The sequence below is a fragment of the Carcharhinus amblyrhynchos genome, chromosome 11 (genome assembly GCF_965287045.1).
Source record: "Carcharhinus amblyrhynchos chromosome 11, sCarAmb.v2.hapA, whole genome shotgun sequence".
NCBI lineage: Eukaryota > Metazoa > Chordata > Chondrichthyes > Carcharhiniformes > Carcharhinidae > Carcharhinus > Carcharhinus amblyrhynchos.
The window spans coordinates 84,442,641-84,586,819 of record NC_137334.1 but is presented as its reverse complement, the minus strand read 5'-3'; positions in this window follow the sequence as shown (position 1 = coordinate 84,586,819).

Here is a 144,179-nt window from a genome sequence, read left to right as displayed (position 1 = left end):
GAGTATGAAAAGCTTGGAATGGAATTAAAAAGTAGAACCGACAAGGTGGTTATCTCTGGGCTACTGCCTGAACCGTGTGCAGATGGGCGTAGGGTTGACAGGATTAAGGAAGTGAATGGGTGGCTCAGGGATTGGTGTGGGAGGAATGGGTTTGAATTTATGGGGCATTGGCACCAGTATTGGGGTAGGTGGGCCCTGTTCGGGAGGGATGGGGTTGGTCTGAACCGTGCTGGGACCAGAGTGCTGGCGAATCGAGTAAAGAGGACTGTAGACAGGGCTTTAAACTAATTAGGGGGGGGGAGGGTGCGAGGGTAGGTGACCTTATGAGGTCTAAAGTTAAGGAGAGTGTACATGTAAGGGAAGAGGCCGAGGATGTCCCAATAATAGAGGGAGTAGGGGGCGTGAGTATAGTTGGTGGCGTTGCGGCAAATAGGGTCCAGGTGAAGGCTGGGATGAAAGCACTTTATCTGAATGCACGAAGCATTCGGAATAAAGTGGATGAGCTGATGGCGCAGATCGACACAAATGGATACGATCTGGTGGCCATTACAGAGACGTGGCTGCAGGGTGACAGGGACTGGGAGCTGAATGTACAGGGCTATCAAGTGTTTAGGAAGGATAGGCAGGAGGGAAAAGGGGGGGGCGTAGCTCTGCTGATTAAGGATAGCATCACGGTGGTAGCAAGGGATGATATTGGAGCCAAGGAGCAAAGGGTGGAATCGTTGTGGGTGGAGATTAGGAACAGCAAAGGGAGGAAGACGCTGGTGGGTGTCGTCTATAGGCCCCCGAATAATGATCTGGAGATGGGGCGGGCTGTTAACGCGCAAATAAGTGCGGCGTGCAAGAATGGGACGGCCGTAGTTATGGGGGATTTCAATCTGCATATTGATTGGTCGACCCATGTTGGACGTGGGGGGCTCGAGGAAGAGTTCTTGGAATGCTGCCGGGATAGTTTCCTCGAACAGTGTGTGTTGGAGCCGACGAGGGAGCGAGCTATCTTGGATCTGGTGCTATGTAATGAGGCGGGTAGAATTAGAGACCTTGTGGTGAAGGATCCTCTTGGGGAGAGTGATCATTGTATGGTGGAGTTTCTGGTGCAGATGGAGGAGGGGAAAGTGGGTTCCCGGACACGCGTCCTTTGTTTGAATAGAGGGAAATACGGTAGGATGAGAGAAGAATTGGCGAATGTGGACTGGGAGAGCGCGTTGGAGGGAGGGTCTGTTAAGGAGCAATGGAGGATCTTTAAGGAGATCTTTCTTGGTGCTCAACGGAAATTTATTCCGATGGTCAAAAAGGATAGGAGGAGGAGAGGTAATAAGCCGTGGATAACAAAGGAGGTGAAGGAAAGTGTTAAACTAAAAGCGGAGGAATTTAGAGTAGCTAAGAGTAGTGGGCGAGAAGAGGATTGGGAGAGGTTTAAATGTCAACAAAGATTGACAAAGAAGTTGATAAGGAAGGGTAGGAGAAACTATGAAGCTGGGCTAGCGCTTAATATAAAAAAGGATAGCAAGAGTTTTTATAAATATATAAAAAGGAAGAGGCTGGCTAGGGTGAATGTTGGTCCTTTAGAGGATGAGAAAGGGGACCTAGTGGTAGGGGATGGGGATATGGCTAAGGTATTGAATAACTTTTTTGTTTCTGTCTTCACGGAGGAGGACGTGAATAATTTGCCGGGTGTTAGCGATAGAAAGGTGGTAGGACTGGAGGGTCTTAATGACATTACTGTTACTAGAAAGGCGGTGCTCGACAGACTGGAGGGGCTGATTGTGGACAAGTCCCCAGGACCGGATGGAATGCATCCGAGGGTTCTGAAAGAAATGGCGGAGGTGATAGTGGATGCCTTGGTGGTTATTTTCCAAACGTCGCTGGATTCCGGGGAAGTGCCGGATGATTGGAAAACGGCTAATGTTATGCCGTTATTTAAGAAGGGTGCCAGGCAAAATGCGGGGAATTATAGGCCGGTTAGTTTAACATCTGTGGTAGGTAAAATGTTAGAATCTGTCATTAAGGAGGAAATTGCGAGGCATCTTGAAGGGAATTGCTTGATAGAGCAGACGCAGCACGGTTTCATTAAAGGGAAGTCGTGTCTGACAAATTTACTGGAGTTCTATGAGGATGTGTCTAGGGCGGTGGATAGAGGAGAGCCGGTGGATGTGGTCTTTCTAGATTTTCAGAAAGCGTTTGACAAAGTGCCTCACAAGAGGTTATTGCAGAAGGTCGAGGGACATGGAGTTGGGGGTAGGGTGTTAGCGTGGATAGAAGATTGGTTGTCAAATAGGAGGCAGAGAGTGGGGGTCAACGGGTGCTATTCGGATTGGCGGATGGTGACTAGTGGAGTGCCCCAGGGGTCGGTGCTGGGGCCTCAGCTTTTTACCATTTATATAGATGATCTGGAGGAGGGAACCGAGTGTAGAGTGTCGAAATTTGCTGATGACACCAAGATTGGTGGAACGGTAAATTGTGCGGAGGGTGTGGAGAGTCTGCAGAAGGATCTAGATAGGCTGGGCGAATGGGCCAGGAAATGGCAAATGGAATTTAATGTTGGCAAGTGTGAGGTGGTCCACTTTGGTAGGAAAAATGGTAGGAAGGACTATTACTTACGAGGCGAAAAACTGCAGCAGGCGACGGTGCAGAGGGACCTCGGGGTCCTTGTGCATGAGTCGCAAAAACCCAGCTTGCAGGTGCAGCAGGTGGTCAGGAAGGCGAATGGGATGCTGGCCTTCATAGCGAAGGGGATTGAATATAAAAGTAGGGAGGTCTTGCTGCAGCTGTATAGGGCATTGGTGAGGCCGCAGCTGGAGTACTGTGTGCATTTTTGGGCGCCGCACCTGCGCAAAGATATTTTGGCCTTGGAGGGAGTGCAGAGGAGGTTTACTAGGCTGATACCGGAGTTGAGGGGGTTGAGCTATGAGGAAAGGCTGAATAAACTGGGCTTGTACTCGTTAGAGTTTAGAAGAATGAGAGGAGATCTCATTGAGACGTATAAGATGATGAATGGGATGGATAGGATAGAGGTGGAAAGACTCTTCCCGCTCAAAAAAGACAATAGGACTAGGGGGCACAGCCTCAAGATAAAAGGGGGGCGGTTTAGAACGGAGTTGAGGAGGAACTTCTTCACTCAAAGGGTGGTGAATCTCTGGAATTCTCTGCCTGTTGAAGTGGTGGAGGCTGCCTCGCTAAATATTTTTAAGACGCGGGTTGATGGGTTTTTGATAGGAGAGGGGATTGAAGGTTATGGGGAGAGGGCGGGAAAGTGGAACTGAGCGGCGACAGATCAGCCATGATCTTATTGAATGGCGGGGCAGGCTCGAAGGGCTGGATGGCCTACTCCTGCTCCTATTTCTTATGTTCTTATGTTCTTATGTTCTTACACCTGATAGAGGTCTACAAAACTGTGAGAGGCATAGACAGCGTGGATAATCAGAGACTATTTCCCAGGGTGGAAGTGTCAATTACAAGGGGGCACTGTTTCAGAGTGAAAGGGAGAAAGTTTAAGGGAGATGTGCAGGGAAAGATTTTCACGTAGAGTGGTGGGTGCCTGGAACGTGCTACCAGAGAAGGTGATAGGAGCAGGCATGTTAGTAATATTTAAGAGGCATCTGGATGGATACATGAATAGGGAGGGTATAGAAGGATACTGACCGATTAAGGGCTGAAGTTTTTTTTTTAGTTTAGTTAGGGTATCATGATCGGCATGGACATGGATAGCCAATAGGCCTGCCCCTGTGTTGTACTTTTCCTTGTTCTCTTTGTTCTTTGTTCAACTCCTTTGTCCTTCCTTCTCCTGAAAGCTGCCATCCATTGAGCTCCCATTTACTGATGGCCTTCTCAGTTAAGGTTTTATAGAACTTAAAACAGGTCACCACTCTGGAGCATATTACAAGTTGTCCCAAAGTAATCCAGGCAGCAGAACTATTGCTTTCAGACTTCAAAGCACTGCTCAGTGAGCACTGGTTCCTCACTGCTGTCATCAACACAGCCTTCAGCCGCACTGGTTGTCATGTCATAACACTGTCATCAGCCAAGTTTATTGAGGAAAACTGAAATCCTCTAGGTTTTAGCTGTCATGTAATGTGCTTTGAACGAACCTTGGAAACAGAATGTAGCAGGATACAAAAATCATAAGAGAATCGTTGGCCTTCATGCTGAGAGGATGGTCTAGAATCATAGAAACCGCGCAGTACAGAGAGGCGATTTGGCCCATCGAGTCTGCACCGAACACAATCCCACCCAAGCCCTACCCCCATATCCCTACACATTTTACCCACTAGTCCCTCTAACCTACACCTCTCATGACTTGTGGTGAAGGATCCTCTTGGGGAGAGTGATCATTGTATGGTGGAGTTTCTGGTGCAGATGGAGGAGGAGAAAGTGGGTTCCCGGACACGCGTCCTTTGTTTGAATAGAGGGGAGTACGGTAGGGTGAGAGAAGAATTGGCGAATGTGGACTGGGGGAGAACGTTGGAGGGAGGGTCTGTTGAGGAGCAGTGGAGGATCTTTAAGGAGATCTTTCTTGGTGCTCAGCAGAAATTTATTCCGATGGTCAAAAAGGATAGTAGGAGGAGAGGTAATAAGCCGTGGATAACGAAGGAGGTGAAGGAAAGTGTTAAACTAAAAGCGGAGGAATTTAGAGTAGCTAAGAGTAGTGGGCGAGAAGAGGATTGGGAGAGGTTTAAATGTCAACAAAGATTGACAAAGAAGTTGATAAAGAAGGGTAGGAGAAACTATGAAGCTGGGCTAGCGCTTAATATAAAAAAGGATAGCAAGAGTTTTTATAAATATATAAAAAGGAAGAGGCTGGCTAGGGTGAATGTTGGTCCTTTAGAGGATGAGAAAGGGGACCTAGTGGTAGGGGATGGGGATATGGCTAAGGTATTGAATAACTTATTTGTTTCTGTCTTCACGGAGGAGGACGTGAATAATTTGCTGGGTGTTAGCGATGGAAAGGTGGTAGGACTGGGGGGTCTTAATGACATTACTGTTACTAGAGAGGCGGTGCTCGACAGACTGGAGGGGCTGATTGTGGACAAGTCCCCAGGACCGGATGGAATGCATCCGAGGGTTCTGAAAGAAATGGCGGAGGTGATAGTGGATGCCTTGGTGGTTATTTTCCAGACGTCGCTGGATTCCGGGGAAGTGCCGGATGATTCGAAAACGGCTAATGTTACGCCGTTGTTTAAGAAGGGTGCCAGGCAAAAGGCGGGGAATTATAGGCCGGTTAGTTTAACGTCTGTGGTAGGTAAAATGTTAGAATCTGTCATTAAGGAGGAAATTGCGAGGCATCTTGAAGGGAATTGCTTGATAGAGCAGATGCAGCACGGTTTCGTTAAAGGGAAGTCGTGTCTGACAAATTTACTGGAGTTCTACGAGGATGTGTCTAGGGCGGTGGATAGAGGAGAGCCGGTGGATGTGGTCTTTCTAGATTTTCAGAAGGCGTTTGACAAAGTACCTCACAAGAGGTTATTGCAGAAGGTCGAGGGACATGGGGTTGGGGGTAGGGTGTTAGCGTGGATAGAGGATTGGTTGTCAAATAGGAGGCAGAGAGTGGGGGTCAACGGGTGCTATTCGGATTGGCGGATGGTGACTAGTGGAGTGCCCCAGGGGTTGGTGCTGGGGCCTCAGCTTTTTACCATTTATATAGATGATCTGGCGGAGGGAACCGAGTGTAGGGTGTCGAAATTTGCTGATGACACCAAGACTGGGGGAACGGCAAATTGTGCGGAGGGTGTGGAGAGTCTGCAGAAGGATCTAGATAGGCTGGGCGAATGGGCCAGGAAATGGCAAATGGAATTTAATGTTGGCAAGTGTGAGGTGGTCCACTTTGGTAGGAATAATGGTAGGAAGGACTATTACTTACGGGGCGAAAAACTGCAGCAGGTGACGGTGCAGAGGGACCTCGGGGTCCTTGTGCATGAGTCGCCAAAACCCAGCTTGCAGGTGCAGCAGGTGGTCAGGAAGGCAAATGGGATGCTGGCCTTCATAGCGAAGGGGATTGAATATAAAAGTAGGGAGGTCTTGCTGCAGCTGTATAGGGCATTGGTGAGGCCGCAGCTGGAGTACTGTGTGCAGTTTTGGGCGCCGCAAAGATATTTTGGCCTTGGAGGGAGTGCAGAGGAGGTTTACTAGGCTGATACCGGAGTTGAGGGGGTTGAGCTATGAGGAGAGGCTGAATAAACTAGGCTTGTACTCATTAGAGTTTAGAAGAATGAGGGGAGATCTCATTGAGACGTATAAGATGATGAATGGGATGGATAGGATAGAGGTGGAAAGACTCTTCCCGCTCAAAAAAGACAGTAGGACTAGGGGGCACAGCCTCAAGGTAAAAGCGGGGCGGTTTAGAACGGAGTTGAGGAGGAACTTCTTCACTCAAAGGGTGGTGAATCTCGAATTCTCTGCCCATTGAAGTGGTGGAGGCTGCCTCGCTAAATATTTTTAAGAAGCGGGTTGATGGGTTTTTGATAAGAGAGGGGATTAAGGGTTATGGGGAGAGGGCGGGAAAGTGGAACTGAGCAGCGACAGATCAGCCATGATCTTATTGAATGGCGGGGCAGGCTCGAAGGGCTAGATGGCCTACTCCTGCTCCTATTTCTTATGTTCTTATGTTCTTATGACACTAAGGGGCAATTTAAGCATGGCCAATCAACTTAACCCACACACCTTTGGACATCTAGAATCATATACGATTTGCGCATTGACTGAATAAGGACCTCCCCAGTTTCTGTATCACATGGCTGAGACTGAAGGAGCCCACACAGACATTTGAGTGTAGGGGTAAACTGTAAAAAATGGGAAGTAAGAGTAAAAGTTTTAAAGTTTATTTATTAGTGTCACAAGTAAGCTTACATTAACACTGCAATGAAGTTATTGTGAAAATCCCCCAGTCGCTACACTGCGACACCTGTTTGGGAACACTGAGGGAGAATTTAGTGTGGCCAATACACCTAACCAGTACGTCTTTCGGACTGTGGGAGGAAACGGGAGCACCCAGAGGAAACCCACACAGACACAGAGAGAATGTGCAGACTCTGCACAGGCAGTGACACAAGTCAGGAATCAAACCCAGGCCCTTGGGCGCTGTGAGGCAGCAGTGCTAACCACTGTGCCACTCAACTGTTCTGAATTGGTCTTGTATACTTTAAAATGCAATGTCAGTTCAGACCAGTGTTCTTATTTCCCAGTTTTACTGTTTTCTCAATCTGCAGTGAAGTTTTCCATCAATATCAAAGAACCCTTCCCCTGAGTTTCTACAGCTATGCCTCAGCCAGAGCACATCACAGGGGGATGCACAGATAGATGCAATGATGACCCGAGAATGGACTTGTTCTCTTTGACACTCAGATGGTAAGTTGAAAGGACCATGACATACAAAAAAATCTCAGAGCTAAGACGCAGGCAGATACAATAAGGGCGTTTAAGAGACTTTTAGATAAGCACATAAATATGCAAGAAATAGAGCGGTATGGACCAAGGGTGGGCAGAAGGGATTAGTTCAATTTAGTGTCATGTTCAGCACAACAAAGGGCTTGTTCCAGTCCTGTACAGTTCTATATTCTACAGTGAAGGTGCGCTAGGTGACCATGAATTAGTAGAACCCACCTACCACCTCCCTGGGAGATACCATAAGTGTCCAGTTACCAATTAGGAAAGATGCCAACCATCTTGTCAACCTTGTCATTGCCCATGGCAAGAGTTCAGTGAGTGCCCAAGGACCCTTCCCAAAGGAGCTGAAGGGTTTACAGGTGGGCACATTTTCATTTGTGGCTGTTTATTACTGGGACATTGTGAGGCAATGTACCCTGTTAGAAGATAGGTTGACTGAGGGTAGATACAATATGGGTTAAGTGGCATGGGTTGGTTGAAGGAAGCTGTGTGAGTGAGTTTTGTTGCTGATATAGGTAATTCTCGTGAATAAAAGTAGTCAATCCTTAAGCCAGACTGCTGTGTTAAGATTCAGCTGTGCAAATGTGCATTTAGTGGGGTGAGAGGTATGTTGCCCAGGAAAAGAAGAGAGACTACCCAGTGACACAAGTCTCACATCCATTTCTGATTACTTCACGAGAAAGGATGTGAGAGCCCCTGAGAGGGTGCAGTGGAGATTTATCGGAATGGTTCCAAGGATTTTAGCCACAAAGTTAGGTTGGAGAAGTTGGGATTGTTCTCCTCAGAGCAGAGCAAGTTGAGAGGAAATTTGGTAGAACTGGAATGGATTCTCAGAATGACCATTGCACAGAAGGAGGCTATTCAGCCCTGTCTTGTCTATGCCAACTGTCTACAAAAAGAATTCACTGTGTATCAATCCCCCACATTTCTCCATACCTTACAAATTCTTCTTCTTCATTTAATGACCCACTTTTGAAAGAGTTTAACATTTTAAACTTTTTTTATTTGTATCACAAGTAGGCCTACAATAACACTGCATTGAAGTTACTATCAAAATTCTCTCGTTGCCACACTCTGGTGCCCGTTCCGATACACCGAGGGAGGATTTAGCTTGGCCAATACATCTAATCAGCATGTCTTTCAGACTGTGGGAAGAAGCTGGAGCATCTGAAGGAAACCCATGCTGACACGGGGAGAACATGCAGACTCCGCACAGTGACTGAGGCCATAAATCGAACATTGGTCCCTGTGAGGCAGCAGTGCTAACCACTGTGTCACCATACTGCCCATTAGGTTATAACAGGTTTAGGTAAGGTAGACAAAGAAGAGCTACTCCATTAGTTGATGGTAGAAGGAGTAGGGGACGCAGATTTAAAGTTTTAAACAAGAGATGCAGGGGATAATTTAGTGAGTTGTAATGTCCTGGAAATTATCTTTGAGGGTGAAGGAAGTGGAGATAATTGATGACTTCAAAGGAAAATTGAATGGGTCCTTGAAGAAAACAAAATTGCAGGACCAAGGGGATAGAGTAGGGATAGAATAGATGCTAATTGTATGTCAATTGTTAAATTTATGTCAGCGAAGGCCATTGATTGGACTGTTACTTGAACATGTAATAATAACTAAAACTATGTGAATAAATCTAAACCAAGTTTCATCCTTTATAACCTGGTTGTCCGGAGTTTGACATAGATTGTTCTAAAGAGCATTGGCATTCTTTCAATGTGTTGAATTATCTCCTTTTATGTTGTTTTGCCTCTATGAGAGTGTGTTACCTTGTAAGAAGTCTCACAACAGCAGTTAAAGTCCAACAGGTTTATCTGGTAGCAAACATCACTAGCTTCCAGGGCTCTGCCCCTTCGTCAAGTGAGTGGAGAGTTCTGATCACAAACAGGGCATATAAAGACACACACTCAGTTTACAGAATACTAATTAGAATGCGAGTCTTTATAGCTAATCAAGTCTTAAAGGTGCAGACAATGTGAGTGGAGAAAGCATTAAGCATAAGTTAAAGAGATGTGAATTGTCTCCAGACAGGATAGTAAGTGAGATGTTGCAAGCCCAGGCAAATCATGGAGGTTACAAATAGTGTGACATGAACCCAAGATCCTGGTTGAGGCTATCCTCATGTGTGTGGAACTTGCCAGGCCTGGTCAGTTTGTTGAATGTTTTGTTGCACAGCTCTGAAGATATGGAGTGACGGAAGAGATCCTTAATGCCTGAATCATCTCCCTATGTACCTAATGAATATCCCAAATGCCGCGAAGTGCATTTATCTATTAAACTATCATTGAGCCACTTGAATATGCTTCATGACAGCAAGTTAGATGGATGAGTTGATGATCTAGAGCCTAGGAGAGTAAAACCAAAGTAGAATTGGTGACATGATTTTTAACCTTTGTAAATATATCAAAAATATGTCTGTGTACTGAGCTTGGCACAATTTTGGAATTAAATGTGTCAACAGTTAGAAATTCGGAAGAAAGTTGTCTTGTGATTATTCCATCAGAACTTCAAGAAAACCAGTCTAGGAATATGGCAAGAAAAAAATAAAGAAACAAGAAAAGCAGCAAGTAATTTAACAGTTCTGTGATTTTATTATATCCCACAGGACAATATTTATATCAGAAACAAAGTGCTCAAAGCTGTCTTTCAGGTTACATATCTGCCAGATAATTTCCCTCGGATACATAATATCAATGAACTACTGGAAAGAAATCTGCTGTGGTGTCCCCCAGGGGTCAGTGTTGGCACCACTGCTCTTTTTGATACATGTTAATGATCTGGACCTGGGGGGTATGCAGGCATAATTTCAAAGGTTGAAGACAATGTGGAACTCGCGACTTCAGTAAACAGTGAGGAAGATAATGACAGTCTTGTGAAGTAATGAGACACACTGGTGAAAATGGTTACTGACATGAAATTTAACAAGGCAATGTGAAGTGATTCATTCTGGTAGGAAGAGTGAGGACCAACAATACAAACCAACTGATGCAGTTTTTAAAGGGGTGCAAGAACAAAGAGGTCTGCAGCTGTGCATGTGCAACTTGGGCAGGCAGTTTAAAAGGCATACAGGATTCCTGACTTCAATAATCGACAGTAAGACACCTCACCAGGTTAAAGTCCGACAGGTTTATTTGGTATCACAAGCCCCAACTTTCGGAGCATTGCCCCTTCATCAGGTGAGTGGGAGATGTGTTCACAAATAGGACACATACAGACACAAACTCAATTTACAAGATAATGGTTGGAATGCAAGGCTCGACAGACTGGAGGGGCTGATTGTGGACAAGTCCCCAGGACCGGATGGAATGCATCCGAGGGTTCTGAAAGAAATGGCGGAGGTGATAGTGGATGCCTTGGTGGTTATTTTCCAGACGTCGCTGGATTCCGGGGAAGTGCCGGAAGATTGGAAAACGGCTAATGTTACGCCGTTGTTTAAGAAGGGTGCCAGGCAAAAGGCGGGGAATTATAGGCCGGTTAGTTTATCGTCTGTGGTAGGTAAAATGTTAGAATCCGTCATTAAGGAGGAAATTGCGAGGCATCTTGAAGGGAATTGCTTAATAGGGCGGACGCAACACGGTTTCATTAAAGGGAAGTCGTGTCTGACAAATTTACTGGAGTTCTATGAGGATGTGTCTAGGGCAGTGGATAGAGGAGAGCCGGTGGATGTGGTCTTTCTGGATTTTCAGAAGGCGTTTGACAAGGTACCTCACAAGAGGTTATTGCAGAAGGTCAGGGGACATGGAGTTTGGGGGTAGGGTGTTAGCGTGGATAGAGGATTGGTTGTCAAATAGGAGGCAGAGAGTGGGGGTCAATGGGTGCTATTCGGATTGGCGGTTGGTGACTAGTGGGGTGCCCCAGGGGTCGGTGCTGGGGCCTCAGCTACTTACCATTTATATAGATGATCTGGAGGAGGGAACCGAGTGCAGGGTGTCGAAATTTGCTGATGACACCAAGACTGGGGGAAAGGCAAATTGTGCGGAGGGTGTGGAGAGTCTGCAGAAGGATCTAGGTAGGCTGGGCGAATGGGCCAGGAAATGGCAAATGGAATTTAATGTTGGCAAGTGTGAGGTGGTCCACTTTGGTAGGAAGAATGGTAGGAAGGACTATTACTTACGTGGCGAAAAACTGCAGCAGGCGACGGTGCAGAGGGACCTCGGGGTCCTTGTGCGTGAGTCGCAAAAACCCAGCTTGCAGGTGCAGCAGGTGGTCAGGAAGGCGAATGGGATGTTGGCCTTCATAGCGAGGGGGATTGAATATAAAAGTAGGGAGGTCTTGCTGCAGCTGTATAGGGCATTGGTGAGGCCGCAGCTGGAGTACTGTGTGCAGTTTTGGGCGCCGCACCTGCGCAAGGATATTTTGGCCCTGGAGGGAGTGCAGAGGAGGTTTACTAGGCTGATACCGGAGTTGAGGGGATTGAGCTATGAGGAGAGGCTGAATAAACTAGGCTTGTACTCGTTAGAGTTTAGAAGAATGAGGGGAGATCTCATTGAGACGTATAAGATGATGAATGGGATGGATAGGATAGAGGTGGAGAGACTCTTCCCGCTCAAAAAAGACAGTAGGACTAGGGGGCACAGCCTCAAGATAAAGGGGAGGCGGTTTAGAACGGAGTTGAGGAGGAACTTCTTCACTCAAAGGGTGGTGAATCTCTGGACTTCTCTGCCCGTTGAAGTGGTGGAGGCTGCCTCGCTAAATATTTTTAAGAAGCAGGTTGATGGGTTCTTGATAAGAGAGGGGATTAAGGGTTATGGGGAGAGGGCGGGAAAGTGGAACTGAGCCACAACAGATCAGCCATGATCTTATTGAATGGCGGGGCAGGCTCGAAGGGCTAGATGGCCTACTCCTGCTCCTATTTCTTATGTTCTTATGTTCTTATGTTCTTATGTTTACAGATAACCAAGGCTTAAAGGTACAGACAATGTGAGTGGAGAAATGGTCAAGCACAGCTTGAAGAGATGTGTATTGTCTCCAACCAGGACAGTTCGTGAGATTTTGCAAGCGTGAAATGAACCCAAGATCCCGGCTGAGGCTGTCCTCATGTGTGCGGAATTTGGCTATCAGTTTCTGCTCAGCGATTCTGCGCTGTCATGTGTTGTGAAGGCCGCCTTGGAGAATGCTTACCCGGAGATCAGAGGCTGAATGCCCATGACTGTTGAAGTGGTCCCCGACAGGAAGGGAACACTCCTGCTTGGTGATTGTCGAGCGGTGCTCGTTCTTCCGTTGTTGTAGTGTCTGCATGGTCTCCCCAGTGTTCATTAATCGAAGCACAGCCTGTGCAATTCCTTTTAATCTTACCTTACACAAGGTTCCTGGATATGATTCACAATGCCGCTGAGGGGCCATGAGCTACTGTTCATCTAGAAATTTACTTGACTCCAAGGAAGCCTGAGGTGGGGTACGAAGATATTTAAGTAGATGGGGTAAGTGATACTTACCCCACAATGGAGCCAGCCAACTCAGGAGTACAGAGCATGAGCTCACTATTTATATCCTTATCTTGCACCAGTGAAAATTGGGAGTGGGATTCCTGCTGTTGAGTTCTGCCCATCATTTTCAAAGTTGTTCCAACTCTGCAAAAATTTAGGCACAAGCACCAGTCTAGTGGAACCCAAGCCATTTATATTCCTACAGAAGGTGCAAATGGAGACAATAATCACTGTCATATCTTTTAATCTCTGGAGAGCATCTTGAGTTCAGTACTATCATAAGCCAATGTCACATTTACTATGATCTGGAGTGTGATTTAACCTATTCACTATCTAAATAAATGACACTGAAATTCAGGATCATAGGAGAGAATTCTTAAACAAAAACAAAAAATGTTGGAAAACCTCAGCAGGTCTGACACCATCTGTGGAGAGAGAATGGAGTCAATGTCACCCAGACTCGAAACGTAGTCTCTATTCTCTCCACAGATGCTGTCAGACCTGCCGAGATTTTCCAGCATTTTCTGCTTTTGTTTCAGGTTCCAGCGTCTTCAGTACTTCGCTATTGTATGAGAGAAGATTCTTACTTTGGTTAACAAAAGGAAGTATTTCCTTTTCTGCAAGTTCCTCCTCAATGAGTGTTCTGAATATAAACTCTTATCAAACTGAGACACAGTCTCGGAATTAACAAATGTTTTTATTTCATTCAAACAGCTGAATTAATGATGAACAATGCACATCAATGAATCGTGCACTTCCCCCAGTGAGTACTGCACTTCAACTGAGATAAAGACCTTATAAGCAAACCACACTTCTTACATTTTAAAATATTCTATTGGGCCTAACACAGTGGCTCTAGAAGGGATTTGTGGACCTATAGTGTATGAAATAATGTTACAATGCTTTCTGAGCAGGGCTAGTGTTATAGGTGGGGAAACTGCCCAGGGGATCTTGATGTGGGTATGCCGGCGTTGGACTGGCGTAAACACAGTAAAAAGTCTGACAACACCAGGTTTTAGTCCAACCTATTTGGTCAAATCCTATTTGGATCTTGGTCAGAGGGACACAGTGGTTAAGGGTAAGTCAACAAGTGGTGACTGGGGTTGAGGTTAATACAAGCCACAAGGTGGGAGTGAGAAGTGGCCAAAACATGTGCAGTATAATTATCTCACCTGAGAGGGTAGCACACGCGGACAAGCAACCAAGAGTGGCGCCAAAATAACTATTAAAACATACCTTACAATATATGTAGGCGATGGTATTAAAAGTTAGATTTCATAGAAACTTAGAAAATGCTAACAGGGCTTGATAGGGTAGATTCAGAAAGAATGTTCCCGATGGTGGGAGAGTCCAGAACTAAGGCCACAGTTTGAAGACGAAGGATAAACCTTTTAGAACTGAGGTGAGGAGAAATTTCTTCACCCAGACGGTGTTGATGGTGTGGAGTTCATTACCACTGAATGTAGTTGAGGCCAAAACGTTGTCTGAACTCAAGAAGAAATTAGATATAGCTCTTGGTGCTAAAGGGATCAAGAGATAAGGGGGGGAGAAGAGGGGATCAGAATATTGAATTCGATGATCAGTCATAATCAAAATGAATGGCGGAGCAGGCTTGAAGGGCTGAATAGCCTACTCCTGCTTCCAGTTTCTATGTTTCTATATGGGTCCGTGATTACTAATCCAGTTGGAAAGGGATATATTAATTTTAAAAGTTTGAGAAATACTGCACTATGCTAGCTGACTGAACCATTCACAGAAGTAATCAGATTCGTTCTCTGGCCGGGAAGCTAAGGACTGTAGACTGACTATTGAACTAAGCACAGAGCCCAGAATAATCCCATAATTGGAGAACTATGACCAGCAAACTGCCCAATCAATAATCCTGTCCTTTTGCCAGACACAAATGTCAATCAATGAGCTGCCGACGGCTCCTGAGGGATGGAGGATACGCTGCAGTGTCCCGACAGTCTCTGAGTCTGAAGAAGCAGAATCATCAGTTGCAGACAGGAAAACTGATGCATCAATCTCACATTTAACTAAATTCCTAAGGCACCCATTTCACAACTGCCCCATCAGCCTGCACCCTATTCAAATATCCTGTGAACATTGTTTCCCACATTAACAATCCCCCCACCGATATCTACTATCATCCAAACCCACCTTTCCATTGCCCTGTTCCTTTATGCTTCCGCAATGAATTCTAAGTGGCAAGCTAAAATGAAGTGCGTCGTTTCAATTTCCTAAAATCCAGCAAGTTTTTCACTCAGAGGGCGGTGAGTGAATGGAATCAGCTGCCGTCGGTGGTGGTAGAGGTGAACTCGCTGGGGTCTATTAAGAGGCTTCTGGATGAGTATATGGGATTTAATGGGATTGAGAGTTATAGGTAGGCCTGTTAGGTATGGATATGATTGGCGCAACTTGTGGGCCGAAGGGCCTATTTGTGCTGTAGAACATAGAACATCTATGTTCTAAGTTCTAATTGTTTTCCAAACCTCGCTGGATTCCGGGGAAATGCCGGAAGATTGGAAAACGGCTAATGTTACGCCGTTGTTTAAGAAGGGTGGCAGGCAAAAGGCGGGGAATTATAGGCCGGTTAGTTTAACGTCTGTTGTAGGTAAAATGTTAGAATCCATGATCAAGGAGAAAATAGCAAGGCATCTTGAGGAGAATTGTTTGATAGAGCAGACGCAGCACTGTTTCGTTAAGGGGAAGTCGTGTCTGACGAATTTATTGGAGTTCTATGAGGATGTGTCTAGGGCGGTGGATAGAGGAGAGCCGGTGGATGTGGTGTTTCTTGATTTTCAGAAGGCGTTTGACAAGGTGCCTCACAAGAGGTTATTACAGAAGGTCAGGGGGCATGGAGTTGGGGGTAGGGTGTTAGCGTGGATAGAGGATTGGTTGTCAAATAGGAGGCAGAGAGTGGGGGTCAATGAGTGCTATTCGGATTGGCGGTTGGTGACTAGTGGAGTGCCCCAGAGGTTGGTGCTGGGGCCTCAGCTATTTACCATTTATATAGATGATCTGGAGGAGGGAACCGAGTGTATGGTGTCGAAATTTGCTGATGACACCAAGATTGGTGGAATGGCAAATTGTGCGGAGGGTGTGGACAGTCTGCAGGAGGATCTAGATAGGCTGGGTGAATGGGCCAGGAACTGGCAAATGGAATTTAATGTTGGCAAGTGTGAAGTTGTCCACTTTGGTAGGAATAATGGTAGGAAGGACTATTACTTACATGGCGAAAAACTGCAGCATGCGACGGTGCAGAGGGACCTCGGGGTCCTTGTGCGTGAGTCACAAAAACCCAGCCTACAGGTGCAGCAGGTGGTCAGGAAGGCAAATGGAATGCTGGCCTTCATAGCGAGGGGGATTGAATATAAAAGTAGGGAGGTCTTGCTGCAGCTGTATAGGGCACTGGTGAGGCCGCAGCTGGAGTACTGTGTGCAGTTTTGGTCGCCGCACTTACGCAAGGATATTTTGGCCTTGGAGGGAGTGCAGAGGAGGTTTACTAAGCTGATACTGGAGTTGAGGGGGTTGAACTATGAGGAGAGACTGAATAAACTAGGCTTGTACCTGTTAAAGTTTAGAAGAATGAGGGGAGATCTCATTGAGACATATAAGATGATGAATGGGATGGATAGGATAGAGGTGGAGAGGCTCTTCCCGCTCAGAAAGGACAGTAGGACTAGAGGGCACAGCCTCAAGATAAAGGGGGGGGCGGTTTAGAACGGAGTTGAGGAGGAACTTCTTCACTCAAAGGGTGGTGAATCTCTGGAATTCTCTGCCCGTTGAAGTGGTGGAGGCTGCCTCGCTAAATATTTTTAAGACGCGGGTTGATGGGTTTTTGATAAGAGAGGGGATTAAGGGTTATGGGGAGAGGGCGGGAAAGTGGAACTGAGCCACGACAGATCAGCCATGATCTTATTGAATGGCGGGGCAGGTTCGAGGGGCTAGATGGCCTACTCCTGCTCCTATTTCTTATGCTCTTATGTTTGTCACCAGTGTGCTAGGCCCCAGTTTGGGTGATATTAACATGTCACGAGGATGGGAAGAGCGAATGTTGTGCGGTTCTGATTTATTTGCTGCCACAGAGTCTGAGGCATCATTTTGAGAGAACTCTGTGGAAAGCAGGGCAGGAATGTGTGTTGGGATGATGATGTCCAGGTTCCCCTTCAGCATTTGCAATGTGTTATCTTCCCATTTTGAGACTAAGTGCAGGTGGTGGGTAGCTCTGGTGGTACTTTTTCTACTGGCCAGAATGGCCCATGCCAGATTGGAACTTCATTCATTATGCTTACATGAGTTCCCCTCCAAATCATTTGGTGGATGGTCAGCTGATGGATATTGATTTGAGTTGATTTGATTTATTATTGATTTGTTATTACAATAAATGTATTGGGATGCATTGAAAACCAGCCTCCCATTCATTGACTTTGTTGACACTCCCCGCTGCCTCGGCAAAGCAGCCAGCATAATTAAGGACCCCATGCATCCTGGGCATTCTCTCATCCATTCTTCTTCTGTCAGGAAAAAGATACAAAAGTCTGAGGTCACGTACCAACCGACTTCTTCCCTGCTGCTGTCAGACTTTTAAATGGACCTACCTTGCATTAAGCTGATCTTTCTTTGTACCCTAGCTATGACTGTAACACTACAGCTTCTCATTTACTCCTCTATGAATGGTATGCTTTGTCTGCAGAGTGTGCAAGAAACAATACTTTTCACTGTATGTTAATACATGTGACAATAATAAATTATATCAAATCAAAAATCAAAAGTATTGTTTCTTCTATGCTAAAGGAAAAAGACATGCCATTCATAGAGTACATAGGAGGGAAGGAACGCAGAGAGTGCAGAATATAGTGTTACAGTTACAGATAGGGTGAAGACGAAGGTCAGCTTAATATACAATAGATCCATTCAAGGGTCTGATGGCATCAGGGAAGAGGCTGTTCTTGAATCAGTTGATACATGTTCTCAGACTTTTAAATCTTTTTCCCAATGGAAGAAGAGCCTATGTCCAGGGTACATAGGGTCCTTATTATTGCTTCACAGGGTATACTTGCCACACCTCCTTCAATATCCTTCCTAATCGAGGTGCTCTTCAAGTCTTGGGCAATTTTACAAGGAATATGTTCAATGAGTTTACTAAGCTGATAGCGGTTCATTCTGAAGGTAAATATATGTGGGGTGTATATAGTAATTCACTAATGGCAGTGTATTCAGACTAGAATATCTACCCTCAATTAGCAACCTTTATGGTGGTACAAGCTGTGATGCTGAAAATAACTAATTGTTATAACTGCTGTGGGTTACAAAGATTAAGGATGTAAAGTCTTGGTTTCAGCTTGAAGTGAATTGGGGGTTATTTTTTCTTTGGTTTATTATGCCTGGGTGTTTAGAAATGATGCTTGAATTTTTGACCCAGCTCCGAGCCTTTTCGAAGCAAAAAAGTCCAGAGGTTACTATGGAGAAAATTGCTGAGAGTGAAGCAATGCTCTAACAGGGAAAATAGTGGATTTTGTTTATTTTAGAAAAATGTAAGTAGGAGTGACACAAACCTGCAGGCTGCAGACATCCAATACATTACGTTTATCCAGAGAACTCAGGTTTGATTTGCCGACATTTAAAGAACCTTAACTGTACAAATTTGGACAAAACAGACACAAGCAATAATGACTTAATAGGTATACTGAGCAAGTAAGATAATGATACTAAACAATATGAACTTCTAACTTAAAACCAATTTAACTGAATTAGCCCAGCTTCAGCTATTTACCATGGCTTTCACTTGGATAGGTCTTTAAGCATACTCGCACTGGGAGACAGTTCCTTTTTCTCTGGGTCTGGCTGTCCATGACAGAGCTCAAGTTACGGTATATCCTTACCAGTTCGACCGCCACACCCATGAATAGATATTTCTGATGGTCACACACCATTACTAGGTAGACACACATAGACATTCCCTTGAATTCTATTCCATAACTAAAATTCTTCTCGCTTTAAGAGCTATTTGGGATTATTCAGTTGTTTAGAACTCTTATCTTTTTCTCCCCAAACATGCAGAAGTTAGTTATCTGGTTACATACAACAAACTGGTTGTCTGCAGCCTCCAGGTAAATGTCTCCTATATGTATATTTCCCTGGGATGGCATGGTGGCACAGTTGTTAGCAATGCTGCCACACAATACTAGGAACCTGTGTTCAATTCCCAGCTTGGCGGACTGACTGTATGGAGTCTGGGTGTTCTCCTCGTGTCTGCATGGGTTTCCTTCGGATGCTCTGGTTTTCCCCTAACGTCCAAAAGATGTGCTGGTTCTGTGCGCTGACCCTGCTAAATCATGCTAAATTTTCCCTCAGTGTACCCGAACAGGTGCCAGAGTGTGGCGAGTGGGAGATTTTCACAGTGACTTCATGTAAGCCACTGATAAATAAACTTAAAGTGACATAACCAACCAGCTTTCCTGTTCGAGCATAGCTCCAAACTCAGAATTTTTTCCATAGCAATTTAGGGGCTTTCTTGCTACTAACTTACCACTTGGAGTACTGTGCGCAGTTCTGGTCGCCTCACTACAGGAAGGAAGTGGAAGCTATTGAGAGGGTGCAGAGGAGATTTACAAGGATGTTGCCTGGATTGGGAGGCATGCCTTATGAAGATAGGTTGAGGGAGCTAGGTCTCTTCTCCCTGGAGAGACGAAGGTTAAGAGGCGACCTGATAGAGGTTTATAAAATGTTGAGAGGAATAGATAGGGTGGATTCTTGGAGGCTATTTCCCAGGGCTGAAATGGTCGTTACGAGAGGACACAGGTTTAAGGTACTGGGGAGCAAGTACAGAGGAGATGTTAGGGGTAGGTTTTTCACACAGAGGGTGGTGAGTGAGTGGAATCGGCTGCCGGCCGTTGGTGGTGGTAGAGGCGAAGTCGCTGGGGTTTTTTAAAAGACTTCTGGATGAGTATATGGGACTTAATGGGATTGGGAGTTACAGATAGCTTTATGGCCTGGTAGGTATGGATATGATCGGCGCAACTTGTGGGCCGAAGGGCCTGTTTGTGCTGTAGCGTTCTACGTTCTATAAAAGCTTCTCAGCTGTGCCAAAGTTTCAAGCATAATTTCTAAATACACAGGGATTGTAAAGCAAACTGAAATTAAACAATTTCCAATTCACCTTCAACTGAAATGAGCATTTTGCATTCTCAATTTTTAATATCTCTCACCTTAGGTAAAGTTATAATGCAACATTGTGTCCTAGCCAGTCTATGATGACACTTGGGTGAGCTTAGAAATAAATTCTATCCCAATGTAATTTGTTCCCTAAACACTGGTGACTGAGCTATGGTCACATTTCTTGATGGGTGTCACTGTATGTCGGATGACTCAAGGGCCAAATTAGTTGTCATATACAAAACGCCTAGATACAAGTGTCAATCCCAGTCTGCTTCCCTGTAGCATTGATGAATTTGCAGTCAGGCTATGGAAAGACAACAAACCATGTCTCCTACATCGCTGATTGATGACTGCATAAGGCAAATAAAAATAGCCTGAACACTTGTAGATTTTATTTGCTTTCCCTCTCTCCGCATCATCATCCATCTTATTTTTGCATCCAGGTACACCACGGCTTTGTCTGATAAGCTAGTGGACCCAACACACAATGTAAGTTTTTAGATGAACATCAGCATAGTTTACATGGTAAATGTAATGTTAGGATTATATTCACTGGAGTATAGAAGAGTGAGAGGGGATTTCATAGAAATTTATAAAATCCTAACAGAATGAGACAGGGTAGATTCAGAATGGATGTTCCTGATGGTGAGGGAGTCCAGAACCAAGGGTAATAGTTTGAGGTTAAAGGGTAAACATAGAAACTAGAAGCAGGAGTAGGGCCAGTCTGCCCTTCGCACTTGCTCCGCCATTCATTTTGATCATGGCTGATCATCAAATTCAATAAACCTCTTAGAACTGAGGTGAAGAGAAATTTCGTCACCCAGAGAGTGGTGAATGTGTGGAATTCACTGCCATAGAAAGTAGTTGATGCCAAAACATTGTGTTATTTCAAGAAGAAATTAGATATAGCTCTTGGGGCTAAAGGGATCAAGGGAGATTGGGGGGACAGAGGGGAGAAAGATCAGGATATTGAATTTGAGCATAATGAATGGCAGAGCAGGCTCGAAGGGCTGAATGGCCTACTCCTGTTTCTAGTTTCTCTCTTAAGATGGCATTGCATTTTTGATTATCTTTGGCGTACTTAACGTCAGAAGATTTTATTTAAACCATTTTGAGCATGACATAATGCTTTGTCAGCTGAATCAGTTTAGTTACATTGTAGAAAAAAAGTGCACGCTTAAAAATAATCAAAGTGAGGCTGGGAAGCGAGTAAAAGTTCTCTGTAGTTGGCCACATAAAACAAGACTGAGAGGTAGCACCACAGTTTAGTTTATTAGTATCTCAAGTTGGCTTATGTTAACACTGCAGTGAAGTTACTGTGATAATCCCTGAGTCACCACAATCTGATGTCTGTTCAGGTACACTGAGGGAGAATTAAGCTTGGCCAATGCACCTAACCAGCATATCTTTTGGACAGTGGGAGAAAACTGGAGCACCTGAAGGAAAATCACACAGACAGGAGGAGAACCTACAGACTCCACACAGACAGTGACCCAAGCTGCGAATCAAACCTGGGTCCGAAGTGCTGCGAGGCAGCAGTGCTAGCCGCTGTGCCGCAGCTACCCAGAGGAAACCCACGCAGAAACAAGGAGAATGTGCAGGCTCCGCGCAGACAGCGACCCCACCTGGGAATTGAACCCAGGTCCCTGGTGCAGTGAGGCAGCAGTGTTAACCACTGTGCCGTCCCAACACAGTGTCATGGCAACTTTTTAAAATCTAACTTTGTAAATATATTACTTGGCGGCGAGACTAAAGGAATCCAAAATTCTTTTGGGGAAGTTTTGTAAAAGGGAGCAGAGAATGATTTATGTTGTTAGTGCAACTACTGATGTATATTTATTGTATTAGTCACTGGTGCATAACCAGGGATTTTTTTAAGTCTCACTGCAACAAAGCAAAATTACATGAGAAGGGATTGATTAAATGGATAAGGTGATGTGTGACTCTACAGATTTTCACCCCTGATGGGTAACCCATAGCAATGCTGCCATAGTGCATTGTAAACCTATCGAAACCCTGCTTCCACTGACAGGAGGGTCAGCAGGCATAGGACGCAGAATGAAAATAATTGGCAAAAGGAAACGGGGGAAAAATGAGGAGTTACTTCGCGTAGGCAGTGAATTGTTATGAGCTTGCTTGCTCTGCTTGAAAGGACGATGGAATCTTGTTCATTCTTAACTTTCAACATGGAATTGAATGCAAACTTGACAGTGCGAAAGAACAGAAAATGCTGGAAAATCTCAACAGGTTTGACAGCGTCTCTGGAGAGAGAACAGAGCCAATGTTATGAGTCTGGATAACTCTCTGGGCAGGATTTTCTGTAAAAAGTCTGACAACACCAGGTTTTAGTCCAACCTATTTATTTGATAATATACTCACTAGCTTTCGGGGTTACCCCCTTCGTCAGGTGAATGGAGAGTTCTGGCCTCAAACAGAGCATATAAAGCACAGACAGTTTAGAGATTACTGATTAAAATGCGAATCCTTACACCTAACCTGCTGTTCAAGACCTGAAGTGGCTGATAATGTGAGTGGAAGGAGCACTGATCACAGTTTAAAGAGATTTGTATTGTCTCCAGACAGTACAGTAAGTGAGGTTTTGCAAACCCAGGCAAGTCATGGGGGTTACAGATAGTGCGACTCGGCCAACATTGTCTACCTGATACGTTGCAAGAAAGGATGTCCCGAAGCATGGTACACTGGGGAGACCATGCAGACGCTACGACAACGGATGAATGAACATCGCTCGACAGTCACCAGGCAAGACTGTTCCCTTCCTGTTGGCGAACACTTCAGTGGTCACGGGCATTCAGCCTCTGACCTTCGGGTAAGCATTCTCCAAGGCGGCCTTCACGACACACGACAGCGCAGAGTCGCTGAGCAGAGACTGATAGCCAAGTTCCGCACACAAGAGGACGGTCTCAACAGGGATCTTGGGTTCATGTCGCACTATCTGTAACCCCCATGACTTGCCTGGGTTTGCAAAACCTCACTTACTGTACTGTCTGGAGACAATACACATCTCTTTAAACTGTGATCAGTGCTCCTTCCACTCACATTATCAGCCACTTCAGGTCTTGAACAGCAGGTTAGGTGTAAGGATTCGCATTTTAATCAGTAATCTCTAAACTGTCTGTGCTTTATATGCTCTGTCTGAGGCCAGAACTCTCCATTCACCTGACGAAGGGGGTAACCCCGAAAGCTAGTGAGTATATTATCAAATAAATAGGTTGGACTAAAACCTGGTGTTGTCAGACTTTTTACTGTGTTTACGCCAGTCCAACGCCGGCATACCCACATCAGGATTTTCTGACCATGCTCGCCCTGAAACTGGAAAATCCCACCCGAGGTCAATGAACACATCCAAGGTCCACCCACTTGACCGCTCTAACTCCTATGGCAGACGGAGCAGGAAAATTTGCTCCCTTACATTCTGCTCTGTTGAAGGGACATCCAGACTTGAAACTTCAGCTCCGTTCTCTCTCCACAGATGCTGTCAGATCTGCTGAAATTTTCTTGCATTTTCGGTTTTAGTTTTAGATTCAGATGGGTGGAACAGTGGTTGGCATTGCTGCCTCGCAGCGCCAAGGGCCCGGGTTCAATCCCGGTTTGGATCACTGTCTGTGAGGGGTTTGCACATTTTGTGTCTGCGTGGGTTCCCTCTGGTGCTCCAGTTTCCTTCCACAGTCCAAAAAGTGTGCTGTTAGATGCATTGGCTGTGCTAAATACTCACTCAGTGTACCTGAACAGATGCTACAGTGTGGCGATTAGAGGATTTTCACAGTAACTTCATTGCAGTGTTAGTGTAAGTCTACTTGTGACATAAATAAACTGAAAATAAGATTCTGCCATCCACAGTATTTTGCTTTATTTTGTTATGAAGAAAGCATACATTTGCAGAATGATGGAGAACTAATACGATCATTTTTTCAAAGAGCCAGGACAGACACAATGCACTATATCATCTCTCTCTGCCAAAACATTCTGCAAATTTGTTTTTTTTTATTCATTTTTAGGACATGGATGTCGCTGGCTGGCCAACCTGGTGTTGTCAGACTTTTTACTGTGTTTACCCCAGTCCAACGCTGGCACACCCACATCAGCATTTATTGCCCATCCCAAGTTGCCCCTGAGAAGATGGTGGAGTTACATATAGGCCAGACCAGGCAAAGACAAAGAACTAACAAAAATGCAGCACAGGGACAGGCTCTTCAGCCCTCTAAGCCTCTGCCTATCAGCTTTCTGCTGTTACTTGGTCAAATCCCTCTATTTCCTCCCTATTCATGTAGCCATCTAGATGCTTCTTAAAAGTTGCTAATGTATCTGTTTTCACCACATCCTCTGGCAGTGTATTCTAGGCAGCCACCACACTCTGTGTGAGAAACTTCCCCCCGTACATCTCCCTTCAATTTTCCCCCTCTCACCTTGTGCTCCCTTGTAATTGACACTTCCGCCCTTGGAAAAAGCTTCTGACTATCCATCCTGTCTATGCCCCTCATAATTTTCTAGACTTCTATCAGGTCTCCCCTCAGCCTCTGTTTTTCCAGTGAAAAAGATCCTAGTTCATTCAACCTTTCCTCATAGCCAACACCCTTGAGATCAGGTAACATCCCAGTGAACCTTCTTTTCACTCTCTCCAAAGTTTCCATATCCCTCTGGTAGTGTGGTGATCAGAACTGCACATAATACTTCAAGTGCAGCCGAACCAAGGTTTTATATAGCTGCAACATGATTTCCCAACTCCTGTTCTCAATGTCCCGGCTGTTGAAGGCAAGCATGCCATGTGCCTTCTTAATCACATTGGATACCTGTGTTGCCACTTTTAGGGTACTGTGGTCTTGCAAGCCCAGATCCCTCTGTATGTTAATGTTCCAAAGAGTTCTGCCATTTACAGTGTAATTCATTCCTAAATTTGGATGGCAGATTTCCTTCCCTAAAGGACATTAGTGAACCAGAAGGATTTTTCTGACAATCAGTATGCCTTCACGGTCATCAGTAGATTCTTAATACCACATATATATTTTTTATTGAGTTCAAACTTCAAGATGGGATACAAACCTGGGTCCCGAGAACATTGGCTGAGTTTCTGATTAATAGGGTAACGATAATACCACTAGATCATCTCCTCCCCTAATCAGGAGGTTTTTTTTGCTGATTTTTATCAACAAATAGTGAAGAGAAGGGGAGAGTTGAGGGAAACTGTCAGGCTTTGACAAGTTCTGATACGGAGCCTGCATCACAATCGGTTGCACGCCTTTGCTGAGGAATACCCTCTAAGGACCATCATTTTTTTTTTGCCCAATATTTTATGTCATAGCAAATGGTCACTTTAAAATAGCACAGACAGAAATTTATGCAAACATATTAACAGGTATAGTTAAAAATAGTGCAGAGGGGGAATTAAACCCAGTGGAACAGATTCATGAGACATAATGTACGACCTAGAAAAACGATCCTGTACATCATCAACTAAAGCATTGATCTCTCCACATGTAGTAAATATTCCAAGAATCTCCTATCCAAATTTAACATTTTTCTAAAAATCATTTCACTGACTGGGCCAATATTTATTGCCCATACTTAACTTCCCTCCATTTCAGAGGGCATTTGAGAATTGACCACATTGCCATGGCTCTGGAGTCAGATGTAGGCCAGACCAGTTAATAACATCAGATTTCCTTCCCTAAAGGACGTTAGTAAACCACATGGGTTTTTACAAAAATGGTTTCTTGGTCATTTCAGACTCTTAATTCCAATTTTTTTGTTGTATTCAGATTTCACCATCTGCCATGGTAGGATTTAAACATGAGTCCCGGATCTTGCTCTGGGTGTCAGGATTACCAATCCAATCACAATAACACTGTGCCACTGCCTTGTCTATGCTTCTGAGCTTGGGCATGAATAAAATTAACATGACTCTGCTGCAAGTCCTCATTCTCACCAAGTCGTATTTGTTCATTCCACCTGAGCTATATTGACTCCTGGTTAAACATCTTTTTAAATTCTGAGCCTTGTTTCATAACCTTCCATTGTCTCATCTCTCCTTGTATCTGTGATCTCCTTCAGCCTTACAACCCTCCAAGATATCTCCCCTCATCTAATTCTGGCCTCTTGAGCAACACTGATTTGAATTACTTCTGATATGGAGATGCCAGCGTTGGACTGGGGTAAGCACAGTAAGAAGTCTCACAACAGCAGGTTAAAGTCCAATTAGTTTATGTGGTAGCACAAACCATAAGCTTTTGGAGCACTGGTCCTTCATCAGGTGAGTGGGAGCTGTGTTCACAAACAGGTTTGTGAACATGAGTCCCACTCATCTGATGAAGGGGCAGTGCTCCGAAAGCTTGTGGCTTGTGTTATCAAATAAACCTGTTGGACTTTAACCTGCTGTTGTGAGACTCCTTGAATTACTTCTCCATTGGAGGCTATGCTTTGAGTTGCCTATTCCCTAAATCAGCATTCCCAATTGAAAATTTCCTATCTCTCTACCTCTGTATCCTCCTTTAGGACATTCCTTAGAATCTGCTTCACTGGGGCTTCTGGTCACCTGCCCTGACATTGTCTTATTTTTATTGGTGTCAACTTTTGCTTTACAATCCTTATATGGACTGGCATCAACATTAGCTTTATAATGCTCCTGTCTGTGTAATCAGACAATGTGATCAGAGTTTCATTCCACCACCTCACAGTAATCAGCCACCGTCGCTCCCGCCTCCCACCCCACTCTTCCACCAGCCTTGCTCCAATTGTCAGAGTCTGCAAACAGAGTCACCATCCTGGGGTAATGAACTTGTACAACAGGAAGACAGAAGGGCAAACATTATAAAGTCTGAAGCCATCACTCATCTCCCCAGCTTGGCCACATGACCTCCATTTTTTCCCCTCACAATCAGACATATGAGTTAGTCAGTCAGGGTTATTCTTGCCTGCTGCTGACTGTGCTAAGTCAATAGACAAACATCCCGAATCATCCTGGTTCACTAATACCTTTTAGCGATGGCCTATATGTGACTCCAGAGCCACAGAAATGCAATTGACTCACAAATGTCCTCTAAGGGCAACTAAGGATGGGCAATAAATGTTGGCCATCCAGCGATGCCCCTGTCCCAGGAATGAATAAAAAAAAGCCTGCTCAGCACTCACTGTTTTCTGAAGTCATTGAGTACTTTGGACTCACCCTTCACCCCTTGCTGTTTGGTGGAATTGACTGAGGGGGCAGGATTTTACAAACTTGCTCGAGCAAGATTGGAAATTTCCGCCCAAGGTGAACAGAGATTTCCATTGTCAGACCCACTCCGATTCCATGGCGGGCGAGGTGGTAGAGTTCCGGCAAAGATGTCCCAGGGCTGTCCTACCAAAGCCTCCGGATTGGGCAACCCCCTCTCCATGGTCGCCACCACTGGCTCAGAGGAGGGAGAGCTCGTGACACCAAATGCTGTCTCGGTAGCTCCATCGGAGGTCACTCCCAATTTTGAGAATTTTTGGCTTAAGAGGGTGTTGCATCATTGGGTGTTTTGTCTTTCAGATGAGATGTTAAACTGAAGCGTTCGCAGATGGGCACAAACAATCCCATGGCACTAATTAGAGAAAAAACAATGGTGTTCAGCAGCTGCCCTAGCCAATATTTATTTCCCAAACAATATGACTAAAATAAGATTAGGCCATTTATCTCATTGTGGGACATTTCTGTGACAAATTTGGCTACTGCTTTTCCCTATGTTATAGCAGTGACTTGACTTCAAAAATAATTAATTGGCTATCAAGTGCTTTGGGACATCGTGAGGTCACGAAAGACAGTACATCAAAGCAAACTCTTTTATTCCTGTGTGATTTAGCAATTTATAGCCATAAAATATCACGTCTCACAAACATCTCAAAATGATTTGCATACAATGAATTATCTTGAAATCCAGGACTGTAAACAAATTAATAAGCAGAGCTTCTTAATGTAGACAATATTCCCCTACTTATGAGATGATGGACCTCATTGTTACTAAACATTGTGTAGATTAAGTCAGTATCCTTTCCCAATTGAAAGAGAAAGTAGGTGAAATGCGATGAATGGTAATTTCTTTTTTTAATTCCTTCATGGGACATGGGCGTTGATGGCTGGCCAGCATTTATTGCCCATCCCTAGTTGCCCTTGGAGGACAGTTGGGAGTCAACTGCCTCTGGAGTCACACATAAGCCAGACCAGGTAAGGGAGGCAGATTTCCTTCCCTAAAGGAAATCAGTGAACCAGATGGCTCTTACCAACAATTGACAATGGTTTCATGGTCATCAGTAGGTTTTTAATTCCAGATTTTTTTAATTGAATTCAAATTCCATCATCTGCCGTGGCGGGATTCGAACCTGTGTCCCCAGAACACTAGCTGAGTGTCTTTATTAATAATCTGGCAATGATACCACAAGGCTATCCCCTCCCTTGTACTTCTACGCGTGTAATGATTTTTGAAAAAGATGAAGCTGACCAATTCTCAATTTGAAAATCTGTTGCATTCCTGTAATTGATTATTTGGGGGAGTCACTGGGAAATGGATATAGGGTCAGGTGGAACATTGACTCTACACCTGCCTCACTTACAGTTCGGTGAAAAATAATATTGAAGGAGATATAAAGCCTGTATCCAATCGATCCTTTGGGCTTTCTGGTTGGCGAGTTTGATTCAAATTACCTCTGTCTACAAAAGAAAACTTCAATTGAACTCTATTTACTGCTAAATCGAGGCAACAAGTTGTCCTCATAGCATTAAGTTATGTTTGATTTATTGTTAGTTATTAAGTATCACCACTGCCATCTCTGAAAAGAAGCGCAGGCAGTTGACTATGATAGGTTAAGATCTGTTTCTCTTGTCTTCAGCTTCTGCGTTTGATCGACTCAAAGTCTGCTTTGTTTGTCAGCAGCATGTGAAGGAGAATTGACTCAATCATATTCCCATTGCAAATGTGTCCATAACACAGGAGCTGTCGACTGCACTTTTCCAGAACAATGCTGGCCTACAACTGACTAGTAAGAAATCTCTCAACACCATATGTATATGTGATAATATATGCCCTTTTTGTGAACACAACTCCCACTCACCTGATGAAGGGGCAGTGCTCTGAAAGCTTGTGGCTCGTGCTACCAAATAAACCTGTCGTTGTGAGACTTCTTACTGTGCCTACCCCACTCCAACACCGGCATCTCCACATCATTACAACTGACTAGGCAGCAGGCAATTGTAGATTTAGTTGTGAGTAATGAACCAGGGGTGGCACATTGGCACAGTGGTTGGGACTGCTGCCTCACAGCGCCAGGGACCTGGGTTCGATTCCCCGCTTGGGTCACTATCTGTATGGAGTTTGCATGGGTCCACGTGGGATTCATCCAGGTGCTCTGGTTCCCCTCCACAGTCTAAAGGTATGTGCATTTGCCATACTAAATTACACCTTAGCGTCCTGGGATGTGTAGATTAGCAGGGTAAATGTGTGGGGTTTTGGAGATAGGGCTTGGGGTGAGATTGTTGTTGGTACAGACACAATGAGTTGAATGGTCTCCTTCTGCACTGTAGGCATTTTAACATTAATTAATAATCTGAAGGTAAACGACATCATGCATTGCTTATAGCAGTTGCCAGAATTTCATCGCTTTGCCCGCCTCGAGAATCAAAGGGGGCCAAGGCCAGACAATGGGAAGATCCGTTGATCTTGGGCAGGATTTTACAGATTCGGGGCAGGAAAGTAACAAACTAAATTTTAGAATTTACGTCAGGCAAACTTCAAAGGCATAAACAGATAAATTGACCATGGCAAACTGGGCTCAGTTATAAATCGGTAAAACTGTAAATTGGGAGAAATATTCAAAAATATTGTCCTGTGGGCTAATTTTTCAATGCATTGTTGCAGACATCCATATCAATGAGCAATACAAAAATATTTTTAATTTAGAAAAATCATTTATTTAAGAGGAATGTTTGGGATGTGAAAATTTCCCAGTTTGTTTCCACAACGTTTGTCAATTAGCAGGTAAAGGATACACAGAAACCTGTTGTTCACCACTGGGGTATTAGTTTTGAAGGTAAATAGTGTCTGAGTAAATTACTGGCTCTCTCAGATATTTCACGTTGCCTTATTTAACAAACTCTTTGTTTTCAGATAAAACCTTAGTTGGATATCCTCTGCGGAGCTCAGGCTACAGGCAGTTTGAATGAAGTGACTTGGGGGAGGGTATTAGTAGCACACATCTAGTGGCTGGCATTGATTTCTATGTCATTGCTTCATTGCAAGACTGATGGGAACTTTTTTTTTATATAAATGCAATTCCTGCTGAGCTGTGCTGTGTTCACAGACAAACCTCAGTGGGGGCTCCAGTAAAAGGAAAATGATGGCTCCCTATCAGTCTGCACAAACTTATTGACGCTCAACTGCTGAGCTCGGATTACAGTCAGGCACAAGCTATTCCAAGAAAAGGAGGAGATCTGCCAAGTTTGTGCTTCTGCTCCTTGACTCCAAACTCTCCTTGTTAATTTTGTGGTGGTTAAGGTGAGGATTATTAAGGCTGGAAATGGAACACTCTGTTTCGGTTTCCAGTGTCACCCTGGGCAGCACAGCGGCATGGTGGATAGCGCTGTTGCCTCACAATTCAATTCCGGCCTTGGATCGCTGTCTGTGTGGAGTTTGCATGTTCTCCCCATGTCTGCGTGGGTTTCCTCCGGGTGCTCCAGTTTCCTCCCCCTCTCCAAACATGTGTGGGTTAGGTTGATTGGCCATATTGAATTGCCCCTTAGTGTCAGGGGGATTAGCAGCATACATACATGCGGTTACAGGAATAGGGTGCTGGGTAGGATTGTTGTTGGTGACAAATGGTCTCCTTCTGTACTGTATGGATTCTATGATTCAGTACTTGCAGAGCACTGAATAAAGAGCAAAGCCCCCTTTACACCTTTCCATTTACTTTTAATCAACCTCAGAGGATCGACAAGTTGTACCAATTCAACATTTGATTTCGCCCCATGGCTTTCCTGAATGGCCTAACCATAGTGTCTCAATTGAACTAAAGATGAGGTTCTGGTCACATCTCCATGCCATCACTGAGAAAGTCAATTTCCCTCTCTGCAACATTGCCCAACTCCACACCTGCCTCAGCTAATTTGCAGCTGAGAACCTCGTACATACTTTTATTATTTACGGGCACCACTATTCTCAGTACACTCCTTGACTGGCCTCCCACATCTTACCAACTCAAAGCTTGAGGCTGTCCATACTCAAACCACCAAATCCCACTGGACCATTACCCTGACACTCACTAATCTACACTGGTTCCCAACTAAGCAAGGCCTCAATTTAAAAATTTCTATCCTTTTTTTACAAATGCCCCACAATGGGATCACCTCTTCCTTCCATTGTAACCTCCTCCAGGCCCACAACTATCCAACAAATCTGCTATCATCCAAATGTGGTCTCTTGAGCACCTACGGTTTAAAAGTTCCACCACTGGCAGCTCTTTCCCACATCTGTCCACATCTCTACTTGCTTTTCCCCTTTAAAATGTCTTTGAAACCTATCCTTAAGGATGTTCTTGCTCTTGAGGGAGTACAGTGGGGATGGCGGGACTGACGTATCAGAAGAGATTGACTAAGTTAAGAATTTTTTTGCTGGAATTCAGACGAATGAGGAGGGATCTCATGGAGACTTATAAAATTCTAAGAAAACTAGACAGAGTAGATGCAGGAAATATATTTCCGATGGTGGGGGAGTCCAGAACCAGGGGTCACAGCCTGAGGATTCAGGGTAGACCACTGGGGGCTGAGGTGAGGAGACATTTCTTCACCCAAAGAATGATGAGCCTGTGGAATTCATTACCACAGGAAGTGGTTGATGCCAAAATATTGAATGTATTCAAGAGGCAGCTGGATATAGGATTTGGGACAAATGGGATCAAAGATTATGGGGGAAAAAACAGGATTGCAATGATCAGCCATGATTGTAATGAATAGCAGGACAGGCTTGAAAGGCCTCATCCTGCTCCTACCTTCTACGTTTCTATGTTTAATCAAAACTTTGTTCACCGACTTTTATAATCTTCTTCTATAATCTTCTTCTGAGTCTTGTTTTTTTTTTCTTTCATGAGGCCCCAGTGAAATGGCTTGGGATGGATATTAAGTTAAAAGCACTATATAAATGCAGATCAGTGCGAAAGTACAAGCTATTATTCTTGGTCTATCGTTGACCTAATGAGATTGTGTACAGATACACTAACTTGGATTTAGCCATCAAGCTTGAGTGCCTCAAGCATGATATTTGGGAGCTTTTGTTTATAGATGAAATCATGCTGAACAGAAGTGGAACCAAAGTCCTCACTGAGAGATTAACACGTGATGTGGATGGAGATTTTAAACTGATCTGGTTGGGGAATGGGAAACAGGGTGCAGTGGAACAGAGCAGAGACAATGTGCAGAGAAAGCTAGGAGAGATAAATAGAAAAACAGCATAAAGGCCTTTGTGTAGAAAGAGCAGGAATTAGAGTACAAAAGCAAAACAAAGCAAAAATAAACTAGTATGCTATGTGTATATGCATACTAATGAGGTATGTTACAAGGTTTAAAGTTTATTTATTACTGTCACAAGTCAGCTTACTTTAACAATGCAATGAAGTTACTGTGAAAATCCCCTAATTGCCACACTCTGGCATCTGAGGGAGAATTTAGTGTGGCCAATGCACCTAACTAGCATGTCTTTCAGGTTGTGGAAGGAAACTGAAGCAGCTGGAAGAAACCCACGGGGAAAATGTGCAGACTCCGCACAGACAGTGACCCAAGCTGGGAATCCAACCCAAGTCTCTGGCGCTGTGAGGCAGCAGTGCTAACCACTGTGCTGCCGGCATCATTTTGATTTGATTGAATTTGATTTATTATTGTCAAATGTATCAGCACAGAGTGAAAATATTGTTTCTTGCATACTATACAGACAAAGCATACCGTTCATAGAGAAGGAAACAAGACAGTGCAGAATATGGTGTTACAGTCATAGCTAGGGTGTAGAGAACATCAACTTAGTGCAAGATAGGTCCATTATCCAAAATGCCAGGTCACTTTCTCCCAGGTCAGGTTTGTGGAGTGGGGAACTGTCTCAGTCATGCTTCAGGGTCCAGGAGCACTTAGGCCTGGAAGTGTGACTATTTCAAAAATCTGGGAGCCAAGCAGAAGTTTGAACACAAAGATTTCCTCTGGCAGGTGGGCCTTTAAAATAATTAGCTAAAGAACCAGAGGTGAAATGAGCAGAACTATTTCCCAAGTATGGCGTTTAAAATCTGATCGTAATGTTAGAAAGGATGGTCAAAATAGACAACACAGGAAATGTCAGAGAGCAACTGGTCATGTACCTTTGATTTGATTTGATTTATTATTGTCACCGGTATTAGAACATAGAACATAGAAAACTACAGCACAAACAGGCCCTTCGGCCCTCAAGTTGTGCTGATCATATCCCTACCTACTAGGCCCACCTATAACCCTCAAACCCATTAAATCCCATGTACTCATCCAGAGGTCTCTTAAAAGACCCCAATGAGTTTGCCTCCACCACCGCCGACGGCAGCTGATTCCACTCACTCACCACCCTCTGAGTGAAAAACTTACCCCTGACATCTCCTCTGTTCCTACTCCGACTAAGTAACTGTTATTAGTATACAGTGAAAAGTATTGTTTCTTATATGCTATATAGACAAAGCATACCTTACATAGAAAAGGAAATGAGAGAGTGCAGAATTTAGTGTTACAGTCTTAGCTAGGTTGTAGAGAAAGAATCATAGAACCCCTACAGTGCAGAAGGAGACCCTTCGATTCTGCACCTACAGCAATCCCACAAGGCCCTATCCTGTAAACCCCAAGTGTACCCTGCCAATTGCCCTAACACGAAGAGGTAATTTAGCTTGGCCAAACAACCTAACCAGCAGATCTTTGAACTGTGGGGGGAATCTGGAGCGGAAACCCACGCAGACACGGGAAGATCATGCAAACTCCACACAGACAGTGACCCGAAGCTGGAATTGAACCGGGGTCCCTGGCGCTGTGTGGCACAGTGCTAACCACTGTGCCACCATTCCAATACTTAGTATGAGGTAGGTCCATTCAGAAGTCTGATGGCAACAGGGAAGGGGCTGTCCTTTAGAGTACCTGAAGAGGACTAGTGTGCTGGATTACGAGGGATGAGTTGCACAGGCACAGTAGGCACACAATCTGTTCCTGTGCAGTAATACAGTAACTGGGAGAGTGGGGGAGAGGAAGGGGAAGAGAGTGGGGGAAGGGCTAACATTACCACACCTTCAGGATTACTATTGGCCAGAAACTGAACTGGGCCTTCACATAAATACTTTTGCTCAATACTAGGTCAGGGGCTGGGAATTCTGTGGCGGGTGACCTACTTCCTGGCTCCCTAAAAGCCTGTCCACCATCTACAGGCACAAGTCAGGACTCTGTTGGAATACTCTCCGCTTGTGCAGCTCCAAAAACACACGAAAAGCTCGACGCCATCCAGGACAAAGCAGCCCTGCTTTGTCATCACCCCATCCACCACCAGAAACATTCATTCTCTCCATCACCAAGGCACGGCGGCAACCGTTTGCACATTCTAGAAAGGGAAGGGAAGCTAATTAATTGGCCATTTGACGTCTTCCAGTGTTGTTTGCCTGAAAAGCTTGCTGATCACTCTAACTGCATGTTCAGTCATTCCTTGAATGCCACAACCCAGATTGACTGCTGGAAAGAAAACCTCCCAGCGCTTCTCGCAGTCCCAATGCATTTCCCGTTTAAGAGGTGCTTTAAGGAGTGCAAGTCACTCACAACAGCGGGCCCTCTCTCGATGTGCTCAGTCAATAATCAGCATGGGGAGTCCTGGCTGCATGCAGAAATCATTTAAAAGTGCAGACAGAACCAATTCAAGAAACTGACGACAGTGCAATGATCGGGTGCAGGTTAATTGCGTGTCACAATCCCCATGACCGTTTTGGGGTAAGGTTGAGGGCAGGGGAATGAGCCAATTTCACCCTCCTGAACCTGAAGCGGAGTCCAACATCGTGTAACTCAGCTGGAAGTGTGAAACAGAGTATTACACTTAAACGGTGAATGTAATCTGTTCTTTAACACTCAATTTGACTTTGAAACAATTGATCCACATGTTGTGGCCTCTTGATCTTGGCTGCATTCCATGGTAGGTTTGATTAAAGGCTGGGAAATTTTTATTCCTCTGAATTTTTTGGCTGCCTTCAATCGTGTCTGATGTATGACCCTTGTTAAAATTGAAAGCTTAGAAACAATTATATCTTTTACCTATTGGGTGAAAATGTATCCCTTGAACTCATCTCAGAGCAGTTCCCAACATTAAACCAAACTCCTCTTCAGCGAAGTGGGAGCGTTGCTGCCTAAAGTGAATGAGAGGGCCATTATCCGATTTGGCAGCATCAGAGACTGTCCCAGAAAAACATCAGCGCGGCATTCCTGGCAGGAGGGGCGAACAGCTTACATAAAAGAATGTTCCCAAAGTGTGTGACCTCACAATGTCACTCCTGCCGCTGCCATTCCCACTTCAGAACTTGAATACGTAATCTGAGTTAACACTTTTTTACAGTACCGTGAGAGTGCTGCATTGCTGAAGGTGCTGTCTTTTGCAAGAGATGTTAAACTGTGCCACATAAAATTGGGTGGCAGGGTGGCACAGTGGTTAGCACTGCTGCCTTATAGCACCCTGGTTCGATTCTGACCACGAGTGACAGTGTGGAGTTTGTAAGTTCTCCCCGTGTCTGCTTGGGTTTCCTCCCACAGTCCAAAAATGTGCTGGCTAGGTGGATCTGCCATGATAAATTGCCCCTTAGTGGTCAAAGATGTGCAGGTTATGGGGAACTAGCAGGATAAATGTGTGGGGTTATGGGTATAAGGCAAGGGATAGGCCTGTCGGAGAGTCAGTGCAGACCCGTTGGGCCAAATAGCCTCCGTCTGCACTGTAGGGATTCTGTGGTGAATAACCGTAATTGAAGATCACTGGAGAGGGTAAAACAGTTAATGTGTTGAATTTTCCTGCAGTTGTCAGTGTTGAGAAAAATGCTGAGAACTAATTCAGCCAACCATGGCTCGTTGGCTTCTGAACAAGGGACTGCCTCCAGGCTCCTGAGAAAGGAGGTAAGTGGTAACCTTGTGTGAAAATGATCAATGACTGGGACCTTAATTAAGTGATTCTTTGCCTCCTGGAGACAGCCACCCAGGGAAGGTTCACTAGGTTGATCCTGGGTACGGAAGGATTTTTCTCACAGGGACAGGTTGAGTAGGTTGGTCCTGTGTACATTGGAGTTCAGAAGAGTGGGAAGTGACCTTATTAAGGCATACAGGATTCTCCGGGGGCGTGACAGGGTATGTGCTGAGAGGTCGTTTCTCCTTGTGGGAGAGCCCAGCACAAGTAAGCATCTTCTCAGAGTAAGGAGTTGCCCATGTAAGACAGAGATGAGAAGGAATTTATTCTCTCATAGTGTATCTGTATTCTGTAGAAGTTGCGTTGTTAAGTATGTTCAAGACTGAGATAGGGAGATTGTTAATCAGTAAGGGAATCGAGAGTTATAGGGGTAAGGCAGGAAGTAGAGTTGAGGATGATCGTATCAGATCAGTAATGATTTCATTGAATGGTGGAGCAGACTCGTGGGCAAAGTAGCCTGCTTCTGCTGCTATGTCTTATGGTCTAATGGCTGCCAATTTTCCTGGCAGTTCCCTCTGGCCTGATGGGGTTGCTCAAGGACTTTACAGATCTTCAAGCTCTTAAGTTTGAGGAAGTTACAATATAAATGCCAATTCTTTCTTTCGAATCATCAGTACCAAATATGATGCCCAGACAAGCCATAAAGTATTAGCACTTTACCTACTCTATACTTTACTGTTTCCCAAATGCCATGCCCTCTCAGCAATAAAACAGAGACTATAAAAGGGAATCTGTTAGAAGACACAAGGACAATACTAGAGGGATTTTGTTTGTGTATGGAGCTTTGTTTGTGGCTCAGTTTCACTGGACTAGTCATCCAGAATCCCAGGCTAGTGTTCTGGGAACATAGACTCAAATCCTGCCATGGCAGCTGGTGGATTTTGAATTAAACTTGTGCATCTGGACTTAAAAAGCCATTCTCAGTAATGGTGATCATGAAACCATTGTCGATTACCACAAAAACCCACCATGGGCATCACTAGCTGGCCAGCATTTATTGCCCACCCCAAGTTGCCCAAGGGCAGTTGAGAGTCAACCACATTTCCGTGGCTCTGGAGTCACGTGTAGGCCAGACCGGGTGAGGATGGCAGATTTCCTTCACTAAAGGACTTTAGTGATTCAGATGGATTTTTCCAACAATTGGCAATGGTTTCATTGTCATCAGTAGATTCTTAATTCCAGATTTTTTTTATCATTGAATTCAAATTCTACCATCTGCCTTGCTGGGATTTGAACCCAGGTACTCAAAACATTAATTGAGGTCCTGGATTAATATTCTAGTGATAATGCCACTAGGTCATCCTTAAGGGAAGTAATATGCTGTCCTTACCTAGTGTGGCCTCCACATGACTCCATATGCACAGCAGTATGGTAGATTTTCAATTGCCCCCTGAAATTAACTCCTAAGTCACTGAGTTCAAGGGCAATTAAGAATGGGCAACAAATGCTAACCTTGCCTGTGATTCCCACATGCCTTGAAAGAATACTTTTTTTAACAAGTCAGATAAATGAGCTGAGTGCATGATGTAATCTATCTGAAACAGGCGGGGAATCGTACTTGGAACAAGAACTGTTTTAGTGTATATATTTGAATATTGACACAGAGATCTTTCACATGTGGCTTGATTGGCCATGAGAAATTGCTGCTTAATTTCAAAATTAAAGTTTATTTATTTGTCACAAATAGACTTACATTAACACTGCAATGAAGTTACTGTGAAAATAGTCGTCACATTCCAGCGCTTGTATGGGTACACTGAGGGAGAATTTAGAACGGCCAATCAACCTAACCCACACATCTTTGCACTGTGGGAGGAAATCGGAGCACCTGGGGGAAGCCCACACAGACAGGGGGAGAATGTGCAAACTCCACACAGCGACCCGAGGCCGGAATCGAGTCTGGGCCCCTTAAGCTGTGAGGCAGCGGTGCTAACCATTGTGCCACCATGTTGCCCCTAACCACTGTGCCACCCCAGAGCCAAGCTCGAGGGGCCAAGTCGCCTCCTTCAGTACTGTAGGGATTCTATGATTCTATGAAGATACTAAAAAGGTTGACTGAAGCCATTTCTATCTACGTTTATCAACAGATAAAATTCTAACAGTGTAAGAAAAATAAATAATGTACTTACCCTTTTGTGAATACATTTGTTGCACAGCCGCTGAAACCTAAGTTGTCATCTGCTTACTCAGAATGGAGGATATTTCAAAGTACTATTGACAGCTCATTCAGACTTTACAATTAGCTTCCATTACTGGCAAGATTACTTTCCTGTAAGATTTCTTGACCCGCTTGAACTGAAATGCTGCACTTGTTGTCTGAGACCTTGACTTGTGCGTAAGTAACACACTTTGGTCCCTAACAGCCAACATGCCATTATAGAACACATCTGATCAATCCACTTGGAGTGGTTAGATTTCAGCAACATTGCAGAATTTCCCAAATATGATGAAACATACTCTGCAGGTGATCGGCATTTAAGGGACAAAAAGAAGTGACATCTTTCGGTAATACCGGAGCATTATAGCATCTTACAGCGCAGAAGGAGGCCATTTAGCACCAACTACAAAGCATTCTTTCTGGTTGTATCACAGCTTGGTTTGGCTCCTGCTCTGCCCAAGACCGCAAGGAACTATTAAAGGTCATGAATGTAGCCCAGTCCATCATGCAAACCAGCCTCCCATCCATTGACTCTGTCCATACTTCCCGCTGCCTCGGCAAAGCAGCCAGCATAATTAAAGACCCCACACAGCCTGGACATTCTCTCTTCCACCTTCTTCCATTGGAAAAAGATACAAAATTCTGAGGTCACGTACCAACCAACTCAAGAACAGCTTCTTCCCTGCTGCTGTCAGACTTTTGAATGGATTTATCTTGCATTAAACTGATCTTTCTCTGCACCCTAGTTATGACTGTAACACTATATTCTGCACTCTCGCATTTCCTTCTCTATGAATGGTATGCGTTTGCCTGTATAGTGCGCCAGAAACAATACTTTTCAATGTATGTTAAGGCATGTGACAATAATAAATCAAATCAAATCAAAATCCCACCCAGGTGCTATCCCCACAATCACATGTATTTGCCCTAGCTTGTCCCCCTGAGACTAAGGGGCAATTTAGCATGGCCAATCAACCTAACCCGCACATCTTTGGACTGTAGGAGGAAACTGGGGCACCGGGAGGAAACCCACACAGACACGGGGAGAATGTGCGAACTCCACACAGACAGTGGCCCAAGCGAGGAATTGAACGCAGGTCCCTGGCACCACAAGGCAGCACTGCTAATCATTGTGCCACTGTACCAGCTTAGTATTCATGCAGCAAAGAAATTCTGGCAAAATCTTTATCAATTCAGCAACATTTAATTTGGAACTTTCATTTCAAATATACGATTCAAGCATTCCATTCCCTGTATCGATCCAGTAATTATGTATGTTTAATGGTAATCCACACGACAGTTTGCAAATACTGTCAGCACGTCAAAAGTCTTTTATCTCTTTTCGCAGTGCAAGCAAAATTTTATTTTAATTAGATATAAACAATGAATGCTGTACGCCTCCCACGAATTCCTTCAGCTACAGAAATACTTTCAGTCTGGGCAAATTAAGTCAGACCAAGTTCCTCCTACAGAAATAAATTGCAGGTTGTAACAATATTAATATCTTTATTCATCGCTTCCTCATTCTACCAGCTATCTGCATTTTAAAAAGGACTCCATTATAAATTTAAGTCTGTCAAAATCCTGTCATACATTTCTGACTCTTATCTAATTGAACTCTGTGGAGAAACGTCTGTGAAATGGGAAGCAGAGAGAATGCCTGAGGATGTATTTGTTAAGTTTCTTAACTATCTGACTGCTACGTGCCTTTCTGCTATTGCCATATCTAACTGAAGAGCCTGATGGTCCGCTGGCAGGCTGTGGACAGCAGCCCAGTCCATACTGTCACCAGTATGGACCAGCCCAGTCCATACTGTCACCTTTCTAGTATAAATTGGGCCAAAGGGCCTGTTTCCATGGCCCTGTTTCCAGGGGCAGGAAAGGAAGCATTTGTCAAAACCAGGAGGCTGGGGACACATGAAGCAAGTGTGGAATACAGGGAAAGTAGAAAGAAACTGAAGCAGGGAGCAAGGAGGGCTAAAAAGGGGTCACAAAAAAAAGCATTGGCCAGCAGGGTTAAGAAAATCCCAAAGCTTTTTATACAGGTATGAAGAGCAACAGAGTAGCCAGGGAGAGGGTCAGCCCGCTCAAGGGCAATGGAGGAATCTATGCATGGGGCCAGAGAAAATGGGTGAGGTATTAAATGAGCACTTTGCATCAGTATTCACCAAAGAGAAGGACTTGGTGGATGATCAGTTTGGGAAAAGGTGTGTAGATAGTTTGAGTCATGTTGAGATCAAAAAGGAGGAGCGATTGGGGTTTTTGAGAAACACTAAGATGGACAAGTCCCCAGCGCCTGATGGGATGTACCCCAGAATACTGAGAAAGCAAGGGAGGAAATTGCTAGGCCTTGAGAGAAATCTTTGTATCCTCACTACAGGGAACACTACAAGGGAGGTCCCAGAGGATTAGAGAATAGCCAATGTTGCTCCTTTGTTTAAGAAGGGTAGCAAGAATAATCCAGGTAATTACAGACCCATGAGCCTTACATCAGTGGTAGGGACATTATTGGAGTGGATTATTTGAGACAGGATTTATTCCCACTTGGATATAAGTGGATGTATTAGTGAGAGGCAACATGGTTTTGTGAAGGGGAGGTCATGTCTCACTAACTTGATCAAGTTTTTCGAGGAAGTGACAAAGATAATCGATGAGGGTAGGACAGTGGATGTTGTCTACAACGACTTCAATAAGGCCTTTGACAAGGCTCCTCATGACTCCCCCTTGTGCACCAGTCTGCCAAGATCAGAGGTGAGTTGGTAAGGTGAATACAAAACTGGCTCAGTCAAAGAAGACAGAGGCATTTCTGAATATATAAGAACATAAGAACATAAGAAATAGGAGCAGGAGTAGGCCATCTAGCCCTTCGAGCCTGCCCCGCCATTCAATAAGATCATGGCTGATCTGTTGTGGCTCAGTTCCACTTTCCCGCCCTCTCCCCATAACCCTTAATCCCCTCTCTTATCAAGAACCCATCAACCCGCTTCTTAAAAATATTTAGCGAGGCAGCCTCCACCACTTCAACGGGCAGAGAATTCCAGAGATTCACCACCCTTTGAGTGAAGAAGTTCCTCCTCAACTCCGTTCTAAACCGCCTCCCCTTTATCTTGAGGCTGTGCCCCCTAGTCCTACTGTCTTTTTTGAGCGGGAAGAGTCTCTCCACCTCTATCCTATCCATCCCATTCATCATCTTATACGTCTCAATGAGATCTCCCCTCATTCTTCTAAACTCTAACGAGTACAAGCCTAGTTTATTCAGCCTCTCCTCATAGCTCAATCCCCTCAACTCCGGTATCAGCCTAGTAAACCTCCTCTGCACTCCCTCCAGGGCCAAAATATCCTTGCGCAGGTGCGGCGCCCAAAACTGCACACAGTACTCCAGCTGCGGCCTCACCAATGCCCTATACAGCTGCAGCAAGACCTCCCTACTTTTATATTCAATCCCCCTCGCTATGAAGGCCAGCATCCCATTCGCCTTCCTGACCACCTGCTGCACCTGCAAGCTGGGTTTTTGCGACTCATGCACAAGGACCCCGAGGTCCCTCTGCACCGTCGCCTGCTGCAGTTTTTCGCCACGTAAGTAATAGTCCTTCCTACCATTCTTCCTACCAAAGTGGACCACCTCACACTTGCCAACATTAAATTCCATTTGCCATTTCCTGGCCCATTCGCCCAGCCTATCTAGATCCTTCTGCAGACTCTCCACACCCTCCGCACAATTTGCCTTTCCCCCAATCTTGGTGTCATCAGCAAATTTCGACACCCTGCACTCGGTTCCCTCCTCCAGATCATCTATATAAATGGTAAATAGCTGAGGCCCCAGCACCGACCCCTGGGGCACCCCACTAGTCACCAACCGCCAATCCGAATAGCACCCATTGACCCCCACTCTCTGCCTCCTATTTGACAACCAATCCTCTATCCACGCTAACACCCTACCCCCAACTCCATGTCCCCTGACCTTCTGCAATAACCTCTTGTGAGGTACCTTGTCAAGCGAAAGGGTGCATTTCTGAATGGTGGGCTGTGACAAGTGACATTCCTCAGGGAGCAGTGCTGAGACCTTTGCTGTTTGTAATATATATAAATGATTTGGAGGAAAATGTAACTGGTTTGATTAGTAAGTTTGCGGATGACACAAAGTGGTGGATTTACGGATAGCGATGACGACCATCAGAGGATGCAGCAGGACATGGATCAGTTAGAGACTTGGGCAGAGAGATGGCAGATGGAATTTAATCCGGACAAATGTGGGGTAATGCATTTTCGAAGGTCTAATGCAGATAGGAAATATACAGTAAATGGCAAAACTCTTTAGAGTATTGATAGGCACAGAGATCTGTGTGTACAGGTACACAGGTCACTGAAAGTAGCAATGCAGATAGAGAAGGTAGTCAAGAAGGCATACGGCATGCTTGCCTTCATCGGCTGTGGCATTGAGTTTAAAAATTGGCAAGTCATGGTGCAGATTTATAGAATCTTAGTTAGGCCGCACTTGGAATATAGTGTTCAATTCTGGCCGCCACACTACCAGAAGGATGTGGAGACTTTGGAGAGGGTACAGAAAAGATTTACCAGGATGTTGCTGGCATGGAGGGCTTTGCTATGAGAAGAGTTGGAAAAACTTGGTTTGTTCTCACTGGAACAACAGAAGTTGAGGGGTGACCTGATAGATATCTACAAGGTTATGAGGGGGATGGACAGAGTGGATAATCAGAAGCTTTTCCCAAGGGTGGGAGAGTCAGTTACTAGGGGGAATAGTTTTAAGGTGTGAGGGGCAAAGTTTAAAGGAGAGGTACAGGGCAAGTTTTTTACATAGAGGTTGGCGGGTGCCTGGAATTCACTGCTGGGGGAGGTAATGAAAGCAGATACAATAGTGGCTTTTAAGGGGCGTCTGGACAAATAGGATGGGAATAGAATGATATGGTCTTTGGAAGGATCAAGGCTTTTGGTTCAGTCGGGTAGCATGGTCGGTACAGGCTTGGAAGGCTGAAGGGCCTGTTCCTGGGCTGTAATTTTCTTTGTTCTTTAGTAAACATTTCAGGTAAATTGATAAATTTCAGCAAGTCTGGCAGCATCTGCGGAGAGAGAATTGAACCAACGTTTCACATCTGGGTGACCCTTTGTCAGAGCTGATGAGGAGATTTTCACAGTAACTTCACTGCAGTGTTAATGTAAGCCTACTTGTGACACTAATAAATAAACTTAAAACTTCACAATTTTGCCTTTTTTTAATGTCTTTGGAAGCCACTGACACTTGCTGATCCTTGAAGGCTAAACAGGCAGCTTGTAACCTCACCAATTGTATGTCTCTTTCTGTCTCCCCCTTTAAAATTCCCCTCCAAGTTGACCTCTTTGACTAACTTTTATCGTCAGCAGCTCTTTGTGCTCAATTATCTCGTAACACACCTTTGAAGAACCTTGACATGTTTAAAATGTTTGTTCAAAGATGTGAACTTCAATCTACTTCAACACTAGGCAAATAATTGTCTCTTTTAAATCTTTTTGCTCTATTTATGGATTTATTTGCTTCCTGTTCGAAAATTACATCTTTATTTTTGGTGCCCCTGCTGACTGCAGCTTCCCACTCGAAATGGTGACTGTGCCATTTTGCAGGCTCTGAAACTCCTGTGCATCCTTCCTAGTGCTCTCCGTTGCCAACATTATCTCTAGTGTCTTTTAAAATTTATCTCAGCCTCTGCTAATAGCTTCCTTTGAGCGGCTTCATTATTTACCCCGCAGATTAAACGGTCCAGTAGCATATCGTCGATTGTTTCTCCATAGTCTGCTGAGAGCTGTCTTAACATGGTAAAATAACTTGCACTAGTTTACCCAGGAGCTTTCCCAGGTCAGTGAAACTGAAATTGTTGCAATATTGTATTGATGGTTTTGGGTGGTTATGTGTTTTTACCAATTCAACTATCTCAATGAATGACTTGGAGTCGGGCACGCTTGGGGATGTGAGACTATGTATTAAATTGTAGGCCTGGTATCTCACACATAGTAAAAAGTCTGACAACACCAGGTTTTAGTCCAACCTATTTATTTGATAATATACTCGCAAGCTTTCGGGTCAGCCCCTTCGTCTAACCCGAAAGCTTGCGAGTATATTATCAAATAAATAGGTGGGACTAAAAGCTGGTGTTGTCAGACTTTTTACTGTGTTTACACCAGTCCAACGCCGGCATACCCACATCATGATCCCACACATACTCAGAAGGATTATATTTCTCTTCCCCTCCAATAGTAGTCCAAATGTTCAATGTCTTGTGTCCAACCCACCAGTGCTCCACACAGGCGTTAAAATCCATTCAAATAAGGGCAGATCTGCAAACACTTTTCTGTTTCTCAACTTGAACTGAACTTCAACGTGACTTTATACTCATGAGGTTTGGGACCCTTTTTTTCTTAGCCTCATCACCAATGTGATAATTCCAGTTCACCAGTTAGGTAAATAACAATTGTAACGTTTATTTACATTTAACTATAATACTGAAAATGACCGCCAGTCAGCTTCCAAGAATATTCTGGAACAGAAATCAGAGCTCACCAGGGTAATCCTTCACCCTGCCCCCTGATTGGTCCCCTGGATTATGTGACTATTACTCTGCAGGTGGATCCTTAAAGGGACAATCACCACAGTAAACTGAAAAAAAAGCAGCAAAATGTTGAAAGAGATGGACCACTTGGTTCCAAATAACATGTTGTTCACCATTAAAAAAGGGAAGGTTGAGGGATGACTGCTTTATGGCTGTGAAAGAGTTTAATAAAGTAGATGTAGAAATGTTTTCCACTTGTGCAGAGACCAAAACTAAGCACTAACGATAAAGATAGTCACAAATAAATCCACAAGCTGTAAGATCTGGGATTCACTTTAATCTTCATTATAATATTCAATCAATACTGATTGCAGAGTCAGTGCATGTGAGGTTGGTTTGCATAATGGACTGGGCTTCATTCGCAACCCTTTTTAGTTTCTTGTGTTCTTGTTCAGATCAGGAACCATACAAAGCTGTGATATATCCAGAAAGGACGGTTGAAAGTTTATTTATTATTGCCACAGGTAGGTTTATATTAACACTGCAATGAAGTTACTGTGGAAATCCTCAAGTTGCCACATTCTGGTGCTTAGTCAGGTACACTAATGGAGAATTTAACACAGCCCATACACCAAACCACACGTCTTTCAAACTGTGAGAGGAAACCAGAGCACCTGAAGGAAACAGACACAGGGAGAATATGCAGATTCTGCACAGACAGTGGCCCGAACCAGGAATCGTATCCGGGTCCCTAGTGCTCTGAGGCAGCAGTGTTAACCATTGTGCTATCGTGCCAATCACTGTGTCACCATGCCACCAAGTGAGGTCTTATTAAAGTCCTAATTAAATCTGTTAGCGCTGAGAGTTTGGTGTTAACTCTAGTTTATTGGGTTTGGTCTAACATAAGCTGAATGATCCCAACTTTTCAATTCAGGTCCAAACCAAAGAGGTTGGGAAAATGTTAGAAGAATGCCAGCTGTACTTTCACAGATAACTGAAAACAAAACAATGTTAGGGTTAGAGAATTATCAATTATTTACAGAGTATGAACTTTGGTTCACAGGCAATTTCTTTTCCTTGAAGCAGAAGGTTGCGGCTTCAAGTCTTAATCAAGACGAAATGTTAAACCGAGTAACCAGCTGTCCATTCAGGTGGACACAAGAAATGCATGTCATTACTGAAGAGCAGAGAGGTGTTACCTTTTGTCCTGGCCAAGACTTATCCTTCAACCAATATTATGAGTGAAGAGATTTCCTGATCGTTACCTAATTTCTATTTGCGGCACCTTGCTCTGCATAAATTGGCTGCTGATTTTCTAAACATATACAGTAGTGACTAGACTCAATAAAAGTTAATGGGCGGTAAAGTTGATGTCCTGAAGTTGCAAAAGGTATGATATAAAAATGCAAGTTCTTATTCTGTTGTACTTTTGCTTGTCAATAATTTTACTTTAAGATAACTCAATAGCTTAATGGGTAAATGTATCTTTCAAAGTGGGAGTGAAATGAATAGAATAATTCCAGGGTTCAGTCCTTGGTCTGCACTCCATCAGGTGGCAACTGTAACTTTAAAATGGAGTTCAGCTTCTTGGAGTTGAGGAGGTATGGTGAGTGTAGTGTTTGTCCCTTTAAGGGCAACACAGCAGAAAGGGGTCATCTGGCTTGAGGGACCAATTGGGACCAAGAGTGGGTAACCACTCTTGGGGAAGGGCTGGGGGGTGTTGGTAGAGTCCTCACATAGGCAGTAGGAATCCAGAAGACAGAAAACGTGTGGGGACTGGGGTAGTCTTGAGAGTGGGGGATGCTGCCAGCCTCTGCACAGTTTTTCTTATGAATAAGTATGCTTTCTCTTCCTGCTGAATTCCATGAGCATGCTTCATTACATTGGCGTTGAGGAAAGGATAGGCTATTGATGACACTGCCTGTGGCCCAACACCTGTGAGGGGAGAGCAGCCTATCATCACCTGTGACTATGGCAACTTTACCTGATTGACCTGTTATAGACATTACTGAGGTCTCTGTGGAAGCAAGTAGCAATGAGTTGCCTGTGTCAGAAGAGGTATCCGTTATTGCAGTCCCTGTTCATAATGATCCATTGGTTCTATTCTGGATGACCCAGGATTATCTCGACTCAAAACATTGGCTCCATTCGCTCTCCACAAATGCTATCAGGCCTGCTAAGATTTTCCAGCATTTTCTAACTATATTCTGCATCCTTTTCTTCTATATACTCTATGAACAGTGTGTTTTGTCTGTATAGTGCACAAGAAACATTACTCTTCACTGTGTCCCAATACAGTGACAAAATGTGACAATAATAAATCATATCTATGGCAACCAGCTTCTTTGCAGTTTCGCAAAACCCCTTGCCATGTTTTCTTTTTAATATTAAAGTTGCTACATAAATGCAAGTGATTGTTATTGATTACTGAGGCTTTATTTATTCATGGCTGTGAACGTTGCTAGCAAGGCCAACATTTATTGCCCAGACTTAAGTGTCCTTGAGAAGGTGTTGGTGAGCTGCCTTCTTGAAGTGATGTCGCACAGTCTAGGATGTGAAGGGCGCACAGCTCTGCTAAGTAGGAAATTTAAACAAAACACACTGACAGCTTTAGGTGAGGAATGGTCATTTGAGTGAAGTCAGGTTTTTTTTTATCCCCGGCAAGAGACAGGCCTTCGGAATAAATTAGGACAACATTAGATTTTCTAAAAGAACTAAATTAAACATAAACTCGGCCTAACAGACGTGGCCAGACCTTGCTGGAAGGAATCAATAGAAAGCTGGGGCTGGCTTTTCACCCTGGCATTTTCCTCTCCTCTCTTTTATCAACAATAAGCCACATAAAAAGGAATTTCAAACTTCCAATTTTCTGCTCTACTGATGTGTCTAAAAATCAACAAAGCACAGAACTGTTTTAGAGCCACGCAATTGAAAGCAGAACAAAATAAGGTGCAATTATCTGCCTCTGAGATTTTGCACTTTACAAAAATGAACAGAGCACAGACCTGTGTCATGTGTGTTGCCTTGAATTGAATGTTTTTTAAAGCCCAATTGAAGAAGTATTGTCACGACCAGAGCACTTTTTAAAAAGCAAATAGTTACAAAGAGCTGCTATTAATGTTACCCATTAAAAGATCATGGATCAGTCAACTGATGTATTGTAATTAGCTTCTGATCCATGCTTCATTTTTTTATACGTAGGCAATGCTGGTAAGTCTGCACTTATTTTCCATTGCTAGTTGACCAGAGAAGAGGGTGTTTGGTCTTCTCCTTTTGCTGATGTCACAATGGTGTGAGCTGAAGGATTGCAGGATCTGGGCAGAGGTATAATGATGGGATGGTGCTACATGTTCAAATCAAATGGTGTGTGACTTGGAGATAGGTGATGGTATCCTCACAGCATTATTAAGCTTTTCCTTTCAGCAGTCAAGACTGGGAGGGAAGGAGGTGTCATGAAGTAACCTTGGCAAGTTGCAAGAATTAATCTTGCAGATTATCACATCACTGGGATCATGATTGAGAGACCCTCCGCAGTAGCACAGTGGTTAGCACTGCTGCCTCACAGCGCCATGGACCCGGGTTCGATTCCTGGCTTGGGACACTGTCTGCACATTCTCCGCATTTGTGTGGGTTTCTTCCGAGTGCTTCGGTTTCCCCCCCACAGTCCGAAAGGCATTCTGGTTATGTGCATTGGCAATGCTAGGCATTGGGGTTCTGTGCCAAGCTATTCCAGTACAGTTACAGGGCTGGCATCTGCCTGGCAATGGGAATTTTTTTCCAAGTAGGTCCTGTACACAAAAAGCTGGAAAAATCCAACTTGACCAATTTCCACATCATCAACCCATTCTTGGGGTGGAATTTTACCGGCGTGTCTGCCAAGTTTCGCACGATCCCGCCCGAGGCCAATGGAGAATGCCGTTCTCTGAGCCGAGCCCGCCTCCAGAATTGAGGCTGGCATGCCGGTAAAATTCCGGCCATGATCATCAGTAAAGTGATAGAAAGGATCACCAACGGTGTGAGCAAATGGCCCTTGCTGAGAAATAATCTGATCACTGATAGTCTGTTTCTATCAAGCCCACTCAGCTCTTGATCTCATTACAGTCTTCGTTCAAACGTGGGCAAAGGGCTGAACTCCAGAGGTCAGTTGAGGGTGACTGCCCTTGACATCAAGGCAGCATTTGATTGAGTGTGGCATCAAGCAAAGCTGGAGTCAAAAAGAGTCAGTAAGAAAACTCTCCAAATGTTGGAGTCATACCTGGCACAAGGGAAGTTCCAGGACATCACAGCTAGAATTCCTAAAGGCCCAACCACCTTCAGCTGCTTCATACAATCCCCCCATCATAATGTCCAAAGTGGGGATGTTCACTGATGACTACACGATGTTCAGCACTATTCGGAACTCCTCAGATTCTGAAGTGGCCCATGTCCAAAGGCAGAAAGACCTACATGGTATCCAGGCTTGGGCTGAAAAGTAGTAAGGATGTTTGTGCCAGGCAATAATATCTCCAACAGAAGAGAATCTATTCATTGACATTCAATGGCATTCCCATTGTTGAATTTCTCCACTACTAAGATACTGGGAGATGCCATTGATCAGAAACTCAACTGGACTGGCCTATGACGAAATGCCATAATTGTTCCAATGTAGTCGTGATGTTGAGAGCTGCTAATCTGACTGCCCATCAATTGCTATACTCATGGTGACAATCCTCAGATATTTTGGAATTCTTTCAACTTTCTTAAAACCATTCTTTGGAGTAAGTATTCAGGCAGTTAAAGCATTATGGTTTTTGAAAATTAGTCACATTGCCATGTGACTAAATAATGAGAGATCTTTTCTTAGGAAATTGAGCTTTGTTGAAGAATGTTTGGTCAAAGAAGGAAGAGAAAGAACTTGCAATTATCCGGTGCCTTTCCTGTCCACTGAAGTGATTCGTAGCCATCTCACAGCAACTCCCAAATGCACAACCTTCACCATTTAGAAGGTCAAGTTGATGCATGGGGCATCACCACTTCCAAATCAATCAGGCACATAACTTGGACATTTATTGACTGTTCTTTCTTATGACGGAGCCAAAATCCTGGAACTCCTTACTCAATGGTAGTGTGGGAGAACCATCAGGAACTATAAAGAATGCCACCTTCTCAAGGACAATGCTGCTGGAACAATAAATGCTAACTTTGACAGTAGTGTGTGCATCCTAAAAATTATTATTTATTTAATCTTATGTCATGCAAGTTTGAAGGATTTTGTTCAGCACAATGGAAAAACTACATTATTTTTCTTGATATCCACCTGAGGTGACAATCAGGACCTTAGTTTAATAGCTAATCCTAATGGTTAAGTTAAATTAAGTATCCACCTGAGGTGACAATCAGGACCTCAGTTTAATAGTTAACCCTAATGGTTAAGTTAAATTAAGTTAATTACAGGAAGAACTACCTAATTACAGGAAGGATATCAATAAGGTTGAACAAGCACAGAGAAGGTTTACAAGGATGTTGCTGGGATTTGAGAAACTGAGTTACAGAGAAAGGTTGAATAGATTAGACTTTAGATTTTATTCCCTGGAGTGTAGAAGAATGAGGGGAGATTTAATAGAGGTGTATAAAGTTATGAGGTTATAGATAGAGTGAATGCAAGCAGGCTATTTCCACTGAGGCTAGGGGAGAAAAAAACTAGAGGACATGGGTTAAGGGTGAAGGGGGAAAAGTTTAAAGGGAATATTAGGGGGGGCTTCTTCACACTGAGCGGTGGGAGTGTGGAATGAGCTGCCAGATGAAGTGGCAAATGCAGGCTCACTTTTAACATTTTAAGAAAAACTTGGACACATACGTGCATAAGAGGGGTGTGGAGGGATATGATCCAGGTGTAGGTCAGTGGGATTAGGCAGAAAAATGGTTCAGCACAGCCAAGAAGAGCTAAAAGGCCTGTTTCTGTGCTATAGTGATCTATGGTTCTATTAGTACTAAGTGAATCAGAAATAAAACTAGAATATACTTCAATTTGGTGGCACAGCAGCACAGTGGTTAGCACTGCTGATTCACAGCACCAGGGTCCTGGGTTTGAATCCCAGCTTGGGTCACTGTTTATGTGGAGTTTGAATGTTCTCCCTGTATCTGTGTGGGTTTCCTCCCACTGCCCAAAGATGTGCGGATTAGGTGGATTGGCCATGCTAAATTGCCCCTGGATGTTTGGAAGACTAGCTAGGGTAAATGCATGGGGTTATGGGAATAGGATCTGGATGAGATTGTGGTCGGTGCAGACTCGATGGGTTGAATGGCCTTCTTCTGCACTGTAGAGATTCTACGATTCCACAATTCCATCTGATGCTAGCCAGCTCCAGTTTAATGGAGAGAGAGATATATGAAAATGAACCTTTACCCTAAGCGTCCAGAGGTATTTGAGTCCCTGGAGCATTTTGTTAACCACATAGAAATCATAGAAATTGACATTACAAAGCCTGCTGTCTTTACCTGAAAAGGCCCACATGTGATCCAAACCCACAGCAATGTGCTGATTCTTAATTGCCATTTGAAATTAACTAGTAAGTTGTGAGGTTCAGGAACAATTAAAAATGAGCAACAAGTGCAAACCTTACCTGCAACTCAACTCCCACATTCATGAAAGGAAAAAATACCTTTATGGCTTCTTATCCAGCCCTCCAACCAAATGGGTGGCATAGTGGTTAGTACTGCTGTCTCACAATTCCCAGTTTGGGTGGCTGTCTGTACGGAGTCTGCATGTTCTCCCTGTGTCTGTGTGGGTTTCCTCTGGATGTTCTGGTTTCCTCCCACAGCCCAAAAAGACATGCTGATTCGGTGCATTAGCCATGCTAAATTCCTTCCTCAATTTACCCAGACGCCTGAGTGTGGCAAGAAGCAGATTTTCACAGTGACTTCATAACAATGTTAATTTAAGCCTATGTGTGATACTAATAATTTTCTAAAAATTCTTCAGAGTTAAGTTGGCACACACTCCAAGATTTCTTTCTTTCTTTCTCTATACCTCGCACCAGGCAATTTAATTGGCAAACAAAATTACATGAGCTTGCAGGTGACAATTACTTAGCAAGTGCTACAACTCATTCACCAAGATGGTGTCCTGTGCTAACTATGGGCAAAACTGTTTTTTGCAGCTTAGGATGGCCACCTCAAAATCCCTTTTGCCCATTGAAGCATCCAGAGAAATTAATCAAAATCATTGAGCCATAGAGGTTTATAGCATGGGAACAGGCTCTTTGGCCCAACTTGCCCATGCCATCCCTTTTTTAACCCTTGAAGCTAGTCTCAATTTCCCACAATTGGCCCGTTTCCCTCGAGACGCAGCTTACCCATATAACTGTCTAAATGCTTTTTAAAAGATAAAATTATACCTGCCTCTACTACACCGTCTGACAACTAGTCCCAGACACTTATCACACGCTGTGTGGAAAAAATTGTCCCTCTGGACCCTTTTGTATCTCACCCCTTTTACCTTAAACCGATGCCCTCTAATTTTTAGACTTTCCTACCTTTGGGAAAAGATATTGACTATCCAGCTGATCTATGCCCCTCATTATTTTATAGACCGCTATAAGATCACCTCTCAGCCTTCTACATTCCAAAGGAAAAAGTCCCAGTCTATCCAGCCCCTCCTTATAACTCAATCCATCAAGTCCCAGTAGCATCCTAGTAAATCTCTTCTTCACTCTTTCTAGTTTAATAATATCCTTTCTATAATACCAGAACACAGTATTCCAAGTGTGGCCTTACCAATGTCTCGTACAACTTCGACAAGACATCCCAACTCCTGCATTCAGTGTTCTGACTGATGAAACCAAGCATGCTGAATGCTTTCTTTACCACTCTGTCCACCCGTGACTCCACTTTCAAGGAGCTAGATCTCTTTGTTCTCTAATCCTTATGGTTTGTACACATACATGGAATGAAGCCACCCAAATTTATTACATTCGCAGGAACAGAACAAATTAATTCATGTGCCAATGGCAAAATCCAAGGTAAAGTTAACAGTTTGACTGAGAATGCAGCTATACAACTTGTTCAAACATATACTGCACTGTATCTGGATGAATTAAGCATAACTAGAAAAAACTATTCGGCTCAGATAAGCTCAAACCATTTTCATAGATCAATCTTTGCCTGTCTATCAGAGTCCTCAATCCCTTAACCCTCTAGAGATCCAATTGCTTATGTAATAACCTCAAAAATGTCATTGGAATTTTTCCAATGTGACTGATGAAAAATAAATGTAAGTATTTCTTTCTGCAGGTTTCACCTCCATAGAACAAACAATCGATTTGAATGATGCTCCCTTGTGACCAATTCACAACTTTATTTTTCTTCCATGACAACTTTAATCTTAGTTTCTTACTCTTCCTTCATAATAATTAACTCGGATGATTGATCTTTTCACCATCATGCGCAATATGTTTGGATGAGTTTTATCAGCCGCCTTTCTGAGACATTTAAAATGGAATAAAGTAAAGTTTATTTATTAGTCACATGTAAGGCTTCCATCAACATGGCAATGAAGTTATTGTGAAATTCTCCTTGTCGCCACACTCTGGCGCCAGTTCGGGTCAATGCACCTAACCAGCGTGTCTTTCATAACATGGAGGGAATTGGAGCACCTGGAGAAAACCCATGCAGACTTGGGGAGAACCTGCAAACTCCATACAGATAGTGACCCAAGCCGTGAATCAAACCCTGGTCTCTGGCACTGTGGAGCATTAACATGGGCACACAGCAGGAACAAATGGTCTACTATGGACTACGTGGCCTGAAGTTTGACGGAGAGGAACCCAAAGGTTTGGATGTGGGTGGGAGATTGAATTTGGCAGAAGTGACATTACATCGGGAAGATGATTCCAACACACCAATGCCTCTACTTTCTCAGAAGATTAAGGAAATTTGGCATGTCGGCTACAACTCTCACCAACTTTTACAGATGCACCAAAGAAAACATTCTTTCTGGTTGTGCCACAGCTTGGCATGGTTCCTGCTCTGGACTCCATTCCCACAATCTTTTTGGGAAAGGCCAATAGCCACTTCAGATATGTTAATATTAATTGATACAGGGTTTCTACATTCATTTTGAGCTCATGTGTTTCCAGGGCTTCCTGGAAGTCATAAGGGCAGCAAGGCTTGAATAGAGGGGCAATTTGGAGGTGGAGTGGGATGGCAGTGAGTTGTTGGTGAAGCAATCTCAGGGAAATATGCTGTTTATTTTCTTATCATCATTGATGGTCTTTGATGAAGTTATGCATGGTCTGGGTGGATAGACAAAGTTGGAAGCAATGTAGTGACCTTTTATTGAACGTTACATTGAACTAAGTCTCAACATTATTGATTGTTTTGTGATCTTACCTGCATAACGATATGGCATCAATAATTTCTCCCTCAATGTCAACAAAACAAAGGAGATCATCATCCACTTCAGGAATCATAAAGAAGAACATGACCCTGTCTACATCAATGGGAACCGAGTAGAAAGGGTCGAGATCTTCAAATTTTTAGGTGTCCAGATCAACAACAACCTGTCCTGGCTGCCCCATGCCGATACGATAGTTAAGAAAGCCCACCAATGCCTCTACTTTCTCAGAAGACTAAGGAAATTTGCAATGTCAGCAACAACTCTCACCAATTTTTAATGACGTACCAAAGAAAACATTCTTTCTGGTTGTGTCACAGCTTGGCATGGCTCCTGCTCTGCCCAAGACTGCAAAGAGCTACAAAAGGTGGTAAATGTAGACTAATCCACCATGCATAACAGCCTCCCATCCATTGACTCTGTCTACACTTCCTGCTGCCTCAGCAAAGCAGTCAGCATAATTAAAGACCTCACGTAACCCAGACATTCTCTTTTCTGCCTTCTTCCAGGAAAAAGATACAAAAGTCTGAGGCTACATACCAACCGACTCAAAAACAGCTTCTTCCCTGCTGCTGCCAGATTTTTGAATGAACATTCTTGCAATAAGCTGATCTTTCTCTACACCCTAACTATGACTGTAGCACTACATTCTGCACTCTCTTCTTTCCTTCTCTATGAACGGTATGTTTTGTTTGTATAGAGTGCAAGAAACAATACTTTTCATTGTATGTTAATACGTGACAAAAATAAACCAAATCAAAAAGTCAAATCAAAATAGAAGGATGAGTAGGCCATTCAACTCTTTGAGCCTGCTTTCCCATTCATTTTGATCATGGCTGATCATCAAATTCAACATCCTGATCCTGCCCCCCCACGCTCGCCACCCGGCTTTCCCTTGATCCTTTCAGCCCCAAGACAATATCTAATTTCTTCTTGAAATCAGACAAAGTTTTGACCTCAGCTACATTCTTTGGTCATGAATTCCATGCATTCGCCACCCTCTGGGTAAAGAAATTGCTCCTCACCTCAGTCCTAAAAGGTTTACCCCCTTATTCTCAAACTATGACTCCCAGTTCTGGACTCCCCTGCCATCAGGAACATTCTTTCTGAATCTACCCTGTCTAATCCTGTTTGAATTTTATAAGGCTCTACTTGTAGCTAACTTTTGCTCGTATTCTGTTTTATTCTTCCTTGTTAATCTTTTGGTCATTTCTTGCTTTTTTTAAATATTCCATCCAATCTTCTGACCTGGCACTCACCTGTGTGCAATTATGTGCTTTTTCTTTAAGTTTAATATTACGTTTAATATTTTTAGTTAACCACGGATGATGGGCCCTCCTCTAAGAATTTTTTATATCTCTTTGGAGTGTTTCTGTTTGGCATATTCTGAGATACCCCTTAAAATGCCTGCCATTGCATTTCTCTTTACTTACCCCTTCACAAAATTTCCAGTTCCATTTAGCTAGGTCTGCTTTTGTGAATAAAGGTTTTGGAACAAGTTCCTATCATTGTGATGATTAAAGCTGATGTATGGCAGTGTGTCATATTTAAAACTTTAATTGGTCCCAAGAAGTCTCCTCGTGTTTCCATAACTTTCTGCCATAATTAAATTCTGGATGTCCGGGATAATCATTTTGTTACCTGTGCGGCTCTCGATGGCAATATAAGTTGAGCAGGTTATCATTTTTACTGTAGAATTATCCTCCTACTTTGAAAACTTTACAGGAGCCAAACAAACGTATTCAACAAAAACAAGATCGCATTTTCATTGCACTTTGGTAGCTAGCAAGAGAATAGGTTAAGACTAAAAAGTCAAGGTTATATCAAGGGCAAGAATCAGATAGAAGGAGGTTATCATGGGGATAAATGTATGTTTCTTTCTATGGCTTTTCAACTTCTAAAGGTGGCCCTGTCAGCAGTAAAAGCATTCCATTTCAGTGTAAGTGATCAATGGTCCTCGAACTCACAATAATCCAAAGGAACCTCATCACAAGCAATATTTCTACCTCCCAATATTGGCAGAAAATGCATATCAAATCGCTGCACATTTTCACAGTTAATGCCACATGATTCAAAGCTGTTCTAATGTACAGTCTGTATTGCCATTCTGCATCCTTTCTCTTCTAATTTCTATTTGCTTTATTTTTTTTCCTCTCAATGTTCACTTCTTCAGTATCAGTTAACCACAGGAGTGACAAAAATGTAGGAACAACTTTTAATTGCTACCGAAACAGCTGCAGACAACTTAACCCACCGTAAATCACCGAATAAATGAATTGCTTGGTTGGACTAGATGATTTGATTTGATTTGATTTGATTTGTTATTGTCGTATGTATCAGTATACAGTGAAACGTATTGTTTCTTGCATGCTATACAGACAACGCATGCCGTTCATAGAAAAGTAAAGGAGAGAGTGCAGGATGTAGCGTTACAGTCATAGCTTGGGTGTAAAGAAAGATCAACTTAATGCAAGGCAAGTCCATTCAAAAGTATGATGGCAGCAGGGAAGAAGCTGTTCTTTAGTTGGTTGGTATGCATCCTCAGAATTTTGTATCTTTTTTCTGATGGAAGAAAGTGGAAGAGAGTATGGCCAGGATGCATGGGTCCTTATTTAAATTACTAATTGGATAGATATAGTTGATCACTTAAAACAGAGGAAAATATAAAATAAGTTAAAAATTCCAGTTGTCATTCTTTACCAAACATCTCCACAATGGTAATTGGGATGAATTTTAATTGGTTGCGACTCCTTGATTGCTGTAACTAATTGAATGAAATCTGGTTTAGATTGTAAAATGTTCAGAAATCCCCCAGAGTTATAGTTTATGAGTTTGCACTTTGGAGCAGCTACAGAATGGGAAAAAAAGCCTGTTTTTATTTTAATGGCCATGGAACAGCAGCCTGTCTGTGAATCACATCCCAAGAGACATGAACATTTAAACAACAGCCTGAGACTGAAACATAGAAACATAGAAGATAAGACAAGGCAGAGGCCATTCCGCCCCTCAAACCTGCTCTGCCATTCATTACCATCATGGCTGATTGTCCAACTCAATAGCCTAATCCTGCTTCCTCCTCTTAATGTTTGACCCCATTTAGCCCAAGTGTTATATTCAGCTGCCTCTTGAGCACATTCAATGTTTCGGCATCAACTACTAACTATGATAATGAATTCCACAGGCTCTTCGGGTGAAGAAATTTCTCCTCATCGCCATGTTAAATGGTCTATCCCGAATCCTCAGACTATGACCCCTGGTTCTGGACTCCCCCACCATTGCAAATATCCTCCCTGCATACACCTTCTCTAGTCCTATTAGAATTTTATGAGTCTTTTTGAGATTCCACCCTCATTCATCTGAACTCCAGTGAAAACAGTCTTAACATAAGAACATAAGAAATAGGAGCAGGAGTAGGCCATCCAGCCCTTCGAGCCTGCCCCGCCATTCAATAAGATCATGGCTGATCTGTCGTGGCTCAGTTCCACTTTCCCGCCCTCTCCCCAAAACCCTTAATCCCCTCTCTTATCAAAAACCCATCAACCCGCGTCTTAAAAATATTTAGCGAGGCAGCCTCCACCACTTCAACGGGCAGAGAATTCCAGAGATTCACCACCCTTTGAGTGAAGAAGTTCCTCCTCAACTCCGTTCTAAACCGCCCCCCCTTTATCTTGAGGCTGTGCCCCCTAGCCCTACTGTCTTTTTTGAGCAGGAAGAGTCTCTCCACCTCTTCTATCCTATCCATCCCATTCATCATCTTATACGTCTCAATGAGATCTCCTAAATAATTCCAGCTTTTACTCGTTGAATTTAAAATCCACCACCTAGCGTGTGGTGGGATCGAACCTGTATCCCCAGAGTACTAATCTAGGTTTTGGAACTAGTGATAATACCGCTCGGCCACTGACTCAGAGTGGGCATTAGGGGCCAAATATCATTCCCTGACCAGGAATCGAACCTCGTCGATTTCTCCTCATTCATCAGTCCCACCATGCCTGAGATCAGCCTGGTGAACCTGGGTTCAAGCATGGCCTCTTCAGAAGCCCCCACAGTCAAGCCAACTCCAGATCTGCCGGATAGTCTACAAACTTCATTAACGCCTCCACCCCAAAAAAGGCCAGGCAGTAGACAGTCCCATCAAACCATTTACATAGCTTCCCCACAACATCAGGACAATGGGCAAGCAAATAACACCTAATCAGGTCATCCCAAAAACAGTTACCACATAATGCAAGACAAAACTAAATCAAGACTGGGCAAGCAGATAAGCCATCCTAACAACTACAATATGGGTAGATGAACACAAGAAATTAGTTTTTGTTTTTTTTAAGAAAAGAAAGTCCAGGAAGATTCAAGTTTAACTCCCCCAGGTGCATTGAGATCCAGCCTGAGGAACAAGAGCTGATGTCATTATTGAAAACCTCACCAATGATGGAACACACCCCAAGCGACCTGGAACACAGCTAAGCGCTTCATCGATGCCCGGGATATGGTACCTCCAACCAGCAAAGCCAACGGGGGAATGCAGCCTCACTTTGAAAGCATTTGTTCAGATCCCAGTAATGAGTGTAGATCCTGACACCCCAAATCCCAATCTAGTCAGTCAGGAGAGGGCACAGTAAGAATCTCACAACACCAGGCTAGAGTTCAACAGATTTATTTGTTATCATGAGCTTTTGAAGTGCTGCTCCTTCATCAGGTGAATGGGTTGACTTGATTGGGTTTATGATCTGTAGCCCTTTCGGGAATTTGTCTGCTTTCTTGCTGCAACATGGTTACCATTGATACCGTATCCACCCCCGTCCAATGTCAACATCTCCACAGCCAGGAGAGGGAAGTGGGACGCTAGTGTTGGGGTTTGTTTTTTGCTTATGGCACAATGTATTTGTATATTACCTTCGTTCTCCCTCACCCAGTTTGTATTATTGTATTGCAAGTTCAGTGGCTTCATCTTGTTTGAAATAGACACCATTTTTACCCTTGCATCACAAGTCTTGCCTGTTTTTTTACTCACACTCTGGTAATAGGTCCCCAGTACAGAACCAGGAATAGGAGGGCCTCAAAATGCTCAGGATGTCCCACGGGCTAGGAATAAGCCGTGGGAACACAGACTCTCGTAGCAGAACCTCTTACAAGATCAAGCATCAGATCCCCAAGATGGATTGCACTGCGTCATCTTGTCAGCTTGGATTGTTTCTGACCCTTTTATGGGGGCTTTGAATTGGATTCAATTATATGTTGAATTTGGTCTTTGGAGCAAATAAGGAATGGATTTGGGTTTGCCATGAAGTTACTGTGAAAATCCCCTAATCGCCACACTCTGGCGCCTGTTTGAATACATTGAGAGAGAATATAGCATGGCCAACGCACCTAACCAGCACGTCTTTCAGATTGTGGGAGGAAACCAGAGCACCCAAGGAAACCCACACAGACATGGGGAGAATGTGCAGACTAGGCACAGTCAGTGACCCAGGCCAGGAGGCTTGTTTCATTGTGTATGAGGCCGCAGTGCTAACCACTGTGCCACCGTACCGCCTTGGTTACTTGTGATCACTTGTGAGATCTTTGGTGTCAAAGCAGGTGGGATATGATTGTCTGAGTCCAGGTTATACAATTGTCTCAGCCCAGTCCCACAGTGAGAGCACCAGAATGGTATCTCCTCACTGTGAACAAGTTGATGGCACATCAGTTCCCAGGAACTTTAAAGCACTTTCTGCATTTAAAAAGGTGTCTCATCTGTGTGAATCTGTTGATGTGTCAGCAGGATGGATGACCAAGTGAATCCCTTCCCACAGAGAGAGCAGGTATTCCCAGTGTGGCCGATTTGTATGAGAGGAGAAGTGGTTATATGATTCAGCAATAGACTAAAAGATATAAAGGTAAATAAAAGAGACTTGTAAGATTATGAAGAATCCTAAGCATAAAGATTAAAAATTGTTTAGGAATCAGTGAAGGGCAATCAAAAATGGAAAACGAGACAAAATTGAATATGATAATAACTCAGCCAGACTGTAACAGTAGATTGCAAGGGCTTTTACAAGTACATTAAAACCAGGAGAGTATTGTCTATTTTGACATAATTGAGTGTTTTTCTGGAATCACTTCAGAGCGCAAGCAAATGTAAACCAGGTAAATGTGCTTCTAGCTTACTTAGCTGCAAATGTTTGGTTTTGACAACAATCAGACTGCTTGATGGTCACTTTTCCTAATACTGTACCAATGTTAAAAAAAATTCAGATTTTTAGAATTGAATTCAATTTCTCAAATTGCTTTGAGTGGAATTTGATCTCACATCACCTGGATTATTACATCAGCGACATGGTGGCACAGTGGTTAGAACCACTGCCAAACAGCGCCAGAGAACTGGGTTCAGTTTTAGCCTTGGGTTGAGTGTGGAGTGACTTGGGTGACTGTGAAGCAATTCCGGCCTTAGGCACTGTGGAGCATTCTCCCTGCACCTGCGTGGGTTTCCTCCGGGTGCTCTGGTTTCCTCGCACACTCCAAAGATGTGCAGGTTGGGTGGATTGGCCGTGCTAAATTGCCCATTAGTGTCCAAAGATGTGCAGGTTTGATGGATTAGCCATGGGAAATGTGTGGAGTTACGGGGATAGGACAAGGGCAGAGGACCGAAGGGTAAGATAATCTGTCAGAGATTCAGTGCAAATTTGACAGTCCACATGCCTCTTCTGCACTGTAGGGATTCTATGATTATCAGACAAGGCTTCTGTATTGCCAGCCTAGTTACATAACAGCTACACTAATGCACTGATAATGGGTGCACATGTCACTGACATAGATGCACTTTTAACTGAGCTCCCAATAAAAGAGTCAGCAATTTGTGCATTTTCTGCAGATGAATCAGAGTTGATTGAAGAATTAATTTTATGCTACATAAAAGAGAGGGGAGTGAGAATCATTAGGCTTAGATTGCATTCATCCAGTTTTATATGTCATCCTTCATTCCAAAGAACATTCAGAGTCTCTCTAATATTAGGACATTCTTATTGAGCAAGCAGGCTGCTTAAATAAGTTTGCCTAGAAGTTAATTATTGAGCTCTATAGAATTTATGTGGGCCTATTTAATTGCCTGGGGAAGAGTTACGTGTTTTAGATAATGCCTGTTGTCTATTTTTTCTCTGCAAAGGTGAAAGTTGCACATTACTCTCCTCTGGATAGCACAGCTTGAATCAAGAAATCATTCCCATTAGAGAACAGGAGGAAGAAAGTGAACCAATTCATAGGGTCAGCTAAAGTAATCATTCACATTGAGATGTAGGAGAGTAAATTCAGTTTACATCAAGCTATCTTAAGGTAATGAAGTTAAATTCAAGTCTGACTGTCACTGAAATCTGGAATGAACATGAGCGTGGGTGGCACAGTGGTTAGCATTGTTGCCTCATAGCACCAGGGACCTGGGTTCGATTCCCGGCTTGGGTGACTGTCTGTGTGAGGTTCGCATGTTCTCCCTGTGTCCGCTTGGGTTTCCTCTGGGTGTTCCGGTTTCCTCTCACAGTCCAAAGATGATGGCCGTAGATTGGCCATGATAAAGTTCCCATTAGTATTAGGGAGATTAGCAGGGTAAATATATGCGTATAGGGCCTGGGTGGGTTCATTGTTGATGCAGGTTCGATGGGCCAAATGGCCTCCCTCTGCACTATAGGGATCCTTTACCACCATGATTTCCACATGTTCAGGTGCTATAGGGGCAGAGTTATATTCAACGCAGCATTGGAATCTGTCAGTCCCTTCCTGCCCGGGGTAAAGAGGGCTGAGAGCAGTTACCAGAAAGCGAAAGCTACACAAGCAATGATCTCCTGTTGGTTCCCAGGTGGCAAACGGAAAAGAGTTTGTCTAAAGGCCTCATGCAAGGGAAAGGGGAGTGCAGCTGTGTAGAGGCCGCCATTTTCCTAGTGCAGCATAGATTCCACGCAAAGCAACGTTTTAGAGTGAGGTAAAAGGGCATCAGATCAATACCCGCTCATTGAGAAAACCTCAGCAATTTCCGCATAAAGGCCATTTATTGTGCATCCCGAATTGCACTTGAACTGAGTGGCTTGCTGGGCCATGGGTCTGGAGTCACATATAAGCCAGACTAGGATGGCAAATTTGTTGCCATAAAGGACATTGGTAAACCAGATGGATTTTTATAAGCAATGATTTCATGATCATCATTAGACTTTTAATCCCAGATTTTTATTCAATTGAAATTTCACTATCTGCTACGGTGGGATTTGAAGCCAGGCCACCTGACCATTGCTCTGGATTACTAGTCCAATGACTATACCACTACACCAGCACTTCCTTCTTGCTAGGTTACATAAATGGAAAACTTTTTCAAAAAGTGCTTGGCTTCAGTATTTGCAGTGGATAAATGACAAGGCATGTTGACGCCGATCTTTGCAGTTATCCACCACAAATTCAGGAAGCAGAAGTGAGATTAGTGATAATTGCCCGTGGTGAATCAATATTTTAAGCAAACAGATAGATTGAAACCTTCTTCAGGGAAAAAAAAGAACTCCAGGGCCACAATTACTGTTGAATATGGAGTGTATTTTTAGGGATGTGGCAAAGGTAAGGATCAACTTTCAAATGATTGTGTTGTTTGAGTAAGAGATCAACAGTGGAGACAACTTTCCTATTTGCTAACTCATCCCAGTTACCTTATCACTTTGAAAACTCAAAAATATAAGGCCGGTAGCAATGTGGTACTGCAGCCTCACAACACCAGGATCCCAGGTTCAATTCCAACCTTGGGTGACTATCCGTGTGGAATTTGCACATTCTCTTCCTGTCTGCATTGGATACTCTGGTTTTCCCCCACACTCCAAAAATGTACGGATTAGGTAGATTGGCTGTGTTAAATTTTCCCTTAGAGTCCCAAGGTGTGTCGGTTAGGGGAATTAGCCACAAGAAATGTGTGACGTTAGGGGGAACAGGGAAAGGGCCAAGAGACATGGTGCAGAATCGATGAGTTGAATAGCCTCCTTCTGCTCTGTAGGGATTCTATACATCTATGAAAGACCAGCTTTCAGTTAAATTAAGAACCCCAGGTTAAAGTAAAAACTCAGATACTGGGAACAACGAGTGGATGCAAAAATTAATACACAAATTGTCAGATTAATGACTTGGAACATTTTAGCGGATTTAAAAACCTGAGGTAATCAGTGAGAAGTAGTAAACAATGATGATAAAAATTTAAAAATCTGGCTTCGGAAAGTAGGAATTGAAATGGGCCATTCAGCCCCTCAAGCCTGTTCCACCATCCAATATCATCATGGCTGAACTATATCTCCACTCCATTTATCCATTAAAGAATTTCAAATGCCAAGAAAGATTGGTGGATGTAAGGTACTCTACAAGTTTGAAGTCCTGTGAAATAACGATTTGGTGACTGAGCAGCATGGCGGCGCTATGGTTAGCACTGCTCCCTCACAGTGCCAGGGACCCAGGTTTGATTTCGTCCTTGGGTTGCTGTCTGTGTGGAGTTTCCTGTGTCTGTGTGAGTTACCTCTAGGTGCTCCAGTTTCCTCCCACACTCTAAAGATATGTGAGTTAGGTTGATTGGCCATGACAAATTGTCCCTTAATGTCAAGGGGACTACAGGATAAATACATGGGGTTACGGAGATAGGACCTGGTGGGATTGTTGTTGGTGCAGGCTTAAATGGCTTCCTTTTGCACTGTAGATTCTATGAAGTATGGGTTTATAGTGAAGATGTAGCAATGACAAAGAACAAATATACTTTTTTTATCGATTCTTAGATAATGTGAGCATCACTGCTAAAACCAGAACTTATTGCCCACCTCTAAGAGCTCTTGAAAGAGTGGTGGTGAGCCACCTTCTTAAACAGCTAGAGTCCATATGATGCAGGTACATTCATAGTGCTGTTAGCGATGGAGTTCCAGGATATTGACCTAGAGACAATGGAGCAATGGCAATATCGTTCCAAATCAGGATGAGGTATGGTTTGGAGGATAACTTACAGCTGGTGGTGTTGTCATGTGTCTGCTGTCCTTCTTCTTCAATCTGGCAGTGTTCAAAGGTTTGAAAGGTGTTGTTGAAGAAGCTTTGGTGAATTGCTGCATTGCATCTTGTGGTGGTACATATTGCAATCATGGTGTGACAATGGCAGAAGGAGTGAATGTGGATGGTGCACCAAGGAAATGGATTATTTTGTCCTGGATGGTGTTGAGTTTATTGTGAACTGTTGGAGCTGCACTCTTCCAGTAAACTGGAGAATTTCCATCACACTCACGATTTATGCCTTCTTAATGGTGGAAAGACTTTGAGAAGTCAGGAGGTAGGTTTCTCTGCTCTGAATACCTGATTCTGATCTGCTGTTGTAGTCACAGTATTTAAATGCCTGGTACAGTTAAGGCTCTTGTGAATGATGACATCCAGGATTTTGATGGTGGGAGTTTTAGTGATGGCATACTGTTAAATGCCAAAGGAGGTGATTAAATGCTCTTGATGAATATAGCAATTGCCCACTACATGTGCGGTACAAGTGTTGCTTGTCACCTAATTGTTCAGGCTTGAATGTTGTCCAGGATCTTTTCATTGTAATTTCACTTCTTGTTGTATTTATATTTGTGCATTATACAATGACAATAAATTGAATTGAATTGAATTGAACTGAACTTGATACCAGACTCAGTCAAATGCTGCCTTGATGTCAATGGCAGTCATTCTTGCCTCACTTCTGGAGTTCCACTCTTTTGTCCATGTTTGGAGAAAGACTGTAATGAGATCAGGAGCTGGGTACCCCAAATCTTGCTTTAACTGGAGTTTAGGAATAACTTTTCATAGTAATACTGCTCTTAAATACCAGCAGGATAGAATTCTGTTGCAAGAGTTTGCAGATGAGTTGCTCTGTATAAAATTAGTGGGTATAACATTGGCAACCTAGACACTTAAGCGATGTTATTAATGCAAGATATCATGTAGCGGACCTGAAATACAAAGGCACTATTATAAACGACCGAGGTTAAGAGGATGGAATCAATCGAACACTGTTTTGTGGTCTATTTATCAGAAGTAAATGCTGTCATTTTGTTTTCATTTATTAATCTCAGGCTATCTGGCAAGTCTGAAATTAATTATCCAGCCCGAGTTGCCCTTGAGAAACTTGTACTGGGCCTTCCTCATGAAATGCTGCAGCATAGGTGATGCAGTGTGGACTATCGCCAGCATAAATAACCACAACCTCTGTTAAAATAATGACCTGAGTTTCGTGTTTGATTAAAAAATGGTGTTCCATTTCGGTGGTCAGCATTGTTGTGAAGGAATGTGTTTCCGGGGTGTTAGCTGCGCCTTGTTTGGTAGCACGCTGACCTCTGCGTCGGAAGATTTGTAGGTTCGGGTCCCAGTCCAGGATTAAGCACATAAAGCTGGCACTGCACTGCAGGAGTGCTGCATTGTCAGAGATATTGGCCAGGATTTTTATGTCCCTGTTTTTCCTCAGGTGCAAACAACGTAGGTAGCGTCGAATCTCACGGGACCCCGAAAAACGAGATTCGTGCTGGCGAGACTTTGCAATGCAATTATGCCCCACCTCTTCCAGTGAAATAATCCCACCACACAATGAGGGAAACCCTATTTAAATATACACCAACACCGTTAGCCGGCTTCCCTGCTGTATCATACCTCCCCCCACCCACCCCCAACGCCCCAACATTTGGGTTTTCCCTCCCACTAAAGTTGCTGCCTGTGCCGTGATCTCCCCGGTCTTGGGAGGAGCCAGCCATTCAAATTACCATTGGCTTTGGTGGGACAGGTAGCTTCCATCAGCAGCTAACGGTGAGCTCCTTCCACTGCAGGAAAACACGCCATTGGGGAGGGAAAGGGGAGGGGGCCGGGGGAGAGTGTGGAGAGTGGGGGAGTGGGGGGGGAACGGTGGGGTGGAGGGGTAGAGGTTTGGGAGAGGAGTGGAAGGGGCTGCATAATTCCAGTCCTAGTTTATAAATAGTTGAGCCCAAATACTAGACCTTGCTGTACCCCACAAATTATAGAGTGCCAACGGAAAGATGACCAGTTTATTCCTACTCTCTGTTTTCCTATCCTCAGTCTGCACCTGGTGTGTTACTCATCACCAATTCTATATGAACATGCCCACAAACAAGCAGCAGGATTCAGCCATTCAGCCCATCGTGGCTGCTTCACCATTTTGTAAGATCATGGCTGATCTGATAGTAACCCAAAATCTGCTTCCCACCTATCCCCAATTGTCTATCACCGCCCACCACCACGCCCCTCACCACCCCCTCACCTCTCCTCCCTTGCTTACCAAACAACGTGTTCACATCTGCCTTAAAAATGTTCAGAGATTTTGGGTTGGAGTTTCCATACAACCCTACATCTGTTTTGTAGCATCAGCCCACCACTGGCCGATGGTGGTACCTTCTGCTCCTGCCTTTATCAATGGGGATTCCCATTGACTGCACCCTTGCCGATGGGAAACCCACAGCTGATGGCGCATCGCCAGCAAGATCCCGCTGACATGAATGGCTCTGCTTCCACCCCCTTTTCAGGGAGAGAGTTCCAAAGACTTAAACTCTCTAAGTGAAGAAATGTTGCCTCATCTCCGTTTTAAATGAGCGACTCCTTATTTTTAAACATTTCACAAAAATGTAAGGTCTCATTCCATCAGGTATTAATTCGGGTTTAAAAAGATATAAGTAATTTTCTATATCTCTCTCCATCCATTTTTTTCAACTTCTTCACTTCGATTTCTGTATCTTACTTTATGCATATGATTTAACAATTAATTTAATATTAATAATTATTTGATAATGCAGAACTTGGATATTGTTGAAAAAAGAGATGTACTGCCAAAACTTTTCAACTTGCACTCACCAGGACAGCTATGAAAGATAAACCAACAACAAAGAAAACAACAATTTATACAGCATGCAAATATAGTGTTGATTGGTTGAGGTATTGCCATGAAGAATGCAGCAAAGAATACTTAGCAATTGGCTGCCCAGGTTTGATTTTAAATCCAAACTGGGCAGGTTGATTCTGATTTGTCAAGACACTGCCATGGGAAATGAACCTGGGAATGCCAGTGCTTCAAGCTTTTGTTTAGTTGGAAAAGGCATGATGTATGGACATATTCCTTCTGTCTGCAATAGACAGGACCCTGTGTGCGAATGAATATGGCTTCTGGCATGCATAAGTGAGGTAAGAAGTCTCACAACAACAGGTTAAAATCCAACAGGTTTATTTGGTAGCAAAAAGCACTAGCTTTCGGAGCGCTGCTCCTTCATCAGGCAAGTGGGAGTTCTGTTCCCAAATAGGGCACATAAAGACACAAACTCAATCTTTATACTGTGTTTAGCCCAGTCCAACACCAGCATCTCCACATCATGCATAAGTGAACCATACTTCAAGGCCAATTGATAATCAGAAACTGGTTTCAGTGTCGTTCTTAGCACAGTCAGGATCATTTAGTAAAGTATTGCCAAATCATGGAATTGCATCTAATGTTTACCAAGAAAATATCAATTTATAATATTTTTCTTTGGTAACATCACTGTCATTTTTCTCATACTGGAAAGCAGACTGGTGGGGTGCGATTGTTATAATTTAGGTTAAGGGACAGAGTGACTTCAGGGGTTCAAAACAGCACTAAGAAGTTGGTGAACCAAGTGGAATTTACATAAGGCAATGAAATAAATAGTTTTAAAATGGGTTGTTTTAGTTCAACGGAGGACATGTACATGTTGTAAAGATTGTAAGTAAGTGAGGCAAAGAGTTTATAAAGTTATATCTTAAATCTAGGTTAAAGCAAAAAAAGGAGTTTGATCATTTCTGGAATAAAGGGCACCTCTGAGAGGCTGGATGAAAACAATTGAGGATAGACGGATCACAGAATGAAATGTGATGTGTTAGCTGCTTAGATCTCCCAAAAGTCAGCATGGTAGCTGATCAGATCTCCCAGAAAACAATGTAGACAAGGCTAGACCTAAAGGACAAGTTTTCTGTCAGCCTCAAATGATACCCCAAAGGCAAAAGGGGTAAAATTCATGGAATTCTATAGATTTTAAAATCTATAAGAATAATTGCTTCACTGAAAAGGGAAGGTTAGCTCTGAGTATAGTTTAAGTTAAGATTTTTTGGAATGGTTTTAAAGTACAGTTAACTATATGAAATCAATCTTGTGTTTAAGCATGTTAAAAAAAAATTGACATTAATGCAAAACATAAGAACATAAGAACACAAGAAATAGGAGCAGGAGTAGGCCATCTAGCCCACAATTAGTCAGAGCTTGGTTCTGACTGACTCATTTGACTCATTTCCTGATTTCAGAACACCTCCTCATAATATACAAATTACAAATGAAAACATTTTGGCAGCTGTGTCAAGGTTCCCATTGGGGATTATGCAGTATGGTACTTACCATCAGCTATGCCCTAACACGCTGGGCACTATGGTCTAAGTTTTTCAATCATGGGCTGGTTGGTTATGGTCAGTCAGTACTTCGCTTGGTGCGAATGGCCAAAGAGATGTGCTGTTTGATACAATCTGTCAGTCATTAGGACATGTGGTCTACATACCTAACATTGTACCAGCACTGAAATTCATGAATCACATTAATCAGGGACCTGTTCTTTGCAGACAGAAGGAGCATGTCCAAGCATTATGCCTTTTTCCAATTGAACCAAAGCTTGTGGGATGGCCGCTTCCTGGCTCAGTTCCAATGACGATGCATTAACCAATTAGAGTTGATCTGCTTAGTTTGATTTTGAAACAAAAACTTGGCAGTTAACAGTTAACTGTTCTCTGCTACCTTCTCATGGCAACACGTCTACCAATCAGAGTCCACTTGCCAACCAATCAACCCTCCCTTCTCACGCGCAATGAATTGTTTATCCCTTTCCTGTCAGTTTACCTTAAATAGCCGGCAGAAAGCTTTGTCTCTTTTTGCAGCAATTGAAACCTAGGTTTCCTGTTTCAGGCACAACTTAACAAGAAAGGGATTCTTCAGTCCTATTGGCTGGAGAGCCTTGCTCTTACTTGTCTCAATCACACAGGTTCCAGACTGCCAGCAGACAACATCAGGCATGAGAATCCCAATGAGTGAGAGTTGCCTCTCAAACATACTGAAAAGACTGCGGGAAACTATGAGCAGAATGAAGAGAGAGTACAATTTATTCACAACTGACTGCAAAACCTGAGGTGAATGTATACCGAGGGACTTAGAGAGACCAGAGATATTTTTGGAATGGGAAGATTAGTGAACTGTCAATCTCATCCTGGAGTGAATTTGAATGATTTTGTTTGGAAGGAATTCATGTTCCCACATTTGGAGAAAAAATGTTTTTCATGGTTCAAGGGAAGGTTTTGCTGTAAATTTAATGAAAGAAGACTTGTAGTTCAGATCTTGGTCTACTTTTCACATTGTATTTTCCTGTGCTAACTCATGAGCTCCTACCACACTGCTTGGAGTCAGTGGACTGGTCAATATTAAAAAACTAAAACCGCATGTTCCCCAACTGGAAACCATGGATGAACAGAGATATACTCTGCTTGTTGAAGTCCAGGTCTGAGGCATTCAAATCAGGTGACCCTGACCTATACAAGAAAGCTGGATACAGTCTAAGGAGATCCGTCAAAGGTGCTAAATGACAGTACCGGACCAAGCTATAGTCCCAGGCTAGCCACACCAATCCCCGCAGACTATGGCAAGATCTGCAAGACATAACTGGCTACCAGATGGAAGCATGTAAAGTCACCAGCTCCAACGCACCCCTCCCTGATCAGCTCAATGCATTCTGCACATGTTTTGAGCAAGAGGTCAACGAGAGCATGCCCTCCACCCTGAAAGCCCTGGATGAACCTGTATCTGGGGTCACCATTGCAGATGCCAGAGCAGCTTTTCTCAAAGGTCAACCCACGGAGAGTGACTGGCTCGGATGGAGTGCCCAGACAAGCACTCAGATCCTGCATGGATCAGCTGTATTCACAAACACCTTCGACCTCTCTTTACAACAATCTGAGGTCCCTATCTGCTTCAAGAAGATGGCCATCATCCCAGTACCTAAGAAAAATCAAACAGCGTGCCTTAATGACTATTGTCTGACATCCATCATTATGAAGTTCATCGAAAGGTTAGTCATGGCAAGAATCAATTCCAGCCTCGCCGACTACCTGGATTCACTACAGTTTACCTGCCACTGCAACAGGTCCATAGCAGACACCATCTCCCTGGTCCTGCACTCAACCCTGGAACACCTAGGTAACAAGGACACCTATGTCAGACTCCTATTTATTGACTACAACTCATCCTTCAACACCATTATTCCCATGAAACTCATCTCCAAACTCCATGGCCTGGGCCTCGGCTCCTCCTTCTGCAACTGGATTCTGAACTTCCTAACTCACAGACTATAATCAGTAAGGATAGGCAACAACACCTCCTCCACGATCATCCTCAACACCGGTGCTCCACAAGGCTGTGTTCTACTATACTTCTCATACATCTGAGTGTGTAGCCAAATTCCCCTCCAATTTGATTTTCAAGTTTGCTGATAACACCACCGTAGTGGGTTGGACCTCAAACAATGATGATACAGAGTACAGGAATGAGATAGAGAACCTGGTGAACTGATGTGGCGATAATAATCTCTCCCTTAATGTCAACAAAACAAAGGAGATTGTCATTGACTTCAGGGAGCCTAGAGGAGAACATGCCACTATCTACTTCAACAGGAACGAAGTGGAAAGGGTAGAGAGCTTCTAGCTTTTGGTGTCCAGATCACCAACAACCCGTCCTGGTCCCCCCAGGCCAACACTATAGTTAAGAAAGCCCACCAACGCCTCTACTTTCTCAAAAGTCTAAGGAAATTTGGCATGTCAGCTCTGACTCTCACCAACTTTTACAGATGCATTCTTTCTGGTTGTATCATAGCTTGGTATGGTTCCTGCTCTGCCCATGACCATGACAAACTACAAAAGGTCATGAATGTAGCCCAATCCATCACACAAACCAGCTTCCCGTCCATTGACTCCGTCTACACTTCCCGCTGCCTTGACAAAGCAGCCAGTATAATTAAGGATCCCACGCACCCCAGACATTCTGCCTTCCACCTTTTTCCATCAGGAAAAAAGATACAAAAGTCTGAGGTCACGTACCAATCGACTCAAAAGCAGCTCCCTCCCTGCTGCCATCAGGCTTTTGAATGGACTTACCTTGCATTAAGTTGATCTGTCTCTATACCCTAGCTATGACTGTAACACTGCATTCTGCACTCTCTCATTTCCTTTTCTATGAACAATATGTTTTGTCTGTATAGCGCACAAGAGACAATACTTTTCACTGTATGCGAATACTTATGACAATAATAATAAATTAAATCAAATCAGGTGGACTTACTTATAAGAAGTGATGCTTGATCCTCTTGTTGATGCATTACTGATTCTCCCCTACAGTGTCAGGTAGAAATTTGTCATAATTTGACATCATAATAAAAGAATGGAGATGTATGTCCACATCATGGTTTCATGATTGACCCAATTGTATGACTATCCAATATTTTTCTCCCTGTTTTATATTTCAGTGTTTTTTTTTACAGATCAATGGCCTTTCAGGTAACCTCAGAGGGCAGTAGCAATGAACCATCTATTGTGGAACTGGGGTTATTGTTTTCTTTATTCATTTGTGGGACACAGGCGTTACTGATTGGCCCATCCTTAATTGCCCTTGTTCAGAGGGCAGTTCAGAGTCAACCACATTGCTGTTGCTCTGGAGTCACATGTAAGCCAGACTGGGTGAGGACGGCAGATTTCCTTCCCTGAAGAACATTAGTGAGCCAGATAAGATTTTCTGATGATTGAGGATGGTTTCACAGTCATCAGTTGATACTTAATTCCAATTTTTGTTATATTGAATTCAAATCCCACTATCTGCTATGGTGGGATTCAAACCTGGGTCCCCAGAACATCAGCAGAGTTTCTGGATTAATAGTCTAGTGATATTACTCCTAGGTCATTGTCTCCCCATTATCTGGGCTTCTTAAGATAGCAGCTTTCCTTTCACGAGCAATAGAATCCCAACGGTGTAGAAATAGGCCATTTGGCCTATTGCGTCTGCACTGACTCTCTGAAAGAGAATCATAGGATCACAGAACCCTACAGTGCAGAAAGAGGCCCTTCGGCCCGTCGAGTCTGCACCGAACACAATCCCACGCAGGCCCTATAAGAACATAAGAACATAAGAAATAGGAGCAGGAGTAGGCCATCTAGCCCCTCGAGCCTGCCCCACCATTCAATAAGATCATGGCTGATCTGTCGTGGCTCAGTTCCACCTTCCCGCCCTCTCCCCATAACCCTTAATCTCCTTGCCTATTAAAAACCTATCAACCCGCTTCTTAAATATATTTAGCGAGGCAGCCTCCACCACTTCAACGGGCAGAGAATTCCAGAGATTCACCATCCTTTGAGTGAAGAAGTTCCTCCTCAACTCTGTTCTAAACCTACCCCCCTTTATCTTGAGGCTATGCCCTCTAGTCCTACTGTCCTTTCTGAGCGGGAAGAGCCTCTCCACCTCTATCCTATCCATCCCATTCATCATCTTATACGTCTCAATGAGATCTCCCCTCATTCTTCTCAACTCTAACGAGTACAAGCCTAGTTTATTCAGCCTGTCCTCATAGTTCAACCCCCTCAACTCCAGTATCAGCCTAGTAAACCTCCTCTGCACTCCCTCCAAGGCCAAAATATCCTTGCGTAAGTGCGGCGACCAAAACTGCACACAGTACTCCAGCTGCGGCCTCACCAGTGCCCTGTACAGTTGCAGCATATCCCCATATCCCACATATTATACCCACTACTCCCTCTAACCTATGCATCCCTCGATACTAAGGGGCAATTTCTTAGCATGGCCAATCAACCTAACCAGCACATCTTTGGCTGTGGGAGGAAACCGGAGCACCCGGAGGAAACCCACGCAGGCATAAGGAGACTGTGCAAACTCCATACAGACAGTGACCCGAGCCGGGAATCGAACCCAGGACCCTGGAGCTGTGAAGCAGCAGTGCTAACCATGGTGCTACCGTGCCGCTCAAAGAGTATCTTACCCAAACCCACTGCCACAACCATGCATTTACCATGACCAATCCTCCTAACTTTAACATCTTTGGACACTAAGGCTTAATTTAACAAGGCCAATTCACCTAACCTGCATATCTTTGGACTTCATGGGTGGGATATTCTTGCCCCAAAACCGGAACATCCCACCTGAGGTCAACAGACCTTTGCATACCCCTGCCCATTTTGATTCCCGTGGCAGACAGGATGGGAAAATTCCCCTCCTGTTTTTTATGACAGTTAAGGTTTTTAATGATCATTTTCTGGTGTTCTCCCTAAAGTGAACAGTTATCTTGAACACAACTTTCCAAACTTGAGTTGCTAGTCCAGCGCTATAACCACTTGGCTAACAACACCTTGACTAGAAACCAATAACTTATCCAGGGATCATACTAAATCTCGTTCATTTAACTATTCAACCAGCTTATCTATGTGATGTGACAAGTAGACAACGGCTTAATTGACGTTTGCCGTGATTGGACTTCATTAAATTTCAATTGCCGTTACAGTCACAATTGCTGCTAGAGAAATGACGCCTTTGGGCTAAACCTAGTCATTTAGTGGAATAGTTGCCCATTTACCACTGACCTTAATGGTTCTGTCAAATGAATAAAAAGATCAGGAGCAGACTATGCATGAACATCACTTTTGCAATGATATTTTTTTGTTTGAAGTTCAATTCTTTTCCCCATTAACCTGTCTATTTTATAACTCTGTCTCATGAATAATTTATAAGAATATCCAATTTATGACAACATTTTCGGATCACTATCAGCCAAAGCTATTTAGTGGCTATACACACTAAATGGCGTCGCTTCTGCCTGTAAAGTATTTACAAGCTCGTTACACTCACGCTCCTTCACAATCGAGTGAGGACGTTGCCAGAAGCAACAAATGGAGGTGGTTACCTCACCTCTTGACCAACAATTTCCTCCCATTTATTCCCACCCACAGGCTAGGCAGCGAACCCCGTCCCCAACGCCCCCCCAGCTGCCCTGGAGCAGCCTACTAGTTGCCCCAGTCCCAATATGTCTTCAACACAGAAACATCGAAGAACTGCAGCACAATACAGGCCCTTCAGCCCACAAAGTTGTGCTGAACATGTCCCTACCTTAGAGATTAAAACATGTCTTCAGACTGTTCTGTGCCTGAGAGGACTGCACACTCTGGTGTGATTGTTCGTTCTTGGTCCAACAAGCCAGGTGCCTCTCTTCTGCTGGGTTGGCCTCAAAGCACCACAATCACCACATCCCTCCCCCTTTAATTCCTTTATACAACCTTCAATAACCAAGCTACTTGGTGCTAAACTCTAATGAAACATTATGCATTATTTAATTGTAAATTGAATCTTTGAAGGGGTTTTTCTGTTTCTTGTAGAATGGTGTCATTTTTTAGTCTGAGATGCGTCCACCAGACTGACATTAAAAAGAACTGCGAATAATATGTACCACTTTGGCCACAGACGTTCATTGCTACGTTCTTCCATAGAGATTTCAGTTATGTCTATAGCAGGTACGTTGGTGGTTCCAGATTCAAAACATTTCATAGAACATAGAACATAGAACACTATAGCACAAACAGGCCCTTCTGTTTTTGATTTCTTGATGGCAACACTGACTGCCGGAGTCTCTCTACTCCTCAAGTGATCCATATGTTTACAAATGGACCTTCCCTCCATGTCTACTGGGTATGACAGGAGCCAAGTCACGTAGACAATGGACTAAATTCTCTACCACACTCTCAGCTGGGACTCTTTAGTCCCAGAGAGCACAGAGATTTAGCAGAGCACCAAATCTCTGTTCTCACTGGCAGCATGCGTAGTGTCTTTCACTGCTCCACTAGAGTCTCTTAGTAACCTCCTGGGGTCTTTCAGTGACCTTCTCAGGCCTTTCACTGCCCTCCTTTGGCCATTTGAAGAGTCCCTTTATCCTCTGCTTCTGTGATGTGCCCATTTTTGTTGGTTTCACTGGAGACCCAGTCCAAAGGATATTTTTAAAATACGTTTTCACTCTTCTCATAAACAGATGGAGATCTTCTCCTTATTTAAAACTTCGGAATAGCATTGCCTGCAGTCCTTCAGTGCAGGAATGTTACACAATCCTTCCCTCCCCCCCCGCCATTTCACCTACCACTCTCTCCCTATTCAATGACAATGTCCCTACCCCCTTCCCCACCACACTCATCACCCTTCCAACACAAACAAGTTCCACTCAGATCAGGAGTCTGGCAATCTCAGCCTCTTCCTTTTCCCAAGCTTCTGGATCCAGTCCTACAGCTCCTTGGGGTATTTGTGTATTTTCACCCAAACATTGTCCTGTGTTTTTTTTCTTTCTTAAAAGAAACATCCTGTCAACTGCCTTTCTGTCTTAATGTCAAATTCTTCTTGAAACCAAAGGCTGGCATTCTGTGACTTGTCCACAGCTGGGATTTTCATGGAACCCCAAAGAGTTCCAACAGTGCCGAAGGAGGACATTTGGCCCATTGGGTCTGCACCGACAACAATCACACCCAGGCCCTAGTCCTGTAACTCCACATATTTACCCTGCTAATTTGCTGATACGAGGGTCAGTTTAGCATTGCCAATCAACTTAACCCGGACATCTTTGAAGTGTGGGAGGAAACTGGAGCACCTTGAGGAAACCCACGCAAACACGGGGAGAATGTGCAAACTCCACACAGATAGTGATCCGAGGCCAGAATTGAATCTGGGTCCCTGCCACCATGAGGCAGCTGTGCTAACCAATGTGCCACCATGCTGTCCTATGGTCCTGCTACTGTGAACGGAGATTTAGTTGAGCACAAAATTCTCCACTCTATCTGGCAGTGGTGGCAGAATGTACAACATTGGAGAATTCTGGCCAAAATCACAACTCTTGCTTCTGAGGGTGATTTTGGCTTTTTTTTTTCCTATATATTTCTAAACGTTTGACTGTACAACCTAAACCAGGCTTGTTCCACATCTGCCCCTCAAGTTCTGGCAATATCATAATACCCCACTGGGTCTATTCGCCCAAAGGTGGGCATTTAGCTGAGTATATTTTTCCCTCCCTTCAGATAATACAAGTAGATACTCACACATGTTGAGACATAGACAGTGTTCCCATGATCCATCCCATCCTCATTGCCAATGTAATAATGTGCACTCAAAGTCTTCGTCAGGAACACAAAAGATATATTTATTAACAAGAAAATAATGCACAGAGGCCGACAGCCCCGTAGCTGCCCTGGAGCATGCCCTGGCTGTCCCAGTCCATTGCATATCTTCAGAATGTCTTCTGCCCAAGGGTGAACTCCAACCCCTGGGACGATTACCCACTGTCGGTCCCAATTGATCCTTCAAGCCAGATGATCCACTTTTGTTGTGTTGCCCTTATAGGCTCAATCACTACAATCGCTTTATATTTTACTGGATAAATGCACACTTTGCCATGGCGTTAATGAATATTGATCAGGAAGTTATAGGATATGATCCCAAATCATTCCTCGTTTAATTGATCTCATCCAAGAAAGCCAAATTCCCTTGACTACAATCACAGTTGCTTAACTATCTGGAATAAGAGCATGAAATGAGAATAAGATTTAATTTAATTCTGATTCTCTCTCATTGACACACAGTGGTGAATTCTTTATTGCCTGGTTGGTAACATTTGGTAGCAGATTTCCCACCCATTGCTTAAATCTGGGCTATTCTCCTATTCCCACTCCTGGGATTTTAATAAAAATGAAATTTGGCAGGATGATGGGCTACCTGTTCTACTAAAATTACCAACCAGGGAATGATGGTGAAAATTTAACTCTCATTATCCAATTGTACAGATGCAAAATGATCACTTGAGTGAGAACAATGAAACTGTGTACCAATGGTGCTTCACACTGCTGTGTTCTCACCCCGCTTCTATACTCCTTAAAAACCCATGACTGTGGCCAAATTCCCCTCTAACTCAATTTTCAACTTTGATGACATTACCGTGGTGGGTCAGATTTCAAACAATGATGAGACGGAGTACAGGGATGAGGTAAGGAATCTGGTGAATTGGTGCGATGACAATAATCTCTCCCTCAATGTCAACAAAATGAAAGAGATTGTCATCAACTTCAGGAACTGTGGTGGTGAATGTGTCCCTGTCTACATCAACGGGGATGAAGTAGAAATGGCCGCCAGCTTCAAGTTTTTAGATGTCCAGATCATCTCCAACTTGTCCTGGTCCCTCCATGCCAACACTATTGTTTAGAAAGTCCACCAAAGCCTCTATTTTCTCAGAAGAAGAAGGAAATTTGGCACATCAGCTATGACTCTCACCAACATTTACAGATGCACCATAGAAAGCATTCTTTCTGGTTTATCACATGGTTTCTGCTCTGCCCAAAATTGCAAGAAACTACAAAGTGTCATGAACGAAGTCCAATCCATCACACAAACCAGCCTCCTATCCACTGACTCTGTCTATACTTCCCTCTGCCTCAGAAAATCAGCCAGTGTAATCACACCCTGGACATTCTCTCCTCGACCTTCTTCTGTCAGGAAAAAGATGCTAAAGTCTGAGGTCATGCACCAACTGACTCAAAGAAAAGCTTCTTCCCTGTATTAAGTTGATCTAACTATAACCGTAACACTACATTCTGCACTCTCTCATTTCCTTCTCTATGAACAATATGCTTTGTCTGCATACCGTGCGAGAAACAATACTTTTCAATTTATACTAATACATGTGACAGTAATAAATCAAACCACATCAAATCAAACTTGAGTCAACACCTTCTACAGGGGACAAGTAAAGCAAACCAGGCCAAAGAGAATATAAAGCAGCTTTGCTATTACCTTCCAATACTTTACAACTTGTACTCAGTCCAATATTTTTCAAGATATCTTCTTACTCACCATAGAAATATAGCATAAATGCTTTATGTTAGGCATTACTTTATTTAATACTGCCATTGCAATCCTGTTTTTAAACAGTATTTATGTGCCTTTTGATATCCAAACCTCATATATAATTTTTTTGTGAACACATAGGCAGAAAATACTGTAAAACCCCAGTATGGAATTCTTAAATCACATGTACATGTAACATCTTCTAAATTAGAAGGTGTGCAAAAAATGTTTCTAAGAGGGCCAATGATAAACATAGAGGCCAGAACAACATTCTGTTTGGAATGAAAATTGTCCCTCAAAAAGTCAGATGCTTTTATGAAGGGGTTTGCTGTAGCTGGGAGGATTTCAGACAACATTGAAGCATTGTAATTTTAAAAAAAATGTTTTGGATGTTATGCTGTCATTGTCCATTTACTGTGATCCTCACTCTCAACTCTCTTGACCAATGCACCCATCTTGCCATCGTCATCACCTCTCCACCCACGCTCTGCAGCACCAAAGAACAAGGAAGACCAGTTATTAAGAGTCAGTATGGAAATCTTTAAAGACTTGATTGACAGTGCCACAGCATGCCTGAATGTATCACTAGACCTCAGAGTCAGAAGTGTTTGTGATGGAGTCACAGAACAGAAACTATTGCAGATTTCTAACAGCTGATTTCCAACAGCGTTCAACAAGAAATTTACTTATGTAGTGCCTTCAATGTAGTAAAATGCTTCAAGCTGCTTTGTAGGAATACTCTCAAACTAAACTTGACACTTATCAAGAGCAACACATCACAAACTGAAATATTAGAGCAGAGGACCAACAGCTTAGTTAAGACAGCTGTTTTAAGGAATGCCTTAAACACAGAAAACAGAAGCAGGAGTAGACCAATTGGCCATTCGAGCCTGCTCCACAGTGCATTTTGATCATGGCTGATCAATATTCTGATCGTGCCTTTTCCCTCTTATCTCTTGATCCCTTTAACCCCAAGGACGATATCAAATTTCTGCTTGGAATCACACAATATTTTGGCCTCAGCTACTTTCTGTGGTAATGAATTCCACAGATATAAGACATAAGAACTAGGAGCAGGAGTAGGCCATCTGGCACCTTGAGCCTGCTCCGCCATTCAATAAGACCATGGCTGATCTTTTCATGGACTCAGCTCCACTTAACCGCCCGCTCACCATAAATCTTAATTCCTTTACTGTTCAAAAATGTATCTATCCTTGCCTTAAAAACACTCAATGAGGCAGCCTCAACTGCTTCACTGGGCAGGGAATTCCACAGATTCACAACCCTTTATCTGAAGAAGTTCCTTCACAACTCAATCTGCCTCCTCTTATTTTGAGACTATGCCCCCTAGTTATAGTTTCACCCATCAGTGGGAACAACTTCCCTGCTTCTATCTTGCCTATTCCCTACATAACCTAATATGATTCGCCATTCTCTAGGTGAAGAAATTTCTCCTCACCTCAGTCCTAAAATGTCTACCTCGTATCCTCAAACTATGACCCCAAGGTCTGGACTCCCATACCATCAGGAACATTCTTTCTGAATCTACCCTGTCTAGCCCTGTTATAAGTTTCTATGAGATCCCTTCTGACTCTCCTAAACTCCAATGAATATAAAGGAATACAAAGAGGTACAGAGGCGTAGGGAGGGAATTTCAGAGCTTAAGGAGGTAGAGAGATGGAGGGATTGAGGGAAGGAATTCCAGAGCTTGGCAACTGAAGGCATGTTCATTAGTGGTGCAGCGATTAAAATTCCAAGAGCCCTCTTGTCCACTATAATAATGAACCACAGCAGTCAAAGCACATTGGAATGACAGCAAATGGTAGAGGCTGCTCAGGATGTTGGCAGAGACAGAGAAGTTCAGAGCATTTTAAGTTTGCCCTTGGGTTGAAGTCAGCTGATCCTTTGGCTTCGGCAAGACTTTTCTAATGCTGCTTTATCACAATCTGTTAGTCTTTGTAAGAAGTGCAGGCTCCCATTTGCCCTTACTGTCAGTTATTGACTTTAGGATTTGACAAAGGACAATTGTACACAGACATGAGCTTTTAGGCTCAACCACAAATGTTTCATTATCAAAACGAAACACTCCTGATGCCTTCATACAAGAGCATTAAGCTAGTGTAATGACGCCACACAACACTTGAAACAATGACTTATTAATAAAAAAGTCTCTATGAAAAAACACAGACAAAATCTTATGTTTCTGCTCAAACCTCAACTTAAATCTCCTCAGGATTTAATTGCTACCCTTAAACTATCCTTAAAGCTCAGCCCCAATATTCCTTGTTTGGTCATTCTGGTGAGAGGTGTAGGTCCACAAATCAGGGCAAACTTTCCCAATTCTTCTTGGTGACAGTAGTACAAAACTCAACCATCTTGTCTTTTTAATTACAAAATTTTATCAAAAATATCAAAGTATATTTTCTGGAGACATCCTGTTTGGAGGGTCAGTGCTTAGCACCTTTTAATCTCTTTCAAACTGGCTCCTGCCTTGGTCCAGGCAAATTCATTCATTGCAATGTTGTTTCCCATGACTGAGACAATGGATCACACATTACATCAGGTGTGATGTCTCTGGCTCCCAAGTTGATAAAGTTCATGGAGAAATCATAGAAAAATAGAGTGCAGAAAGATGCCATTCAGCCCATCGAGGCTGCACTGACCACAATTCCACCCAGGACCAATCCCCATAACCTCTTGCACTCACCCTAGCCAGTCCCCCTGACATTAAGGGTCAATTTAGCATGGCCAATTCACCTAACCCGCACATTTTTGGACATGGGAGAAAACCTGAGCACCCAGAGGAAACCCACGCAGACACAGGAAGAATGTGCAAACTACACATAGACAGTGTGGGTCCCTCGCTCTGTGAGGTAGCAGCACTAACCACTGTGTGCCACCATGCCACTCACGTTAAAGTCCCTTCTTCATTAGCTGTTGTTGATGCTTCATGGTATAATGGTTGTTGCCTGGGGCCATCATCTCTGATGGTCTCCCGATTTCTTTCCTTATCATCAGCATAGGATAGTTCATAGAACCCTACAGTGCAGAAAGAGGCCTTCGGCCCATCGAGTCTGCACCGACCATAATCCCACCCAGGCCCTACACCCATATCATTACCCGCTAATCCCGCTAACCTAAGCATCTTAGGACACTAAGGGGCAATTTTAGCATGGCCAAACAACCTAACCCACACATCTTTGGACTGTGAGAAGAAACCGGAGCACCCAGGCAAAACCCACACAGACACGAGGAGAACATGCAAACTCCACACAGACAGTGACCGGAGCTGGGAATCGAACCCAGGTCCCTGGAGCTGTGAAGCAGCAGTGCTAACCACTGCGCTACCGTGCCACCCATGGCCACTGTTTCGTGTTGGAGATAGTGTGATCCCAGTGTTTAGGTTTCTGTATCAACATCTTTTGAAGATACAGTTGAATTTGGTCTGTTTGTTTCCAGAGTTTATGTGCATGAAACTTTCTCAGTTTTATATTTGACAAAACTTAGTTGGAGGAGATTCCAATGCTACATTTTCTGGTTTTATTTCTATTCAATGAGAAGGAGGAGATGCAGACGATCAGTGAATGAGATATTGTACACTACCCAGAGTTTCAGGGAGAATTTCATCCAGCTTCAATGAATCAAGTAGAATACATCCATGTTATTAAACAGCATGACCTTGTGATACTATCTTTTTGCTCTGCATTTCAAAACTTAATCAGAGATTAAGTTGTCACAAAGTATTATTTTCAGTTGTAAATAATCCTTTGTCAATTCTGTATCATTAAGCAGTAACAGTAAATTTAATTATGTATGTTAGATTTTTTTCTATGATATTCATCTCCCAACAAACAACAACAAAACACAACTTAATCTACAGTCCAGTTTCCTGCTTGTGAGACATTTGTGCAAATCATCTGCTATGTTTGTTTTAAAAATGTATTTTTAAATTAATTTGTTGCCTATAATGCAATTTGGGACTTGCCTGTAGACAACACAGCTGCACATTATTTATAGCACCGTGCTTAAGAATATAGAGATATTATAATTATAAATTGGGAACAATTAATTATTAAAAATTAGTTTAAGTTTATTTATAATACAAGAGGCTTACATTAGCGTAATAAAGTCAGAGATGTTTACAGCGAGGAAACAGGCCCTTTGGCCAACTTGTCCATGCCGCTCAGTTTTTACCACTATGCTAGTCCCAATTGCTCACATTTGACCTATATCCCTCAATTCCCATCTTACTAATGCAACTATCTAAATGTTTTCTTAAAAGACAAAATCCCCCAAGCACCCTATGCTGCAGGGAAGAAAAGTCCCAGTCTATCCAGCCTCTTCTTATAACTCAAACTTCACTGCAATGAAGTTACTGTGAAAATCCCCCAGTTGCAACACTCCAGTTCGGGTACAATGGGAGAAAATCGAGTATGACCAATACACTTAACCAGCACATCTTTCAGACTGTGGGAGGGAATCCACATAGACACGGGGGAGACATACAAACTCCACTCAGACGATCACTAGAGCCAGGAATCGAACCCAGGTCCATGGCGTTGTGAGGCAGCAGTGCTAACCATTGTGCAAACGTGCTGCTGACAATTATCACTGTCCTGGGTCTATTCTGTTATTTCTCTGTTAATCTGCTTTATTCATTTGCAACAATTTTTACCTGCCATCATCTGAGGGAAACTATGTTGTGTGCGCTGTGTGATGTGTGCTGTGATCCCTGTGGAGATTGATAACTTTTAAAATGATATTCAAATCTCCAGTTCATCGCTGACACAAGATCTCAAATTTTACTGTAAGAAAAGCCACAATTTTTCATCCTTTTCACTCTGTTCACATCAGAGGCACTGGGATTTTCTGATACTACTGATGTGAACAGAGGTTTTTATGGTTTTGCAAGACTCACAGTTCCTATCCTGGAACCACTGAAATCTCTGTTCACATTGGTGGAACTGGAAGATCCTGTTGTGTCTTGAAGTGCTGGAAAATTCTGGCCAAACAGTTTAAACACACCAGTGAATAAATGCTATTTGTATAGGCAAAAGTATATTTTAAATTGCAGGACAGAACTTTTAACACAACTGAAAAAAGACATCACCTGGTTTGCCTTACACTCTCTTTTAAGTAGATATTCAAATCTCCAAGAATTAGTCCCCCAAAATGATTCATAGCCCCTGAGGGGTTACTGCTGATCTTTTTCTTCCCAAGCTTTTAATTCCAGAGCTTTATTTCAGATTACAAATTAGCCGGTAGACTTCTACTTGGCTCAAGTTAGGCAAATCTTCCAGCCTTGTTTCAATTCGCCACAGATTTTCCTTTTTAATTGGAGCATGAGTTCCATGTGTCTTTCTCACAGTGAGCCATAAACACTTCTGGTTCCTGTCTGCTCTTGCTCTTTTTGGACAGGCAGATAAACCTGTGATATAGAGTGATATTTTAGGAGAACTTGAAACCTGATATCACAACAGCTTTCTCCTTATTCTTCCCATATTGAAGCAATGCTGATTAGCTTTCTTTGAGACTCCAAGCCTCTTTCATCTTGGAAATAAATGAGTGGTTTAAAGCAAATTGTTTGTAACTTAACATTTTCAACACTTTTATCAAATTTTGGAGACTCACAGTCTGTCCACTGTAAGCGTCCAAGCTTCTGCCATTGTTTCTAAGTGTAAAATCTTTTCACCTTCTTCCTGGTAAAGCAGTCTGAGCACCCTTTAATTACTAACACCCAGGCTTGCTGTCAGGTAGTCTGTAGAACTGGTCACATGACTCTCTGTCACAAAACAATCTTAAAACTCTCATAATTGTGACAACTCTTTATGTGAATGGTACTACTACTGAGCTGCTGATGAAAAATGAAGAGCTGCTACATAGGCAGAAATCCAAAAGCCATGAAGTCTGCAGAGTTATGATAAACTGAGCAAAAATAACCTGCAAGTGGAATACTTTAAGGTAAAAGCAAAATACTGCAGATGTTTCAATCTGAAACAAAAACAGAAAATGCTGGAAAATCTCAGGAGGTCTGACAGAATCTGTGGGGAGAGAATAGAGCCAATATTTCAAAGGGTCATCTGAACTCAAAACATTGACTGTATTCTCTCCCCACAGATGCTTTTTATTTACATAAGAACATCAGAACTGGGAACAGAAGTAGGCCATCATTCAATAAGACCATAGCTGATCTTTTTGTGGACTCAGCTCCACTTGCCCACCTGCTCATCATAACCCTTAATTCCTTTACTGTCCAAAAATTTATCTATCCTTGCCTTAAAAATACTCAGTGAGGTAGCCTCAACTGCTTCACTGGGCAAGGAATTCCATAAATTCACAACCCTTTGTGTGAAGAAGTTCATCCTCAATTCAGTCCTAAATCTTCTCCCCCTTATTTTGGGGCCATACCTCCTAATTATAGTTTCACCTGCCAGTGAAAACAATTCCCCTGCTTCTATCTTATCTATGCCCTTCATAGTCTTATATGTTTCCATAAAATCTCCCCTAATTTTTCTGAATTCCAACGAGAAAATATTTATTTTGTGTGACACAAAACAGTGTGTCCTTGAGACTCCTTGAGACAAAACAGTGTCACTAGTAAACTTATATTAACAATGCAATGAAGTTACAATGAAAATCCCCCAGTCATCACACTCAGGTACACTGAGGGAGAATTTAGCATGGCCATTGTACCTAACCAGCACATCTTTGGGACTGTGGGAGGAAACCAGTGCACCTGGAGGAAACCCACACAGACATGGGGAGAATGTGCACAGACAATCTCCCAAACTGGAAATTGAACCCGGTTCCTGATACTGTAAGGCAACAGTGACCCACCCTGACCGCATTCCATGATGCCCCCCCCCCCCCCCCCCCGCCCCCTCCCAAAAGATAACAATCTGCAAAATTGAGACCTGGTACATAGGCAGAGATCCAAAAGCTAAAAAGGCTGCAGAGATATGATAATTTCAGCAGAAGTAACCTACAAGTGGAATACTTTAAGACTTTGTGCTTGAGAAGAAAGGAGAAAGTAGCACCTCTCTGAACAAGATTTCCAAATCAGCCTTGTTTCTTTACCACTGAATGTGTAAGCAGTAAGGACACAGAAGGGAAGGGTAAGAAATGATGCTTGCATGGTCCTGACTGAACTCTCACTTTGTTTCACAGTCAAGTCAATTAGCTGAATCAATAACAGAACAAAGTTCCTGATGATCCATGACCTTATCTGAGAACAATTATCCGTTGCCTAAGATTTCTATCCTGTGATTTTCTTTTCAGAGCCTGATGAGATCTGTTGTAATTGATTTCCGCAGAGATGTTTTGCTATTCCAGGTTTGGGGCCAACATGTAAATATTGTTTACACTGAGCCTGATCCTTCCTTTTGGCTTGAATTTGTTTGTGCTGTTCACAGGTGACAACCTCAAATATGAGCAGCACTAAATGATCCACGCTCAGAAATGTCCTCACGCCTTCAGGCAATTCCATTACTGCAGTGAAGGATGGATTGTTTAGGAATGCAGTCACCGGTATCATGATGTGGAACAGGTTTGAAGAACCTGCTTTGTCTTCTCTTGCCCATCGGCTCCTGCTGTTCATAACCGTTATTAACAATGTTCCAAATTGTGCATTACAGAACCGTAGCAATTAACACAATAGGGTTAGCTGTCTCTGCCGCTAATAGGATTTAAGATGGTGCTGGAGATTGGTGAGTTCTTGTGAGCTACCCTCAGCATACTCTCCAATTCTATCTTTTATTCTTGTTCTCTGCTTTAAGCTGATCTTTCTCTGCTTCTAGCTGTGACTATAATACTCTGTTCTGCATCCTCTCCTTTCTTTCTCCCCTATGTGCTATATGAATGGTCTATTTTGTCTGTGTAACACATAAGAAGCAATACTTTTCACTGTATCCCAATATAAGTGAGAAAATAAATCAAATCAAATCAAAGGACAGCCATTACGGGGTCGAGTATGGAAAATCCCAGCCATGTCCCTTCGCAGCTCTTTGCTTGAGCCTCATATTTTGATTGTTTTTTGAGTGCCTTGGAGTATCTTTCACCAGCCACTCTGTGTTCCCATCAACCCACTTTGTGTAGTTCACATCTGACCAGTTACATTCTGAGGCAGCAATCTAGCAATCTGTTAGACGTGGGCACAGATCCCAAAACGGCCATAAACCCTGTGAGCAGCTGGAAAATGGTCTTACTAAATCACTTATGGGGTGCAGGCACTGCTGGCTGGACCAGCATTTATTGCCCATCCTTAGTTACCCTTGAGGAGGTAGTAGTGAGCTGCTTTCTTCAACCACTGCAGTCCCTGAGATGTAGGTGCCCCCACAGTGCTGTTAGAGAGGGAGCTCTCCGATTTTGATCCAGCAACAGTGAAGGAAAGTGATATAGTTCCAAGTCAGGAAGTTGAGCGACTTAGAGAGGAACTTCTGGGTGGCGACATTTGCACATATCTGCTGCTCTTGTCCTTTCAGATGGTAGTGGTCATGCGTTTGGAAGTTGCTGCCAAAGGAATCTTGGTGAGCTCCTGCAGTATATCTTGTAGCTGTCACACATGGCTGCTACTATTTGTCGATGGTGGAGGGATTGAGTGTTTGTGGAAGGGGTAGCAACAAGCTTTGTCCTGAATGTGTTGATCTCCTAGGGTGTTGTTGTCCCTGAATTTATCCAGGCAAGCGGAGATTGTTCCTTTACACTCCTGACTTCCAGCTTTGTAAACGATGGGCAGGTTTTGTGGGGGCCAACTGATGAGTTACTTGCTGCAGGATTCCTAGTCTTTGGTTGGTCAGTTCTGAAAAAATATCTTGATCCATTCAAAAGGGATCAAAGATTGAGGCTGGAGAAAGGAATCTGCAAAGAGACTCTGGTCAGGATTTCCACCAGTATGTGTATGAGAGTGATAGTGGCCTGGGTTTTTTTTCTCTGCAATCTGACAGGTGTGGCAGGGATTCTTTGAGCCGATGTGTAGGCAATGTGTGCCCACATTGGATCAAAGAGGAGGCCAGAGGTTTTACCTGTTTATGCAGGCTAAATTTGTGGCATGATGGCACAGTGATGTGCTACTGCCTCACAGCGCCAGGGACTCGGGTTTGATTCCCGGCTTGGGTCACTGTCGGTGCGGAGTCTGCACGTTCTCCCTGTATCTGCATGGGTTTCCTCCAGTGCACCGGTTTCCTCCCACAGTCTAAAAAATATGCTGGTTAGGTGCATTGGCCATGCTAAATTCTCCCTCAGTGTACCCGAATAGGTGCCAGAGTGTGGCGACTAGGGGATTTTGACAGTAACTTCAATGTATTGTTAATGTAAGCCTACTTATGACTTTATTAAATAAACTTTAAACTTTAACTTAAACATGTCTTGTCATAAGATTATGGGTGTCTTATAAGAAATTTCTGCTGATGTTCTGGGAGCACTATGATCTGGGTGGTGCAGTGGTTAGCACTGCTGCCTCACAGCGCCAGGTTCAGTTCCAGCCTTGGGTGACAGTCTGTGTGAAGTGTGTTTTCTTCAAGTGCTCCAATCTTCTCACGCTCCAAAGATGTGCTGGTAAGGTTGATTGGCCTTGGTAAATTGCCCCTTAGTGTCAGGCGCACTAGCAGGGTAAATACATGGAGTGATGGGGATAGCGCCTTGGGGGGCAGGGGGGTTGTATTTAGTGCAGGCTCTATGGGCTGAATGGCCCCCTTATGCATTTAGGGATTCTACGGGTACTATGCTGCAACATTGTCCACATCCCATTCTTCACACTTGGGCTCTAGTCAGGAATACTTCACATCGTAGAATCCCTGCAGTGCAGAACTAGGCTGCTTGGCTCATCTAGTCTGTACCAACTGTTCCTAAGTTCTGTATTGTTGAATTACCAGCAGCTAGGTGAAGATTAGTTCTCCCGAGCTGCTTCAATCTCCCTATCCTTTTCTACTTGTAATTCTTCTTTCACTTTCTCCAGCTGGAGTTCTCTTTCTTCCGCTTTCTCCCCTGCCTGAAACTTTCACTCTAGCCTCTGCTCTTCTGGGAAAGTGTTGCTGAAGATAAGCTGCTCTGTTTCAGATTCTATCTTCAGCCTGTTCCATCTGTGGGATGAGGCCAAGGTCCTGAGCCAGCGTCTTTAATACACTGGGCTTCCATGCTTTATGATGTCTATTAAATTCTACCTACTTAGTCGTGGATTTGAACTTTTCCATGGTTAGGGAGGTGTGATAGCGTGGCCCCTTTAAGGAATGATCAGTCATCAGTCACATGCCCTTCCCAAGACTTACTGGAATGGAGAGTGTGAACCTCTGCTATTGAGTGTTTGGGCACGGGCAACAGTGAGTGGAAACTGCAGTGTAAGCTCGGGAGTCAGTAGGACTAGAACTGTATCTATACTGAGCTTGTCTGTACACAGTTATAACTGTTGTTCAATAAATCACCATTGGGATTTAAAGCTTCCTTGTCATATTACTTCATGCTACCAAAGGATGCTAGTTTAATCTTAATTAATTCTTCCTATTGCATGAATTCACTAATGTCAAAATCAGCCACCTTTTTTATGAGATATGGGCACCTCTGGCTGGCCAGCATTTATTGCCCATCCCTCATTGCCTGAGGACAGTTTGAGAGTCAACTACCTTGCTGTGGATCTGAAGTCACATGTAGGCCAGACCAGGTAAGGAAAGCAGATTCAATGTAGGTTCAGAATCAATGATTTAACCTTACTGATGCCATTATGAATGGCAGAAATAGAATTTGAAACAAGGCAATTATGAAACCTGTCAGTTAATCAGTAATAAATATAATTGAAGGCTCATTCTGTGAAATTGAAGCTTTAATTATATAACATTGGAAGCCTTCATGTAAAAATAATTGGCAAGTTCTTGTCAGTGTCCTATGGTATTGCACAAGATAAAATATAGAATACAATCACACTAACAGGTGTAGTCTACAGACAACCTAATAATGGAAGGGAGGTGGAGGAAAAATATACAGACAAATTCAGGAACTAAGTAAAAAAAGAATTGGAATAATAATTATGGAGGAATTCAACTGCTGGTTATTAATTGGGAAGAGGTAGGTAAAGGGGATAAAGTAATGGAGTTCCTATAATATGTATATTTTGACCCCAAAATGTTCAAAACCCAAAAGGGAAGATTTGCTATTAGATCTAGTATGTTACTGAAACAAAAACTAAAGGGATTACAGCAACATGTTTTGTGACTTTTAACAATCAGAAGCATCTGAGGAGGCAATGGTCTCATGGTTTGATCACTAGACTATTAATCCAGAAACTCAGCTAATGTTCTGGGGATCAAGATAGGTTTTTCTTACAACGGTGACATGGTCATCAGTAAATCCTTAATTTGAGATTTTTTTTACTGAATTCATATTCTACCATCTGCCATTGCGGGATTTGAACCAGGATCCTGGCAGATGGTAGAATATGAATTCAGTAAAAAAAATCTCAAATTAAGGATTTACTGATGACCATGTCACCGTTGTAAGAAAAACCTATCTTGATCCCCAGAACATTAGCTGAGTTTCTGGATTAATAGTCTAGTGATCAAACCATGAGACCATTGCCTCCTCAGATGCTTCTGATTGTTAAAAGTCACAAAACATGTTGCTGTAATCCCTTTAGTTTTTGTTTCAGTAACATACTAGATCTAATAGCAAATCTTCCCTTTTGGGTTTTGAACATTTTGGGGTCAAAATATACATATTATAGGAACTCCATTACTTTATCCCCTTTACCTACCTCTTCCCAATTAATAACCAGCAGTTGAATTCCTCCATAATTATTATTCCAATTTTTTTTACTTAGTTCCTGAATTTGTCTGCATATTTGTCCTCCACCTCCGTTTCCATTATTAGGTTGTCTGTAGACTACACCTGTTAGTGTGATTGTATTCTACATTTTATCTTGTGCAATACCATAGGACACTGACAAGAACTTGCCAATTATTTTTACATGAAGGCTTCCAATGTTATATAATTAAAGCTTCAATTTCACAGAATGAGCCTTCAATTATATTTATTACTGATTAACTGACAGGTTTCATAATTGCCTTGTTTCAAATTCTATTTCTGCCATTCATAATGGCATCAGTAAGGTTAAATCATTGATTCTGAACCTACAGCTGAAAGAATAGTATCAATTGAAATATGAGGACACCATAAAACAAGTGTCAGAATAGCCGTATTGCATTTTATTGTGTATGAAATTAATCCAGCTCTGCAACTTGGCATTGAAGGTGCTTGATTCCTTTGTATGCCAAATATAAACACCTGTCATTCATTGTAAATTGTCATGAATCTGCTTAGTAACAGTAGTAATAAGAATTTAACAAGGTAGGATAGGATGCAAACTGTCCAGCAACAGGTAGAAATCTGCCTAACAACAGCACAAGCCAGCATTCAAAGGGCACAATGAGATGTAATTTCCCCAGTAATATACAATGCATCTAGATAGAACAAGGTATAAATCGCTATATTAATCAGAAACAGCTTACCTAGATGACTGAGAGATGAGTGGACATATGCAAATGCTAATTTCTAGAGTCCAGGGATTTGAGAGACGAAGACACAGAATTAAAAAAAAGAGGAAAAATTGTATAATTGCCAGCATTCTCAAATGTGGGAGGCCAGTTTACATCTAGTAGCTGAGAAGCGAGATTACCACTCACAGCCCAGGTCCTAGACCCACATTTAAGTCTTACAGCCAAGGTAGTTCAGAAATCTTCATGAAGGTACTTTAAGTATATATGCTGCACCATGAAAAGGTGTTTCCCTGGCTTGATCCTCAGCTTTGTAATGTCTGGTAGCTATAAGTTAGATTTGACTTACAGATTTAATTAATTTGGATGTTATTTTAGAAGGGGAAGTCTTAAAGAGTTCAGGGATCATAAATACGTTTTGCAGCAGGGATAATTTCTATGTAAACTGTGCATGTTTAGTGATTCACATAGTTCATTCTCTTAGAGTACTGTAGTCCTGTTCGTGTGCAGTTGTCTTTTCTTTAATTTAACAAATAGACTTTAATAATTGTTATGCAATAACTGGACTGGTTATTCTCACCAGGATCTCATGTGAACTCCTCATTTCATTCAAAGAAACAAAACTATGCACGACCACAAACTGGTGTTCCAAGTTGGGGTGACTTTGCAGACAACATCAGCATGATTTGTGACAAAATGAAGCCAATTTTTTGCAGGAATACTGTAGCACTTGAACCTCAAAATATTCCAGTTCACCCAGAGACTCTTCTAATGAGTCCACAGGCTTCAATCCATTTGAATTAATTTCTAGGTGAGGTGCGAAATATGAGGCACTTACCCACCCTCAGCCACCCCATTAACTAATTTTCTGTAGAAAATTACCATGGTAGTGTGGTCAGAAATATGCCAAAGAGCTTTGAGTCATAGAAGTCTATGCTACAGCGAAGGCCCTTCAGCCCATCATTTTTGTGCTGGTCAAAAACAACTTCTAGCTATGCCAACCCATTTATCAGCACTTGCCTTGTATGCATTGCAAGTGCACATCTAAGTATTTCTTAAATGTTGTGAGGGTCTCTGCCTCCATCACCCTTTCAGACAGTGAGTTCCAGACTCCTACATCGTGTAGGTGAAAATCTTTTACCTCGGACCTCCTCCTGCCCCTTACTTTAAATTTATGCCCCCCTAATCATTGATCCCTCCACCTGTCTGCTCTATCTGTGCCCCACATAATTTAATACATCTCAGTCATGTCCCCACTCAGTCTCCTCTGCTGCAAGGAAAGCAATCCCAGTTTATCTAATCTCCCTTCATAACTAAAACTCTCCAGTTCAGGCAATGTCCTGGCAAATCTGCTCTACACTCTTCCAGTGCTATCACATCCTCCCATAATTCCAGATTGCACATGATCTTCTATGACTCAAAGCCCTTTGGCATGCTTCTGACCACACTACCATGGTAGTTTTCTTCAGCAAATTCATTAATGGGCTGCTTAGAGTGGGTAAAAGCCTCATACTTCCCACCTCATGTCTAGAAATTAATTCAAATGGATTGAAGTAGATTTCAGAATTGCACACAATGCTCTCACTATAGCCTAACCAACATTTTATGCCGTTCCATTATAACCTGCCTGCTCTAAAATCCAATTCTTCGGCTAATAATGGCCAGTACACCATATGCCTTCTGAACCACTTTACCCACTTATCCTACTAACTTGAGGGACTAGTGTGCATGCACTTAAAGGTCCTGCTGATCCTTGGTGCTTCCCAGGGTCCTGCCATTCATCATGTACTCCCTTGCCTTGCTTGTCCTGCACAGGTACATCGCCTCACACTGATTCAGATTGAATTCCATTCGCCACAGCCCACCTGACCAGTCCGCCTATATCCTCCTGTAATCCTCACTATTCACTACCCTACCAATTTTCATGGACTTACTGATCAACCCCCCTACATTCACGTCTAAGTCATTCATATAACCTCAAACAGAAAGGACTCCAACACTGATCCCTGTGGGACCCTAGTGGATGATATCTTCCAGTCAGAAGAACTTCCTCAGTCATCACCCTTTACTTCCTGCCACTCAGCCAATTCTGAATCTAATTTGCCAAATTTCCTTCGATCCCCTAGGCTCTTACCTTCAGTATCACTCTCCAATGTGGGACCTTATCAAAAGTCTTGCTGAAGTCCGAGTAGACTACATCAAATGCATTGCCCTCATCTATGCACTTATTCACCGCTTCGAAAAATTCAACAAAGTTGGCCAGACATGACCTGGCCTTAACAAAAACACGCTGACTGTGATTCATCCCTGCCTTTCCAAATTCTGTTTTTCAGAATTGCTTCCAATCATTTCCCCACTACTGATGTTACTGGCCTTTAGTTTCTTGTTTTACCTCTGCCTCCCTTCTTGAATAATGATGTCACATTAGCTCTCCTCCAGTCCTCTGGCACCTCTCCTGTAAGAAGCCTCACAACACCAGGTTAAAGTCCAGCAGGTTTATTTGGTAGCACAAGCTTTGGAGTGCTGCTCCTTCATCAGGTGAATGAAGAGCTACGTTCACAAACAGGGCGTGTATAGACACAAACTCAACTTACAAGATAATGATTGGAATGCAAGTCTTTACAAGTAATCAAGTCTTAAAGGTACAAACAATGTGACAGAGGGTTAAGTACAGGTTAAAGAGATGTGTATTGTCTCCAGTCAGGACAGTTAGTGAGATTTTGCAAACTCAGGCAAATTGTGGAGGTTACAGATAGTGTGACATGAACCTAAGATCCCAGTTGAGGCCATTCTCATGTGTGCGGAACTTGGCTATCAATTTCTGCTCAGCGCTTCTGTGTTGTCGTGGTCATAAAGGCTGCCTTGGAGAACACTTACCCGAAGATCAAAGGCTGAAGTGTTCCCCGACTGGAAGGGAACATTCCTTCCTGGTGGTTGTCGAGCAGGGTTTATTCATCCATTGTCGTAGCATCTGCACGATCTCCCCAAAGAACCATGCCTCGAGACATCCTTTCCTGCAGCGTATCAGGTAGACAACATTGGCCGAGTCGCGAGCGTATATACCATGTACCTGGTGGATGGTGTTCTCATGTGAGATGATGGCATCGGTGTCGATGATCTGGCACATCTTGCAGAGGTTGCCGTGGCAGGGTTGTGTGGTGTTGTGATCACTGTTCTCCTGAAGGCTGGGTTGTTTGCTGCAGACAATGGTCTGTTTGAGGTTGTGCGGTTGTTTGAAGGCAAGAAGTAGGGGTGTGGGGATGGTCTTGGCGAGATGTTCATCTTCATCAATGACATGTTGAAAGCTCCGAAGAATGGAAAATTAATGCCAGCACCTCTGCTGTTTCCCCCCTTGGCTCGCTCAACAGCCTAGGCATAGTTGGCACAGTTGTTAGCACTGCTGCCTCACAGCACCAGGGACCTGGGTTCGATTCTCGGCTGAGTCAATGGCCCTGGAGATTAAAGCCATCATGACAAAAGAACCCATACTGCTGCTAGTTGCTACTCCTGCTAAGAGATCTCATGGTGTGCCACACTTGGCTGTCTTGCTCTATTTTCACACATACACTGTCACTCATCTGTAATTACTTTGTGATGATTGAAATGAGGTACAAATAATCAGATCCTTAGAAGCTGTAATGATTCCCATTTTCTAATGATTACAGATGGTATTTGCACTTCCAATTTGGGAATTCCCAGATTTCCATTCCTGATTCGTGAATACTGGATGCCATCTGTTATGTTGGAGAGAAGGTGTAGAAATTGCTTCACAGCATCTCAGATGAGTTGATTATTAGTCGCAGGTAGGCTTATATTAACATTGCAATGAAGTTACTGTGAAAATCCCCCAGTTGCCACATTCCGGTGTTTGTTCGGGTACACCGAAGGAGAATTTAACATTGGCCAATCCATCTAACCTGCATATCCTCAGAATGTGGGAGAAAACCAGAGCACTTGGAGGAAATCCAGGCAGACAGGGGGAGGCTGTGTAAACTCCACACAGACATTGACTCAACCGAGAATCGAACCCAGGTCCCTGGTGCTGTGAGGCAGCAGTGCTAACAACTGTGCCAGCTATGCCTAGGCCAACACCTCTTCCTGCTGTTCTCCACTGTGATTCTCTGTAGCTTTTCAACTTGGATCAAATGGGGTGAAATAGTGGCAATTTATTTTTCAGATGTCGCCCTTGAGCATTCTTTTCACTCTTGCTGCTTAAAATATGGCTTTATGGTCTGTATATGGAATCTTTAGCATGCATCTTAGCATCCATGTTTCAGAGCCTTCTATTTTCTTGCATAGATCTTAGTGTCCAGGTTTCTGAGGCAGACAGGAATGTAACATCTTATGTTTTTCCTTGTTACAAGCTTGACTTTTCTTGTTGTTAACACATCCTTCATCTTCACAAAATTACTTCTAGCTATCTCTTTCCTTCTCCAGACTTGGACATCACATCATTTTTTGTTTAATCATTTGTCTTAAACTGACAAACTTGCACATTTGTTCGAGTGGCACTTCAATCCACTTCAATTTTCACTCTACTTTCTGCTAATGTATTTCTTCTAATTACCATTGATTCTGTATTTTCAATGTTTGTACTCAATTTGTATTCAAAACCATTGGATTTTACTTGTTCTACAACATATTGTAGGATCTCTTCGGATTCTGCAAGTGGTGTTGAGTTGTCAGCATGCCGTAAGATGGTCATGTCCTTGTCTCCAATCGTTATCCATTGGAGTGCATCTAATTCTCTAAACATTTGTCCTGTGTAAAGATTTTTTTAATCATTCAAGGGATGTGGACTTTGCTAGCGGGGCCACCATTTATTGCTCATTCCTAATTGCCCTTGAGAATGTGGTTGTGAGGTACCTTCTTGAATTGCTCAAGTCCATGAGAAGTAGGTACACATTGCTATAAAGGAACAGCAATATATTTCAAAGTCAAGATGGTGAGCAGTTTGGAAGGGAACTCCCAAGTGGTGGTGTTCCCATGTGTCTGCTGCCCTTGTCCTTCTAGATGGTAGTTGTCATGGGTTTGGACGGTGCTTGTAGAAGGGTTGCAAAACAAGTGGGCTGTTTTGTCTTGGATGGTGTTGAACCCCTTGAGTGTTGTTGGAGTTGCACACATTCAGGCAAATGAAGAGTATTCCATTACACTCCTGACTTGTACCTTGTAAATTGTGAATTCAGTGTACCTGAACAGGTACCGGAATGTGGTGACTAAGGTGTTTTCACGGTAACTTCACTGTGGTGTTACTGTAAGCTTGCTTGTGACACTAATAAATTAAAATACCTTTAAACCCTCCTGCTGCATGTAATCGTAAGCTAATGCAATATCTATTCATCACATGGATACAATTATCAGTTTTCCTGTCTGAGATGAGGTCCTTCTCCCCTATGTTCCTATTCTCAAGAAGCTACCTTAGTTTAAGTTTATTTACCAGTCACAAGTAGGCTCACATTAACACTGTAATGAAGTTACTGTGAAAATCCACAGTCATCATTCTCTGGCACCTGCTCTGGTATACTGAGGGAGAATTTAGCATAGCTAATGCACCTAACCTGCACATCTTTAAGGCTGTGGGAGGAAACTGGAGCACCTGGAGGAAACTCACACAGACATGGGGAGAATGTGTAGACTCTACACAGACAGTGACCCAAGCCGGGAATTGAACGTGGGACTCTGGCCCTGTGAGACAAGAATGCTAACCACTATGCCACCATGCCACCTATTCTTCTATTGAGTTTAGGCCAACTTTGTTGGTTGGTTCATTGGGCAATGGCTTATTGTCCCCTGCAGGAGAATCTGCAGTGGGAGGCTCAACCTTTTCTATAACTCCGATTCTTTGACCGTGACTTCCCAGGACTAACTGTGCAGATTATTCTGCGTGAAATAGAACAGCATGGAAACAGGCTCTTTGGCCCAACTTGTCCATGCCACCCTTTTTTTTAAACCCCTAATCTAGTCTCAATTGCCCGCATTTGGCGCATATCCTTCTATACCCATTGTACCCATGTAACTACCTAAATGCTTTTTAAAAGACAAAATTGTATCCGCCTCTACTATTATCTCTGGCAGCTTGTTCCAGACACTCATCACCCTCTCTGTGAAAAAATTGCCCCTCTGGATGCTCTTGTATGTCTCTCCTCTCACCTTAAACCTATGCCGTCTAGTTTTAGACCCTCTATCTTTGGCAAAAGATATTGACTATTGAGCTGATCTATGCCCCTCATTATTTTACAGACAGAGATCCCAGACTTTTCACAGGTGACAGGAAGCTGTACAATCTCCGCCCTCTCAAACTTCAGTAAACCTTACAGAATGCACAATTATTTCTTAAAAAAAAAGCAAAATAAACACCTGAAAAGGTTCTCAACAGTTGAGAAAGAAATATGAAATATTTTGTAAGCCTCAAGCATTTTGAAAATATATTAACAATGGGCACCAAAGCAACCTAATAAACACAGGCCATAGCACTTTAATCTTCCTAAGAAAAGGTTCCTAGATCATTCTGATGGAATATAATCTTACAGCCTTCAATCTAAAGATTACAAATGTTACTGGAAAGAATAATAGATGGAATTCTCCTAAAAAAAATTCTAAGCGCTGAATTTGCATAAAAACTGGAATAACTCCTGTTGCAATATCCCTCGCTCTGTGTACTGCAGAGTGCAATAGTGTAAACCACACTGAAAATCGGTGGGCGTGGGCTTATTCCCCTAGCTGGCAGCCTAGCGGGCCACTGAGCATGTGCCAAACTGTCAGTGCCGAGATTGGCACATGCTCAGTAGCTCCCGCATTGTCGGCCTCCCATTCGTTGGTCAGCTCGATTGTTGGCCAGCTCGGACTGAACAGGACCTTCAACCGATGCTATACACTAGATACATCAGTACAACAGATTTATTTGGTAGCACAAGCTTTTGGAGTCTTGCTCCTTCTTCAGGTGAGTGAGGAGTTGTGTTTGCAAGCAGAGCGCACATAGACACAGACTCAATTACAAGATAATGGTTGGAAAGCAAGTCTTTACAAGTAATCAAGTCTTTACATGTGCAGACAATGTGAGTGCAGAGAGGGTTAAGCACAGATTAAAGAGGTGTAAATTGTCTCAACCAGGACAGTTAGTGAGATTTTGCAAGCCCAGGCAAGTAATGGGGGTTAAAGATAGTGTGACATGAACCCAAGATCCCAGTCGAAACTGTCATCATATGTGCGGAACTTGGCTATCAATTTCTGCTGGGCGGTTCTGTGTTGTCTCGTGTCATGAAGGCCGCCTTAACTTTGCAAGGGGAGGGAATATAAAGCGAGGGGGGTGGGCAACGCTGTTGCCATCTCCACATCATGGCTACCATCGAGAGAGAATAGGGTCAACCTTTTGAGTCTGGGTGACCCTCCGTCTGAGCAGTAGAGGAGTATTATCAGGGAATATGACCCCCTCCCTCATATCTCTGTATCGTTTGTCCAGTTCTCTGTGCCACTTGTCCCATGACATGTTGTCACAAATCACGCTGATGTTATCTGCAAGGCCATCTCAACTTGAAGCATCGGTTCATAATGGTGTATAGTTTTATTTTGGAATGATATGTGGAGTCATGCAAAACTCCGATGAGAGTAATTAACCCAGTCATCATGTAGTGATTACTGAAGAATATTGATCAAACTAAAGACAAGACAAATATAATCACAATTAGGACTAGAACACTCTAAGACAATTAAGAATATGAATTACTGAACATACACACAGTTCATATAGATATTACCCCTTGTTCTAAAGTATCTGTGATCTTAAGACTTCCCCGTTCCCAAAAAAATCCAAATTGATCACATTAACTCAAGCTCATAGTTACCATGCAGAACAAGGCGGACAATCAAGTTTTGTATCTGTCTTTTCCTGGTTCAGCGAATATAGTTAAACTGTCTTTGTGCACTACCTTGGCTCTAAGACTTCTTAGATGTTACAACGTCCTCTCAGACTCTGAACTATAAAACTGGCCTCTCCAGCTCTTAAATGTTAAAATGCCTTCTTGGCTCTTAGATGTTAAACTGACCCCTTAGCTGTGAGATATTAAACTAGCCCTCCTGCTTCTTCAGGTGCTGGCAATTACACCCTGATTCCTCTGTGTTTTTCCCTTTGTGTATCTGTCTACATCTCTCACATTCCATGACTCTCAAAGTTAGCATTTGTATACCTCCTCTGATCTCTCAGTTGTCTAGGTAAGCTGTTTCCTGATGATAGATGTTTATAACTGATTCGGTCTGCTAAGCTTGTTACTGGGAAACGTTGCATTTCATCATCCCCTTTGAATGCTGGCCATTGCTTTTGCTAGGAAGATCTATGACAATATTTAGTACGCTACTGTTCCCAAGGAATAATTCAGATCTGGGCATGTGGCACTTGTGATAAACTCAACGACTTTGCTGAAGTATTTCACAAATTATTTACCTACAGGCTCCCAGGAAGGAACAATTTGAGGTATGTACCAGGTACAAGGTATAACGGGAGATGGTGGTGAAGTTGTAATGACATTGGAGGCCCAGTCTAACACTCTGGTGATATAAGTTTAAATCCCATCACAGTAGCTGGTGGAATTTAAAGTTAATCAATAAAACTAGAATTTGAAAGCTGGTTTCAGTAATGGTGATCATTATAAAAAAAAATCTGGTTCACTAATACCCTGTAGTGAAAGAAATCTGGAATGCAATTTTCTTATCCTGCCCGCTACAGGAGTTGTAACAGACAGAAAATTTGGTGGGCCATGCAAAGGTCTCGGGCAGGATTTTCCAGACTTGGATCAAGCGCAGCTGGATAATCCTTCCCCATACATCCTGACAATGTGGTTAACTCTGAAATGACCTTATTTAAGGGCAATTAGAGATGGGCAACAAATGCTGGACTCGCCAACGATGCCCTCATCTCATGAGTGAATAACTGAAGAAAATGTCCAATTTCTTGCCCTCGTCATTATGATCATTGGAAGTGGAAAGAGTAGTGGCTTTTATAAATGAAATGTCTCTGTTGAAAATGCAGTCTACAACTGAATCTTTACAGTTTTAAAAAAACATTACACACATCCTCCCGTTACTTCCCAAATAACAAGATCCGCCCAACCTTGCACAAATGACTTGCAAATGGCCTCCTGAACCCAAAGCATATTGAGTGGATTAGAATGATACAGAAATCAGGAAAGGTGTGATCTAGTGAACGTTACATTATTCAACAATTCTTCATGGATTTCTGACTGTTGCATTATACATAATTTAATCAAAGTGGGCACTAAATTCTTTGACATTTTATTTGGTCGTTTTTCAAGCTCACCTCAATCCTGCTTATAGCATCCTTATCTTAAATATTACATCTTGCACTTCAACATTTCTGTTCTTTCAGTCTGTAATTGTTTTATGATACAAAAAAATCCTGATGGATTTCATGTGCGCCTTCAATACATTTGACTAAAATAATAATTTTTCATTTTAATGATGCCACCTGGTTGTGACTGGAGTCATATGGCACAGAGGGAGGCCATGTGGCCCATCGAGCTTATGCTGGCTCACTGTAGAGGCAACCAATCAATCGTATCTCCCTCCTTTCTCCCCCACAGCACTGCAAGCTTATATCCCTCGACCCCCTGTAGAATTTTATTTTGAAATTATTGACTGTCTCCACTTCCACCGTTTGTGTTGTGTGTTTCAGGTCACCCCCCCATTCACTGGGTCCAAATGTTCTTCCTCACGTCTCCCCTGCAGCCCACTTGAATACACACATCTGCTTTTGTGAAAGCATGTCTTATTTTGGAAAACATTGCACGTGAATCCACACTCCTGAATCAGGGTTGTTGCAGAATGCACTGACCTCTGAGAAATTTGGGATCTCCCAACACAGGCTTAAAGAAATCTCATTCCAGAAAGATTGGAGAAGTTATCAAAATCAACAAGGCTTTGAACAGCGAAAGTTAAACACTTACCCCTCATATCTACATTGGTGCTTAATAGCTGAAAAATATACAAAGGATGGATTAAAAAAAAACTAATTGTGTCACTTCTCTCATTTGGGAAGAAAGACAATTTTTGGACTATGGCCATTGTCAAGGTCAAATTCAAGAGATACATTTGTATGTTTTACAATAAACTCAAACAGCATTCAGTTTTTATGCATCCACGAACACATTTAAAGAACATTTCAAAGACTGTATCATCTATTTTCTTTAAAATAGGAAGTGTGTCTAGCTGTATTATTGAGACCCTTTGTTCAATTTTATGGATGATATACAGAAGTGATTGGAAGCCAATGCTTGTACGATGGTATTGTATGATGCATTGAGCAGTGTTTTGCTGGAAGTTGGGAGTTTTGCAGTACCTGCACAGATGCCGGATTGATTCAGAGTCCATAGTAGACTATAAGAGGTAATGTTATTTCCCCCAAGATATTTTGACCAACATTAAGAGGGTTCTGAAGCTAGAAAGCTGGCAAAGATCATTTTAATGAAATCATGACAATCCTGAAACTGATTGATGCAAAGGCCAAAGTGACTTAGGCCACAATCATATTTATTGGTAGGGTGCAGCTCTCAAATTTTAAAAAAAAGTTTGGAGTAGTTATCAAAGTCAATGTCTAATACTAGGGACAGGCACTTAAGATGAGAGGGGAAAGTTCAAAGGAGGTGTGAGGGATTAGCTTTTTTACACAGATAGTGGTAGGTGGCTGGAACATGCTGCCAGGGGTGGTGGTGGAGACAGGTATAACAGGGACATTAAAGGGGATTTTAGGTAAGTGCATGAATATGCAAGGAATAGAGGAAAATGGACCAAGGGCCGACAGAAGAAAGAAATCATAGAAACCCTACAGTACAGAAAGAGGCCATTTGGCCCATCGAGTCTGCATTGACCACAATCCCACCCAGGCCCTACTCCCATATCCTTACATATGTTATCTACTAATCCCTCTGACTTACACATCACAGGACACTAAGGGGCAATTTTTTTTTAGCATGGCCAATCAACCTAACCTGCACATCTTTGGACTGTGGGAGGAAACCGGAACACCCAGGGGAAATCCGCGCAGACATGAGGAGAATGTGCAAACTTCACACAAACAGAAGGAATTAGTTTAATTTGGGTCATGTTCAACAGAACATTGTTGGGCTGAAGGGCTTGTTCTTGTACTGTCCTGTGTTCATCAAGGCTTTGAACAGTGAAAGCTATGTGTAATTTATTAGTCACAAGTAGGCTTCCATTAACACTGCAATGAAGTTACTGTGAAATTCTCTAGTTGCCACATTCCGGCGCCTGTTCGGGTCAATGCACCCAACCAGCACGTCTTTTGGACTGTGAGAGACAACCGGACCAACTGGAGGAAACCCACGCAGGCACAGGGAGAACATGCAAACTTTACACAGACAGTGATCCAAGCGGGGAATTGAACCCAGGTCCCTGGTGCTGTGAGGCAGCAGTGATAACCGTTGTGTCACCGTGGTGCCGAGCAAAGTTTTAACACTTACTGTTCATATAGAAGCCTCACATTGGTGCTTGATAGCCCTGACAATATGCAAAAGTTGGATTTTAAAAAAAAAATGGGTCACTATTCTCATTTAGGGAGAAGAAAGACAACTGCTGATCAAAGTAGTATCTCATAACTTTGCAGACTCTAGTCTTTGCTTGCAGTCACTGTTAATGTATTCAGCAATAAGTCCCTGTGACAGCAATACAATTGAAGAGACAGACAGCAAGAAGGAAAGAGACTAGACTATACAGAGCCGGAATGAGAGGGATTTTATTGAATGAAAGTACAATACTTGTCATGTAATCTAATATCCTTTTCTACACAAAGTGTTACGGGAACTGAACATCAGTGCTATCTTTCTTGTACGCTGAATGATCCAGGGTTGTAAGCTTAGAGTAAACATACTGTACTTATTCTCGTCAGCAGTTAGACTGAGATTTACTACCGCAAAATTTCCCAGCTTATTATTTATGGGAATAAATTTCCCTCTATTCCTCAGAAGTTGACAGGTCATTTTTTTTTTGCATGTGCTTCCTCGTTATTACAATGCTTAACTCTGTCATAGAAGAGAGTGTGCTGCCATGATTTCTTCAGTAATCTTGAAATTAAAAAGCTTAAATCTATTCAGGCACCTTACCTACAGAGAAAGGGCTTTGCCACCCTATGAATGGCAGAGTTGCCCATATTTTGAACCTAAATAGTTATTGGTCCAAATAAGATACAGTGAGTGTCATGTGGTTTTGGTGAATCATTGTTATGTGAAGAATTATATATTACTAAAAGGTGGCACAGTGGTTAGCACTGCTGCCTCGTAGTGCCAGGGACCTAGATTCATTTATGTCCTTGGATGACTGTTTCTGTGAATATTCTACCCTACTCTATGTGGGTTTTTTGGGGTGTTCCGGTTTCTTCCCAGAGACCAAAGTTTTTTTTATTTGAAATAGGCTTACATTAGCACTGCAATGAAGTCACTGTGAAAATCCCCTAGTCGCTACACTCTGGGTAGACTGAGGGTGAATTTAGTATGGCAACTGCACCTAAGAGGGTAGTAAGGGCATGGAATGCTCTGCCTAAAGCAGTTGTGGACTTGCCAACTTTAAGGGCATTCAAATGGTCAGTGGATAGGTGTATGGGTAATATTGGAAAAGTTTAGGTTCGAGGGTCATTGGTTCCACTCGTTGGCACAACATTGAGGGCCGAAGGGCCTGTACTGTGCTGTAATGTTCTATGTTCTATGTTCTATAATATAGTTCCAGGGACCTGGGTTCCATTCCAGCCTTGGGCCACTGTCTTTGTGGAGTTTGCACATTCTCCCTGCGTCTGCATGGGTTTCCTCCGGGTGTTCCAGTTTTCTCCCATAGTCCAAAGATGTACGAGTTAGGTTGATGATTTGGGCTAACTTGCCCCTCAGCATCAGGGAGATTAGCAGGGGAAATGTATGGACAGTGTCTGAGTGGGATTGTTGTTGATGCAGGATTCCTTCTGTATCGTAGGGATCCTACGATTCTGTGTAAGGAATTATATATTACTAAATTATAAGCATTAAGGTACAAGGCAATAATTTCCTCAAAGTATTTTTGTGAAACTTATAGTTTATTAATGTCAGTTTGAGACAAGAGTTTCAGCTGCTACTATATAATTTGCCATCCTTTTTGATTTTGCATGCTATAACTCACATGTCTTAGTTTCCTTATTATTCATGTTATTATCCCATAGTGTGTTTGGGATGACACAAGTGCTGACATTTGCCAGTAGACATGTGGAGAGGAACATTTTGATGTACATCTTGTTGTGGTTCATTTTTTAAAATCTACAAGATAATAATAGCGGCTCGCTGTTCAGTGATCCATCCACAACTGTGTTTAATAGTTCTGGTAACACAAACTGAAGAGCAGCATGGTGGTACAGTGGTCAGCACTGCTGCCTCAAAGCATGAGGGACCCAGATTAGAATTCAGTCTTGGGTGCCTACTGCCTTCAGCTCTAACAGTGAGATTCTGCCACCTTGGAAAAATTTCAACCATCATTGCTCACTGTTGTGGGTCTGGAGTCACATGTAGGTCAGACCAGGCAAGGGTGGCAGATTCCCTTCCCTAAAGGACATTAGTGGGCCAGATGGGTCTTCATCGCTGCCATTCCTGAGTTCAGATTTATTACTTTTAAATTGCTTTCTCCTCTTGGAGGACTGAATCAGAAATTGTAAAAGTTTATCATTTGTTTCTTAAAATCATTTCTTTGTGCCATTTATTTGTAGTTGGAAATAAAATCCTTTCCTTTCAAGGCAGAAATATTCCTTGTATCGGGTGAATTTTCCTTGTCAAATCTTATCCCTTTTATCAGCTAAAACAAGAAAACTGCGATCGCTGGGAATTTGACATGAATGCAGGGACAAAATACTGGAATTTTACCGTCCCTCTTGCCATGGGAATGGAGTCGGCGAGACCTGGAGGATGGGAAAGTCCATTGACCTTGGGCAGGATCGTATGGCTTTCGGCCGAGTCGAATGGCATTTGAGTTCAGATTTTGAGTCTTCTTCAAATTCAGCCAGGTTTGGAATGCAAACCTGTCCTTATCTTTCATTTCTGAATGGCGTTTTATACGTTACTGATCCTCTTGTTTATTTTTCTCTCAAGCTCTCCTTGAAATGTGGCAACATTGACATTAATGACGAGGAGGAACTTGCTATCATAGAATCATAGGATTCCTATAATGCAGAAGGAGGCCATTCAGCCCATTGAGTCTGCACCACTCACAATCCCACCCAGGGCCTATCCCTGAAACCCCTCATATTTTATTATCATAGAACCCAACAGTGCAGAAAGAGGCCTTTTGGCCCATCGAGGCTGTACCGAACACAATCCCATCCGGGCCCAACCCCCATATCCCTACATATTGTACCCACTAATACCGCTAACCTACGCATCCCTAGACACTAATGGGCAATTTCTTAGCATGGCCAATCAACCTCCCCCACACATCTTTGGACTGTGGGAGGAAACGGACTGCCTGGAGGAAACCCACACAGACACAAGGAGAATGTGCAAACTCCACACAGACAATGGCCTGAGGCCAAAATTAAACCCAGGTCCCTGGCACTGTGAGACAGCAGAGCTAACCACTGTACCACTGTGCTGCCCAAATGGTGACAACTTGTCAATCAGGCTCCCTCCTACTTTGATGAGGCAAAGTGGCAGCAGAGAAGGAAAAAAAAGAAGCAAATTCCACTACCTCGTGGGACAGTCTGCCAAATGTGCCCAAAGATCTGAGAATTGAGAATCAACTTCTGCAGTCAAGTGAAGACTCTTAGCAGTAACCTGTGACCCCAAGCACTGCCCAATCGAGTGACACCTGATAACAATGTGTATTTTGCTCAATATTCTTTACCTCCCCTATAGGTATTGGCTCCCTTGCTGGACCCGGGATTAACCAGGCATGCTCCGGGACTTTGTTCAAATCCGAATATTCATGTGCTGTCAGAAATGGACATTTGGGCGGCACGGTACCACAGTGGTTAGCACTGCTGCTTCACAGCTCCAGGGAGCTGGGTTCAATTCCTTGCTTGTGTCACTGTCTGTGTGGAGTTTGCACATTCTCCTCGTGTCTGTGTGGGTTTCCTCCGGGTGCTCCGGTTTCCTCCCACAGTCCAAAGATGTGCCGGTTAGGTTGATTGGCCATGCTAAATTTGCCCCTTAGTGTCCTGGGGTGCCTAGGTTAGAGGGATTAGTGTGTAAATGTGTAGGGATATGGGGGTGGGACCTGGGTGGGATTGTGGTCGGTGCAGGCTTGATGAGCCAGGGTTTCTATGCTGATTCTATCTTGGCAGATTTCTTTTCCTCTCACCAAGCCAAAGGGATCATGAAGCCAGTTGTTGAACTCTTCTCTCCCCCAGCTCAGCTCAGTCCAAAAAGTACCCCGATTGAACCAGTTACTTTATTGGTCCGTCTGACACTGCAGATCATTGAATAAATATTGTTGAACATTTACCGAATATATTACTTTTCAAATAAAAATTCATATCAGGATGGGGAATCATAGATACCATTTACATTCATTCAATTCTTCTTCAATTTTCTAGCTTTCCATAGATTGATTATCTCAACTCAAAAATTTGAAATATTTTGAATGATTTGACTATTATCCGCCCACGAAATAGGAATTGTAAATGAAACTTGAGAAATAATCGAAGAAATGCAATTGTAACAGTCCAGCTTGGTCGACATCTCTCGCAATGCACACAAAGTAACTAGTAACGTCAGTACTTTTAATTTGTAATAAATCAAGGGTGACTTGATGAGGCTTCAGATTGCAAAGGCTTTATTGCTAAAGCAATGAACAATGATATATACAAATAGGGTCTGACAGAATAATATGCAACTGTACACTACCCCTCCCTGTCGATCCTTCCCCACCCAGACTACGCCCGCTCACACTCCATTGGCTCAGCCTCCCAACACTCCATACAGTCTGGTCCAATCATGAGGCCCTCAGGGTAGGTCCCCTTAAAGGGACCACGCTACCCCTACAAACCATCAGTATTTTGTCACTGTAGATGAAGCTAGGATACTTGTTGTTATGTGTTGCAAACCAGTGCATCTCTGTGTAGTGCATCACATCAGACACCCTCAGAGGTATTTGAGAGAATTCCCTTCCCTTCCATCGTGGACTGTGAGCAACAACTATCTAACAAAATAAAAGCAAAATACTGCGAATACTGGGGCCTGAAGCAAAAACAGAAAATGTTGGTAAATCTCAGCAGTTCTGACAGCATCAGTGGGGAGAGAACAGAACCAACGTTTTGAGTCCAGATGACCCTTTCTCAGACCTATCTAATAAAGCTCCGCTAACTGGTTAAATGGCCCACCTTTTATCTTTCCTCTGTAAGTGGGCTGACCACTTCAATGTATAACACAAGCGGATGAAGTTATCCGCCGCACCCAATGGCAAAGCAGAGGACGTTTATTTCTGGAACCTTCCTTTAATTTCAGTCGCATGGCAGAAGACGTTTATTGAGGGTGAGGCTAAGATGGATGACTGTTTTAAAGGGATGAGCCAACAGAATTTGATTTCCCTCACAAAAAAAAACTAATGTTTAAAAAGCGCCTTTAATGTAATTAACGTCCCAACATGTTTCGCAGTAGAGTAATCAAATAAATCACAACAGCCAAAGCAGGGCAGCCGATCGAAGAAGTGGGTTTTAATGTGTGTCTTAAAGGTTGGCAAGAGAAGCCGAGACATTTATTGAGGGATATTTGAAGGCACAGCTGCCAATCGGGGAGCTGTTGAGTTCAAGGAGGTGATTGGGAAGGGCAAGGCCGTGGGGGGATTTGAACACTAAATGAAATTTCTGCAGATTAGCTCAACAGACCAAAATTAATCCCTCCTTCCTTCTGTACAGCAGAAGTATCTGCAGTTGAACAAAGATTGCGATGAACCAGTCAGGAGAAAGGCCTGCAGGCACCGATGTGACTCAAACTAAAAATACAGAAATTGCTGGAATCATAGAATCCCTTCAGTGCAGTAGGAAGCCATTCAGCCCGTTGAGTCTGTACAATCCCATCTCGGCCCTATTCCTGTAACCCTACATAATTACCTGCCAATCCCCCTGTCACTCGGGTCAATTTAGCATGGGCAATCGACCTAGCCAGCACACCTTTGGACTGTGGGAGGGATCGGGGCACCCGGAGGAAACCCACGCAGAAACTGGGAGAACATGCCAACTTCACACAAACAGTGACCCGAGGCCGGAATTGAACCAGATCCCTGGTGTTGTGAGGCAGCAGTGCTAACATGGGGTTATAGAGATAGGGCCTGGGTGGGATTGTTGTCAGTGCAAGCTCAGTGGGCTGAATGGCCTCCTTCTACACTGTAGAGATTCCACGATTTTAGTTTGTGACACAATTAACACAGGAATAAGCACAGATACTGGATCATACATTTTTCCTAAAGCATCTAAAGAAACTGTGAAAGCTGGAAGTCAAAAGCAAAGTTAGAAAGAAAAAAAAGGCTCCTTTCCACTCAGGTGTACTCAACAATTCCATGTTACAATTTTGAAGTAAAACAGATGAGTCACCCCTGATATCCTGGGCAATATTTATCCATTATTCACCATCAATAAAGAAAGGCTGTTGAGTGTTTATCTCATTACTGTTCATGGGTTCTTGTTGACTGCAAGTTTGTTGCACTATATCTTATCCATCAGTGTGTTTTTCAGGAATATATTGTGATGTTAATGTCCCTTTAAGAACATTTTTTTGAAATCATGCTCACAGCTTTAGATGATGTCATTGGTGGGAGGAGAAGAAAACTCCTCCCACCATTGGTCATTGGTGGGAGGAGTTTTTAGTTTCATTTTGGTTGTAATGTTAGAAGCATAGCTGAAAGAAGTCTCCCTGTCTGTTTTTATTTTGAAACTTTTACCAGTTAGCTGAAAACACATCTTATTGCCATCCTGCAGTAAAAAAAGTCTATGTTTTGGGGTTTTGGGGAGTTGATACTACAAGCTACTCTAAGTTTTCAAGACCATTTGAAATCAGCATTCAGCCCAAGGATTCCAGTGTTATGTGAGCTTTCACCTGTGCAGTGATAAATCTGTTCCAAGCTTTTTGATTATTGGATTTTGATTTTAAGTGGAACATCTTAGAGATATTCATTAGAGGCTATACATCATAGTGGTTGTTTTGTTCCTTGTTTGTAATTGATAAAAGTTGTTGCTAATTTTCTTACTATACATGTTAACTATATTTTAAAATTAGCTTTGTTTGATAAAAGCTCCCATGTGGATCACTTGAATCATACCCAAAGTGAAGCATGTCATGCTTATCCTCACCAAATTCAAGATGCAAAACTTGTGGTTCAGGCAGGCTTCATAAAACACTTGGAGTTCTAACCTTGACCCATGACAATATCCTTTGCTTTAAAGCATTTTGTGATGTCCAGAGATTGTGAAAGATACAATATAAATCGATTTATTCTTTATTACAAAGTTATTAATTTTTATATACAAAATATCAGAAAATAAATTCAAAAAGTGCTGAGAAAACAGATGTGAATCCCTCTGAAACATTCGCTTGGCTGTCCTGTCCACCTCTGCTGAATGCTATCCATGCCTTTTTTGTTATTTTTTCATGTTTTCAATTTTGCACTAACATGCAGTTTTCAATTGGCTGAGTGATTTAACCTTTGGTTAGGTGACTTATAAACTTTATGTCTCAAACCATTTCTCTTGTATGATTTTTATTTTAGTTGACCCTCAGAGTATATTTGGGTTACCATCCAAAAATCCCTTGCATCAGTCGCCAAATTTTTAAAAAATGAAATAATTTCTACAATGGTACCATGTTGAAGATGAAAATGGCTATGAATAAGATCTTGCAATGGATGACAAGCAAAAGAGTTTCCTCTGTTGTTAATTCAATTTTTCCAACTCTTTTATGTATTTTTTTTTCCCTGAGGAAAAGCACTGACTCCTGATTTTCAATTCTTTTTCACTCTCTGCTGACATTACCCTGTTTCCAAATCTCCTCCATTTAACACTGCCTGTATTCCTTTCCAAACTTTGGAGCAAAATCTTACCAAAGAAAATGGCAGAGCATTTGTTCTGGCATATATTCTGGGCGAATGGGCCAGGAAATGGCAAATGGAATTTAATGTTGGCAATTGTGAGGTGGTCCACTTTGGTAGGAAGAATGGTAGGAAGGACTATTACTTACGGGGCCAAAAACTGCAACAGGCGACGGTGCAGAGGGACCTCGGGGTCCTTGTGCATGAGTCGCAAAAACCCAGCTTGCAGGTGCAGCAGGTGGTCAGGAAGGTGAATGGGATGCTGGCCTTCATAGCGAAAGGGATTGAATATAAAAGTAGGGAGGTCTTGCTGCAGCTGTATAGGGCATTGGTGAGGCCGCAGCTGGAGTACTGTGTGCAGTTTTGGGCGCCGCACCTGCGCAAAGATATTTTGGCCTTGGAGGGAGTGCAGAGGAGGTTTACTAGGCTGATGCCGGAGTTGAGGGGGTTGAGCTATGAGGAGAGGCTGAATAAACTGGGCTTGTACTCGTTAGAGTTTAGAAGAATGAGGGGAGATCTCATTGAGACGTATAAGATGATGAATGGGATGCATAGGATAGAGGTGGAGAGACTCTTCCCGCTCAAAAAAGACAGTAGGACTAGGGGGCACAACCTCAAGATAAAAGGGGGGCGGTTTAGAACGGAGTTGAGGAGGAACTTCTTCACTCAAAGGGTGGTGAATCTCTGGAATTCTCTGCCCGTTGAAGTGGTGGAGGCTGCCTCGCTAAATATTTTTAAGACGCGGGTTGATGGGTTTTTGATAGGAGAGGGGATTAAGGGTTATGGGGAGAGGGCGGGAAAGTGGAACTGAGCAGCGACAGATCAGCCATGATCTTATTGAATGGCGGGGCAGGCTCGAAGGGCTGGATGGCCTACTCCTGCTCCTATTTCTTATGTTCTTATGTTCTTATATGTGGTTCCCCACCGATGGCGCTAATGTGTTTCCAGGCCAAATGTTACGCCTCATTAGCAATATTTTTTATGCCATGCATTCCTCACTACTCAAATGTTCCCTCTGATTCATCTGCCCCCACAATGACTTAACTGCTGCAAACACTGGGAGCTCCATATAAATGGCTCCCAGTACTGTGCGCAGTTCTGGTCGCCTCACTACAAGAAGGATGTGGAAGCTATTGAAAGGGTGCAGAGGAGATTTACAAGGATGTTGCCTGGATTAGGTGGCATGGCTTATGAGGACAGGTTGAGGGAGCTTGGCCTTTTCTCCCTGGAGAGACGAAGGTTGAGAGGCGACCTGATAGAGGTTTATAAGATGTTGAGAGGTATAGATAGGATGGATTCTCAGAGGCTATTTCCCAGGTCTGAAATGGTCATTATGAGAGGACACAGGCTTAAGGTGCTGGGGAGTAGGTACAGAGGAGATGTCAGGGGTAAGTTTTTCACTCAGAGGGTGGTGAGTGAGTGGAATCGGCTGCCGTTGGTGGTGGTGGAGGCGAACTCGTTGGGGTCTTTTAAGAGACTTCTGGATAAGTACATGGGATTTAATAGGATTGAGGGTTATAGATAGGCCTGGTATGTAGGGATATGATCGGCCCAACTTGTGGGCCGAAGGGCCTGTTTGTGCTGCAGTGTTCTATGTCCTATGTTCTATCCTCACTACTAGGTCCACAACAACTGCAGGAGATGGCAGGCAAGAAGACAGCACCATGCTTTTCACAGGGGGCCCTCACCAGGATGCTGGGGATACACCTACATGCAATGGGAGGGCCAGGAAGATTAAGAAACCATAAGTTTTTAGTAAACATGGATGAAGAGAGGCCAAGTGCAGATAGGTCACCATTTTGTTTTGAATCTTAGGCATTAAATGTCACTCATCCACCCACAGACCCCCCACCCTCTATGTTCATGCCACCACACTTGGGGAACCACTGCTCTCACCCGTTACTTCATCCCTGTGGAGTGTAAGAATGGCAGTGTTGTTTCCCTCTCACTGTCTTGCCAGCCCCCACTAAGGAAGGGCAGTCCATCAGCTGTGATACAGACAAGAGCCCAGGATGGAGGACATGGGAAGCACCACCTGCACACCAGCCTTTGGTAGAAATAATAGTAGGAGAGATTATTATTTAAAAGGCGAAAAGCTGCAGCATGCTACGGTGCAGAGGGACCTGGGGGTCCTTGTGCACAAACTGCAAAAACCCTGTCTGCAGATGCAGCAGGTGATCAAGAAGGCAAATGGAATGTTGGTCTTTTTAGCGAGGGAGATAGAATATAAAAGTAGGGAGGTCTTGCTGCAACTGTACAGGGTACTGGTGAGGCTGCAACTGGAGTACTGTGTGCAGTTTTGGTCGCCGCATTAGCGGAAGGATATATTGGCCTTGGAGAGAGTGCAGAGAAGGTTCACTAGGCTGATACCGGAGATGAGGGGGTTGGCCTATGAGGAGAGATTGAATAGGCTGGATCTGTACTCGTTGGAGTTTAGAAGGCTGAGGGGGGATCTTATAGAGACATATAAGATAATGAAGGGGATAGACAGGGTAGAGGTAGAGAGATTCTTCCCGCTTAGAAAGGATAGCAGAACTAGAGGGCACAGCCTCAAAATAAGGAGGGGGGGGGAGCAGTTTAGATCAGAGTTGAGGAGGAAAGCGAGAGGCAGTCCTGACATGAAGAGAAGGGAAGGCCTGCAACCCATCTCCCTGAAATGGCAATTCTGGGAATCCCTCTCCTGGCCCAGAGTTGAGCTTATTCACGTCTGCTGAATCTTCTCCAGATCCCCCTGAGAAGTGCATGACCACTCACCTCCAAAACATTCCTCAGAGGTGAAGGCACCAGGTTCACGTTTATGTAGACCTGTTATAAATTACGCCAGCACGATGTCATGCCGTTGCCCACTGAATATCCAGTGAAGGGGGGAAGTCCCAGAGAGAGTGTTAGCTAATGACATGTTAACATATTAAACCGAGCTTTCTGCGGTCTTCTGATGGTTTCACACAACTCCATCGGCAAGCAGCTATCATTCCCGCAGACAGAGAGTGTGGGTCCCTTGGTCTTTCTTGCTGTTATCACGTTCTTCTTTAACTCAATTCCCTTGCTTCCAAATTCCCTATTCCCTTCTCTCTCAATCTCTTTCAGCATCTGTCCCTCTTTGACTTACACCTGCACTGATCCTATCTCTAAAAAAAGATTCCGCCAACCTCATTGCCTAAGTGGCTTTATCCTCAATGTTGTACAACTTAAAGAAAGGGAATCATTTCACATCGCAAGGTCAGAATCTATGGTCAATATTGAAGCAAAACTATTGGCGGTTCAGTTATTTATGTGTGAATAGTACAGCAATTTCAGGCAAATGAGAGGTTAAATGTAAATATCCAAACATTAGTTTTTGAGTTACGACGTTCCATCATTAGCATTATAGAAATGGCATCTCGTTCTTTTCCTTTTATTTTTAGGAGCTTGCTGTCATTGACCATTAATTATCCCTTAAACTCATAGCACAAAGTTAAGTTTTGCCATTACAAGGACAAGTGTCCGTTTAATGACTTGTTAAGTATTAACAACTCTTAATCAACCTTCTTGGCATCAAAAATGAACGATCAGAGGTGTGAAATCTCATTCCTTCAGGTTTTGAATTGTGAGTTTGGGAATTGTTACTTTTCTTTCACTATTTTTTTCAGTCTCATGTCCTTTCTCTTTTAACCCATTTCTGTTTTTGTATCCAAGTTGACATTGAATTCATTCAGTTTAATTCACCCTCCTCCTGGGTCCTTCCAAGATAGTAACATTGCTAACATCGTTGGTTGAGATACCTGATGGTGGTATCTCAACCCTGTTCACTCAGGCCTCAGGTGCCCAGTTTCCTTTGATGGTCCATGAAGAGCTTGGTACCTCCAGCACAGTTATGGAGAAAAATGTTTTGAGTTGAAGGGATAAGCCTAGCTGAAAGCAACTGCTAAAAACAAAATACTGTGGATGCTGGAATCTGAAACAAAAATACAAAACGCTGGAAAATCTCAGCAGGTCTGACAGCATCTGTGGGGAGACAATAGAGCCAACTTTTCAAATCTGGATGATGTTTTGTCAGACATTGGTTCTATTCTCTCCCCACGGATGCTGCCAGATTTGCTGAGATTTTCCAACATTTTAAAGTCAATTTATTAGTCACAAGTAAGGCTGCAATGAAGTTACTGTGAAATTCTCCCAGTCCAATTTTTGGGTCAATTCACCTAACCAGCAGGTCTTTCAGACTTTGGGAAGAAACCAGAGCACCCGAAGGAAACCCACACAGGTACAAGGAGAAAACTCCACACCCAAACCAGGAATTGAACCTGGGTCCCTGGTGCTATGAAGCAGCAGTGCTAACCACTGTGCCACCATGCTGCTTGCTTTTGTTGAAGGCGAGTGTTGTTCAATTCTGGATTCCAACAAGTTTTGGTGCATTAGCAATTCACAGTTACCCTCAAATGTCAATCTAAGAAACCAAGAGGGAATAAATCCACCAGCTGTATAGGGCATTGGTGAGGCCGCAGCTGGAGTACTGTGTGCAGTTTTGGGCGCCGCACCTGCGCAAGGATATTTTGGCCCTGGAGGGAGTGCAGAGGACGTTTACTAGGCTGATACCGGAGTTGAGGGGATTGAGCTATGAGGAGAGGCTGAATAAACTAGGCTTGTACTCGTTAGAGTTTAGAAGAATGAGGGGAGATCTCATTGAGACGTATAAGATGATGAATGGGATGCATAGGATAGAGGTGGAGAGACTCTTCCCGCTCAAAAAAGACAGTAGGACTAGGGGGCACAGCCTCAAGATAAGGGGGAGGCGGTTTAGAACGGAGTTGAGGAGGAACTTCTTCACTCAAAGGGTGGTGAATCTCTGGAATTCTCTGCCCGTTGAAGTGGTGGAGGCTGCCTCGCTAAATATTTTTAAGAAGCGGGTTGATGGGTTCTTGATAAGAGAGGGGATTAAGGGTTATGGGGAGAGGGCGGGAAAGTGGAACTGAGCCACGACAGATCAGCCTTGATCTTATTGAATGGCGGGGCAGGCTCGAAGGGCTAGATGGCCTACTCCTGCTCCTATTTCTTATGTTCTTATGTTCTTACGTTTACCAGTTTCTAAGAAGTTTCCAAAGGAACCAAATTTGACAGCAATGTATCTTCAGACCCTCCTGATCACCTGCAGACCTGGTGCATTTGGAATCTGATAACCATACTTCCCTACAACTTATGGATGTCCTCAAAGTAAATGATTGAAAAATGCACTTTATTTTATTTACTTGAAGATCTCAGCACTGCCTTGTAAAGGAGCTTATCAATATGCATATTCAGGTGATGAAGTTGCAAGTTGGTTAAAAGTTTAGTTTATTTATTAGTGTTTGCCAGTAAGCTTACATTAACACTGCAATAACGTTACTGTGAAAATCCCCAAGTCATCATGCTTGTTCCACTGTTGGTAAACTACCTTGGAAATCAATGATCTTTGTGCTTTGTGTAGATGGCCACCTCATTATAGATCTATAGAATCCCTACAGTGCAGAGGGAGGTTATTTGGCCCATCAAGTCTGCACTGACCACAATCTCATCCAGGCCCTATCCCCATAACTTATGCATTTATCCTAGCTAGTCCCCCTGTCACTAAGGACCAACGCAACATGGCCAATCCACCTAACCTGCACATATTGGTTTTCATAATCAGGGCTACATTCTCAGGAGGTCATACCTGTTTAACTAGCACAACCCATATCAATGTTGGGTAATATAAGTATTCGCCTGTGATACTCAAACTACATAATTCAACAGCGTTATTGTTCTTCTTGCTGCTTCTGGAGATGTCCATTCTACTAATTGGATTGTTGAATTGGAAGAATCCTAGACCATGGTAACAGATCGACTGCTCCAATTCTCATTAACGAGGAAGACTGGCTGGTCAATGCTATGCGATGTTTTGGAGTACTCTGAACCTGTATCCTTTGGTACTTGAATGGTTGAGGAGGAATATTATTACAAAGATCAAGAACCAGATTTTCACCATGATGAAGACCCTCTCTGTTGTGAGAGAAAAGATGGATGAGCCTGGGAGTCCAAAATCTTACTCCTGAACATGGCACTTCCTATTTCTGTGGGTGCAGAGCTATAGCCGGACTAGGGTTTGTATACGGGTGGTTTACTGAAGTGGGATACTGATGGGCCAGAGGGCGGGATTTTCCAGCCGCATTTGCCCTTTCTCAGAAGACTAAGGAAATTTGGCATGTCAGCTATGATGCGCATCAACTTTTCCAGATGTAGAAAACATTCTCTCTCATTGTGTCACAGCTTGGTATGGCTCCTGCTCTGCCCAGGATCGCAAGGGTCAACAAAATGTCGTGAATGTGGCCCAACCCATCATGCAAAGCAGACTCCCATCCATTGATTCTGTCTACACTTTCCTGCTGCGTTGGCAAAGCAGCCAGCATAATTAAGGACCCCACACATCCTGGACATTCTCTCTTCCACCTTCTTCCATCGGTAAAAAGATGCAAAAGTCTGAGGTCACATACCAACTGACTCAAGAACAGCTTCTTCCCTGTTGCTGTCAGATTTGCTGAATGGACTTACCTTGCATTTAGTTGATCTTTCTCTGTACCCTAGGTACGACTGTAGCACTACATTCTGCACTCTCTCCTCTCCTTATCTATGAACATAGAACATAGAACATAGAACATAGAACACTACAGCACAAACAGGCCCTTCGGCCCACAAGTTGCGCCGATCACATCACCTACCTACCTACAGACCTATCTATAACCCTCAATCTCATTAAACCCCATATACTCATCCAGAAGTCTTTTAAAAGACCCCAGCGAGTTCGCCTCCACCACCACTGACGGCAGCCGATTCCATTCACTCACCACCCTCTGAGTGAAAAACTTACCCCTAACATCACTTCTGAACCTCCCTCCCCGCACCTTAAATCTGTGTCCTCTCGTAGCGACCATTTCAAACCGGGGAAATAGCCTCTGAGAGTCCACCCTATCTATTCCTCCCAACATTTTGTAAACTTCTATCAGGCCGCCTCTCAACCTTCGTCTCTCCAGGGAAAAGAGTCCCAGCTCCCTCAACCTAACTTCATAAGGCATGCCTCCCAGTCCAGGCAACATCCTTGTAAATCTCCTCTGCACCCTCTCAATAGCTTCTACATCTTTCCTATAGTGAGGCGACCAGAACTGCGCACAATACTCCAAATGAGGCCTGACAAGGGTCTTATAAAGTTCCAGCATTACCTCCCGACTCCTAAACTCAATCCCTCGATTAATGAAGGCCAGTACACCATACGCCTTCTTGACCACCTCCTCCACCTGCGAGGCCGATTTAAGAGTCCTGTGGACCCGGACCCCAAGATCCCTCTGCTCCTCAACACTACTCAGACTTCTGCCCTTGAACAGTATGCTTTGTCTGTGCTGTGCACAAGAAACAGTACTTTTCACTGTATGTTAATACATGTGACAACAATAAATCAAATCAAATCAAGTCAACATCAAAGTCAGCAAATCCTGTACACCAGTACACCATACGCCTTCTTGACCACCTCCTCCACCTGCGAGGCCGATTTAAGAGTCCTGTGGACCCGGACCCCAAGATCCCTCTGCTCCTCAACACTACTCAGACTTCTGCCCTTGAACAGTATGCTTTGTCTGTGCTGTGCACAAGAAACAGTACTTTTCACTGTATGTTAATACATGTGACAACAATAAATCAAATCAAATCAAGTCAACATCAAAGTCAGCAAATCCTGCCCGAGGTCAAAGGACCTTTGCATAGTGTGTGCTCCACCTGCTATAATTCCTGTGGCGATCAGACAGGAAAATTCCACTTAGCATGTAAAAATTAGAACAGGTAAGAGCAGTTCTGAATTTGGTGCATTTGTTTCAAAAGCCAGGGTACCCCTTTGCCAAGGCAGGGCACCCCTTTCGGTCTGGTCATGCGATATCTTCTGGCAAGATAAGGTGCCATCTGAGAGAGTTAAGGCACCTTTTGACATTGTTAGAAGTCAACATGATTGTGCATAAAAAGTGCATTAACTCACTGGAATTGACAAACTGTCAAAGAGCTGTCCAGTCATGAAGAACTTCAGTTGCCTGGGAAAATTATACAAGCTGTGTTTTTCTTTCCGAAGAGCCGAGAGATTTGAGAGGAGATTTGATCAGATTGTTTATAAATTGTGAGGGGGCCTATTCAGAGTAGATAGGGAGGAACACTCCTCATTGATTGAAGAGTCTAAAAACCAATGGAAACCAACTAAAGTGATTGGCAAAATAACCAAAGGAAATATGAGAGAAAGCTTTCTTATACAATGTTACGACCTAGATTTTTTTATCTTTATTCCTTGATGGGATGTAACCTTCACTGACAAAGCCAGTATTTTTCATCCATCCCTAAGTGCTCTTGAGTTGATTAGCTCGCTCAACCATTTCAGAGAGCAAGTAACTTGAGGCATCCAGGTTCAATTTCAGTTATGAGTGTCTGTCCCCCTCTGTGTGGGTTCCCTCTGGATGCTCCAGTTTCCTCCCACAATCCAAAGATGTGCAGCTTAGGTGGATTGGCCACGCTAAGTTTCCCATTAGTGTCCCAAAATGTGTAGGTTAGATGGCTTAGCCGTGGGAAATGTGTGGGATTATGGGGATAAGGCAAGGGTTAGGACCTGGGTAAGATGCTCTGTCGGAGAGTCAGTGCAAACTCAATGGGCTAAATGGTCGCTTCTGCACTGCAGAGATTCTATGATTCTCTGATGAGTTAGCCATATTTCTGTGGGTCTGGAGTCATATGTAGGCCAGAATAACTAAGGGTAGCAGACTTCCTTCCCTCAAGGACATTAGTGAAATAGATGGATTATTGCAACAAGTGATGATAGTTTCATGGTCAACGTTACTGAGATTAGCTTTCAATTCCAAATTTTTATTGAATTTAAGTCCCACCAGCTGCCATGGTAGGATTTAAAACTGTGCCCACACAGCATTAACCTAGGTCTTTAGATAACAAGTCCAATGACATTACCACTGTGTCACCATCTCCCCTGAATGCATTGTCTGAAAGGGAGGTGCCAGCAGATTCAATCTGGACTTTCAAAAGAAGATTAGATAAGGATTGCGTGAAGAAGTCCCCCCTAATATTCCCTTTAAACTTTTCTCCTTTCACCCTTAACCCATGCCCTCTGTTTTTTTCTCTCCCCTTGCCTCAGTGGAAAAAGAATGCTTGCATTCACTCTATCTATACCCATCAAAATCTTATACACTTCGATCAAATCTCCCCTCATTCTTCTCCGCTCCAGGGAATAATGTCCTAACCTATTCAATCTCTCTCTGTAACTTAGCTTCTCAAGTCCTGGCAACATCCTTGTGAACCTTCTCTGCACTCTTTCAACCTTATTTACATGATTCCTGTAACTAGGTGACCAATCATCTGAATGGACTGAGCTTTCTGTGCTCTCACCATTCTCTGATTCTTTGGGCTGTATTTTGTAGCCCTCTGTTGGTATAGTTGAAGGATCGGAAACTTGTAAAATGCAATGCATGGCCTCTGCACCACCTTCCCTTACACCCCTGACCTGTCTTCCATTTTACAAAGGGCAGTGAACACAATGTCATGGCTACCTAAATGCCTAATCTTGCACCCAGTACTATTTTACCCACGGCAAGGGGAAACGCTGGACAGTCCGATACATTTTACTGAGAAGTCTGATGTTAGCATGAAGGAAGGTGATCTCCTGTGCCCATCAGAGACATCCCCATCAACATCATATCCCTCCTTAAACACATGATGGGGAGGTGGAGATTCTGGGATGGCAGGGGAGGGGCAGTGGGCTGGGTGGTGCAGGGAGGGCGGTGGGGTGGGGGGGGCGAGTAGTGTCATGAAAAGTGAAGTTGAAATTATGCATTAGCCAAGTGTAAGACTGGGAGGAGATTGAGGTCATAATTTGGGGTGGGCCAAAGTTGCAATTGTCAAAGTCATGATTTGGAAATGGCCCCTTGTTAGGCTGCATGCAGTCCAGGCCAGTTGCGTTTGGGGCAAAGTGGTCTGTTAAGTGAAGCATCAAACAAGTATTTGACCACTGACTTATGTATGCAAAAGGGCCTAACATCTGTTTCCGATGCACGCCCTGGACACCTATTTTGATGCTGGCACCCAACTTTAATTTATCAGACACTGAACCATTTAATTCCAGGCTATCATTCGTTGTATTGACTGTAAACCACTGACAGGTCTTCAGAACATCTGGAACTCAAACACGGATCATGCACAGACCTTCAAAGATGCTGAACAAGCTGAATGGGAGATACATGACCTGCTTTGTCAGGAATGCAAGAGTAAATAAATGTGCCAATTGTGCCCTTGTGCCAAACAAATACTGGGACCATCAGCCAATGTGTTTAATCAAAGTGAAAGAATCATAGACTAAAAGGGCAGCCTAGACAAACTGAAGGACCGTGTTAACTAAGTGTCTACAGCAGTTTTAGTATTCAGCGAAAGAAAACCCTTAATCATTAATTCCAATTTTCATGTGGATTTTTTTTTGCAAACTGTTGGCCTTCAGTTTTGAATGTTCCCTTGTCAAAATAACAAATAGCTATTACTTTGTAATAAGGTGATAATTTAAATAATCTTAAAAAAAACACTTTCCTCGTTTTAATCAGAACAAATATAAAATCAGTGAGCAATTTTTGTTTGCATTGTGTGAAACAATAGCGAACTGCGATTGCAAATAATAACTGTTTAAATAATTCTCAATTACTGCACGTGGTGTGCAATGTGGTTACTACTCGTGAGATGATAGAGTTCGATTTTTCCGAAGACGTTGACCTTGAAACATTTTAATTTAGAGGGAGATGTAAGCCTTTATTATGGTTCAGTTTGTCGCGAATGTGTGTGATTGACGCAGGAATATCTCATGAGGAATAATTCCTTGTCTGAGATTGAACCAGTCCACTGGACTGGGCTCGGTAATAAACATGCTACTGTTGAATAAACATCTTTGAGGTCAGAATTTTACAACTCCACCCATCCCCAGGAGTAGGTAGGCATGGGTGATGGAGGGGGTGTAGGATCAGTTGGCATGTGCCATGTGAGGAGGGAGGTGCAGGGATATCCATGCCATGACTTGGCTGCAGACTTGTTGGGGTTTGGCAGGGTAGTGGTACATCCCATTTGGCGTCCCATGTCCAACAAAAGTTAAACCCTCCCCCAGCCGACAGTGATTGACATTCTTGCTCGTTCCTCAAAATGGCTGACAGCTCTTAGAGGTGGGACATCCTCCACAATAGGGATGGAAGATATAACCTTAGCCAACAGCCTGGCAGTCATAAAGTCAGGTCATGACTTCCCACTCCTGTAAAGATTGGCTTTCCCCTGACCACTACCTCCATGAAAAACTCCAACCTGAGATTTGTGTTATTAGCCCATGGGATGTGGGCATCACAATCAAGCTGGTATTTGTTCCCTATCCTTAATTGCCCTTACAAAAGAGCTGCTCAGCTATCTCATTGAACCATTGGAGTCCATGTGATGTAGATATGGTGGCCCAAGATTTTGACCCAAAGACCATGTTGGTTCTGTTGAAGGAGGTGTGTTGTATTGTTGCAGCTCACCCTGTAGATGGTGCACATTGCTGCCACAGGGCACTACTGAGTGGAACAAATGAACTTCTAAGATGGTGGATAGGGTGCAGATCAATCAGGTTGCTTTGTCCTGGATAGTGCCAAGCTCTTTGAGTGTTGGAGATGCACCCATCCAAGCAAGTGGGGAGTATTCCAGCATACTCATGACTTATGCCTTGTAGATGGTGAAAAGGTTTTGGGGAGTCACGAGGTGAGTTACTGGCCTCAGAATTCCCAGTCTCTGATGTGCTCTTGTAGCCGCAATTCTTATATGGCTGGTCCAACTCAGTTCCTGGTCAATGGTGACTCCCCCAGGATGTTGTTAGTGGGAGATTCAGTGATGATAATGCTATTGAATGTCAAGGGGAGATGTTTGGGTCTCTTTTTGGAATGGTCGTGTGTGACAATGATGGCATCTGTGTTGTGTGATATTTTTATTTGCCAGGAATGTTGACTTTGCTGCCTCAGCCATCCGTAAGTTCAGATGGTGGTGGTGAGCTGCCTTCTTGAACTGCTGCATTCCACATGGCGAAGGTTACTCACAATGCCTTTAGGGAGGAAATTCAAGTTGTTGACTCAATAACAGTGAAAGAACGGCGATATATTTCCAAGTTAGGATGGTGAGTGTCTTGGCAGGGAACCTCCAGGTCGTGGTGCCCCCATGTATTTTCTGTCCTTGCGGGTGGTAGTGAGTTTGGAATGTTTCATTTAAGGAGCCTTGGTGAGTTACTGCAGTGCATCTTGTAGATAGTACATACTGTTGCTTCTGTGTGTCAGTTGTGGTGGGAGTATATGTGGTATCCTAATCAAGTGGGCTGCCTTGTCCTGAATGGTGTTGGACTTCTTGAGTGTTTTTGCAGCTGCACCCACCCAGGGAAGTGGAGAGTATCCCATTATAATCCTGACTTGGGCCTTGTAAATGATGGGCTGGCTGTAGAAAGTCAAGAAGTGAGTTCCTCACCACACGACTCCTTGCCTCTGACTTGCTCTTATAGTCATGATGTAGGGATGCGGGCATTGGACTTTACTTTAACCTGGTGTTGTGAGGCTTCTTACCCTTCTCTTATCATCACAGGATTTGAGTGGCTGGTCCAGTTCAGTTTCAGGTCATTGGCAACCTCCGGGTTGTTGATAATAAGAAATTCAGTGACAGCAATGCTATTAAATATCAAAAGGGCGATGGTTAAGTTTTCTCCTCCAGAAAATGGTCATTTCCTGCCACTTTTGTTGTGTGAATGTTACTTGCTACTTCTCAGCCCAAGCCTATGTATTGCCCAGGATGTGTTACATTTGGACATGGACTGCTTCAGTACCTGAGTGATTGTGAATGGTGCTGAACATTGTATAATTATCAGTGAGCATTCCCCCTTCTAAACTTACAATGAAAAGAAGATCATTGATGAAGCAGCTGAAGATGGTTGGGCCTAGGACACCACCTCAAGGAATTCCTGCAGTGATGTCCTGGAACTGAGATGACTGACCTCCAACAACCAGGGAAACATTAACTTGGGTTCCCGATCATGATCAATCCAGCAGCCTCTGCACATTAGTGAGGATGTCATGTGAAAGGAGTAGAGTCTTCTGGGGTGCCCTTCACAGTTGAATGTCAAGTCTCTGTCTGCCTGCCAGGATGGACATTAAGGACTAACTTTTGTAGAAGACTCGTAGAGGTCTATTGGTACTAATGTTGATCACTATCAAACAAGGTGTGGAGATGCCAGTGTTGGACTGGAGTGGGCACAGTAAGAAGTCTCATAATACCAACCTGTGGGATTTTAGCTTGGTTGTGTGAGCCTTCTTACTATCAAACAACAGTTTGGTTTTAAAATTCTCAGCCTTGTTTTAATATCCCTTCATTGTCTTACTAATCTCTCCTGTCTCACTGTCAATGTCAGTAATCTCCTCAAGCCCCACAATCATCTTCGTACTCCTCTAATCGTGGCCTCTCATGAATCCCATGTTTTAATAGATCCCCCTTGGTGGCCATGCCTTCAGTTTCCCCTGATCTTAAGCTCTGGATTTCCCTCGCTACACATTTCTGCCTCTCTACGTCACTTTCCTCCGTTAAGACAACAATTAAAACCTACTTCTTTGACCAAGGTTCAGGCAATCAGACCTAATATCTCCTTATGTGGCTCAGTGTGATACTTTTTCTATAATGTTCCCCGAGCTTTGGGAGTTCTGTTGTGCTAAAGAGACCAGATAGCGATAAGTTGGCATTGTTGTTAGTCCATCAGCAACCGCCAACCTGGAAGATTCATCCTAGATTGGGTGCAAATTACCTGTCACAGTTACTTGCTCTAAATCAACGGCTGCACTTGTGAAGCTGTGGAGTGCTTTAGGACATTTTGAGGACATTAACCGTGCTATGTAAATACATCTTCCATCACTAATCACAAAGGAGAGCAGTCACTTTCATGAGGGATTGATAGAGCCTGAACAAAACCCAGACTTCATGTTTCAAGACAAACAAAATAATGAATAGTACTCTCCTATTGTTCAATTGGTTAATGCACTTGGATCCAGGCCTGGGAACTCTCAGTCAGAATCTTCAATCTGTGTTTTATTCAGGAATCTTAGTTGGAAAATGTAAGAGACCCAGGGTAATTCTCTGAAAGCCCGGGTTCGAATCCCACCTTGGCAGCTGGTGAATTTTGAACTCAATAAAACAAAAATCTCTAATTAAAAACCTAATGATAATCATGAAACCTTTGTCGATTGTAGGAAAAGCCCATCTGGATTACACATGCTCTTTAGAAAAGGAAATCTGCTGTCCTTACCTGGTCTGGACTACATGTGATTCCAGATCCACAGCAATGTGGTTGACCCTTCAATTGCCCTCAGGGATTGGCAATAAGTGCTGGCCCAACTGCCCACATCCCATGAATGAATGTAAAAAAAAAGGACCTCAGCAAGATTGAATCCTTATTCGTCCAAAAGTAGACATGTGACTGCAGCTGGTCACTACCCAGTAACCAATGCTCTATCTTCAATGGCTGATAGGCACTTTTTGAGGAACTCCACTTAGCTCTTACTCCTCAGAGTAGCTGCATTCATAGGAATGTAGGTTTTAGCAGCATTAGGCCATTCAGCCATTTGGGCCTGCTCCACCATTCAATAACATCATTCAATAAGGCCACATGCAGATGGTGGCCTGTAACCTCCTGGCACCCCAGCATCAGATTTTGGGGTTACATCAAAGATGTGCTGGGGAATCCCTCCAAGAGGTCTCCAGGTAAGGGCTTAACTGGTAATTTTCCAAAAGTACAAACTTCCCCTGGATTAAAATGCTCTGCTGGGAACCATCCAACAAAGCGATTTGAATCATTGGCTTCAGATGGCCCTGCTAGTAAAACACAAACATTTATTCTGAAATCGTTAGAAGAAATAAAATCTGTTCCAACTTCAATTTAACCATCATTCCTTGACGTTCAATGGCAGTACTATCACTAAATCCTCCACTATCAACATCAATGTAGACTGAGCCCTGCACTGGATGACACCCACACTCCTGACAACCCACACCCCTTTTGATCCCCCTCCCTACACTCCAGCTACGCTTTGACTCCTAGCCGGAAGGGACTGCCCTCTCCCAATCCAACCTGCAGGTCTAACTCTGAACAACCACCCAATGGCCCAGTCCCCCAACCCAATCTGACAGCCCCACAGAACCCGACTTGGACACTTGACCAACTCCCAGCCATGCAGATCGTCTCCCCTCCCCCTCCAGCCCAAGGACCCGGCTCTAAATCCCCTTCCACTGACTCAAACCCTCTGATGCCTTCTGAGTCACCTCTTACCGTCCCCAGATCCTAAAAGAACTGGATAGTACAGGCATCACCTTTTTTATAAATAAGAGGTTGCCCATTTATTACTGAAATGAGAAGATATGTTTTGTCTCAGTGGGTCATGAGTCATAGAATCATAGGATCCCTACAGTGCGGAAAGAGACCATTCAATTGAACAAATGCACCAACCTCCCAAAGAGCATCTAACTATTCCCACACCCTCTGTCCTATTCCTGTAGCACAGTAAGAAGTCTGACAACACCAGGTTTAAATCCAACCAATTTATTTGATTTGTTTACTATCAAATAAATCGGTTGGACTTAAACCTGGTGTTGTTAGGCTACTTACTGTGTTTACTCCAGTCCAACGCCAGCATCTCCACATCGTGACTATTCCTGTAACCCCATGCAAATAACCTGCTAATCCCCTAAATTACACACTTTGGGACACTGAGGGAGAATTTAACATGGCCAATTCACAAAGCCTGCACACCTCTTATTGGGGCAGGAAACTGGAGCATCTGGAGTAAACCCACGCAGATGCAGGGAGCGTGCGCAAGCTCCACACTAACAGTCATCCAAGGCCGCAATTGAACCTGGTGCTGCGAGGTAGCAGTGTTAACCACTGTGCCAATTTGTCAGCCTATGAAGTCTTTGGGACCCTGTTTCTCCAAAGTCAGTGGAAGCAAATTCTTTGAATGCTTTCAAGGCAGGGGTGAGTAGATTCTTGATAAACAAGATGGTCGATAAAAGGTTATTGGCAGCAGGCAGGGTGTTACAGTCAGATCGGCCGTGATCTTGTTGTGTGTCAACGCAAGTTTGAAAAAGGCTGGGTAGCCTATTCCTGCTCCTCAACTCTCTTGTTTATCAAAAATCTGTCTAACTCTTCCTTGACTAAATTAAATGACCCGGTCTCAATTGTTTTCTGTGTAGAGAAGGATCCTTTGAGGGAAAAATATTCCCTCTATTCTCTCGCACAACTTTAAGCAAAAGGGACAATCATTTAAAACAAAGGTGAGAAGGAATTTCTTCAGCCAGAGAGTGATGATCTGTGGAACTCTTTGTCGCAAGTCATTAAGTATCTTTAACACAGCGATAGAAATGTTCTTGATTGATAAGGGGGTCAGGGATTATAGGGAAAATGCAGAGAATGGGAATGAGAAAAATATCAGCCTTAATTGAATGGTGGAGCAGACTCGATGGGTCAAGTGGCCTAATTCTGCTCCTATGGCTTATCATCTTATGGTCTATGTTCATCATTAACGGTGGTCCTCTTATTCTTAAACTGCTCTCCTGCTTCTTATCTGTACTACAAATGCAAACATCCTCCTGGTATCTACACTACTAGTTCTCTTCAGGGTCTTTTACATTTCAATAAAATCATCCTCATTCTTCCAAACTCCAATGAGTATCGACCCAACCTGTTTGACCTTTCCTCAAAAGTTAATTCCTATTTTTGCTTGTGTTGCAGTGAGAGACTGCTGAATGGAAGTATGGCAACTTCTCCAAAGGAAAAAAAATAACAGCCTGAGAACCCTAGATATTTCTCAAGCGCATACTTCATTCCAATAGACAATATTAAAAGTGTGGAGTTATGCCCTCTTTTCTCAGCCATTCTCTTGTAGTTGCTGTATCAGTTGGCTGATCTTTTGAACAATTGTTTGGGTTTTTGGATGAATTGTCTGAAAATAAGTAGAACTCTGTCAAGCAAATTGTCAGCACTGTTGCCTCACAGCGCCAGGGACACAGGTTCGATTCCGGCCTGAGTCACTGTGCGGACTATGAACATTCTTCCCATGTCTGCGTGGGTCTCCTCCCACAGTCTGAAAGACATGCTGGTCAGATGCATTGACCATGCTAAATTCCCCTTCAGTGTACCTGGACAGGTGCCGGAATGTGGTGACTAGGGGATTTTCACAGTGTTGCAGTAATTGCAGTGTTAATGTAAGCCTATTTGTGACACCAGTAAATAAACTTTATTTGAATCTCATTTTTAAAATGGACTTTGGTCAATTTTCTTCCTCTGTTGTGCCTTATGAATGTGAAGGTATTAATGCATTTCAATGAAAACATTGGAGTAAATGTCAAAAATATGTAACATATATAGGAAAGTGCGAGGTCATGAAGGGAATTGAAAATAAGAGTGTGAGTTTTAAAATCACAGTATGGTTGGACCTATCTAGGTCAATGAGTCAGTAATGAGTGAGGGTGAATTGGTAGCTGTTAAGATAGAAGTAGCAAAACTTGGGATGAAGACACATTTGTCTTTCTCTACAGCTTAGATACAACTGTAAGACCACATTCCGCACCTTCTCCTTTCCTTTTCCCTTGTGCACTCTATGAGTGGTATGTTTTGTCTGTATAGTGTGCAAGAAGCAACACTTTTTGATTTGATTTTGATTTTTTTTATTTGCATTTGATTTTCCCAATACATCTGACAATAATCAAATCAAATGTTTAGGTAAAACCAAGCAGAAGATCGTAGGAATAGTCTAAAGCAAAGTTACGGGCGAAGGGTTTCAATAGGAGTTGAGCTGAGGCACAGAGATGTGATGTTGTGGTGATGGAAGGATGCGGTTTTGGTGATAGAGCAGATATGTGGTTGGAAGCAGTTTTCAAAGTCAAAACAGTGACAACTGGTCCAGTTCAGCCTCAGCAATGGTAGGGAGAGGGATGAATTCAATGACAAGGAAATTGAGTTTATATGTCCCTTTCTTTGAAGCTTGTATTCATCTTGACATGAAGTCATTGTCTACAACACAACCTTTCAGTTCAATATAACTGATATGGAATTTCACCACTATCTTGCAAAATTTACACTTGTACCCTCGACATCTTTCAAATTGGCCTTTATTCAAGTGAAAGTAAGGAAATTTGGGTTCCACAAGCTTGCATACAGCCTTGCTGAGTGATAGGTGGCACGCACAATTATATCTTTGCTTATCTTACTGATGATTTGCATTTACCAACCACAAGCAAACATTTGTTCTGATATTATTGATATCCAAATACAACTGATGACTTCATTTATAGTAGGCGAATAGAGTTAACCAATTAAAGCCTCAAAATCCTTGTCTAATTATAAGATTAATTACTAAGAGAGTAGGCCTACCATCTCCAACATTGTTGTAGCAAAGACATTTCTTCCAATAGTTTCTTTTCTTTGAGATCTACCTGGATGCCAGACTCGAAATGTCGGCACTATTCTCTCTCCATCAATGCTGCTGAGATTTTCCAACATCTTCTGTTTTTGGTTCACGTTCCAGCATCCGCAGTATTTTGCTTTTATCCTATTTGCCACCACCATTTGATTACACACATACTTCTTCAATACATTAACAGCACGTACTGTGTTAAGACTTCCTCTTGTATTTGAGAGATGAGTGATTAACTGAATAATTTCATTGCCTGGGACACAACTGAGAAAGAACTCGACATAATATAATTCTGAAATTACTTCAAATTATCAGTAAGGCGTAACTGAGAGAGGCCACTGCCGTGTTGGGTGTATTTTGGATTAAAAAGATTTAAAACCACTTGGTTCACAATTAGTCCAACACATCTAACCTTTGGCTAAACAAATTAAATGCTTGAGAAGACTTTGAAAAATGTTCTCAATCACTGGAACCAAACGTTGAGGTCTGAGAGTTGCCATGGAAACAGAATATATTTTTCCTGGAAGTTAGGTTCCCAGCTACAAAGTAAGTATCTCCCAGCAATGGTTGATTATGGTGGCGTGACGGCATCACTTATTGTGCATTTTTCTTAATTAAGCGTTCATTTCCCTTCTGTTTTAGCCGTGGGTAGCAGTCTTGTCTCTCAGTCAGAAGATTGTGACGTGAAATTCCATCCCAGGACTTGAGCAGAAAAATCACAGCCTGCCATGCCTTCATCAGCCAGGGCATCAAATATAAAAGTTGGTGAATTATTTTACAATTCTCTAAAATATTTGTTCAGCCACATTTGGTGTACTCTGCCCAATTCTGGCCGCTGCACCACCAGAAGGTCATGAAGGCTTTGGAGGGAGAGCAGAAAAGCTTTACCAGGATGTTGCCTGGTATGGGAGGGTATTAGATGTGTGGAGAGATTGAATAAACTGGGATTGTTCTCCCTGGAAAGACAGAGACTGAAGGGTGACCTGATAGAAGTTTATAAAATTATGAGGGGTGTAGATAAAGTGAAGAGTTGGAATCTTTCTCCCAGGGCAGAAATGACAATTACAAGGGGGCACAAGTTCAAGGTAAGGGGGGAAAGGTTCAGTAGAAATGTACAGGGGAAGTTGTATACACAAAATGTGGTGGGGGCCTGGAATGCACTGCCAAGTGAGGTGATTGGGGTAGACATGTTAACAACATTTTAAGACTCATTTGGATAGACACATGAACAGGTGGGGAATAGAGGGATATAGGCGGTTGGTTTAAATAGAACAAAATGGTTGGTGTAGGCTTGGTGGGCCCAAGCGTCTCTTCCTGTGCTGTATTATTCTTTGTTCTTTGATTCTCCATTACATCACTGATAGCGGTCACATTTTTAGATGATATATCAAACTGAGAGCCACACGGCTCCCTTAGGTGGATGCACGTGATCCCAAGACATCATTCTGAAGAAGAGAAATGATGTTACCCCCGGTGTCCTGGTCAATACAGGTCCATTAAATAACATCACAAACAACTGAAAGTCCAAATATTATCATGATGTGGAGATGTCAACGTTGGACTGGGGTGGGGGGGTGCATAGTAAGAAGTCTCACAACACCTGGCTAAAGCCCAACAGGTTTATTTGGAATCACAAGCTTCTGGAGCGCTGCTCCTTCATCAGATGAGTGACTCACCTGCTGAAAGAGCAATGCTCTAAAAGCTCGTGGTTCCAAATAAACTTGTTGGACTTTAACCTGGTGTGGTGAGACTCTTATAATTATTGTCACGTTAGTCTTTGTGGGAGCTTGTTGTGCACAAATTGGCTGCCACACTTCCCATGGTACAACAGTAACTATAGGTTGAAAGTATTTCATTGACTGTGAAACACTTGGGGTCTCTTCTTATCCTCAAACATGTTTTATAAAGGTGTCTTCCTTCATTTCTTCCAATCTGTTTAGTTGAGGAATAAACATTGACTCTGTCATTCTTTGAGAAACTGCTGTGCGATTTTCCTTTTATTCATTTGTGTGAACACTGACAAGACCTGGTTTTATTGCCCATTGCTGGGAGTACATAGTGAGGAGGTGAATTCCTTAATTGCTGTTGTCTGTCTGGTGAAGGTTCTCTGACAAGTGCTCTTAGGTTGGAAGTTCTGGAATGAAAGCTCAGTCATGATGAACGATAGTGTATGATTTGGAGGAGATGATATTCCCAGACAACTGCTGCTCATGTCCTTCTGGGTGACAGGGGTTGTAGGTTTTGGATGTGCTGTTAAAGAAACCAAAGCAAATTACTGTAACCACTAAACAGCCGTTGGTTTAGTGCCTCATTCAAAAGATATTGCAAAGTCAATTTTGCAAAGAATGTGTAAAAAAGATTAAAATCTAGAAATCATATCAGAGAATCATAGAATCCTGACAGTGCCAAAGGACGCCATTCAGCCCATTGAGGCTGCATTGATAACAATCCTACCTAGACCTTATTTCCGTAACCCCCCATATTTACTTTGCCAATCCCTCTTACACTAAGTGTCAATTTACCATTACCAATCCACCTAACTTGCACATCTTTGGATAAATTCAGTGATATCTTCAGAACATGCAGATGCAAAGTGTGGTGATTGTCCCTTTAAGGGAAATGCAGCAGGGTAAAGGTCACCTGGCTTGGCTGACCAATTGGGACTCAAAGTGGGGAATCACCCCAGGGGGAGGAGTTCTCTTAGACAGGATGCACTGTAAACTAGTTGTAGACATGCTACTACTCTTGGAGATCCTTGTAAATAACACTTTGTTGTTCTCTAATTAAGTCCCTGAAAGTGCATCATAACAATAAGGGATGGAAACAACAAAATGCCGGTTGGGGGGGATGGGGCAGATAGCTCGGGAAGTTACCTATTTTTGGATTCAGTTTATTGCTAAATTTACAGAAAGGGTGTTGTCCTGTGATCTGATCATTTTGACAAATGAGACTGATTACGCAGCGCATGAATTATGGGTGAGATATTTATCGGACGTCCACCATACATTAGTCACAAAATTAGCATGTTTGCCAGTGATTCAGACTGACCAAACACTCGGCAATGCAGTCATCTTTTGTCAAGGTTAGTTGGGTTTTGGTCAATTAAATGGGGCCAAGTCAAATGGAACTCCAACTGAAGCCTTCGTTTGTGAAATCTGAAGGTGAAACTGTTGCACGTGGATATCAGCTCCTGCAATCTCTGAAACAGAAAGACTGGGAAAGGCACTTCACTGAAACTACTGAAGGGGCAACCCGGAGGCATAATGGTTAGCACTGCTCTCTTGCGGCACCAGGGACCCTGGTTCAATTCCTGGCTTGGGTCACTGTCTGTGGAGAGTTTGCACATTCTCCCCGTGTCTGCGTGGGTTTCCTCCAGATGTTCTGGTTTCCTCCCACGTGCTGGTTCAGTGAGTTGACTCGAACAGGCTCTGGAGTGTGGCAACTAGGGGAATTTCCACAACAACTTCATTGCAGTGTTACTGTCAGCCTTACTTGTGACAAATAAATAAATTTTTTTAACCCTCACACAAAACATTAACCTGATTCTCTCTCTCTCTGCTATTAACTAACTGCTGTAAACCTTCCAACATTTTCATCCTTTGGGGAGCATTTAAGGCCCTTCCCTGTGGCAAATTTGGTGATGGGAGGCATTTAGTCAGGCGGGAGGTTAGCGAGTGAGGACCCATTGAACCCTACCTCCCACCTCTGCTCCGATTAAGCCTATGTCAGGAAGACTGGGGTGGGGCCTTCTTACCCCACCACAAATTGAAGATCTGAAGTTAACGATTAATATCCATTCAAGGAACTCATTGCCCTGCCAGAGTATTCACTTAGGCCGGGGACTCGCCTTTTAAAAAGTTTGCAAAGCTATCTCTGGTGTGTTTGCTTGTGGGTTCCCAGAGGAGAGGTCCAGAGGAGGAGGTAGCACAGTGGTTAGCACGGCTGCCTCTCAGTGCCAGAGACACAGGTTCAATTCCAGCCTTGGGTCACTGTCTGCATGGAGTTTGCACATTCTCCCCATGTCTGCATGGGTTTCCTCCAGGTAATCTGGTTTCCTCCCACTCTCCAAAGATGTGCAGGTTAGGTGGATTAGCAGGGTAAATAAGTGGGGCATGAGGCACTGCAGACTCAAAGGGCTGAACAGCCTTCTTCTGCAGGAATTCTATGATTCTACGATTGTCAGGCACTCAGGGACTAATCGATGGACCTGGCACATTGGGAAGGAGGAGGGTCCTGCTAAGGGCGGAATCCCTGCCCTAGTTACCAAGCCCCTTATCCCTTCTCACCTTACCCATGATTCCTGACTTGCCTTTAGCCATCACTCAGCTGTGCTCAGGTCCTTGGCAATCCTGGGCCTTGGGTGGGTGTCATTCCAACAGCCACCTCCCTGGTGACGTTGCCAAGCAATAAAAAGCTGCCGGCTCACAGCTGTTGGCTGGTAGGTCTTGGCCCAATTCTGCCAAGGTAAGTGCCTGGCTTTCACTAAATTCCTCTTTGTCAGGCTCTGACTGGTTCTCCAGCCATTTGGCTAAACTCCCATTTCTTTCTGTTAGATACTGCCCAGTGTTTTCAGTTCCATTGTTTGCTGTGTTTCAATGACAGTCCTGATTTTAACACAAAACAAAGGATTTGACAGATTATTTACCTCCAGGCTCTGCCCTGATGCAAAGTCGGAGTTCCCCACAATAGCTGTGCCATTATGATCAGCATAATGATCTGTGAGTGGGTTGAAATGCGGGGCATCGTGGGGAGAAAGTCCTACTCCCAAGAGCTGCGGGCTGATCAGAATGGCTGTAAGCTCCATCAGACCCAGAAGTGCCAAAAGTATGTTCGTCAGCACTGCTGGGACGGTAAGCAGGCCCAAGAAGAGAACCCAATGGTGTACGGAAGTAGGCAAGACCTTGGATCTTGACCGGGGTGGTTTTGGGCAATTTAAGATGGGATGCAGTGGGGAGGGAGGGTGGGGGGTGGGAGGGTGAGGGTATTGTGTTTTCTGGAGTGGATGAGTAGAAAGAAAGAGGGTGACCATCTTGGGGAGACTACCCCCCTCCAATGGGCAGTCCCTGGAAACAGTATTCCCTCCTTATTACTCCTTATTACTATTATTATTGTTTTTTAAATGTGGTCTGTTCACACCTGGCCAATTGCCCATGCCAACAATTTAACAGCAGAAGCAGCATGTTATTGGGGTTAATTGCCTTTTAATAAGCCCAATTGACTCCTAATAATTTATTGAAATGTGGCAGGCAAGCTGCTGATTTTTGCATCCTGTCCACCCTTACATTTGAGGGTTAGCTCAGGATTTGGTGGGAAGGAGGCGTGGTGGGCAATTGTCCTATTATGTGACACGTCCGGTAAAATAACGCCCATCATTTCAAGTATAGTGTCGTTCTAACACGAGTGGTTCTCCATCATACACGGCCATGTATATACTTATTCATTCTGAATCTGCCCTTGGCTAGCAGAGAGGGTGCTTACTTCCAACCTGCTGCAACACCTGAGTCTCCAAATATAGCTGATGCTTTTGGGAATCTCTGGCTTGTGAACGACCAAAATGGTTTGTTCGGGATGGCAGCGGACCCATTTAGAGATGTGTTTGGGAACACACAGAGGTGAAGTCAAGGGAGCACACGCTAAAGTGATTCATCTGCTCGAACCTTTCAGCAACACCTGCCCCGCACATAGCAGAGGCTGCAGATGGCGGATTTCACTCATCAGCTGTTTTAGAACCTGTCAAACCAGGATGGAGGCAATCATTCACAAGAGACTGACTAAGAAGGAGAATTTGTGCAAAATCTTAAAGAACAACTGTAGGGTGTTTACAGAACAACCCAAACATGAGCACGTTTGATGGATTGGCCATGCTAAATTTCCCCCTTAGTTTCCAAAGGTGTGCAGGTTTGGTGATTTGGCCATGTTAAATTGCACTTCAGTGTCCAAAGATGTGTTGGTTAGATGGATTAGCCATGATGGATGTGTGAGATTAGAGAGATAGGGGGAGAGAGCCTGGGTAAGAAATTCTGCCAGAGAGTCAGTGCCTACTCAATGGGACAAATGACTTCCTTCTTCACTGTAGGGATTCAGTGGGATTCTACAGCTTATTTATTGGCAGGAATTGTAAAGTCCAGGGTTTGAAACTAATTTGTACATTTGGTCCCTGCACATGCTCAAGATGAGAAGAAAATAAATAGTTTACTATCAAATAAAATGATGAGGTATTTTCAAGTGTGTCACAGCTGACAGTGGACAAATCTGCTTGATACATAAGCGGATAAATAATTATAATAAATAATGGTTAACATCTTTGCATAAGTAAGCACCAATTATTCCGTAGTATAGAGTTTGTGCATGTTCCTGATCGGTCACCTTTCTGTGTATTAAGCTGAGTCAGTTGGGATCTCATAAGGGATTGCACAGCTCACCATGCACATCATTTTCCTTCTGGAATGTACTCATGAGAGTGAGTTGAACAAAAGTATCACACAGCACAATTTCTCTCATTAAAGGCAAGTGCAGGCACCATTAATGTTCCTTTATTATTGGGGGACATGCAAGATGGTTATTATGATTGGAATTTTACCTTTTCGCCCGCCACGGAAATCAGAGTGGGTGAGGGGTGAGACCATGAACAGATCCTTTGACCTTGGGCAGGATTTTCCAGTTTCAGTTCCTGTAAGGCCAGAAAACCCCACCCTTTAAGTTTTAATTTATTCGTGTCACAAGTAGGCTTTCATTAACATTGCAATGAAGTTGCTGTGGAAATCCGCTAGTTGCCACACTCCGGCACCTGTTCAGGCACTCTGAGGGTGAATTTAGCACGGCCAATGCGCCAAGCCAGCACAGACTGTGTGAGGAAACCGGAGCACCTGGAGGAAACCCTTGCAGACACAGGGAAGAATACTCAGACTCTGCACAGACAGTGACCCAAGCCCAGAATCAAACCCAGGTCCCTGGCACTGTGAGGCAGCAGTGCTAAGCACTGTGCCAACGTGCTGCCCACAGTTGTGACTTTGAACTAGTAACTCGGAGCTCTTGAGTTAAAACCCCACCGAGATGAGTGGTGAAATTGATTGAATTTGGCAGTTGTGAGCTGGCATCAGTGAGAAGCTATTTCAAAGATGTAAAGCTGCAGCTGATCAAATAATGGTCCTACTTTTGAGAGCACCTCCCCCCGTCTGGTGTGACTACATGGTTTATTCTTAACGTCCTCAAGACAGCTAGGGATGGGCAATAAATACTGAATTGTTAGTGATGAACACAAACTATATGACAAAAAACTCTTTACCACGAGAGGTGACTTCAGTCAACATACTTTATGAAATTAAGTGAGAAAAACATTATATTACAGCAAAAAAAATACCAATTTTGAGGGGAATAGCAAAGTTACTGACTTGTATGTGGCAAGCATTGATAACTCCCTTGGTGACTGGTCTTTTGCTGCTTCATTTTCTCTCTCATTTATTAAGTGCCCGTTCAGTGTATCGTAACTCTCTTCCTGTAGAAAACTTTCTGCTGCTTAGGAGTTAATTCTCGGTTGCAGTTTCCAGGAATAGATTCATAGAAATACAGAAACGGACTCTTCAGCCCAACTGGTCCATGCTAACCATCTCAGCTAGTCCCAGTAAACCCACATATCCCTCTAATCTTTTCCCATCCTTGTACTCAGCCAAATGCTTTTTAAATGTTGCTATTGTACTTGCCTCAACCACTTTCTCTGGTAGCTCATTCCACCTATACACCACCCTCTCTGTGAAGAAGTTGCCCCTCAGTTGCCTTTTAAATCTTTCTCCTTTCACCTTAAGTCTGTTCCCTCTAGTTTTCAATTCCCCTTCCTTGGGAAAAAAAAGACTATGCGCGTTCAGCCTATCTATATCCCCCATGATTTTATACACCTTAATAAGGTCACCCCTCATTCTCCTACGTTCCAAGCAATAGCTTTATGTAGTTAAAATATATTTATATGCCATTGAAATTTCCAATCATGGTTAACAAATATGATTCTGTCCTGATCTAGCTTAAAGTGCCCACAAATACATAATTCAACAAGCGTGACTGGATAACATTCACAAGCAGGACCTTGCCTCAAGATGTTGCATTCAATTGTAGCTTCCCTATTTTAATCCTGGTTAAGGTCAACTTACTCATAACCAAAGCTAGGCTCAAATGTGTTATGTATGTTGGGACATGCCCCTTTAAATGAACAGGTCAGGTTAACCCAGAATTCAAGCTCAACCCCAAGTAGGGCTTGCCTAGTCAGTCTCATGTTGACTGTGCGAGGGTAAAGGCATGTTAGTAAACTGTTCCGGTTAGTTTACTACCACTGGCCTTGTGACCTATTATTAGTCTCAATGTCAGACCTCAACCACAATAAAGTTAATTTCCACCGTGGCCACTTTTACAGAATGAGCAAGCAGTTGGGTGTTGAATGCGGGAAACACTTGTCATTCCAAATGTTAGGAGGTGAGGGAAACTTAATTTAGAACAGATATTGAGAAAAACTGTTACATTTGAAGAATGATAAATGCTGCCAATAACCTACAAAGCAAGGTAGGAGGGACAACATTGGGTGATTCAAATAAACATTGAAAGCATGTTCGATGAGTTCACATCCAAGAGGGATGAGCCACAAGTAGTCTTCTTCAAGCTTCACTTTTTCTATGTTCCAGTACAATAACCGAGGGGCCATTGTACTTGATTTTCAACTGTGGTGCCAGGTTATGTAATTTAACCAATACTGTTGAGACAATCACTCCAATGGATAAAATGAACCAGTGAAATAATTTCTGGTCTTACTTATAATGCAATAAAAGCAAATTCATAATTTGGTCTCCATTTGTTATGAAGAGTTCTTGACTCTCTGTCTGGCAGAGTAAGGAAGGAATGTGAGGGGAGAGGGCAGCTTTGAAAAGAATCAGTGCAGAGCATTGCAATTTCAGAGACTCCCTCTGACCCTAATGCCACGTGTACTGACAATGAAAGGCATAGAACTGGACCTGCCTTCACTCACTGTACATTCCTGCCTTTTTAAAATGTTAAAAAAAGATTCTAGAGGGACAATCTTTTCTGCTGAGGGATGGACGTAATGGTAAGAATAGAGCCAAACCCATTTTGTGAGTAAAATCAGGAAGGGTATTAGCATCTGGCATTCTCTTGCTAATAAGGCTGTGGATACTGGGTTAATTGGTTCTTTCAGACTCAGTTTAATAGGTTTTTTTCTGAATCAAGTGATATGAAGCTCAAGCAGGTATTGGAGTTGAGTTGTAGGTCAACCATAATCAAAATTGGGTAGCACCACGGCACAGTGGTTAGCACTGCTGTCTTGCAGTGCTGAGGACCTGGGTTTGATTTCAGCCTTGCGTTACTATCTGTGCAGAGGCCTCCTTTTGTGTTATTCTACATGACCCATTCCTAAGAAAAAGCTGCCAGTCTCAGTGCTGTGGAATTTTCAATTGAGCCAGCATCAGTAGCTTCCAGGCAGGCGAGAGTTCCAAATTTCCACTAACCTTTCTGAGAAGAAGTAGCTGAACTGTCTGGCTCTAATTTTTAGAGTTATGCTCCCTTGATCTGAACTCTCCCCAGCAGAGGGAATAGGTTCTGTCTGCCTGGTCGATCAAATTCTTCCATCATCTTCAACACTTCAATTAGATCAGCCTTTGATTGTCTACAGTCAGTGGAATGCAAGCCTGGTGAGAGTGTAAGAAGTGGGTCAGGGACATACTTTCCCATTTCCCCAATCATTTGTGTATATATTCAATTTTCCATGGAAATGATGTTGGGCACTGGAGACACAGAGAAGCTCCTTTTGTTTGACAGGGCATTTATCTTTCAAAGGTACTGGCAAATCTTGTGTTGTTTTTATATTTAACTTTTTTGAACTTTTTCTGATGTTGAAGATATACCTTGGAGTCTGCTTCTATCTGATTTGCGGATTACACCCTGACTCAGGAACTATAGGAATTTTCTTAAGGAATAATTGAACTTATATTTCTTACGCAGATAGGAGTGTTCGTTCTGTAATCTCCCCCAATCCTATAGCTCTCCAAGAATTCTGTGTTCTTCCAATTTCGGCTTCTTGTGAATCACCAAGTCCCTTTGCCCATGTATTGTCAGTCTTCAGCTCCCTATGATGTGATTGCACTGGAAGAAGATTCACCAGGATGCTGCCAGGGTAGAAGATTTAAGTTATGAGAAGAGGTTTGGGTCGGCCTGAGTTATTTTTGTTGGAGCAGAGAAGACTGAGGGACAACCTGATCGAGATGTACAAGATTATGAGGGATGTGGACAGATTGGATAAAGAGTAGCTGTTTCCCTTATTTGAAGGGTCAGTTACAAGGGGACATAGGCTCAAGGTGAAGGATAGGAGGTTGAGGGCAGATGTGAGTAAAGATGTGAGATTTGCCAGGAGGTGGTGACAGTCTGGAATGTGCTTCCCGGGAGGAAGGTGGAGGTGTGTTGCCTCACATCCTTTAAAAAGTACCTGGATGAGCACTTGGCACATCCTGACATCCAGGGCTATGGATCAAGTGCTGGCAGACATGATTAGGTGAGAGTTCAGGTATTTCTAATGTGTTGGTGTGGACTCAGTGGGCTTTATGATAATGTGATTCTGCCTTGGTGACCAAGTTCTCGAGTACCTTACCTTTGACACTTTGCTCCTCTATTTCTGCCTCTTCCTCTTAGGGGTAGCTGAAAAGCTACCAGCTTAGCCAAGAGTTCACTCACTTGTTCCAATATCTCCTATGTGCCTCAGTGTTAAATTGTGTCTTGAATGCTTTTGCAAATAATGTTGGGGTATTTTACTGTATTAAATGGGCAATGAAAATACGGATTGCCTTTGATTGTCCACAATAACAATAACCGCTATGATTTTTTAAACATTTTCTTATGGGATGTAAGCACCATGGGAAAAGCCAACATATATTCCCATTGTATACTACCTTCAGAACATGGCAGCGAGCCATCTGTTTTAAACCATTGAAGTTCATGTGCTGTTAGCAGAGTATTTGGCAATTAGATTCAGGGAACCAATGTCACGGTACAAGAGGTAAAAATTTATTAAAGACCAGTGATCAATGGGAGAAGTCATCTTGATGGTCACAGATATAGAATATGTGGACCTCTCAGACAAGTATCAGTAAAAATAGAATGGTTATACATTTTCCTTATCAGATATCTCACCCTTCATTAGTTTAAAATAAATTTCATTTGGTATACACACACACATCAATATAAACCTCTGTCAAGAACCTCAAAGCTAACTACTTTGTACCTGCCACCATTTGTCCATAAAACCCAGCTATCAACTCCCTTCTTGGCTAAAGCTACTTTCCTGTTGCCTGTTTACAGTAAACACTACCATAAATGTCAAAGTGGATGTTCCCACCGGTTCACTGCCAAACTGAATAGGTATATGCTCCTGCATCCATGGACATATCTATTCTCTGTCTGGGCAGTGACTGAACTGATTCATTATTGATGTAAGATATGTCCCGTCATAAGAGTATTCCAGACATGAGTCCTGCTAACTAATGGGTTCCCAGGCCTTTGGCTCACAACAATTTACCTTTCCCATCACGCTTTTCAGTAACTCACTTTGGCCAAAGGGAACAATATAAATGTGTTTAAAATATGTTAAATATAAAATACAAAATACATTTAAAATATCAGCATACGTATTTTAAAATCATAGTTACTTGTTTAATTCTCTTACTGCATTTACATGAGTGTAAGTTGTCATTTAACTCTTTACTGTTAGCTTTGCCAGTGCTTGTATACTGTCTAAAAACTAAGAAAAATGTAAAATAATCACTTTCGGGGAGGGAGTTCAAGGATTTTGACCCAGGAATATTGAAGGTTGGGGTGTGCCTTGGAGGTGTTGAGACTGCAGGAGTTAAGGATTGAAGGAGCCTTGATGAGATGCTGAGTGCACTCAGGACCATAGAGCAAAATCATGGGCCCTGGTACTTCTATTTTTTGCTGGCCCTTTATTCCACCGCCTCCTCCCACCCCTTAGCCCTTTCCTCAATCATGCATAATATTATCCTCCTTCAAAATTTACTGATCAATTCACCAAACAATCACCAAAGGATCCTTATAAAATAATAATGTACATTTTTGTCACCTCATTACAGTTAGCATTCAATATATATGCAACATGGGTCATTAACATTAAGAGAAACAATATCATGCAATGTTAGCTTGTGTGCGATTGTAGGTGATTCCACCATGATTTTTTAAAACCCAGAAAATACAAATTTTACTTTAGCAGAATTCTGAAGTATCGTTAATTTGATAGAAAATTATCCCATTAGCTCTTTATAACACTGTGCAGATAATGACACCGATTTTAGTAGCTGTCACCACCCTCGTTAACATTTTCTGCACTTTGCACCATATAGACATGATGGAGAGTAAATTCATATTTGGGGGGAAGATTCAAAACTTGCAACCCAGATAAACTGCACAAAAGCTTTTCATTCTGTAGAAGTAGTGGAAGAATTTCTCCTGATATTATTCAACATAATTATTTCATACAAGGAATGCAATTGGATTCTACTTTATCAGTATTCTCACAGTGGAAAAGAATCAAAGAACTCCTAAGCAACAAAGTGGAATGATTGAACAACATAAACCTTTACTATCAGTGAGAAGCTTTGGAGCCCTCAGGTGTCTTTGTATAACACAACTTTTATATCACAAGAAGTCAGAAGCAATTGGTTCTCCATTGTATCTATGTTTTCCTGATAATCAAGTATGAAGGCCCTACTGCTAGAAGCTTGTCACCACAGTATATTTTCAACAACTACTATGCAACATAAGTATCATAGACATTTCAATACCTCAAAAAACTCACCAAAGCATAAAGATAAAGTAGGGTTAAACGGTATGTAGAGAAAAGGACAAGATTGGAGTCAATATAAAAAAATCTTTAGAATCATTTGCAGTATAAAATAGGTTACTGATTCAATTTGAGCCTATCACACACTCCTGTTACAACAATTTCATCCCACAAAGCCTGCTCACAATAAGCTTCCATTAGCAATAAAATAAGCAGAACTCTAGCCATGATTCCACTCTCTGTAAGGTAATAATAGGTGACAAAGGCCATCTAGCCTAGTTTATCTCATCCATCCAGAATGACAGACAAACATTCGAAATGGGAACAGGAGTAAGACATTCAAACACTTGAGCTTGCTCTGCTATTTAAAAACATTGTCTACACTGTACCAGTTACCACAAGTCAAAAGTAGTGATTTGGCTGTAAAGTGATTTGAGACATCCAGAAATGTATTGTATACATGTAGGTTTTGTCTTTCTTTCATTGTGCCCACACAAAGCAAGTTGAGCGATGAGCAATGGTGAAATTGAAGGCCCAACACTGATTGTCGACAGAGAATTAATCACAGAGAAATGAACTGATGTTTAGAAAGTAGCTACAAAAAAATCACTTAATTTACTAAACAATTCAACTCTGTAGCTAATGCAACCTTACCATGTTGATGTCACTGGTAATCAAGCCCATAATATACCAAAGATGGAATCTCCCCCTTTTATATTAGAGCAAAAAACAAAGGTTAATGACCCTACACCAGAATTTGTCAATCAGATATATACCAGTAATTTAGGAAAAATGTAGATTGTAGAGGGAGTCAGTGTAATTGAAGATAATGAGGCAATGCTTGGGCTGTCGCTTGTTGGAGATGGTTATTGTCTAAAGTTTGTGTAGCATGAATGTGAAAGGCAAGAGAGGGTTGAATCTTGGGAAATGGAGTTAACCCTTTGAGAGCTAAGCCAATGATAGCTGTACAGTTGACTACGGGGCAAGCAGAGAATTGGGGCCACAAGGTCTATGCATTGCCAAGGTTATCATCAAGCTGACCAGGCTTCATTCTGCCAGACCTCTGTGGAGCAGTCATAGAGTCATAGGGCGAGATTTTATGACCTTGTTCATCCCAAAACCATAAAAATCCCACTCGAGGTCAACTCACCTTTCCATTATCTACCGATCACCCATTACGATTCCCTTGGTGAGTGGGGTGATAAAAATTCCAACCATAAAATCATAGAACAATACAACACGGAAACAGGCCCTTCAGCCCAACTGGTCCATGCCGACCGTGGCGCCCTCTCAATTGTCTGTGTTTGGCAAAGTCCTTAAGAATGATGGGCCTTTGCATTTGAAGGCGAAAATCGTGAAGGTCTATTTCCAGATGATAGCTGATGGTTTAAAAAAAAGGGTGACTGCACCAAAGGAGTCTGTCACTGAAAACTGATCAACCAGCCATGCTTAATTTTCTTTAATTTAGCATGCCCGTGGCCACTGTGCACGATAACACTACCTGGCCTGATTTCATTTGAAGTGAGAGGCACTTTAGAAAAATAGATGAATTAAATTTGCAATTGCCAGTAAAGCAGAATGACATTGAAAAGAAACCAATGAGGCAGCAAATGGCAGGACATATAAACGATGCAGTGAACGGAACATGGCTGCTGTTCAGGCTACGTTCTCATCAAAAGAGTGAATTCCACAAAGTTTTGACTGAAAGGTGACTTTCAGCACAGCATTCAGGTTAATTCTTTTCTTGATCACCTCTATTACCTCGCACTAAAGTATCCTAGCAACCTCTGCAATATGGGGCATGACAGAATATGTTTCGGTGGAAAAAAAATGGAACTTTCTTTCATGCTAAGACACCTTTATAAGGTCATAGCTTTATAATTACAAATGCCTGTCAGTGTGAGAAATAATTGCAATTCCTCTTCACTTGTCCTTCTTTTCTTTTGACAAAAAAAACTAATTCATCCAAGGAAATTTGTAAGAACATTAATTCTGAGGGAGCTGGTTATGAATTCAATCTATCCAGAAATCTCTATCCTTCTGACTTCGATACATTCCCTTACTTACCCAGTGATGAATGAGGTTAGCTTTGGTGGGGGGTTTTAAAGAAGGAGGGAGATGATGGGGATACTTAGCAAAATAACTCAAGGGATTGGGGAATGGATGGCTGAAGGCATGACTGCCAGCGGCAAAAGAAGGGAATGTAACCACTGTGCCAAAATAAAGCAGCGATCTCTCTTTCCCAGGAACCAGTCACAGGCAATGATCTCTTTTGCTCAACATTCATTGTTGTCTGATTATGCCTTTGTGAAGTGCCTTGGGTCTCTTTTTCTGCATTAGAGATCGAGAATAATTGTAAACTTGTTGATAAAGCAGCCTTTGGCAGCCATTTCATGTTCGCCCTGCATCACACATCCACTTTTTATGTTTGCTGATTTAGAAGAGAAACCTTTGCAATAAAATTCTACCTTCCTAACGCTCTAGGCTTCAACGTTATTGCTTGGACATATTTGAGCTTTAAATTAAGTTAAAGCATTGCAATGGTCAGCAACTTCCATTTATCATTCAGTATATTTTCAGACTTTGCTGCATTGTGGAATCCTACAGGATTGCATTGCAGCTTGAGTGAGCCCTGCGCAATGTGTCCCAAGGGCATCAGACATTTTAAAGGCGGTTTTGTTGCAAAATACAAGCTTCAAATGGAACAGAGTGGAGAATCAGTGAGGAGATTTGACAGCCCTCTTCTGTGGGGTGGCATGGTGGCACAATGGTTAGCACTACTGCCTTGCAGCGCTAGGGATCCAGGTTCAATTCCCAGCTTGAGTCACTATCTGTGTGGAGTATGAACGTTCTCCCTGTGTTTGCGCGGGTTTCCTCCCACAATCCAAAGATATGCAAGTTAGGTGGATTGGCCATGCCAAATTGGCTATGCCCTTCTCAAGGGCAACTGGAGATGGACAATAAATGCTGGCCAGTCACTGACGTCCATGTCCCATGAATGAATTTGAAACAAAAATGCCCCTTAGTGTCAGTGGGACCAGCTTGGGTAAATGCATATGGTTATGGAGATGGGGTTTTGTT